At 47.9% G+C, this 101,382-nt stretch overlaps 3 protein-coding genes, 1 non-coding gene and 1 pseudogene across 5 annotated transcripts; 3 read left to right on the forward strand and 2 right to left on the reverse strand.

Moving 5' to 3' along the window:
- Positions 1 to 1,882: 1,882 nt before the first annotated feature.
- On the reverse strand, positions 1,883 to 26,546 carry KCNJ4 (potassium inwardly rectifying channel subfamily J member 4). Of its 2 annotated transcripts, none has more exons than XM_016186525.2 (2): positions 25,864 to 26,546; positions 1,883 to 4,004 (listed from the first exon to the last, which is right to left on the reverse strand). In XM_016186525.2, the coding sequence occupies exon 2, from the start codon at positions 3,963 to 3,965 to the stop codon at positions 2,640 to 2,642; it is 1,326 nt and encodes a 441-aa protein (XP_016042011.1). In that variant the 5' UTR covers positions 3,966 to 4,004; positions 25,864 to 26,546; the 3' UTR covers positions 1,883 to 2,639. The 2 variants fall into 2 exon arrangements, with proteins under 2 accessions (XP_016042011.1, XP_016042012.1); XM_016186526.2 differs by lacking the exon at positions 25,864 to 26,546 and adding an exon at positions 10,488 to 11,111.
- A 9,649-nt stretch (positions 26,547 to 36,195) lies between these two features.
- Positions 36,196 to 50,818, forward strand: KDELR3 (KDEL endoplasmic reticulum protein retention receptor 3). The gene is made up of 5 exons (XM_007519317.3): positions 36,196 to 36,394; positions 41,020 to 41,120; positions 45,523 to 45,681; positions 47,467 to 47,719; positions 49,529 to 50,818. Exons 1-5 carry the CDS (start codon positions 36,304 to 36,306, stop codon positions 49,567 to 49,569), a joined length of 645 nt encoding a protein of 214 aa, XP_007519379.1. The 5' UTR covers positions 36,196 to 36,303; the 3' UTR covers positions 49,570 to 50,818.
- Positions 50,819 to 52,542: 1,724 nt separating this feature from the next.
- On the reverse strand, positions 52,543 to 78,783 carry DDX17 (DEAD-box helicase 17). Its single transcript, XM_007519315.3, has 13 exons — positions 78,412 to 78,783; positions 70,896 to 71,046; positions 70,226 to 70,325; positions 69,240 to 69,373; positions 68,670 to 68,735; positions 66,501 to 66,642; positions 66,073 to 66,233; positions 65,816 to 65,988; positions 64,952 to 65,062; positions 63,997 to 64,058; positions 62,274 to 62,333; positions 58,177 to 58,413; positions 52,543 to 53,287 (listed from the first exon to the last, which is right to left on the reverse strand). Exons 1-13 carry the CDS (start codon positions 78,453 to 78,455, stop codon positions 52,782 to 52,784), a joined length of 1,947 nt encoding a protein of 648 aa, XP_007519377.1. The 5' UTR covers positions 78,456 to 78,783; the 3' UTR covers positions 52,543 to 52,781.
- Positions 55,799 to 55,919, forward strand: LOC132538515 (small nucleolar RNA SNORA44; annotated as a pseudogene).
- On the forward strand, positions 68,316 to 68,443 carry LOC132538516 (small nucleolar RNA SNORA1). Its single transcript, XR_009549869.1, has one exon. It is a non-coding gene; the product is annotated as a small nucleolar RNA SNORA1 (small nucleolar RNA).
- Positions 78,784 to 101,382: the final 22,599 nt, after the last annotated feature.

The raw sequence follows: 101,382 nt of genomic DNA on the forward strand, positions 1-101,382 counted from the left end.
ACCACCTCTGAGTTAAGGCTCTCACCCCAGACTTCCTCTCCAGTGATGGCTGGTGACCCAGACTGCCTCAGTGTCTGTCACCCAGGAGGAGGCTGGCAGGAGAAGGTGATTCACAGTGTGGGGTCCTGCAGGGTTGCGGGACATTTCTGATGAGGGGTAAGGGTGGGAAATAAAGGGGTGCTGGGCCCTCCTGAAATCCTGGGGTGAGCTTTTGTCTCACTGGGTGGCCCCCAGGCCCTTCAAGGTCCCCTCACCGCTTGTCACATGGCATACTGGAAAAGCTGGGGGGGGGGGCTGTCCTCCCCTTCACTTACCCCTGTAATATCTCAGTTCTCACTTTGGTTCAAGCCAGCCTCCAGTGTCCTTGTCTGTGAAATGGGTCACAGTGCCTGTCCCCTGCTGCCTCTTGGGTTCTGTTGGGTGAGAGCTGAGTTTGAGGCTGTGTGAGGTGGTATGCAGAGGAGCATGGCTGGGAAGAGTTATTTGCAGAGGATGTAGCTCTTGAGGGAGGAGGTCTCAGTTTCCTTGTTAAACTGGTCCAAGCTTGTGCAGCCCACAGTGACTCACCCACATGGTACCACGTTGCCAAAGCAGACACAGTGTGGCCATTCACAAGAATGCCCGTCACACTTCACTGTCTGTAAGCTTACCTGCCAGCTCGCTGGGTTTCCTGAAGTAGCTAGCACTTGTGCACAGAAGGTTCCCAGGAACAGGGAGAGTATTGTCTGCTTTTCTTTATTTCTTTTTTTTTTCCCACCAGGATTATCACTAGTGGTTGGTGCTGACACTATGAATCCACCACCCCAGCAGCCATTTTGTTCTGTTTTTTTTTTTTTTTTCTATTGCATTTGATAGGACAGAAAGAAATTGAGAGGGGTGGGGTAGATAGAAAGGGAGCAATATACCTGCAAACCTACTTCATAATTCACGAAGCATCCTTCCCTGAAGGTGAGGAGCAGGGGCTCAAAGCCAGGCCCTTGTGCATAGTAAATACTCAGTCAGGCCCCCTGATGTGTGTGACCTCAATGGTGTGGTTTTCCTGTACTCCCCAAAAGTGGGGTCTCACTTCCAACCCTTTGAAGCTAGGCCAGTCTTGTAAGGATGAAAATAACACACAGTGGAAGGCTGAGCTTGAGAGACCTGGCAGCTCTTGTGTCACCCTCTCAGGGGCACTCAGGGTGGGGGGAGTCCCTGGAGGAAAACTGAGGCACCCGCTTTCCCCAACTGTCAACCTCCCAGATGTCTGGCATGAGGATGACGCCAGCTCAGCATCACCTTTGAGCAAGCCCAGAGCACGGCAGACAAAGACCCACCCCTCCACCCACACCACCTAGAGGAATAGTGAACCACTGCGGTCTACATTTGGAGGTGTCCCGATACACCGTGCAGTCTGCCTGGTGCCCAGACAAGGGAAATGACTTACCCAAGTTCCCACAGTGAGGCTTCAATGACCCCTAGTACCCTGCCCACCCCATGTACTTCAGTCAGCTCCTCAGCTTTGCCTGATAATCCCCATAGGCCTGCTCAGTCACCACTTGGGAGGTTGGCCTGGCTCAGCCCACTGCACAGGAGATGAAACTGAGACTAAGAGCTGCTGGGAGCCTGCTGGATGCCACACAGCTAGTGAGCCACAAAGCTCTGCTCAGGCCCAGGGTCTCCGACACCCACCCAGGAGCCCTCCACTGGCCCCCAGGAAGGAGGATGGCTGGGGATGAAGCTCCATCGCATGGACATGTGTCAGAAAGGGACACACACAGGCCACACCCACACACATGCCCTGTATAAACATCACACCACACACACATCACCCACACATTCACATCCCATGGATATCTTTGTCTGTCTCTTCATCCCATCCCTCCGTCTTCAACCAGCCCAGCCCTAGTGGACCAGAAACTTTATTAAAAATATATAGTTACAAACTCCATTGTCATTCTGGGCTGGGCCCGGAGGACCACGGGGAGGGGTTTGACCTGCCCCCTAGAGTCCCACCTCGCACCCAAGCCCAGCACCATCTGGGGACCAAGATGACTGATGTAGAGGGTCTCAAGGAACCGACCACTCAGGCAGGGTGTGGGGTGGGGCTTGCCGGGCAGGTGGGGAAGGGGACAGGTGCAGAGAGAGGCAGCTCCTTGTCCTGCAGGTAGAAACGGTAGAAGGCGGATGTAGTACATCCATCTCTCCCAGGTGTTGATATTTACAAAAGAACGTCATGAGCAACAGGCCACAGTCATGCAAAAGAAACTCACCCCCCACCCTCCCCCGCCCCGAACTTATCCCGTCCCCCCCAGAACCCCAGGATTCCCATCCCACCCCTAGTAGTCCAGCCGCCTTCCCCAAGGTTCTGAGGGCAAAGGGGCAGGTCCATGAAGGGTTGGTGGGGAACGGTGGTGGGTCTGGTGGCCCAGAGAGAGGCCGGCGGGTCGGCACTGTCAGGACCAGGGGGTAGCCTGGCTCCTTCCCAGGCCTGGGCTCTGGAATCGGGAGGAAGGGGCTCCCCAGTCCTTGAAGTCCCCTTCCCTTGCCAGGAGGTCCACAGAGCCAGGTAAGCGCTGTCCTGAGTGTGTGTGTGGGGGGGTGTCCTGGCATCCAGCCCGGCAGGATCTCTTGTGGGCAGCGGCGAGGGCAGGGCCAGGAGGTCAGATGGCGGACTCCCTGCGGTAGGAGATGTTGTCCAGCGGGAGGGTGGCTTGCATGCGCTCCAGATCCAGGTGGCTCCCGAACTCCAGCATGCGGATAATGCCTGCCTCCTCCTTGGAGCCAGCCTCCAGGCCCAGCCCAGCGGCCACAGCTGCTGCAGCCGCCGCCTCCTCTTCCATCTCCTCTTCCTCCTGGCTCATGAGGGCCAGCTCGTTCTCGTAGCAGAAGGCACTGGGCGGGGGCGGGGGCGCAGGCAGCACGGTGATCTTGCTCTCCTGGAGCTCTCGGGCGGAGCAGCAGGGCGTGCCGGCCACTTCGTAGGTCTTGTGGAAGCGCGAGTAGTCCACCTTGTAGTGGCTCTTCTCCTCGAAGACCACAGGCTCGAAGCGGTGGCCCCACAGGATCTCGCTGGCCAGGTAGGAGCTGCGGGCCTGGGTGGTCATGGCGGTGGCCTCCACCATGCCCTCCAGGATGACCACGATCTCAAAGTCCTCCGACTCCAGCTCCTCCTTGCCCATGCCGTAGAGCGGGCTGTCCTCGTCGATCTCGTGGACGATGATGATGGGCGACACCAGGAAGATGCGGTCCAGGCCGATGTCGTAGCCCACGTTGAGGTCCCGCTGGTCCAGCGGCAGGTACTCGCCCTCCTGGGTCATGTAGGGCTTGATGAGCTGCGCGCGCACGTGGGCCTCCACGATGTGGCTCTTGCGCAGGTTGCCCACGCGCCACATGAGGCAGAGCTTGCCGTCGCGCACAGAGATGACGGCGTGGTGGCTGAACAGCAGCGTCTGCGCCCGCTTCTTGGGCCGCGCCATCTTGGCCATGATGGTGCCGATCATGAAGGAGTCGATGACGCAGCCCACGATGGACTGGACCACCACGGCGATGACCGCCAGGGGGCACTCCTCCGTCACGCAGCGGAAGCCGTAGCCGATGGTCGTCTGCGTCTCCACCGAGAACAGGAAGGCGCCCAGGAAGCCGTTGACGTGCATGATGCAGGGCCGGGGCGCGGCCGGCGCGGGGCTGGCAGGGGCGCCGGGCGCGGGCACCGCGGGGCCGGCGTCTAGGTCACCGTGGAAGAAGGCAATGCACCAGAAGAGGAGGCCGAAGAAGAGCCAGGAGACGAGGAAGGCCGCGGAGAAGATCATGAGCATGTAGCGCCAGCGCGTGTCCACGCAGGTGGTGAAGATGTCCGCCATGTAGCGCTGGGACTTGTTGCTCAGGTTGGCGAAGTAGACGTTGCATTGGCCGTTCTTCTTGACGAAGCGGTTGCGGCGCTTCCGTCGGGGCACGTGGGCCTGCCCGTTGCGGCTGTGCCCGAGCATGTCCTGAGGCCGGCGTGCTCACCTGGGCAGATGCAGGGCCTGCGGAGGCAGGAGGAGCCACACTCGTCAGATTGCGGGCGGCAGCGCCCCCGCCCCCCAGCCCGGCGCGAAGCTCGAAGCTCGGGGCCTCGGAGCAGCCCGGGGCCCCCACCCCACACACAGCGCCTCCCCCGCGGGCAGAACGTGGTCCTGACTGACGCGCACGAGTTGCGGAGCCAGAGCCGGCATGTCTGTGGCTTGGGGTCCAGTGGACCAGAGGCCGAGCCCCAGCTGCTCACACCACCCCTCCTGGCCTCGCCCTCCCTCCTGAGGCCATCCTGAGGATGGCCGCTCCCAGACAGCCGCCTTTGCCCTCTGGGGTCTTCCCCGGCCGGGCCCCCAGGCTCCTGTGCTACCTGCCAGCCACCTGAGGCTCCTTATATTGCTTAAGATTTGCTAAAACATCTATGTCGTTTCCCAGCTGGGCTAGGAACCAGGGGAAGCTAACGGTTCCTTCCTGGACAGAGCAGACACAGGCCGTTTTCATCAATGAAGAGAAGTTCTACTGAGCAGGGCTACTTTTTCCTCCATTCCTTCCTTCCTTCCTTTCTTATATATGTTGCTGTTGGGTTTTTTTTAATTATCTTTATTTACTGGATAGAGACAGCCAGAAACTGAGAGGGAAGAGGGAGAGAGAGAGAGAGAGAAAAGGAGAGAGAGACAGACACCTGCAGTCCTGCTTCACCACTTTGTGAAGCTTTCCTCTTGCAGGTGGGGACCGGGGGCTCAAACCCGGGTCCTTGCACACTATAATCTGTGCGCTCAACCAGGTGCACCACCACCCGACCCCTGTTACTGTTGTTTTTTGTTGCCAGTGCACTGTTCAGTTCTGGCTTATGGTGATGCGGGGAATGGAACCTGGGACTTTAGAGCCTCAGGCATGAGAGTCTGTTTCTATAACCATTATGCTATCTACACTCTGCCCTTATTTTTTTTATATTTATTTATTTATTCCCCTTTGTTGCCCTTGTTGTTGTTGATGTCGTTGTTGTTGGATAGGACAGAGAGAAAAATGGAGGGAGGAAGACAGAAAGGGGGAGAGAAACACAGACACCTGCAGACCTCCTTCACCTGTGCTTAACCTGCTGTGCCCTTATTTTTTACTTGTTTTATTTTAATGAGAGATACTGAAAGAAAGGCCAGGGCTACTCACCTATGGCTTATGGTGGTACTGGGGATCGAACCTGGGACCTCAGAGCCTCGGGCATGAAAGTCTTTTGCATAGCCAGTATGTATCTCACCAGACCCCACCTGGGTTTCTGTGTTGTGCCCCAATTGGTCTGAGACTACTAGTGGTCAAAATGGAGGAAGGGGGAGCCCAGGGTCTGGCTCCCAGTTAGGTGACACTATTCTAAGTAAAAGAATGGGAGGGCGAGCAACCTGCCCAAGGTCACACAGCGGATGAACAGCTGGGTCCAAATCCAGCTGTGAATGATAGTCCGGACACTTGGTGTTGTCTACACGGGTGGGTTCAGGGTGTGGAGACCTCTTGCTCTGCAGCATCTCCTTGGACAACTCATCCCACCTCTTTGAGTCCTAATTTCCTCGCCTGTAAAATGGGGGTCAGAACCCTAGCTCTGTGGGAGTCTGTGGGAGCTCGCCCTCTGGCCTCCCTTCCCACTTGCTTCTCCAGAGCAGCAGAGGAAGCAGGGAGAGGCAGGATTTGCCTGTCAGAGGCTCCAGCTGTGTCAGTGGAGGTGGCCCCTCGCCCCGCGGAGATGGCGGGTGCACTAACTGGGCCCCTGGAGGGCAGACCCTCCCCATGTGGCCCCTGGTGGTACAACAGCCAGCACTGCCCAGGACCCCAGCGTCTGGCAGGACCAGGCCCCGGCCTGGGCTCCCAGTAACGTTTTGGCCCAGAATTATATAAGGTTGGAAGTTTCTATTTTCTGTTCTATTCTTCTTCCTGATCTAATTGTGCATCTGTGGCAATGTTTATACACTTCCCCGGTTCAGGACAACTCGGTTGCCGCAGCAACCGGTGCGCGCCAACGCTGTAATTTAGAGATCAACAGTTTTGGAGCCTGCCTCTTCCAGGGAGAAACTCCCTCTCAGCCTGGGAGAGCAAGCCCTGCCCCCACCTCCTCCCCCCTGGTCAGCCCACCCGGACTCTGCCTTCTCTTCTCCCCCTTCACAAGGAGCCACCTGAGTCCAGTAGTCCCCGTGGAAGTCCCAGACTAGCCGTGTAACTTGGGCAAGTTATAGGGTTGCACTGAGCCTTTATCCCTGCGTTCAGAAAGCAGGTATTGTAAGACCCAGCAGCCCTGGGATCTAACAGGTGATGCGGGCAGTTGCTGGCCCTCAGAGGCCTCACTTCAGGGTCAGGGAGGCTGCTCAGCGGTATCATGCCTGCCTTGCATGCAGGAAGCCCTGAGCTTGATAACAAGAATAAAGAGATGTGAATGACTGATCCGTGTCCTGATTTCTCTCTGTGTGTCACACAAGGACAACAAAAAAGAGGTCATGACTTTGACCTAACCTTCATCGCCCAGCCCTGTGAACCTTCTAGACTACGCCAGGCGTGTGGTCAGTCTCTGTTTACGCTGCCCCCTGCCTTGAGTGCCTCCACAGGCACCACATGAGCCAAAGGAGCACCAAATCACTGATTTCTGGACATCGGTCAGTGGTGCACATGGTTGAGCGCACACACGGCCATGTACAAGGACCTGGGCTCAATCCCCCAGTCCCCGCCTGCAGGGTGGGGGTTGAGGAGCTTCAGAAGCAGTGGAAGCAGTGCTGCAGGGTTGTTTTTTATTTGTTTACCTCTATCCCTCTCTCCCTCTCTACCTTCCCCTTTTATCTCAGTGTCTCCATTCAATATTATTTAAAAAAGAAAAAAATAGAGGGAGTCAGGCGCAGCGGGTTAATCGCACGTGGCGCAAAGTGCAGGGACCGGCTTAAGGATCCCGGCTCAAGCCCCCGGCTCCCAGACTGCAGGGGAGTCGGTTCACAGCGATGAAGCAGGTCTGCAGGTGTCTGTCTTTCTCTCCCCCTTTCTGTCTGCCCCTCCCCTCTCCATTTGTCTCAGTCCTATCCAACAGCGATGACATCAAGAACAATAACTACAAGAATAAAACATCCAGGGCAACAAAACGGAAAATAAATATTAAAAGGAAAAAAAGGATGGAGAGAGAAGGGGAAGACAGAGAGGAGGAGAGAATATAGATGCTGCAGTAAAGGGAGCACAGGGCTGGGTGGTGGCACACCTGGTTAAATGCACATAGTACTAAGTACAAGGACCCATGCAAGGATCCAGGTTCGAGTCTCCAGCTCCCCACCCACAGAGGGGATGCTTCACAAGCAGTGAAGCAGGTCTGCTGGTGTCTTTCTTTCTCCCTCTCTGAATCCTCATCCCCTATCAATTTCTCTTTGTCCTATCCAATAAAATGGACAAAAATGGCCTCCAGGAGCAGTGGATTCATAGTGCTAGCACAAGCCCCAGCAATAACCCTGGAGGCAAAATAAAAAGGGGGTGGGGCGAAAGCTTTAAGTTTGTTGTTCAGGTTCCTTTTCTTGAAGGGCGATGGACCAGTCCACTGCCCCCCCAGAAGCCCTGGAAACTCACCCTGAAGAACACCTGTTGAGGCATGTTTTCTAGGGTGGGAGCTCAGGGAAGCAGCGCCTCTCCGCCACTGCCTGGCCAGGTGACCCTGCCAACACCCTCCCCATTCCTTGCTTCCATCTGCCCTGCATTCTCAGGTTACTTCCCAGACTCTTTTTATGATAAAAGGTCAAGTGATGGGGATGGGAGATGCTGGCAACTTTTAAAATATGCATGTTGGGGCCAGGCAGTGGCACACCTGGTTAAGTGCACACATTACAGTGTGTAAGGACCCAGGTTCAAGCCCCTGTTCCCCACCTGCAGGGAGGAAGCTTCAAGAGTGGTGAAGCAGGCCTACAGGTGTCTTCTTTCTCTTTCCTTCTATCTCTCCCTCCCCCTAAATTTATCTGTCTCTATCTAATAAATAACTAAAAATATTTTTTAAAATCTTTAATATATTTAAGGGTGAGGGTAGATAGCATATGGTTATGCAAAGATACTCTCATACCTGAGGCTCCAAAGTCCCAGGTTCAACTTCATATACCACCATAAGCCAGGGCTGAGCAGTGCTCTGGTAAAAAAAAAATATATATATATATATATATATATTATTTATTTGATAGAGACAGTAAAAAATTAAGAGCAAAGGGGGAGATAGAGAGGGAGAGACACAGAGAGATGCCTGCAGCCCTGCTTCAGCACTCACAAAGATTTCCCTCTGCAGGTGGGGGCTGGGGACTCTAACCCAGGTCCTTGCACATTATAACGTGCATTCAACCAGGTGTGCCACCACCTGACATCCCCCCAAAAAAAGAAATATTTAAATAATAATAAAATAGTAAGCCCCAGCCAACAGCCTGAGACTGGGGTCAGGTGGCCCTTAACTCAGTCCCCTAAAAGAAGGAGGAAGATGGCATCAGCCACACTTGAGAGCACTTGTGGGACAACAGGGGAGGTACAGCAACATGCCAGAAGTCACACAGGCCAGTGCGGGGCCCTGCCACCCTTCCTAGAGGCTGTTCCAGGGAAGAAACATTCCAGAAGCGCCAGCCCTGTGCCAGGCACTGCCTGATCACTCTCACTGAAGAATCGCAGCGCAGCCCTTTGTTTATCTCACAAGTATTTATTAAACACCTATCACAGCAATGAGCAGAATTAGTCTTTCTCCCCAGCTGAGGACTCGCAGGCTGGGGGCAGGGGAGGGGGGTGTCACGGGTGGGGGGGCATCATAAGGCAGAAGTGGCAATGTTAGGATCCCAGCTCAGGCTTGGCTGAGCCCCGGTGCCCACTGCCCCGCGTGCCTCTGGGGGCCCTGCTGAACCAGGAGCACCTCCATCCTCCAGAGCCTCCCCCTCCCCAACCCCACCCCTGTGTGGCTTCTGCTGAGCCCGACCCTCATGCCTGTCTGGACCACTGCACTTCTTGTTGTCTTCGGGAAGATGGCCCACCACCTAAACCCTGATGCTTCTGGCTACAAGTCCCAGCTCTGTCACCGCCTAGAAGTTTCCCATTTGGACCGCCATTTCCTTCCTCCCTCCTTCCTTCCTCCCTTCCTCCCTTCCTTCCTTCCTTCCTTCCTTCCTTCCTTCCTTCCAGTACAACCCTCTATGCACTGCGCCACCTCCCAGACCACCCTCAGTTTCTTTATCTGCAAAATGGAGATGATTATGGCTCCTGACCCTTGGTCTTTTTTTTTTTTTTTAAGATTTATTTATTAGGGGCCAGGCAGTGGCACACCCTATTGAGCACACATATTACCATGAGCAGGGACCTGGGTTCAAATCCCCAGTTCCCACCTGCAGAAGGGAAGCTTCACAAACACTGAGGCAGTGCTGGAGGCGCCTTTCTCCCTCTCTAGCTCTCCCTCCCCTCTTGGAGTTCAAGTCCCTGGATCCACCTGCAGGAGCAAAGCTTCAGAAGTAGTGAAGCAGTGTTGCACGTGTCTCTGTCTCTCTCCCTATCTCTTCCCCGTCTCAATTTCTCTCTGCCTCTATCCAATAATAAATAAAGGAAAATATTTAAAAAATTAAAATAAATAAGTATTTATTGGAGCAGGTGGGAGAGGAGAACCAGAACATCACTCTAGTCCATGTGATCCTAAGGACTGAACTCGGGGCCTCGTGCTTGCGAGTTCAATGCTGTATTCACTGCTCCACCTCCCGGGCTCACTGCAACTGGCTCTTTGACTTGAGCAAACATGAACCTCTGTATGACAATGACACGTGGATGACACAAACACATCAAGAACACCGGCTGGGGACGGGGCACTGGCTCCACGTCCAGAGCTCCAGCTCAGAGCACCCTGCTAGGTGGTCCTCTCCATCTGCAAACAAGCAATGGCACCCTGCAGAAGAGCTGGAGAGATGCAGTGGAAGTCTTACCCAACACTGAGCCTAAAATAAGCAGTGGCCCAGTGGGTGCTGCTCCTCAGCCCCACGCAGCCCTAGGCCCCTCGAGACCCCCAGACATCGGCTGCCTAGCTTGGCTCAGTGTCTCTTCAGCTCCCGTGTGCTGGTTTGATGCCCCCACTTCACCCCACAGATCTGGAAATCCCACCTCTCCTCAAAATGCAGTGGTTTTATCTTGGATCTGTATCACTTTCCTCCTGTGTGACCTTGGGCAGGCTGCCTACCCTCTCTGGTCCCTGCACTCCTCATCTTGAGGTGCAGCTAATATAAAGTCCTTGCCTCAGATCGCTGTGAGGAGGACTCCATGAAATGGTGCAAACCACATGTCTCTCCCCTGGAGTCCAGGCCCACCCTGCTGCTGTTACCTGCCCTGCCCTGCCTGCCTGCTCTGTCTGTCAGTACCAGCACAGGAGCCAGAAACCCCACTCTCTCAGAAGGGGCTGGAGTCCGGCTTGGTTCTGCACAGCCCCAGCCAGCCCGCCACCTCTCTGAGCCTGTGTGTCTGCATTCAGAAAGGGACAGAGAACCGCTTACCTGGCAGTGTGTCCCTTGGGCTCAGCTGTGGCTTTTCAGTCGTCATAAGGGTGCAGTCCACACAGTGGGGGTGCAATCAACACTGGTCCTGGACCTTGAAGTCCCTTCTGCACCATCCATTGGTGTGACATTGCAAAGCCCACACAGAGCACTTAGTATGCGCTTCCTCTGTGGGCACTGCTCTGAGTACTTTAAGTGAATCAATTCTGCTATCCTCACCATGACCTCAGAGGAGTCTACTATCATCCTATCATCCTCCCTACTTTAGAAGTCAAAGAAAAAAACAAAACAAAACAAAGACACAGAGAGGTTCGGCAACTTGCCCAAGGTCACACAGCTCATGAGTGATGGAGTCAGAATTTGGACCCAGGCAATGCACACTCACTGAGCACTCTGCTCTCCAGCCTTGAAGAAACACAGCCACACTGCACATTCTGCCACTCAATGAGCAGGTGTGAAGACCTACTATTTGTCGCATCCTGTGAAGTCAGTCCTAGTGGGAAAGGAGACGCCAAGCTAAAGGTGCAAGCGGGAGCCAGGACTGATTTGGGGTTCAGCCAGAGTTTGGACACACAGGTGATTCTGAGCCCCAGAAAGACTCTGAGCAGTGTGGGGTAAACTGTCTCATCTTCCCAGTTCTGTACCCCACGTTCCCTACCAACCACTCAGCAGGTGACTGCACTGAGAAGCAAGCCTGCAAGTGTCCAGGAGGACAGACCTTCCAGAAGCTGGTGGTGGGAGGAGGCAGGGCCACTACTGGGACCTCCAGGCAGGGAGGGTTGGGGGTGGGGTTGCTGCATTGCCTCACTGCCTGGCCACTGCCCCGTGGTAAACTCACCACACCAGAACAGAGCAGTCCCTTCTGTTGACCAAACAACTCAACCTGAGGGACCAGCCCAAAACCTGTGCCCCTCTTCCCTACATGCATCTGATGGCAAGAGAAGATTTTCAAAGGCTACTCTCTTCCAGAGCAACCTAAGACGATGATTTTGCAAAACCATGCCCAAGGCTCCGAGATCCCAGGTTCAGTCCCTGGACTCACCATAAGCCAGAGCTAGGTACTGCTCTGGTTAAAAACAAAATCGAGGGAGTCGGGTGGTAGCACAGCAGGTTAAGCGCACGTGGTGCGAAGCACATAAGGATTCCAGTTCAAGCCCCCCGGCTCCCAACCTGCAAGGGCGTCGCTTCACAGGCAGTGAAGCAAGTCTGCAGGTGTCTATCTTTCTCTCCCCCTCTCCGTCTTCCCCTCCTCTCTCCATTTCTCTCTGTCCTATCCAAAAACGACGACATAACAGCAACAATAGTAACTACAACAACAATAAAAAAAATAATAAGGGCAACAAAAGGGAAAATAAATAAATACAAAAAAATTAAAACAAACAAAATCAAACAGATCAGCCTAACCCTTCACAGGTGGTGCAAGTTGGACCGCTGCCTTGCTGTGCCTGGGAGGGCTCTACCCCACTTTTCACCCCTCAGGCAACTACGGTCCACCCCACACTGGCTGCGGGTCACACAGGTATGGACTCACCCAGCTTCTGGGTCAGTTATCCATGTAGTAAACACTAGCACAGGCTGGCAGGCATCATGTAAGGGGAGATACCCCGTGATGTGCAAGAGAAGGCAGTGGCTCCAGTCTGATGGGTGTCCCCAAAGGCCTCTTTGAGAAAGTAGCATTTAAACTGGGAGTTGTACGTGGAGGGGTCCACTAGGTCAAGAGAATTGTGTGAAAGGTGGAGGCACAGAGAATTCCAGAAAGAATCTGCAATGGGGCCAGCTAATGGGAGTGAAAGGGAGTCGGGACAGTTGGTGAGGATGAGACCCCGGAGGTGGAGGAGTGGGAAGGGCCTACAGAGCTAACCTCCTGGCCAAGTGGGACAGCAACTTGATCTGCCCTTTACAATTTTCATGTGAAATCCCTCTTTTTCTTTCCTTCTTTCTTCTCTTTCTCCTTCCTTCCTTCCTTCCTTCCTTTCTTTTCTTCCTTTGCTGGGACTTCACTTCTGCAGGCTGACTTTTCCAGAAAGACAGACAGACACACAGAGAAGGGAAGACATCACAGCACAGAAGCTCCCCCCTCCCCCTTTGTAGTGGAGGCCAGGTTCGAACTTAACACAGACAAGCAGGCACCATCCCTAGTGAGCTAGCTTGCTGGCCAAATTTTCCTGTGAACTCTTTAAGACAAAGAGGAGTCGGCAGTCATAACATAAAACCTCGTGTGTCTACCCCCAGGCTTAAGAAATAAAGCCACAGCTGGGGAGACAGCATAGTGGTTCTGCAAAAGACTCATGACTGAGGCTTTGAGGTCCCAGTTTCAATCCCCAGCACCACCATAAGCCAAAGCTGAGCAGTGTTCTGGCTTCTCTATATCTCTCATATGAAATGAAATGAAATGAAATGAAACGAAACGAGGAAAGCACTGGGCTCCCCTCACTGTCTGGGCAGCACCCGCCTTGGCCTCCTTGGTCACAGTGGTGCGCACCACAGGGAGGTTCAAGGACCCTACGTGGGGACATGGAAAGGAGGCCAGCAAGAAAGCGGCAAGGGTGGCAGCTATGAAACCCCACACACATGCAGCAAGTCCCCATTGAATGCTGTCTGTTGGTCCTTGGAAACTGCCATGTTCAGTGAAATGATATCACACACCAGGCCCTTGAATGTCCTCATCAAGTTATGAATAAATGATGCTGCACTGAAGTCTGTTATTGGAAGACCTGCCGTGAGCAGACCTGGGCATGTTCTGGACAGAACTGTGGGGCATGGAAGATGGGGTGTGGGGAGGCTGGGGAATGTGGGCTGGTTCACCTGGGGGGCTGCCTGCTTTGCCAAGTATACACCGCAGGTTCGATACTGGCCCCTGCCACACTGAAGGAAGCTTCAGTGGTGTGGTCTTTCTCTCTCTCCCTCTCTCTCTCTAATTTTTTAAATATTTATTTATTTATTTTCCCTTTTGTTGCCCTTGTTTTTTATTGTTGTTGTAGTTATTATTGTTGTTGTTGTTGATGCTGTCTTTGTTAGACAGGACAGAGAGAAATGGAGAGAGGAGGAGAAGACAGAGATGGGGAGAGAAAGACAGACACCTGCAGACCTGCTTCACTACCTGTGAAGCGACTCCCCTGCAGGTGGGAAGCCAGGGGCTTGAACCGAGATCCTTATCCTTACACTTCGTGCCACGTGCACTTAACCCGCTGCGCTACCACCTGACTCTTTCTATGTGGAAACAGTCATCATGGAGCAGTGAAGTCCCAGGGATGTCAAGGTAAGAAAGATCATGGTGGGAGACAGGTATATAGCTGTGTACAGCTGGACCCCAAGTCCCATTGTCAGACTGCACACCCAGTACATCTTAAACTGTGAGAGGACTTACTCCAAGGGAAGAGGGGGACCAAGTTCCAGCAACACAGGGAGCAAGGAGCCACAGGAGAGCACCCGAGACCAGGAAAAGCGGGGTTCTGACAGACATGCCCAGTGGGTTCAGCTCAGCCCAGACCACCATCTCCCTCCTTCACCTGGGCTCCCCGCCATTCTCGGGGGTAAAGGAAGAAAAAGATCCTTGAAGGAGGGCCTCCACTCAGGCAGCCCTGCCCTCCCCATGCCAGGCCATGGGCAGCGTGGTGAATATGGAGTTTACTACCCCTCAGCAAAGCCACCCCAGACGGGGCAGGGCCCCTGAGAAATTTAAGAGTTAGGTGATGACCCCCACTGGCATAGCAGGGGCACGGGGTGGGGGTGGGAGTCCAGCCCTACTTCCTCCTTTGCTCTTGGGGTAGCTCAGCAGAGCCACTTCTGGGCGGCATGGGACATTGTTGGGACGAGGCTGTGCCTGGGACTTCACCCTGCAGGTAACATAAGACTGAACCCTCTCGAGGGCAGCCTTACCCAAGAGTAACACACACACACACACACACACACACACACACACACACACAAACATGCCCTCGAAGGAGCAGTGGAGGGAGGGAGGGGGCTTCAAGATGATCTTTCAGTGGAGGGAAAAAGGCAGTTGTGATGACTGTGGAGTACAGGAGCTTAACCATCAGAAGAAATGTCCTCTCATTCTATCATCATCATCTATCTATCTATCTATCTATCTATCTATCTGTCTGTCTATCTGCCTGTCTACCTATCTATATCTCCATGGCCGCACTTTGGAGACGGGAGAGATGGCTGTGGCTCCCTCTGGGAGGCGGAGCAGGTGGTTGGGGAAGGGGTGGGAGGATGCAGTCTCGCTGTATTCCCGTCTGCATCTTTGTGATTTTAGAACCGCGTGCAAGTATTACCTACAGGAAAGGAGGCTACAGAGAAGGTTTTAAAGTGAGTGTGGATGGAGAGAGAGAGAGTTCTAATGGTGTCAGGGTAGTCCTGCAGTCCTCCGGATGGGCCCTGAATGCTTCCTCGTGTGCTGCGTGGCCCTGGGGTGACACATTCACTCTCTGTGATAGCACCCAGCCTAGGATGCCCATTCAGTGGCAGTGAGGATGTGGGCAAAGGACAGGGACCCTCATGTTACCACTTCTGACCTCCCCTGTGCCAGTGGGTCCCCATAGTGCCCCCTTACCTTCCTCCCTGGATCCCCAGAACAGAGGGGCCCTCTCTGTCCTTCAAGGCTGTGCAGTTCCCAGGCCAGTCCTCTTGCCCCAAGTGTCCCCTGGGCCACTAAGAGGCAGCCCAGCCCCAACTGCTGTCCCTCCCTGCCTCCCCCATGCTATCCAGTGTCTCCCAGGGATGGCGCAGGCCTAATACTCAAGGCTAACCACCCTCCTCGAGCATTGCTCACCCTCTAAGTTTCATGGCACCCAGGAGGTGGGTGCTATCACCCCCACAACCCCTCACCCATGGGGGCTCTGAACAGTGGCTTGGGGTTCTGGGCCTGAAGATGGGACCTCTGCCAGATCAGTGCCCAGCAAGTCCGTGACCTGTTTCCTGCTTCCGTGTGGCGCCCCTGCCACCCTCTGCTTAGTTCCTGGGGGGCTCCTGTGAACTGTCCTATCCTCTGCCCATCCTGCCCTTCACGCTCCATCCCACCCTGGGCATATGCCTGTCTTCTTGTCTCTCCAACCATGTGTACACCTGTCTCTAGGACTTGGCACTAGCTGGTCCTTCTGGTTGAGCCCCTCCAAGACACTCCCCTGCCACACAGAGATGTGCTTTCTTACCATTCAGGTCTTGACTCAAAGGCTGCCTCCTCTAGGAAGTCCCCCACCCTACCCCATCTCCTGCTGTTCTCATGGAGCTCAGAACTTCCTCACAGCCTTTCTCCAACCAAGCTGGCTTGGCTCACAGCTCACTTCAGTTCAGGGACCTTGACTCTGCTCTCCCCCAAGCCCCAGGCCCTAGCATACAATGAATACTTGACAAACATCTGAAAGCTGACAATGAAATGAGATAATTTCAGCCCGCCGTCAACCCTGTGAAGGACCTCAGCAGGGTGATGTGACAGAACGTGACCAAGGAGAAGCTATTTTCGTCAGCACAGTCAGGGAGCACCTCTCAGTGGAGGCGGCCTCTGAGATGGGACCAGAAGGAGACCTGCTGAGGCACCTGAAGTCAGGGACAGGACGCCCCAGGCCTCGGCCTCCCCTCCCACAGGCAGCTGGAAGCAGGGCGCCCTCAGGTGTCCACAGGGGGAGTGGGGGAGGCAAGAGTGAGGGGGACACCTGGCTTCACACCACTGTCTTGGCCACAGGAGAAGCTCCGGCTGGAGGCATGTGTGCATGGCTGAGCAGGGCAGGGACAGAAAGGCAGATTGCCAACACTCCACTCAGGCATGGCCAAGAGGGACCGTCCACAGAACGCCTCCACAGGCCTGCAGCGCTGCTATCGCTCCTCGTTTCTCACCATCTGCCTGATGGTTTTCAAGGCCAGAGACTCACACTTCAGCCAGCCCCCTCATTCATTCATTCATTCCCCTAACCATACCCTGAGCTGTAGTGGCAGTGCCCTCCATCTGGCGCATCACCAAGGGCCAAGGGCAGGTTGCACAACATGGTGGGGGGAACAGCATTTATCCAGCACCTATTTGTGCTGGGAGAGGAGCAGGACACAGTCCCAACTTGCTGAGTCCAGGTACAAGCACAGGGACAGTGACTGCATGGCTAGAGCTGATCCCCACAGGGCCAGGGTCTACAGAAAGCCCAGGGCAGGCCAGACAGGGACCCTGGCCTGAGGGTAGGGGAAGGGAGTGGCTGGCTGACCTTGCAGCTCAGGGTCCAGAGTCAGGTTCACTGCTGAGAAGAAAAAGAAAGTCTGAAGGAGACCAAAGCGGCAGCATCCCAGAAATCTTGGGCACTTTGCCACCTGGGAAGAGGACACCTGTGCACCCCAGCCTCGTTCAGAGGCTCCCTGGGGTGCCAGGACAGGAGAGATGCTTCCAGACTTCCCCACCAAGACCTGCAGGGACATGCAGCATGTGGAGTATACAGAATGTGCATGTGTACAGACATGTGTACAGAGTGTACAGACATGTGCAGTGTACAGAACAGCTGGGTTAGTAATGCGCACGGTAACACCATACCAACTGCAGGGACCTCCAGGCTCCTTTTCCATTCCATTAAAAAGTGAGTTGTGGGGGAGTTGGGCGGTAGCACAGCAGGTTAAGCGCACATGGTACAAAGCGCAAGGACCGGCGTAAGGATCCCAGTTCGAGCCCCCAGCTCCCCACCTGCAGGGGAGTCACTTCACAAACGGTGAAGCAGGTCTGCAGGTGTCTATCTTTCTCTCCCCCTCTGTCTTCCCCTCCTCTCTCGATTACCCTCTGCCTATCCAACAACAATGACAGCAATAACAACAATAAAAAAAAATGGGCAACAAAAGGGAAAAAATGTGCAGGCCCCAAGCCCCAGTGATAAACCTGGAGGAAAAAAAAAGTGAGTTGTGAGCTCTGCCATTAACCACCAGGAGCTGCGCACAGGTTGAAAGGCTCACACTTGCTTAGCATCTAGGAGTGGTGAGCGGGGAACCCGGACTGAGACTGCCACGCTTGGGTCACAGACCTAGGCCCACTTCTGCACATGGCTCCCTGTCCCCACACTCCCCATAAGCACAGCTTCTGCCCTATGCCTGGGGGTCACCGTGGAGCCCAGCCAGAGTGAGACACATTCCAAGGTCAAGTGGCATGAAGAGCTGCAGCTGTGGGAGCCAGGCACTGGCACCCTGCCAGCCCTACCCCCACCCAGAGGCTTCGAGGGCAGGACTCGGCTGGGACGGTGTGCAAAGCCCCAACACCACCAGAGAAGGGGTCTCTGAAGGCAAGTGTGGACCCCTGGGCTGGGAGGCCCACAGCAGCTCACAGTCTACACAGGCTGAGCCACTCTCCAGGCTCTGGGTGAAGAGGTACAAGCCCACCCCTACCAGAGGTGGGGACAAGTGCTCAGAGAGGTGAAAAGGCTGCCCAAGGTCACAGCCATTTGAGTGAATCTGGATTTGAACCCAGCCACAGGCCTTAAGCGGGGCTGTGTAGGCAGGAAGAGAGAAGCCTGGGGCAGGGGGTGCGGCTAAGCCTGCTGTGGGGAGCAGGTGGGGTCCCTCAGGCCCCAGAGTGCAGAGCAGATGCCAAAGTGGGAGGCAGGTATTAATTAGGAGGACCTTCCAGAGGCATGTGAGCTGCCCCAGAGAGAGGGTGAGCTCCTCATCAGCAGGGGTTTAGGGGGGTCTCTGATGCCTGTGTGTCAGAGTGACTACAGCTACTCAGGACATCCGCCATGCCACTCAAAGCCAGGGCAACCTCCCAGGGTTGCTGACTGGCCCCCATCCACCAATGCCCCCAGGTTGAGTGGGCAGGAGGGGTGGTGGTGGTGTATCTGGGTCTTTTAGACTTAAAATGAGAAGGGCTCCCACAGTTCTTTGGGGTGGCAGCTTGAAAAAGGGGTACTAGGGAGCTGGGCAGTAGCACAGTGGGTTAAGCACATGTGGCTCGAAGCACAAGGACTGGAGAAAGGGTCCTGGTTCAAGCCCCCAGCTCCCCACCTGCAGGGGAGTCGCTTCACAAGCAGTGAAGCCAGTCTGCAGGTGTCTATCTTTCTCTCCCCCTCTCTGTCTTCCCCTCCTCTCTCCATTTCTCTCTGTCCTATCCAACAACCTATCCAACGACGACGATATCAATAACAACAATAATAACTACAACAATAAAACAAGGGAAACAGGGGGCAGGGGTAGATAGCATAATGGTTATGCAAAGAGACTCTCATGCCTGAGGCTCTGAAGTCCCAGGTTCAATCCCCTGCACTACCATAAGCCAGAGCTGAGTAGTGCTCTGGTTAAAAAAACAAAAACAAAAACAAAAACAAAAAAAAGGGAAACAAAAGGGGATAAATAAATAAATGAATATTTTAAAAAAGAAGAAAAGAAAAAAAAAGAAAAAGGGATACAAGGAGCACTGAGGTGGCCCAAAAGCCAGGTCTGCCACCGGGTTGGTCAGACCCCCTCAGTCCAAATAACCCCCTGCTCCCTGGGGGCCAGCCACCCTGTAGACCAGTGGGAGGGAGGTGGGCTGGCAGCAGAGGGGCAGCCAAGGACAGAGTCAGCCATGTTTCCCACATGTTTCTGAGGCACATGGGGGCCACTCCTGAGGAGAGTGGGCTGGTCGAGGTTATGTGGGGTGACTGAAGGGCTGAGCTGGGGTGCACTTCCAAGTTGGCTTCTTCATTTGGTTGCAACAGGGTGTGCCCAGGGGACCTTTTTTTTTCTCCTTCCTCCAATTGGGGTTTGCAGGGTGGGGACTAAGGAGACCTTCTCCAAACCCCAGCTGGAGCCTGACCCGTGGCGGCAGAGGAAACAGGGAGCCCAGGACTCCAGCACCACCACTGAGTGACCTTAGATGAGGCCAAACAGTCTCTGCGCTCAGCTGCTCTGTCTCCCAGCAGAGGCTGGAGGGAAGCAGACTGAGGGGCAGGTCAGAGTGGAGCAATGGGCAGAGATGAACATTGTCATTCATCGGACCAGACCCAACAGCACCCAGCAATCCCACCTGTCTCTCTGCCCTTTGGGAGGTAGCTCCCAGAGGACAGGTTACCACGATGATGCTGCCTTCTCCTTTCCCAGTCTCCAGACACCTTCCTGGCCAGCACCCCTTTCAACCTCCTGAACTTCTCAGGGCCCTAGTGCCTCATTTCCCCACACCCACTGAGGCCAGACACAGAGAGGAGTCAGGGAAACCACTGCAGGGAAAGGGGAGCCCCAAGCACCCCTTCAGGAGACAAGCTGGAAGGTTCCAGAATGGCCAGAACCAGAATCTAGGTAGGACAAAGGATTAACAACTGTTTCCATCTGTGAGAGCTTGGGCAAAATGTGCTTCTCAGTGAGCTTGTTTTCTCATCTGAAAAGTGGAAGCAGACAGTGAAATAGTTGGACGGTGAAAAACTTGGATAGTTTGATTCAGGTTTGAGCCCAGCCCTGCCCACATTGCTGCATTGAAGGAAGCTTTAGTGCGGTGGTCTCTCCCATAAACTCGTGTATGAGAGAGAGAGAGAGAGAGAGAGAGAGAGAGAGAGAAGGAGGGAGAGAACAACAATCTAAGTGTGTGACAGCATGTAGAGAGAATACAAGAATGGGGAAGGGGTAGATAGCATAATGATTATGCAAAGAGACTCTCATGCCTGAGGTTCTGAAGTCCTAGGTTCAATCCCTGAACACTACCATAAGCCAGAGCTAAGTAGTGTTCTGGTAAAAAAAATAAATAAAAAGGGAGTTTGGCAGTAGCGCAGCGGGTTAAGCGCAGGCGGTGCAAAGTACAAGGACCGGTGTAAGGATCCTGGTTCGAGCCCCTGGCTCCCAACCTGCAGGGGAGTCGCTTCACAAGTGGTGAAGCAGGTCTGCAGGTGTCTGTCTTTCTCTCCCCTCTCTGTCTTCCCCTCCTCTCTCCATTTCTCTCTGTCCTATCCAACAACGACGACATCAATAACAATAATAATAACTACAACAATAAAACAACAAGGGCAACAAAAGGGAATAAATAAATATTAAAAAAGAAAAATAAAGAGAGAGAGGGAGGGAGAGGGAGAGAGAAAGAAAATATAAGAATGCAAGTACATGTGCAGTGTATATTGGTAGTTTTAGGCTTTCTTTTCTTTCTCTTTTTCACATTGTTGTGTCATTGTGGCTTCACCACTCCAGGCTGACTTTTTTTTTTTTTTTTTAGCTAGAAAGATAGACACACCCAGAGGAAGAGACACCACAGCACCAGAAGTTCTCCTGGTGCAGTGGGCTGGGTTCACAGCCGGGTCACAGGTATGCCAAAGCAGGTACCCTCATCAGGGAACTTCGGTGCATGCCGTGCGTGCGTGCGTGTGTGTGTGTGTGTGTGTTGCGAGGAGGTAAAGCTCAGATACGCAGAGGGAGAGGGCAGGGGTCACCCCCCACCCCAGCATCCCTCTCACCCCTGTATTCCAAAATAGAACAGTGGCCTTAAATTAGGCAGAATCCATCAGTTCAAAGCTAGCCCCAGTCTCACCATGCTCTGTCCTGCCAGCCCTGCTTCCTAGTCAAACCTCAGTTTCCTTTTCTGTAACGGGAGAGAACACTGGTGCCCCAAGTATTCTGCGTTCGCCAAAGGGGCCAGATGTCAGGCCACAGGGGCTGGTCTGGCGCCAACCTTTGAGCAAGAAGGACTGAAACCCAGAGCTAGCTGGAGCTTGAGCCTCCACACCCCACACTGCACCCCACCCACCACCCTGTGAGCAGCGTGTGCGCGCGCCTGCAGGAGCGCGCGTGTGTGACTCAAGGTCTATTCATAGCTGAGCTCCACCAGCTGCAGCGTCACAGGCACAGGGGCCTCAGCCCATATTATTATTTCAATTACCATCTGAATTAAAAGTTTGAGCAGCGATCAACCCACGTAGCGAAGGAAAGAAGGAGCAGGAGAAAAATAAAGATGAAAAGGAGGAGAAGCGCTGTGCCGGAGATCCCCCCAACACCCCCAAAGAGAGCTGAACTGCTGGGGAGGCTTAAAGGTTATGCCGGCCCCCAGGATCCATGCCCGCCCCTTGCCCAGGGCCCAGGATCCTTGTGGGGATGGAGTAGATGATACTTGAGAGATAATAGTCCAATGGTACCTACCAGATTCTACTCACACAGACAGACATACTGAGTCAGAGAGGGTAAGGAACTGACCAAAGGTCATATAGGGAGAAGTATGCCCAAAGCTGGTGGTCTCTCGGGCCTCCTCTCAGCACCCAGGGCCACCTAGTTTCCCTGACCTCACTGGCATCTGTGGGTGGCCCTGGGGCTGGAGCAGGGAGGACAGAGATGGACCTGGTGTCTCTGTGGCCTTCTCTCCTGTCTGTGTTCCACTCAGGTTGGCTCCCCAGCCCAGAGCCAGAGCTCTCAACCATCTGCAAACCACCCAGCAGTCTGCATTCCCCGTTCCAGACCCAAATGACCCTTTCTGGGGCAGTGACGGCGCCCCGGGCCAAATCCAGCTCCCCAAGCACCGCTGGGCAGGTGACTGCTCAGAAGCTCCACCTTCCCATCTGTAGCCTGGGTTTTCTTCTTGAGTGCATATCTGCACCTGTGACTTCACAACGGAGCCCCCAAGGATCCCTGAAAGGGTATCAAGCTGCAGGGACAACATGTTACCTCCTCTACACCCCCAGAGAGAGACGTCCTTCCATATTTTCCCCAAGGAAGTCTCAGTGATGGCCCCAAGAGTCAGACCAGGCTGGACTCAGACCTGGGTGCCTCTCCCTCCCTGCTGCCATGACCTTGGGCAAATCACGCAGGCTCTCTGAGCCATGGCACCCGCGTCTGTAACAAGGGACATGGTGGGTGGCCTGCAGGACTGCAGAAGGCACTTGTAAGAGCTCCCAGCCCAGTGCCAATCATGACAACCTGAGCTTCCTTGCTGAGAAGCTGCTTCCCAGTTCCTGGGGGGGGGGGGTGTGTCAAAGACTCCTGGGGTTTGGAGTAAGGGTGTCATTCAACATCACTCTGAAAGCAGGAGCCCTGGGTCAGGTGATCAGCACCCATCAGTTCTGCTTGCATAGTTCCAGAAATGAGGAGCTCATTATTTCACAAAACATCTGCACTTCCAGCTCTGGGAATCTTCTAGAAGGTGCCATAAGCTTCCAGTTTAACCCCCAAATCCAGCCTATTTCTGCCTGGTATTAGCTGGTTTTAAAACGAGTCTGAAAGAGAACTCCTCAGACAGGCCAAATGAAGAACAGGACCAATGTGCAGGGGGTGGGGCTTGTGGCGACCAGGACTAGAAAGGGAAGAGGGAGGGGACCAAAGTGAGCAGGGTCCCTCAAAGCTCCTTGGTCCTGCCTGGGTTCCCTAAGGCGTTCCACAAAGCCTGTGTGTCTGCCTGTCTAGTTCCCGGCAGAGGCTAGGATCCTGGAGTCCTGGCTTCAGACTGCAGCTGTTTCCTTCACCCCAACACCATTATTGTGGCCTGGAGAGTAGAGAGCCCATTTCACTCTCTGGGCCTCAGTTTCCACTTGTGTAACATTAGGGCATCAGACCAGTGATTTGAGTTCTAAGTCTCTGCTGTGTGGAGATATTGTTCTAATCCCCTCCTCCTGCCCAGAACAATGGCTGGATCTCCCACCTCTAACTCAGCCATCAGGGAGTCTCAGGACCCCCAGTTACTGGTTTCACACTCAGAAGTCATCTTCTGCTAGTGTACCCCCCAACACAGACATGCTTCTGAGGCTTCCGTCCCCATTTTACAGGTGAGGAGAGGGGACCCAGGTTACAGGAGGTAGTCACTGACTCAAGGTCACAGAGTCATTCGTACTCAGAACTCCTCCCTGGGCTCAGGACACCAGCGGGACTCAAGGGCATCTTCTCTCCAGAGAGTCACCAAGGCCCAGAGTGGCCAGCTGATCTCTGCACAGATGTGAGCTCTGCGCAGGGTGGGCGGAGTGCCGGGCTGCCCAAGGTCACACTGCAAGGCTTAGAGATGGGGCTGTGGGCTCAGCCTTGAGGTCTCCCTGGCCCAGCTGAGCTGGGGAGACAGCAGCACAGTCTGACTGTAGACCCTTCCCCAAGACAGGAGCCCCTGTGCTGCACATCTGCTCCCCAAGGCTCCCCCCATACACATACACCCCAAGACTGACAGGAGAAGAGTGAACGGGAAGATGGGGTTGGGGAGAGAGAGTTGCTGGCTGGACACTTGTTCCCCCCCCCCCGCCCTTTATCCCCTGCCCCCCTCCTCGTGCAGGGGGAGCGGCGGTGATGTAATGTGCTCGGTCCTGGTGCCAATCTCAGAAGAGAGACGACAGATTGTGTGAGCCAAATTTGGCATCCTAGGGGGAGAGGCATGAAAAGTGGAGATGTGGAAGAGAGACGAGGAGCCTGGGGAGGCTCGGGAGAAGCCCGCCAGCTTCGCAGACCCTAAAGACACCACAGTCCCCACCTCTGCCCCAAGCCCACTTGCTCCAGGGGTTCTTCCTCCTCCCTGTCCCCAGAGGCCAGCCTGGCTGCTCCTTGACCCCCTCTCAGCCCTAGTGTTCCCAGCCCTGTGCCCCCCACACACACACACACCGCTCCAGCTCCATTTCCCACTGTGATAGTCTCCTGGTTACCATGCTGCTGGTTGTCATGTCGCTTACATGTCCTCGTGACTCAGTGGTCCCCACAGAGGGGGCCCCTCCTCCTCACATCCCCCTCGGCACGCGCCCCCACCTCCCCCAGATCCACATTAAGAAGCAGCCCGCCTCTTAAGCCGACACTGTGCCTCCCCCCTTGCTTGCAATGCTAAGACATGTTTTTTGCAGCATCTCCTAAGCTAGTTCTTGCTCCCCTCCACAAATGCCTGTTCAGAACCTCTGATGCCCTGGGCAGGCTGTTTCCAGGCACCTGGCAGGGTCTGCAAACCACTAGGCAGCCTGAAGAGTTAGTCCCATTGTCCCCATTGTCCATCCAAAGATACTGAGGCTCAGGGAGGCCCAGCCAGTGGCCCAAGGTCACCCAGCAAAACCCCAGGGCCAGCTTAGTCTGTTCCCAGCAGCCCACAGGCTAGTCTGGAAAAGGACCTTCGCTTTTCTCTTTATTTTCTTTTTGTGTGTGTGTGTGTGGGGGGGGGGGTGCTTCTATCTCCAGGGGAACCCAGAGACTCCTGAGAATAGGTTCCAACCTAGAGGCTTCCCCTCTAATTCCTGAATTCTCCTCTCCCTGACTTTACTTCCTAGGGGAGAAAAGGAGCCCCTGCCCCCATGTACCGAGTGCCAACTCCACACTGACCAGCCCTTGGTTCACTGAGTCCAGAGGGACCCCCCTTGGAGGTCAGTGGGGCAGAGGGTGCTGTTCTCCTGCTACAGAAGGGAAAGGCAATGCTCAGGGTCCTGCTCCCCCAGATGGCTGAGCTACTTTCAGGTACTAGAGCGAAGGGTAAGGAGGTCTGTCACCCAGTGTGGAAAAGCACCTCCTCTTCCTGGTGGAGAAGCATGGAATGTTCTAGGCTGAGCCCTTCAGCTTCCAGCTTGGCCCTGGGTCGTCTCCAATGACCAACAGCCTCTGTTCCTGCCAAGTTTCACCCCAGTGGGTCCTTACCCCCAGCCCTCTGGTCCTTTCTAGTCCCCTCATCCTAGGTCCAGTTATGGCCATAGAGTGGCTTTGTGGTCCCCAGAATCCAGCCATCGGCCCCCACACATCCCAAGACCCAAAGTCATAAGACTGGATGTGGAGGAGAAGAAAAACAGAAAATGCACCTTTCTGTGTGTGTGCGCACACACACACACACACACACACACACACACACACGGTCTGCTCCTCTGGGGATCTGCATGCCTGGCCTCCTCACGTGTGTCCCCTCAGCCAACTTAGCTGTCCTTCCCTCAGCCCTCAGCACCCCTGCCCATCCCAGCCGGGAGCCAGGCATTGGGAGCACAAGCGCGGTGGGCATGGGTGGGGGGTGCGCTGGTGTGCTGCAGGGGAAGTTCCCTTGCCTGCGTGGTCTCACCTGGAGCCCTCTTTCCTCGCAGGTCCCACACTGGAAAGGCCGAACCTGATTCGCCCCACGCCTGAGTTCACAGGGTCCAGAGCGGATGCTCCGAGCATGCCAGAGGGGTTCTGTCCTCTGCCTGTGGGCAGCCAGCGGGACTCAGTCTACAGTTGGAAAACAAAACAAGACCCCCCCCCCAGCCCGCCTCCCTAATGAACCTGGCTGCTCCTTGAAACCAGAATGACAACTGGAGGGGAGCAAGGAAAGGTCGTGTCCAGGGCAGAGGGTCAAGGACCCTCCCGCCCAGCTCTCCCCGCTTACTGGCCAACACCCAGCCCTCCACATCCCCGACGGACAGACGGACAGACGGACAGAGCTAACCCGTTAGTCCCCCACCAAACCGAGTGGGGAGTGCGAGACCAGAGCGGCGGGCGGGACACACAGACGCTCAGCAGGACAGACAGCGGACAGAGCCGAGAGGGGCTCGGGCAGGCTTACCGCGGGGCGGAGGGTCCGACGGGAGTCCGGGAGGGAAGCAGCAAGCCGGCGGGTTCTACATGTCACGGCGCAGCGGCGGGCGGGAGCGGGGTGTCCAGGCGCCCCTGCGCCAGCACTGGCGAGCCGGCCCGCCCCCTCTCGGCTGCCGGCGGGTCTGCGGGGGTCTCCGCGCCGGCTGCCCCGCGCCGCGCCCCGCAGGCCGCCCAACTTTCAGCGCTGCCCCGCGCCGCGCCCTCGGCGCCGCCTGGGCATCAGCATCGCCGGCCCCGGCGCGGGGCTCAGGGCGCGGGGCTCCGGGGGCCCATAGGTTCGGCCGCCTGCGGCACCTCCTCCCCGCCGCCCGCCCAGGTTGACTCCGGCCCCTCCTCGGCACCCTACTTTCACCTCCCGTCCGGACCCCCGGGGCGGGCTGCCCGACCCCCGGGTCTCCGCCCCTCTGCCTGTCTCTGTCTCTGTCTCTCCCCCGTCCCTCTCTCTCTCCCGCCGTCCTCGGGCTCCCGGGCTCTCTGTCTCTGCGTGCGGGGTCTCTTCCCTGCCTCTGTCGGCTCTCTCAGCGTCCCTCCCCGTCTGTCTGTCCCTCTCACTCGCGGTGCGGCCCCCGCCGTCTCGGACCCAGACCCGGGCCCGGACCCCCACCTCCGCCGCGTCCCCGGCTCGCCGCCTGCCCGCAGCCCGAGCTCCCGCCGCCGCGGCGCGCAGACAACTCCAACTCGCCGCCCGCAGCCCGCTTTGCGAGACTTTCGCCCCTCCTCACACGTGACCCGCGCCCCGCCGCCGGGGCCGCCCCCCAGTCCTGGCTCAGCGCCGCGCAGCCGGGCCTCCGCCCCCGCCCCACCCCCACCCCCACCCCCGAGCCGGGCTCCCCGCCGCAGCCCCCCGCCCGCGGCCGGGCTGGGCAAGGGTCTGCGAGGACCGCTCCCGCCCGCACGATCCCGCCCGGGTTTTCCGCCTCCCCCGGGAGCGTGCCTCCCTGGAGCCCGCTCCGAACATCCGCTTCTGCGTTTTCCAGCCCCCCAGGGCAGGTGGAGCTGGTTTGGAGCAGGGGAGGGGGACTGGGTGGGCTGGGGGCGCAGAGGCAGAGGGTCACTGCTGCCCGGCCAGTCTCCACTGGGAGCGGTTCCCTTCCTCTCCCGAAGTCCTGGCAATTAGGGCTCTCTGCACCAGATGAATCTGGCGAATCTCCTGGAAGACACAGCCCTCCCTCACCCCCATTGCACAGACTGGGAGACTGAGTGCTGAGGGCCACCAGACAGCCCGTGGCCACCTAGAGGCCCTGCTAAGCCTCAGGCTCACGTTCACTGCGGTCCCCATTTTTCCAAACTGTCCTGTTGTAGAAGGACAGCAGTCGAGTGTCTGGGCCCAACACTCTGGACAGTGGGGACAGACGCCCTGCATCCCCCCCCAGCCATCTCTGTGGTCATGTTCCCCATACCCATGTCTAGTCTTCCTAATTGGAGTGTGTGTGTGTGAGGGGGGTCTCCTTCCCTGAAGACAGGGAGTACCAGCAGGTAGACAGCCTAAAGGACTTCCCTGGAGCCTGGTTACTCCTGGTGCTCCCCAGAGAGGGAAGGAAGGAGCGAAGTGCCCCAATGCCCAGTCTTTGAATAGCTACCTCCAGCAACTCCTCCAAGCTGACCACACACCTCCTCAGCAGGATGGGGGCTGGAACCACTGTGCCCTGTCGGTCGCCTGAGGGGCCTCCACACCTGAAAGGGTCCATCCCCAGGTTCTTTCCGCTTTTCTAAATCAGAGCACAGCTCAGCTCTGGCTTATGTTGATGCTGGGGATTGAACCTAGGACCTCAGAGCCTCAGGTATGAGAGTCTTTTGCAGACCATTATGCTGTCTCCTCAGTACATCCAGTACCAGCTTCTTGGCGTGGTGGACAGTCAGCTCTGCCGTATCATGTCTCATATACCCACATATAAGCCCTGATTCCCTAGACTCTAAAACAACAGATGCTTACACACCTCTCTTTCTGCCTTTTGCCTGCCCTCCCCTTCCTGCCTGAAAGGCCCTTTCTCCTTTGCCCAGAGAATTACTGCTGTTCTCCAAGTTCAACCCCCACACCAGCCCTTGAGAAGGCCTCCTGATGTCCCCAGCAGAAGTTCTCCCTCAACTACTTACTCACTCACCCAGCTTGGGGTGCCTGCCAGCCCCTGGCTGGGCAGGCTGTGGACTTGGGAGTCAGACCACCAGGGGATTTAAAACACTTAGGGACAAATGCAACCTTAAGTAAGTTTTTTCTTTTCTTTTCTTTTTTAAATGTTTCCTGTCATCCCCTCCACTCAGGGCATATTAAGAGAGGTGAATGCACTAGAAATGCAAAGCTCCTAGTAGATGCTCATTGAAAAACTTTTTTTTAGTATTTTATTTATTTATTTATTGGATAGAGACAGCCAGAAGTCGAGAGGGAAGGGGATGATGGAGAAGGAGAGAGATAGATACCTGCAGCACTGCTTCACCACTTGCAAAACTTTCCCCCTGCAGGTGGGGACCAGATGCTTGGACTCAGGTCCCTGCACATTATGAAGTGTGCTCGGCCAGGCACGCCACCTGGCCTCATGGGCGATCACCGAATGGCCTTTCAGCACTGAGCAGACCCGCCCCAAGCATGGTTTCCCTCACGCACCAGCATCCAGGACTAAGGTTCTGAGCATGAATACTGAGTGTGTAAATGGCGGGCAGAGTGGATATGGGGGGCACACTCAAACAATTTGAAAGCTGGGTCCTTTCCAAGGAGTGAAAATGGGGAAGCAGGAGAAACATGTGACTCCTTTGTCTGGCCTGGGAGTGTAGGGCACAGAGATATCAAGCAACTACACCCAAGACCATCTGATCCTGTGCTGTCCAACCCCTACTGGGTCAGTGGACACAAGCTCAAGCTCAAGGAAGAGCTGGGAGAAGTGAGCAGTAACTTCTGGGAGACGCAGAGGGAGAGGCTTGGGAGCATCTGGAAATGGTGGCCTTGCTGGGGCTGCAGCCTATGGTTCCTGGTACTCATGCCCTGGAAGGAAGTTTCTGTGCAGGCAAAGGGGTGGCCTGGGAAGAGTGGGAGAGGCAGAATGGGCAACTCCAGGCAGGAAGAAGCTCAAGGGGGGCAGGGAAAATAAGCCCCCTCCTCAGTGCAGTCCAAGCTGCTCCCCTCTGCTCACACCCTCTGTGGTGCTGTGGGGGGGGGGGGGGTTCAGCTTGAGGAAGCACCAGCCATTGCCCAGCTCATAGGTCTTCAAAGCTGCTAGAGGCAGTGGGGGAAGAAGGAAGCAGTGTCAGAACTGGGTAGCCCTGGACAAGTTTCTTGTTCTCTCTGGACCTCAGGGACCTTCTTGTAATGGGACAGTCAGGAATGGGTCCCCAAAGACTGACAGATGTGGTCACCTTCCACGTGGAGTGGGGAGATTAATCACCCTTGAATACCTGTCAGACCAGCACTGTTCTAGCCTCCCCAGCAGTAACTCTTACAAAGGCCATGAAACTGGACTTTGACTCTGATGGGGAAAAAGGCTAGGAGCACACTGTTGCAAGGTGTTTGGGTGCATAGCCTGGGACATGCTCTCTGGAAGGGTGAAGTGTGTGCTGACATTTGACTAGGGAGGGTAGGAAAGCCTCGGTTCACCTGTACCTTTTGCCAGAGCTCCCTTCCTAGTCTCCTACTGGGTGCTAACAGCTGTGCTGGGAGGCTAGGAGGGAGAACTAAGGCCCAGTCAAGCTGATCCGATGGACGGGGTGTAGAGGGTCCCTCGGTAAGAAAGCACATGTCTGAACCCAGGTTTGAATAGGCTCGCCTCCCAGTTCAGGCCAGCAGAGTATTCATTAAGCAGTTAATTCTGTGAGTCAGTGCAGAGGCCAGGGATGGCAGTGCTGAGGACTGGGAGGGAAGGGCCAGAGGGTGGAACAGTTGGGGCCTGGGAGTGGGCAGGAATGGTTGCTTCAAAGTGCCAGTCATGAGTCCAGATTTCTCAACCTAGTGAGTCTCTGGGGCAGGGAAGGCAGCATAATGGTTATGCAAAGAGAATCTCATGCCTGAGGCTTCAAAGACACAGGTTCAATCCCCTGCACCACCATAAGCTAGAGCTGAGCAGTGCTCTGGTAAAATAATTAATTAATTAATTAAATTAAACAAAGAAAGAAAAAATATTAAAGAGAGAGACAGTTCCTGAGAGAGAAAGAGAGAGAAAGTCAGTCAGCCTATTCTATAGATGGGACAAACTGAGACTGCCTAGCAGCCTAGATGAGAAACCAGATCAGGACACACCTGACCTCAGGCTCTGAGGCCTCAGCAGCAGGAGGGCAAGGACCAGAGGTGGGGAAGGACAGCACCAGTGCTGAGGGCAGGACCCATTCCAGCAGGCTGTGCCCTGCCATGCAGGACCTAGAGGGTCTTTCCCTCTCCCTACTCCCACCCTTACCCCCCACCCCTGCACTCAGCAGTCACCAGGGTGGAATATTTTAGCACCTATAGAAAAACCCGCCACAGACGGCCGTGGCAGCTGTTGCTAAGGAGACGCTCCCAAAATAGCCCCCCTCCGCCAACCTTTCCCGCTGCTGCTCCTGCTGTGGGGAGGGGAGGAGGCCAGGAAGGGAGTGGGTGGCACATGAGCCCTGGCCCCAGGTTCACCCACTCCCCGCCCCAGGCCCCAGGTGCCACACCAGTCAGAGACCTGGGCAAGACAAAGACCTGGGCAGCCATAGATAGGTGGGGAGGAGGGGGCACTGGGGGCATGGGGAACAGGGCCTCAGTTACAGTACTCAGTCCACTCAGGAGCTGGGAGGTGGGAGGAAGAATCCTAGCACCTGAGATCCTGTGTACCCCCCACATGCACCCCCACAGCCTCACAGACACATGCAACCACTTTCAGCACAGCACAGGTGCCAGCTTACAAATGCCCACCCAGACAGACAGCTCCACCAGCAGACAGGTAGGTCCAGGGAAACGTGTCACAACACACACCTGCAGCACACACCGCATGGCCATCCAGAAGCACAGCTACACACACACACACACACACACACACACGGACACACACCGGTGGACACGTCCACACCATTGGGCAAGGGCATCCCCAGCATGTGGCAGCAGGGGCCATTATTAAGCGGAGTGGCCCAAGGGTTCTGTCCAGGGGCCATGTCTTAGGACCTCCAGACACACCACCTTGGGACACAGGCTGAATGGCAGGGGCTAGGGGTCCAGGAGGGGTTGTGGCTATGCTTGAGCCAAAGGCTCCCTGGAGTGTGGAGAGAAGTTTGTCTCCTCCAGCAGGCTGGAAACCTCTGTGCCTGGAGAGTTCTGAGTCTTAGGTTCCCTGTGCAAGTGAATGTCACTGTGACTGCAGTTGGGGCTGAGGTGACACGGAGGACAAGAAGGTGGTAGGGTGGCAATGTGGATAGTCCCACTGCCACTTTTCTGCTCAGTTGCTTGGTAACAGGTACTCTGTGCTCTGCTGGTGGAGTCCCCATCCCAGCCCCAGATGGGAGTAGGGGCCTAGAGACCACACAGTGACAGGCCAGAAGGGAGCCCGAGCCCACAGAACCTTCCACGGCTTGCACTGCACAAACCAACAGGGAGGTCAGGAGGATACAGGACTTGCTCTGCCCTGACTCACCCTCTCACCATATTGGGGAGCAGCCAAGCCCTCCATCTCTGGGACCCTGGCAGTGAACCCATCTGGGAGGTGGATGGCACGCGGGTAGCAGCTCGTGGCCACAGTCAGGGCTGGGGACCAGCTTGCCCAATGCCCTCGGGATGCCCGCCCAAGGACGACCTCGTCTCTCCCATCCGCGCCCACCATCTCCGCTCCAGGTCTTCGCTCAGGCCTGGTCGCTGCGGAGACGCGGAGCGGCTCCCGGTTGCCGTGGGAACCTTGTGGAGCTGAGCCGGATTGCACCACCGGCTGCGTTTGGCGTCTCCGTCTCCGAAAGACACCTGTGTCCGGTGGCGAGAGGAGGGGTCCCCGCGGCAAGGGTCACTGCATTTCTCTTTTAACCGAAGAGTTACCCAGCAGCCACACATCTCAGGATTCCGGGATGAACATGCACAATACTGTCAGCCCTCCAGCTCTACAGAGCTGCTCAGCGCCCGGGGAGGGGTGAGGAGCTGCTGGGGCTATCTGGGAAGGGGCTTTTCGCGGGCCCCCTCCTTGGGGAGCTCCCACAGCAGCCCCTCTCAGGTCGGGTCCCGGTAGCGAGCCCAGAGCTCCCCTCTCCGCCCACCGCGCAGCAGTGACAGGTAACAGATTCACGGTGGAGCCTGCTCAGTGTGTCCACTCATATCCCCACGGAATCTGAGGCGGTTTGCAGGCTCTTCCACCACAGTGCTGGAATATAACAAAGGGTTAGGACCACCAGGAGGGAGGAAATTACATATACTTTTCTCCTTGTAATTGAGCCAAACTCCTCCCCCCTGCACGAATCTGACATTAAATATACCATTTGATTTATTAAGGACAATGCAAAAAGGATCCTAGCCTTTTAAGCCTAAGGACATTTCCCTCCTGGCTTGTCCCTTAATTGCATGTTTACAGCAGACATATTTGGAGTGTCATGAGAGTGAGGCACATGGGGCTTGGTGGGAAACCCACCCCCAGCCCCCAGTCGGGAACAGATAGTGTCTGGTGGTGCAGGGGAACAGAGCTGGCCTGGACCAGAGCCACGTGTTATTATCATTACTATTATTATTCTTATATTTCACTGCTAAGGCCTCGCCACTACAGGATGTGATGACTTTTTCAGATAGAGAGAAGCAGAGACACAGAGTAAGATAAGCAGCAATGCTTCCCCCAGCACAAGCGCAGTAGGGGCCAGGCTGGAACCTGGGTAGCATGCATGGCAAAGCAGGCACCTCTCAGATGATCTGTCTTTCCAGCCGCAGAGCCGAGTATTTTAAATGGGTGAGTGTCTCCCTCGTGGAGAGCACTGGAGATAAAGTGGGAAAGAAAAAGGCAAGGCTGGTTGCTAAGGACAGGATGGGAGGACTTTAGGAACCGGAGGCCTACCTATGTGGCCTAGGAGAGTGTAAGACAAATTTAAACCTCAGTTTCCTTCCCTGTAAAATAGGGGTGGTGAGATCCCTGTCTTGAGATACAGGAAGTATTGATTGGTAGTGCTTGTGTGGGGGCTAGTTCTCCTTTTCCATTTCCTTCTCCTTCTCTTCCTTATTTCAGATAGGGGCACAGAGTCAGAGATAGAGATAGATAGAGAGAGAGAGAACAGCACAGAAGTTTCCTTCAATGCAGTGGGGACCAGACTTGAACCTGGGTTGTGCACATAGCAAAGCAGCGCACTATACATGCGAGCTGTTTTATTGGCCTGGCAGCCCTTCTTTATCCCCCACTGAACCTGTAGGAAAGCTGAGGTTCAAGAGGAACAGGCAGACCTATGGCCACTGTTGTAAATGATGTCCAATTAAAATTACTTGTCAAGGCAAAAAATAAGGAGTTGAACGAAGCACGGCATTTACTCTTTTGCAAAAGGGTGCGCTTGCTGCCAACAGTGGCCTTCAGGCAGTAGTGCCCCTCTCACCCTTCTCCTATTTTTATATCGGACTCAGAACTGTCTCCTCTACCCCTGGGCTGGGCTTCTGAGCTCACAATCTCACCGCTGCCTAAATAAGGAAACGAGGAAGAGAGTCTGAGGGTCTGTGCTAGAGTATTAGCAAGCCCTGCAGGGAGCTATGATCTGACCTAGAGAAAACAAACTACTGGCCACAGGCGCTCACAGATAACAACTTATAAAAAGAATGTTTGTACTAAACAGTTGTTCTATTCATGTTCTTTTGAAGAGAAGACCTAACCATCTCTCACAACCATGATGGCAGGCACAGGTCAAGCTTGAGGACCTGGGGGTCACTCTGCCATATGCAGTCAAATCCCTGTGTCCTCTGGAAAAGCTGAGGGAGGGAGGAGGATTCTCCCCTGGCTGCACCCCTGTTGGTGACTGGGGCTGCTCCCAGGAGGACAGATGTTTCACCAAATGGCAAATGCACGTGCTTCTCCCTGGCTTAGAGAGGAGGTAGGCGGATGAACGGGACGCCAGCTGGTTGGGCAGAGAGAACCGCAGCCACACCTGAGGGATTTAAATAGCCACCGCCTTCTGGGGCACTGAAGAGAGGGGAGGCGGCTGCAGGGAGCCAGGAACACAAAGGGGACCCATTCAGAACCTGTCACAGTCCTTCTGTGAGGGCCTGGCCTGGCTCTGGCTCTGGAGGGGACTCAACTGCATACAATCTCTCAGGCAAAATGGGGGGTTCCCCCAAAGGCTGCCTCTCAGGGTGGCTGGGAGCTCTTCGCCTCCCATGACAACCCACAGGCCAATGTGATGATTTAGGGTCTCAACCCTGGAGTCACAGTGTGTGCTGAAATCGAGGCTCCACTACTTGATATGTGTGTGACCTTAAGTAAACTACTTAACCTCTCTGAGCTTCAGATTCCCCAATACAAAATGGTAATAGTACCAATACTTCCCGTTTAGTGTTGTTTTTGTCAGTGCCTCTCAAACTTTCCTGTCACATGAATCACCCTAGATCTTATTTAACCCCAAATCCTGACTCAGGATGTGTAGAGGAATGTGGGAGTCTGCACATACCCCCCCAGCAGGTGATACAGGTGCTACTGCTTCACATACTGCTATGTGCTTCTCAGATCACATTTTGAGACTCAAAGAATGACCCTATTCTGGAACTGAGAAGGGGAGTGTGTGCATGAAAAGGTCGCCAGTTGGAGAGCCAGATGTCATCATGGAAAAGCTAATCGGAGTGACCCACAAGGTGGTGCAGTGGGGAGGGTGCTTGGTTTACAAGCATGAGGCTCCAAGTTTGATCTCCACCACTGCATATGCCAAAGTGAGGTTCTGCTTTTCTCTCCCTTTCCCTCATTCTCATAACTAAAATAAGTACGCTGCAGCCAGGCAGTGGTGCACTGGGTAGAGTGCATACTTTATTTATTTATTTATTTATTTATTTATCAGAGCACTGTTCAACTCTGGCTTGTGGCAGTGCTGGGAATTGAACCTGGGACTTTGGAGCCTCAGGCATGAGAGTCAGTTCAAATAACCATTATGCTATTTGCCCTACACCTGAGTGCATACTCATGAAGACCTGGATTCAAGCCCCCATTCCCACCTGTGGGTAGTGGAGTGGTGCTCTTCTCTCTCTCTTCCTCTTTATATATCTCTGTCCCCTACCCTCTGTCAAAACAAAAAGAAAAAATGGCTGTTGAGGACAGAGGAGTTGTGCACACACTGGAGCCCCAGCAATAATTGAGGTGGCAAAAACAAACATAAGAAATTTAACAGGGAGTCAGGCTGTAGCACAGCGGGTTAAGCGCAGGTGGCTCAAAGCACAAGGACCGGCATAAGGATCCTGGTTCGAACCAGGCTCCCCACCTGCAGGGGAGTCACTTCACAGGCGGTGAAACAGGTCTGCAGGTGTCTATCTTTCTCTCCTCCTCTCTGTCTTCCCCTCCTCTCTCCATTTCTCTCTGTCCTATCCAACAACGACAACAACAATAATAACTACAACAATAAAACAACAAGGGCAACAAAAGGGAATAAATAAATAAAAAAAGAAATTTATCAAAAAGTTTATCTGATGGTGGCAAGAAACTGCTAATTCAGAGACAAGGGTCCTGAGAGGGAGAAGGGGCCACAAGAGTCTAAAGGGGGAGGTGGTGGGGACCCAAGCTCATGCCATCCACTCTTACAAGAGGCAGAGGCCAAGGTGCCAAGAAAGTGGTGGACAGACTCAGCAGCACAGACCCAGGACTCCTGCCCAGCACCCTACAGGTTCAGTGTGTGGTGATAGAGCAGGATGCCAGGGCTCCCCCAGACACGAGCTCTTCCACACTTAATTAGCCCCAGTTCACAGGAGACACAGGGAGCAGGAGAGAGGAGGGCACTGAGCACCTAAGCTGGGCTCAAAGCTGAGATTCCACTTAATTTATCTGCCTCCCCCAGGTCAGTCTTCAGGACAAGAAAGTGGCCCAAAATAACAGGGACACAGGTGGGGGATAGCCTCCAGCTTTTCCCCTCACCCCATGCCACGCAAAGGGGGGAGATTCAGCACTAGAACAAAGGGGACAAAGGCAGCGGGTCCCATTTGTCCAGTGCTTCCAACGTTCACCCAAGATCGGGCACGCAGATCCCGCGCCAATGTCATTGTCGTGCATGCAGATGTGGCAGAGGGAAACCACGGTTCATTCAAAGTCGCGGACTAGGCCTAGGCTGGTGGGCCCAGGATGGACCCCCCACCCCCCATACACACGCCCCGCCCCGCCCCGCCCCGGGAGCTGGGAGGGCGGGGCGGGGCCTGGAGCGGCGGAGCTCCCCCGCCACGTCACCGCCCGGCCAAGAGCGCAGGCGGGGAGCGCGGGACCAAGGCCGGGACGTGGCAGGCGCGGCGCTGCGGAAAGTTTCTCCGGAGTTGAGTGAGCGCGGGCCACGGCCGGCCATGAACATATTCCGGATCCTGGGTGACCTGAGCCACCTCCTGGCCATGCTCTTGCTCCTGGCCAAGATCTGGAGGACCCAGAGCTGCGCGGGTGAGTGTCGCCCGGCGGGGGCGAGGGCCCCTGGCTGCTGCCTGCAGGGACGGGGTGTGTATACTGCGGGCTGAGCGCTTCGAATGGGGGCCTGGAAACAGTTGTTGCAGGGCTCAGCTTCCGAAGAAAGTTTCTAGTTGTCCAACATCCAAGGAGTCTTATTGCTTCACCCTCCAACCCCCATTGCCACCACTATGTGTGTGTGTGTGGGGGGGGGGGGGGGCGCAAAGAGAATGCCTCCCTCTTCTTGCAACCTCCCTCTTTTTCGCTGGAGCTGCACCCACCTTAGCCCACTCTGTGTACACCCTAAGGCACAGGGTGGGTCAGAAGTGGGGTAGGGAGGTTGGGAAAACAGGAAGTGGCCCCCAACTCTTCAGGCATTCTCTCCACGCTGATTCTCCCCTGCCCTCTCCCAGACCTACCCCAGATGCACTCCTCTCACCCCTCCATGGCGCCTATGATGTGGCCAGAGATGTGGCTAAGATGTTGGTTCAGATCCATGGGAGCCCAGGGTCCCCCTTTCACAGGGCGGGCTGGTTATCCAGCCGGGGAGTGTGTGTGTGTGTGTGTGTGGGGGGGGGGGGTTCAGGGCTTATCTGGTAGAACTGGCCAGGCTCAGAACAATCAGCCTGCTTCCACAACTATGTTTACTTATGCCTTAGTGGTGCTGGGCCCTGGCTTCCTCCTCATGAGGCCAAGGAGGCAGAAAGCAGAAACCCTGAGGGCTTCATGGAGGGAGTGTGTGATGTTGGGTAGGGACACAGAGGTGTGAAGGTCCAGAAATCTAGGAGGGTAGGGTCTGTCCCCAGGAGGATGAGCAGCTGGATCTAGAGGTAATTTGGAAGGAGATGAGTCCTGGGGTTGAGTGACTCACTTGTGAAAGGACCTTGTCTGTCAGGGATAGGGAGTTGAGACTTGAGAGCCCGAGAAGGTGCAGGAGCAGGGAAGGCCTGGAAAGGGGACCTGAAGCAGGTACTCTGGAACTCGATGGGGCTCCACAGATGCTGCCAGCTGAGGAGGCATGGTGGGGTAGCGGTGTGTGCTGATTTGGTATGGCTCTTCCCCCAGGCTCCCTCTCAGAGGACATGAGCCAGGAATGCTGAGGGGGCTGCAGTGATGGAAGGAATCTAGATGGGACCTGTCCCTGCACTTGAGCCCAGGGTTCAGCCATGACCGGGCAGGGGTGCTGTACTGGGCCTACTCTGCCAGGTGCTGTCCTGGACCCCAGGGCTCCATGGGAGAGCTGCAACTGGCGGTGATGAGCCTGTCTTCCCAGCAGCACTTGCCGCCAAGCAAAAGTCTCTGCAACCAGTTCAGTCCATGATGCAGTGGGATGGGAAAAGGGCAGTGGGACCCTGGGAGGGAAGCAGACAGGATGGGCACAGGGCTGGCTGAGATCTGAGCAGGTGTGGATCCCAGATGCGAATCTATGGCCCCAAGGAGCAGAGCCACTGGGAGCCCAAAGGTCCAGCCCTGAAGGCAGGAGACTGGGGCTCCCTTTTTGTCAGCCACTGATCTGTGGTGTAAGACTGGCCTCAATTTACCTTCTGCTAAAGGGTATGGAAGGTTGTGCCCATTTTAGTGGGTCCCTTAGGGACTCTGGCCAGGTTCTCCAGTCTGTCCTGAGTCTCTGTGCTCTGGTGGAGTTAATTGTCACTTTCCAAGGAGGAAGGACTTTGAGGGTGGGAAGCCAAATACTTTCTGCCAGGGCCACCTCTTGGGCCCTCTTGAGTGTCGATGAGCCTGGAACTAGTCTCAGGTCAGTATTGACTCCACCCAAAAGACCTCCTCATCCACAGCCAGTTCTGTTCTCATTTTCCCCTCACCTCCCACAAGGCAAAGGATGTGCTCTTCCTCACTCATATCCTGTTTGATTCTCATGCCAGCTCATAGGCATGAGGGGTCCATTTTACAGTTGAAGGCATGAGGTTGGTTGGGGGGGGGGTGGCTGACACCTGCACCTAGCAAAGTTTTTTTTTTTTCCTCCAGGGTTATTGCTGGACTCACTTGGTGCCTGCACCATGAATCCACTGCTCCTGGAGGCCATTTTTTCCCCCTTTTGTTGCCCTTGTTGTAGCCTTGTTGTGGTTATTATTATTGCCATTGTTGATGCCGTTCATTGTTGGATAGGACAGAGAGAAATGGAGAGAGGAGGGGAAGACAGAGAAGGGGAGAGAAAGATAGACACGTGCAGACCTGCTTCACCGCCTGTGAAGCGACTTCCCTGCAGGTGGGGAGCCGGGGCTTGAACCGGGATCCTTACGCCGGTCCCTGCGCTTTGCACCACATGCGCTTTGCACCACATGCGCTTAACCCATTGTGCCACCGCCCGACCCCCCCCCAGCAAAGTTTTATTTTTTAAGAGTTTTAAGAAATATTTTTTAAAAAGAAACTGACTGGCAGTTGGGCAGTAGCGCAGTGGGTTAAGCGCAGGTGGTACAAAATGCAAGGACTGGTGGAAGGATCGTGGTTCGAGCCACCGGTCCCCCACCTGCAGGGAAGTCACTTCACAGGTGGTAAAGGCAGGTCTGCAGGTGTCTTTCTCTCACACCCCCGATCCCATCTTCCCCTCCTCTCTCCATTTCTCTCTGTCTTATCCAAGGAGGGGTGGTCAACAAATAAGGATTTTTGAAAGACTACTAGGAGGTCATTGGGGTGGGTTGACTGGAGTGAGTGAGGGTCCTCAATAGTGTCCAAGAAGCCGAGAAATATGGAGAGGAAGCAACAGAGGGGAGAGACTCCACTTGCTGGCTCGCACACACAGGGAGTGGCTGTGCAGTCTGTGAAGTAGAGTCAAGAGGGGGTGCTGCAAAGAGGTACGAGATTGGGTAGGTGGGAAGATACATGGGCCAGAACTCAGGAGAGCTCACAGCCTGGATGCCCCTGGCATGTGGCATTGATCATAGCCACAGGCGTGGAGGACACAGCAAAGGGACAGAGATGAGAGGCACCAGGCACTGGGTGGTGAGGACAAGAGGAGTGGCCTGGGGAGGTGACAGTTACAGAAGCTGGGGAAGGGTGTGGACCTGGACCATCGAGTGCTGGGTGACTCCTGCTTGAAGACAGAGTTGACTTCTGGATCCGGAGATGGGGGTGTCATTAGTGGAATCACTTTCACAAAGTGGACCAGTGACAGCTTGATGGGCAAGGTCAAAGGGCAGCAGCAGGGTGTCTGCTCACCTTACCCTGGAACCACCTCCAGGTGGTGGAATGGAGACCCAAGAGCACATGGCTATGAAGTGTTGATTGAGGATTCCCTTGAATCTGGTTGTGTTCCAGCAACCCTGCGACAGCTTGGGCTTTGCAGCTTTGGTGTTGCAGCTCTTGTTTTCACTGCTCACTCAGTTTTCTTCTGGGCTTCAGAACTGCTGTTCAGGAAAGGCAGACCCCTGAACAGCAGCTTCCTGGATAGCCCTGGGAGGACTGTATCCAGTTAAGCACACAAGTTATGTTGTGTGAGAACCTGGGTTTGAGTCCCTGGTCCCCATCTGTCGGTGGGGTTGGGGAGGTGCTTCATGAGCTCACATGTCTTTTTCTCTCCTTTCTCCCCCTATTTCACCCTGTCTCTGTCATGCTAAAAAGAAGTATTGGGCTTTCAAGCACGAGGCTCCAAGTCTGATCTTCAGCCTCACATATGCCAGAATGAGGGACGCTCTATCTCACTTTCTCTTCTTTTCTTATTAATTCATTTTTTATTGGAGAGAGACAGTCAGAAATCAAGAGGGAGAGGGGAGGTAGAGAGACAGAGAGACACCTGCAACACTGTTTCGCCACTGGCAAAGCTTCTCCCTTTACAAGTGGGGACTGGGGGCTCAAACTCCGGTTCTTGTGCATTGTAACACGTTTGCTTCACCAGGTGCACCACCACCTGGCCCTGTGGTTCACTTTCTTTGTCAGGCTAGAGAGTTGCATCTTAGGAACCATGAGTGGTACAGAGGCAGGGAAGGGCCGGAAAGGGACCTGAAGCAAGCAGAGGACTGCGTTGTCCACGAAGTGCGTCTGTGTATGTGGCATGAGGCGCAGGTGTAACCCAATAGCAGTGTGGGAGGACTAGCAATGAAGCTTTGGGATTCAGGCGGTTGCTGCTATTTCCATCTCTGTGTGTTGTCTGATATTTGTTTGTACTAAGATGGAACTAACTTTTATAATTAGGGAAATGAAAGTGTTGATTATCTTGAAATTTTGGAAAAATAGATTGCTTTCCTGGCCCCGCGCCTTCCTCTGCCTGCTCCTTCCCCCTTGATGAATCAACACCTTGCAGAGTCAGTGAGTTGTTCTCCAAAAGATGGAGCTTTGGGAATTGGCAGTGGAATTCTGGTGGTGGAGCGAAGAGAAGCCTCAACACCCTCCCCACCAACCAGACTCAACTCACACCACCCCCAGCACCCTTCCCAGAGAAAGCCGGCAGGCACACGGTGTCCACGTCTTTATTTGGAGACAGATTACAGCCTCAACTGAGGAGCAGAGACTCAAGTGACTCAGTGGGGAGGGTTTTACTGCCTAAGAGTGACAGCACGCTGGACAGGGTGTATTCAGGAAGTGCCTGCCTGCTCCAGGCTCTGGGCTTCCAGTGTGTGAGGCCTGGGAATGTGTCCTCATTGTTTCTTGTTCCCCTCTGGCCACAGGCATCTCTGGGAAGAGTCAGATTCTTTTTGCTCTCGTCTTCACCACCAGGTACTTGGACCTGTTCACCAACTTCATTTCCATCTACAACACAGTGATGAAGGTGAGTGGGGTGGGTAGCCCTGGTCTGGAGTCTGCCAAGCTGCCGGAGCCAAGAGAGTCTGCGTGGGGTGGGGTGAGGGTCAGGCTGTGGGCACAGGCAGACCTGGTGTGAATCCTCCACTGCTGTGGCAGCTGCGGGACCTGGTCTGGGAAAGGGCTGACAGCAAGTGACATCATCAGTCCTGCGTGTGCTATTTTCTCTCAGGGTTGTCTCAGGGCCAACCACACAGTCACCTCACGTCCTCCCACCATATCACATTCTGGGCAGGGGAAAAAGAGTAAGAGTGCTTGCTAGTTGGCTAAGCCCTTGTTACAGACCTTTCCCCGGGGCTGTGGAATAGCTGGCTTGGATAGTGTGCTGCTTTGCCTTGTGCACAGCCCAGTTTGAGCCCGGTCTCCACCACACTGGAGGAAGCTTCAGTGCTGTGGTCTCTCTCGCTCTCCCTCTCCCCCCCCCCTTTCTCTGTGCCTTCTGTCTCTACCTTCAGGGAAAGAAAGGTTTACACATGTATCAGCAACAGTATTTACTGTAGAGCACTAATCCCCCCAATCAGAAATAATACAATTTAGCAGCCTTTCCCCAGAAGTTGGGAGATAGCGCGTCTAAAAGTGCATATGTTGTTATGGCGTAGACGGGTTTGAGCACCACCGGAAGAACCATGGACAGCACTTGGGGGAGTGCCTAGGTGGTGAAGTGGCGATGTGTATCTGTCTCCTCTTTCTGGCTCTCCCTCTCCCTCTCTAAAAACTGAAAAATACGGAGTCGGGTGGTAGCGAAGTGAGTTAAGCGCACGTGGCGCAAAGCGCAAGGACCAGCAGCGCAAGGGTCCGGGTTCGAGCCCCCGGCTCCCCACCTGCAGGGGAGTCGCTTCACAGGCAGTGAAGCAGGTCTGCAGGTGTCTATCTTTCTCTCCCCTTCTCTGTCTTCCCCTCCTCTCCCCATTTCTCTCTCTGTCCTATCTAATAACAACGGCATCAATAACAACAAAAATAATAACTACAACGACAATGAAAAAAAGACAAGGGCAATAAAAGGGAAAATAAATATTAAAAAAATCGAAAAATTGAAAAATAGAAAATTGGGCGGGTGAGGCTAGCCAGTGGTGTTGTTCAGCTACAAGGCTCTGGGTCCACTCCCTGATGTCATATAAGAAATAAGATAAAGGGAGTCGGGCGGTAGCACAGCGGGTTAAGCGCACATGGCACAAAGCGCAAGGACCTGCATGAGGATCCTGGTTTGAGCCCCCGGCTCCCCACCTGCAGGGGAGTCGCTCCACAGGAGGTGAAGCAGGTCTGCAGGTGTCTGTCTTTCTCTCCCCCTCTCTGTCTCCCCCTCCTCTCTCCATTTCTCTCCTATACAACGACAACAATAGTAACTACAAGAACAATGAGAAGCAAGGGCATCAAAAGGGAACATATACACCAAAGTAAAAGACTCTGGGGTGGGTGGGTGGGTGGGGAGAATACAGGTCCATGAAAAATGATGAATGAAATAGTGGGGGTTGTATTGTTAAATGGGAATCTGGGGAATGTTATGCATGTACAAACTATTGTATTTACTGTTGAATGTAAAGCATTAATTCCCCAATAAAGAAATAAATTATTTAAATTAAAAAAGGGAAAATAAATAAATATTAAAAATTAAAAAAATAAATAAATAAGATAAAGAGCTCTCTCAAACTGTGCGCAGACTTCCACTTCCACATCACTGACCATCTCTATCCCAGTCCTTGACTGGGAACACTAATAGGAGTCTGGATTTTCAGGAAAGGCGACATCAGGGGTGGGTGCTATTGCTAGTTTGTGGAACTCTTATGAAAATCACATGTAAAAATAAAGTTAAAAAAATTAATAAAAAAGGGACCAGGTGTGGCACACCTGGCTAAGCACACACATTACAGGGCACAAGGGCCCAGGTTCAAGTCCCCAGTCCCCATCTGCAGGGGAAGCTTCACAAGTGGTGAAGCAGGTCTGTAGGTGTCTGTCTCTCTCCCTTTCTTATTTTATTATATATATATATATTTATTTATTTTCCCTTTTGTTGCTCTTGTTGTTTTATTGTTGTAGTTATTATTGTTGTTGTTACTGATGTTGTCGTATTTAGGTAGGACAGAGGGAAATGGAGAGAGAAGGGGAAGACAGAGGGGGAGAGAAAGACAGACACCTGCAGACCTGCTTCACCGCCTGTGAAGAGACTCTCCTGCAGGTGGGGAGCTGGGGACTCGAACCGGGATCCTTATACGGGTCCTTGAGCTTTGTACCACTTGCGCTTAACCTGCTGCGTTACCGCTCGGCCCCTTCTTCCTTTCTATTTCCCCTCCCCTCTCAATTTCTCTCTGCCTCTATCCAACAGTAAAAATAAAGTAAAAAAAAAAAAAAAATTAATGAAAATCACATGTGAAGTGGCCAGCACCTGGAAAACATTTAACCAAAGCAACTCTCCCTTTTTCCTTATGAGAGATGCTCTGAGATTCCAGCTGTCTTGTTCCCAGGACTGGTGAAGTGGAAGATACTGTAGAGCGCTCAACTCCGTGTCAGCTTTAGCCTGAGGTCCTGAAATCACTTTCTGCTCAAACTCAACACACAAGTAGCAACCACAACGTGCTTCATTCCTCTGTCCGAGGGTCTGACTTGGGCAGACGCAGCCCTTGACATGGCTGAATAGAGTGTAGGAACCATAGAGGCCAGATTCTCCTCTTATAAGATTAAGTGATGAACACTTCACTGATTCATTCACTCCTTCCATAATTTGTCTTGGGGCCATGTTAGAGGCAGGGATTTCAGCGGTGCACAAGGCATGAATCCTTTTGTAGGGGAGATGGATGGGTACGAACATTTGTGAAACATGTAGTTGTGGGTGGCAGTGAATACTTTCCCGGGTGTCTGTGTGCCTCATTCTAGTGACAAAAGAACAAAGAAGCAACCCTGTTTTGACATATACAGAGGGAGCCAGGGAGAGTTCACTGGATAAGGCACATGCCTTACCAAACATATAGCCCAGGCTTCAGTCCCAGCGTGGCATGGGAGGTGAAAAATAAAAGTATATGTATATGTTCCCTAGGCTAGAGTATTCTCACCCAGGCCAGTAGGCTAGCAGTAGCAGTATTACTAGACCTTGCTAGAAACACAAATTTTCAAAATTTAATCAGAAACTGGGAGTAGGGCAAGAGTGTGACTTTTTTCAATTATTTTTACTTTTTATTGCCACCAGGATTGTCACTGGGACCGCACATGTCTTTTTCTCTATCTCCCCCTGCCCTCTCAATTTTTCTCTACTGTATCCAAATTAAGTAAAAATAAAAGTCAAAAAATACTTTAAAAAGAAATTGAGGGGACTGGGCAGTAGTGCAGAGGGTTAAGCGTACGTGGCGCGAAGTGCAAGGACCGGCAGAAGGATGCCAGTTCGAGCCCCTAGCTCCCCACTTGCACTTCACCGGCAGTGAAGCAGGTCTGCAGGTGTCTGTCTTTCTCTCCCTCTGTCTTCCCCTCCTCTCTTAATTTCTCTCTGTCCTATCCAGCAGTAACGACAACAATAATAACTACAACAATAAAACAAGGGCAACAAAATGGGGAAATGGCCCCCAGGAGCAGGATTCCTAGTGCAGGCACCGAGCTCAGCCCCAGTTAATAACCCTGGAGAACAAAAAGGGGGGTCGGGTGGTAGAGCAGCAGGTGCACATGGCGCAAAGCACAGGACCGGCCTAAGGATCCTGGTTCAAGCCCCCGACTCCCCACCTGGAGGGAAGTCGCTTCACAGGCGGTGAAGCAGGTCTGCAGGTGTCTTTCTCTCCCCGTCTCCCCCATCTCTCTCCATCTCTGTCCTATCCAGCAGCGACGACATCAATAACAACAATAACTACAACAATAAAAAGGGCAACAAAAGGGAAAATATAAAAAAAAAATTTTTTAAAAAAGGGAAGACAGGCACCTGCAGACTTGCTTCATCACTTGTGAAGCTTCTCCCCTGCAGGTGCAGAGTGGGGGTTCAAACCCAGGTCTTTATGAGTGCCCTACTGGACCCCCCATGGCCCAGCCAAGGGTGTGATTTTATTTTTAAAAAAGTATCTTTTTATTTTTTTACTTGACATGAGACATTGAGAAAGGAAAACTAGAGAGGGAGATACCCACAGCACTGCTTCATTGCTTATGAAGCTTCCCCTTCTTCAAGCAGAAAAGGGTGTTTTTTTTTTTTTTGCCTCCAGGGTTATCACTGGGGTTCGGTTCGGTGCCTGTACTACAAAGCCAGTGCTTCAGTGGTGTAGGTTACTGAATCTAAGACAGTATGAAAACACCTTTCACCTCGGAGCGCTAGGCCCTTGCTTTGGTATAACCCAACTCAGGGTGGCTTTGAAGCCCAGCAAACAGGCTGGGAACTGACTCCATTACCTTTCTTTCATCCTTAGGTGGTTTTCCTCCTCTGTGCCTATGTCACAGTGTACATGATCTATGGAAAATTTCGCAAAACATTTGACAGAGGAAATGACACATTTCGCCTGGAGTTTCTTCTGGTCCCAGTCATTGGTCTTTCTTTCCTTGAGAACTATAATTTCACTCCCCTAGAGGTAAGAGGGACCCCAAGGTACTAAATCCCCAGATAAGCTTGTTTCCCAACATTTTTATTTTGTTCACTTAATACAATTTAGAATTTGGCAAATGCTGTACTTGAAATGAGCATATCTAAGGTTATGTACAGAAACAAAGTAAGGGGGTCGGTTGGTGGCGCACCTGGTTAAGCGCATGTTACAGTGCGCAAGGACCCAGGTTCAAGCCCCAAGTCTCCACCTGCAGGGGGAAAGCTTTGCAAGTGGTGAAGCTGTGCTGCAGGTGTCTATCACCTCCTCCCTCTTGATTTCTGGCTGTCTCTACGCAATAACTAATAAAAAATTAGAAAAGAAACAAAGCATTGTAGCACCACATGCTGTTGAGGTTTCCCAGCCAATAAGGTGACTTGCAGTATTGGAACAGTCCTCACTAGACTTTTTTTTTTTCTTTTTTTTGCCTCCAGAGTTATTTGTAGGGCTAGGTGCCTGCACCATGAATCCACTGCTCCTGGAGACCATTTTTTCTCCATTTGTTGCCCTTTTTCTTTTAATTGTGGTTTTTACTGCTGTTGTTATTGCTATTGTTGTTGGATAGGACAGAGAGAAATGCAGAGAGGAGGGCAAGACAGAGAGGGGGAAAGATAGCTAAAGACCTGCTTGTGAAATGACTCCCCTGCAGGTGGGGAGCCAGGGCCTCAAACTGGGTTCCTCACATTGGTCCTTGTGCTTTGCCACGTGCGCTTAACCTGCTGCGCTCCGACCCCCACACTATTTTTAATGATGCTGTCTCCATAACCTTATTTTAACATGTATACTCAACCAGGTGCACCACCGTAATGATACAGATAGATTAAAAAGAGCACTGCTCAGCTCTGGTTGGTTCATGATGGTACTGAAGATTGGATCTGGGACCTCAGAGCCTCAGACATGGAAGTCTTTTGAATAACCATTATGTCTCCTCAGCCTCAGGCTTAAAATTAATTTTTTCGGGCAGAGGGTAGATAGCATAATGGTTATGCAGAGACTCTCAGTCCCAGGTTCAATCCCCCACACCACCATAAGCCAGAGCTGACCAGTGCTCTGGTAAAAAATATATATATATATATATATATATATATATATATATATATATATATTTTGTTTTTCAAACTTTTAAGGACAGAGAAATCAAGAAGAGAGATCCTTGTGCACTGCCATGGGTGCACGCAACCAGGTGCATTGCCACCTGACAACCACCCCCACTTCTTCAAGATTTGTGATAAGAAGTGTAACAACCACCCTGCACATATGTGCCAGGGATTGAACTCAGGACATCATGTTTGAGCATCTGATGCTTTACCCACTGCACCACTTGCCAGGTTTTTGTTTAAGATTTAATAAGAGATGCTGGAGATGGAACTCAGTGCCTCACGCTCTCAAGTTCAGTGCTTCGCTCACTGCATCTCCTCACTGGCACCACGTGAGAATTCGATCCAGTAGGCCAGGGCTGCGGCCCAAGAGCTGGTGAGGTCCTATCTCAGGAGACACTTTGGTTCTGGCATTCATGGACTGTATTTTGAGAAGTCATAACCTTGGTAAAGTCCTGTAATCATTAGAAATTAGCTCCACAAAAAATGTTCATGCTATGCTGTGAACAATTTGTAATAAAAAAATTGGTATTTACAGAGAACAAGGTCAAGTGATATGAATTTAAAATTGTTTTCTTTACTGTATTCTCTCCAGTAGTTTTTTAGTAGCTAAATTATTGTGAACAAGATGGGACTGCTCTTGATCAACACCATTTGGCCACTTATTTCTTTGGCTCAGATCCTCTGGACTTTTTCTATCTACCTGGAATCAGTGGCCATTCTGCCTCAGCTCTTTATGATAAGCAAGACTGGAGAGGCTGAGACCATTACTACACATTACCTGTTTTTCCTTGGATTATACCGGGCACTGTACCTGGCTAACTGGATCAGGCGATACCAGACTGAGAACTTCTATGACCAAATTGCAGTGGTGTCTGGAGTAGTACAAACTATCTTCTACTGTGATTTCTTCTATTTGTATGTGACCAAAGGTAAGTGCTGGGAGACCAACGCAATGTTGCTTGCTATGGCCCAACCTATATTCAGTACTCAAGGGGAGATGAGGTAGATGGAGCAAAGTCCCTGCCGTTCATAGTGATTACTTTCTAGTGAGGGAGACATGTATTTTGAGGAATCAGTGCCATAAGCTAGGATGCAAAATCTAGCTTCATCTGAAAAAGGACAAAAAAAAAGGCTATAAACCTGAAGGTTGCTATCAGGTCAGAGCCAGATCTCTTAGCTATCTAAATGTTAACCAGGCTTATTAAAAAAGCAGTAATTGCAGGGGAGACAGCATAATGGTTATGCAAACACTTTCATGCCTGAGGCTCCAAAAAAATAATCCAGGGGGTTGGGTGATAGAGAAGTGGGTTAAGCGCACGTGGCAAAAAGCGCAAGGACCTTCATAAGGATCCTGGTTCAAGCCCCCGACTCCCCACCTGCCAGGAAGTTGCTTCACAGGTGAAGCAGGTCTGCAGTTTTCTCCTCCCCCCCCCCCCCCCCCCCCCCCGTCTTCTCCTCCTCTCTCCATTTCTGTCCTATCCAACAACGAATGACATCAACAATAATAACCACAAGGCTACAACAAGGGCAACAAAGAGGGGAAAAAAATGGCCTCCAGGAGCAGTGGATTCATGGTGCAGGCACTGAGCCCCAGCAATAACCCTGGAGGCAAAAAAAAAAACACAGTAGCTGCTGTGTTCAGGGGGTGTGTGTGTGTGTGTGTGTGTGTGTGTGTGTGTGTGTGTGTCTGTCGGCTGATGCTTTATTTCCAAATAGTTAAGGAAAAAAGTCAGTTATGGGATTTTAACCATATAAGGTGTGGTCATTAGTGGAAAAGGAATTTGGGTAGACTGGACTTGCTGTTTGGCCACATATATAATATGGAATAGACAAATTAGGAAAAAAGTTAAACTGATGATCTAAAGAATTGTGGAATAAATTTAAAAGGGGGGAGGGGCTGGCAGTGGCACACCCTACAGTGCACAAAGACCCAGGTTCAAGCCCCTGGTCCCCACCTGCTGGAGAAGTTTCACAAGTGATGCAAGGCTGTAGGTCTCTCTCCCTACCTCCTCCCCCCAATTTGTCTCTATCCAATAATTAAAAAAAAAAATCGTGGTAGTGTAGCAGGACCAGGCAGTGGTGCACCTAGTTAAGTGCAGAGTGCAAGGACCCAGCTTCAAGCCCCTGGTCCCACATATGGGGGGTGCAGAGAAGCTTCACAAGTAAAGCAGTGCTGCCAGTGTCTTGTCTTTCCCTCTACCTCTTCCTCCCCTCTCAATTCGTCTCTATCCATTAATAAAGAATTGTGGTTATGAGTCTGTAAGTTGCTATAAGGGGTGAGAGTAGATATAGCATAATGGTTATGTAAAGAGACTTCTCATGCCCAAGGCTCTGAAGTTCCAGGTTCAATTCCCCCACACCACCATAAAGCAGAGCTGGGCAATGGTCTGGTTAAAAATAGTAATAATTTGCTATAAAGTTCCCCTTAGCTTTAATATCTAAATAAATGCTGTGAACTGGGTACTTTTAAGGCATTAAGTTCATACAAATAATTAAGCATAGTATTCTTGTTTTAAATCTTTTTAACTTTTTTATTATATTTATTGGAGACAGCCAGAAATTTAGAGGAGTGGGGAGACAGACACCTGCAGCCCTGCTCCACTTGTGAAACTTTCCCTTTGTAGCTAGAGGGGGAGGGGTGTCTTGAACCCAGGTCCTTGTAAACTGTATTGTGTGCTCAACCAGGTGTGCCACCACCCAGCCCCCAATCATAGTATTCTAATTACATTTTCTTCTAGTCCTTAAAGGAAAGAAGCTAAGTCTTCCAATGCCAATTTGACGGATTTCAGAGACGTTCTACACCTTGACAAAGGATGTGGAGTAGACCACTTAACATTTCTTCTGGGTGATTTATATGACTGATCAAATGTTAAAATTAAAGCCAGAAAAAGTGTGGATTTCAACAAAGCTCTGACCGTTCTGAGAGTTTATCAATTACCTCTGTTAAAGAGATAATGAAAAATAGGAAACTTATACAAATAGGGTGCGTGCTTCAAATACGTCAGTTGAAATCTTATGTGCTTAACGTTAACCATGAGTGGGTAAAAACTACTGATCTATAAAGCCCCAGCACAAGTCTCCATCGAACAGTACCTTCTGCATAAGGCATAGGACCCAAATGAAAATCAGTTAATATTAGAACTGTGCTACTGTTGTGTCCCCAAGGTAGATTAAATTTGGGAAGTCAAGATCTTAACCTGTGATATCCTAAAGGTCTGAAATGCTATTTCCCTTCTAAACTGCTGTCAAACCCCAAGAAAACCAAATTTACCAGCTTTGGCTGGGTTGCTTTAAAACTGGCTTGATTCTTAATTGTGGCTTACAATAGCCCCAAACTCAGTATTCTAATATAATTAATCCTAGCGGATGGGAGGAAACAGCCAGATTCACACCTACTACCAGCTATTGTGGCCCACAACCAATCCCACCTCCCATTCACATTTTTAGGTGCTCCAAGACCAACAGTCCAGTAAAGAGAATTTTCTAGCAATAAAAAGTTCAATTCTTATTGTCAACAGTGTTTTATTTGTACCTACAAAAGAAAACAAGATGGTATCAAAAGGACAATTTACAAACTAATTGTAGTAACACAGCTCTTAGCATCCTGTGCTTGAAATCACATATCCACCAATCTTTCAAGTCTGAATGCAACAGGAATGTGTTCAGAGACCAGCAAGGATATGAACAGAGTGCTGATGCCAAGCTAAAGCAGTCAACCTTTTACATGAGGAGTCCATACAATGAACTGCTAGGGAGGGGTAGGGGAGAAGTCATCCTGTGTAACTTAATATTGAAATCTTCCCTAATGAGTTTTGAAATCATGGCTGTAATGACTAGAATCAAATAAGGACTCTTCTGCTCAAGTTCTAAGCAAAGACAGAACCTGAATTATGATCAAAAGGCTAGAGACAGTAAAGTTACTCTGGAGCTATACAGGAAAAGCTCTGCCAGACTGCAATTGCGCTCAGGCTACAATAGCTTTTGAATTTTGGAATCTGCTATTGAATTTATATTATGCCTGCTAGGGGGGGAAAAAAAAAAGTAGCAGACCAAGCACCACTTGTTTACCTGGAGACCCACAAAGAGATGCTGTGAAGATCTGCAAGAGGCGGCACGTCTGGTTTAAAGGGGGGAAAATAATCTTGAATTTTGGTATAGAAAAATGTCTACTGGCCAGTGCTTGTGGTCTAACACTTCAGTATGAAAGCACAGCATGGAGCAGCTTTGCCTAGGCCTACCATCCTCCCATAGTCTCAATTTCAGTTAAGGGTGGGAAAAAGGAGAGTTGTCAAAGCTCTGACATGCACATAATATAACTTATGCTAACAACCTACCTGTATGTTACATATCCAACCATACTTTCAGATCACTTAGAAACAATCCCTTCTCTCTCCTTGAAGAATTTTACAAGGGGCAGGAGAAAACAGCCAAAACTCAAGTTCTTAGATCTTACAAACCAGGAAGCACTTTCAGACCTCAACCAAGAATGCCGTGGAGCCGCAGCTCTTGAACTTAACTACCCTGTGAGTCAATAGGAACAGCAACATTAAGGAAGGGGGGGGGGGGAACACGTCAATAATCCCACATTGGATACATAAGTTCCTAGGGTCATCTCTCTGTTCAGTTATGGTGAACAAGAACAGATATTCATTCCACACCCACTTGCTATAGATTTCTGTGAAACAGTATTAGTATGAAGGGTACAAACTCACCTACCTTCAGATGGAGGAAAAGTGAAAGGACTATGGTTTTAGTCCTCTATAGCTTTTCTTAAGCACTACCTACCTGTAAAAAGCAGAGTGCAAAAGGATGCCGAGGAAAATTTGCATCCAAAAGCTGTTACAAAGCACTGCAGAGAATAGAGTAAGTTCTTTCTTAAGAAATCCCTAAGATTCTTTATCCAAGATAACCTGGCCAAAAGGGATGAGTAGCTAGTTGCTTTTATTCTAGCTCTACATATACTGAGTTTAAAGGAAACAATTGCCCGTTGAGTATATTGTTTAAAATTAAAGGTGGTTTTTACACTGTAGGTCAATGTATACTTAACTGGTTAATAAAGTAACTACCAGTGGGCTTTTATATTGGTTTTGCTCATAGCAGCTATCTGGTTGGAAAATTAATTTCATAGATGCTTTCTGGTTATAAAAGAAAAAACAGGCAGTTTCCACCAGGACACTGAGATGCTACATTTAATCACTGCAATGAACACTTAAAAGATATTTTAATTTAAAAGATAGTTAAAAAAAAAAATTCAGACCCAGTAATTCAATTTCTAACCTGACTCTAAGGTTTTTTTTTTTTTTTTTTTCCTTCAGTAACTGGGAAGGGAGGAGTAATGAGAGTAAAGGAGATTTTTAAACTGTCAAATATTTTTAAGAATCAGCCAAAATGACAACGCCATGGTAAAATACAAGCGCTGTTCCAGCTTGAAAAACATTAAAAAGTAATATGGGAAACACACAGACAACTCTCTCTTGGTTTTCTAAGTCAGTTACTTGGAGAAACTTATGCACAGATGCCATCTTCTGCAGATTTCATCCCTCTCCCCCACTAAATCCTCCCCAACTAAATCCTCCCCAACTCAAGAAGTGAAAAAAAAAAAAAAAAAAGGGAGTAAGAAGCTAATGTAAAGGGCCTGTAACCTTATACTTTCTTTTAAGATGAAAAATAGCTCATATGTCCTCAACATGCAAAAAGTTGGGGGGAAAACCTCTTTCAGTCAGCTAAACATATGCATATGTATATATATATATTGTTTTTTGTTTTATTTTGTTTTGTTTTTTTTTTTTTTTTTACAAAATCTGTAATTACAGACTGGGTCATTTTGGCGGGCAAAAGAAACCTGGCATTAAATTCTAACTATCTGTATGAAAGACAAATCACAACAGTTGGGATAAAAAACAAAGGAAAAAAAGGAAAAGAAACAAAAAGAAAAAAAAAAAAAGATAGCATTTCTTTAAATGAAGTCAAGTCACTACCACTTGAGTGGTTTCATTTACGGGATGGAGGAGGAGGGGGGGGAGGGGGGGGATACTGGTAGGCAGTCTGCCCCATGTAACCTATCATACTAGTAGCTCCTGGAGGTTGTGCAAACTGTTGTGACATCAGTGGCTGTGGTTGCTGCCCAGACCGGCCTATCCCACTAAACTGCTGGCTAGAACTCTGTGAGCTTCTCCCAGTTGAGGTGGTGCTACTAGCTCCGTAAGTGCCAGCACCATACTCTTGGGCTGTATAGGCACTGGTGCCATAAGCAGCTGCCCCATAGGTGCCTTGACCATAGGTGTATTGGCCTGCTTGTGCTCCAAAGGCAGAATTTGGACTTCCATAGCCACTGCCGTTAGCATAACCAGCTCTATCGGTTTCACCACGATCTCGATAGCTTGCAGAGTCTCTACGGCCACCATCCTTGACTCCCCGAAGCCTCCGGTCACATTCATCCTGATACATCAGATTGGGATTATTGGCTGAAGAAGTGGTCCGGTATCTAGAACGACCTCCTGATGGGAGGATATAAGGAATTTTTAGTTACAGGTATGATTCGAGCATAACCACATAAAAATTCTACTGGGTAGTTGAGAAAGACAACCTTGTTGAGAAGAGTTAGCTACCATGGTCTCTAGTACTTTGTTGTAATCTCAGATGCTGGGTGGGCCCTTGACCAAATCAGAGTTCACATTCTTGAATCAGTCATTGATTGTATCCCCAAGGGGTATGTGTGTGGTGTGCACAACTTTTTAGAAAATTATTTATTTTATTCACCACTCATGAAGCTTTCCCCTGCAGGTGAGGACCATGAGCTTGAACCCGGGTCTTTGAACACTGTAATATAGAAATCATAGAGAAGGGGGTGGGCGGTAGTGCAGCAAGTTAAGCACACATGGCGCAAAGCCCAAGGACCAGCGTAAGGAACTCAGTTCAATCAGCTTCCCATCTGCAGGGGAGTCACTTCACGGGCAGCGAAGCAGGTCTGCAGGTGTCTTTCTCTCCCCCTCTCTGCCTTCCCCATCTCTCTCCATCTCTCTCTATCCTATCCAACAACAATGACATCAATGGCAACAATAATGCCAACAAAATGGGAAAAAATGGCCTCCAGGAGCAGTGGATTCATAGTGCAGGCACTGAGCCCCAGCAATAACCCTGGAGGCAAAAAAAAAAAAAGCACAAAAATGTTCAACATTCTTTAAAAAAAAATTCAATACAACAAATAAACCCATACAAAAATGGGGGGTGGAGGACATGGACAGAATATTCACCAGAGATCGAAAAGGCCAAGAAACACATGAAAAAATGCTCCAAGTCTCTGATTGTCAGAGAAATGCAAATAAAGGCAACAGTGAGATACTACTATACTCCTGTGAGAATCTCATACATCAAAAAAGGTAACAGCAGCAAATGCTGGAGAGGGTGTGGGTCAAAGGAACCCCCTACACTGCTGGTGGGAATGTCAATTGGCCCAACCTCTGTGGAGAACAGTCTGGAGAACCCTCAGAAGGCTAGAAATGGACCTACCCTATGATCCTGGAATTCCTCTCCTGGGGATAGATCTTAAGGAACCCAACACACCCATCCAAAAAGATCTATGCACACATATATTCTTGGCAGCACAATTTGTAATAGCCAAAACCTGGAAGCAACCCAGGTGTCCAACAACAGATGAGTGGCTGAGCAAGTTGTGGTATACACACACACACACACACAATATGGAATACTACACTCAGCTATAAAAAATGGTGACTTTACCATTTTCAGCCAATCTTGGATGGACCTTGAAAATTTTAAGTAAAATGTTAAGTAAAATAAGTCAGAGACAGAAAGATGAGTATGGGATGATCTCACTCTCAGGCAGAAGTTGAAAAACAAGATCAAAAAAGAAAACTCAGAGTTGGGTGGTAGCGCAGCAGGTAAAGTGCGCGTGGCGCAAAGCCCAAGGACCGGCATAAGGATCCCGGTTCGAGCCCCCGGCTCCCCACCTGCAGGGGGTCACTTCACAGGCGGTGAAGCAGATCTGCAGGTGTCTATTTTTCTCTCCCTCTCTGTCTTCCCCTCCTCTCTCCATTTCTCTCTGTCCTATCTAACAACCACGACATCAACAACAACAATAACTACAACAACAATGAAAAACAACAAGGGCAACATAAATGGAAAATAAATAAATATTTAAAAAAGTATTTTGGAATTGGCTTATTGCACCCAAGTAAAAGACTCTGGGGTGGGTGGGTGGGGAGAATACAGATCCAAGAAGGATGACAGAGGACCTAGCGGGTGTTGTATTGTTATATGGAAAACTGGGAAATGTTATGCATGTACAACTATTGTATTTACTGTTGAATGAAAAACATTAATTCCCCAATAAAGAAATTTAAAAAATATTTATTCCCTTTTGTTGCCCTTGTTTTATTGTTGTTGTTATTAATTAATGTCATTGTTGGACAGGACAGACAGAAATGGAGAGAGAAGGGGAAGACAGAGAGGGGGAGAAGCAACTGTGAAGCAACTCCCCTGCAGGTGGGGAGCTGGGGGCTCGAACCGGGATCCTTACACAGGTCCTTGAACTTTGTGCCACGTGCGCTTAACCCGCTGCACTACCGCCCGACTCTCAACATTCGTTTAAAAACATTTTTAAAATTTAATTTTTAACATACTTATTTTTTTACCAGAGCACTGTTTAACTCTGGTTTATGGTGGTGTGGAGGACTGAACCTAGGACTTTGGAGCCTCAGGCATGAGTCTCTTTGCATAATTATTATGCTATCTACCCCACCCTTCAACATTCTCTTTAGCGCTAAGCCCATCCCCAAAACAGTACTTTTAACATCTCAGGGATCAGCAAATATCAGTTGTAAACATGGAGCAATTATAAAAGAGATTAGGTGACATGCCATAGATTTTTTTAAAATGCAGCTAAATTCATACTATCATGAAGGGATTCTTTTTTGCACATGTACCAGAGTGATATCTGGTTCTTACTCTTATCATTTATAATGAATAAATAAAAATTTAATTTTTTGCAAAATTTTATTTAGTGGTAGAAACAGAGAAACCCAAAGGCTGCAGACAAGAATAACCTGGAGAGACTCTTGACAGCACAGGTCAGCATACCTGCAGCTGCCACTCAGCTTTCCTCTACTTCAGAACAGGGGCTTTGATGCCTCTCTCTTGATTTTCACCAGTTTCTGTTAGAATGAGTTTAAGAGGGAGTCGGGCGGTAGCACAGCAGGTTAAGCACAGGTGGCACAAAGTGCAAGAACAAGTGTAAGGATCCTGGTTCAAGCCCCAGTTCCCCACCTGCATGGGGGGGGGGGCACTTCATAGGCAGTGAAGCAGGTTTGCAGGTGTCTATCTTTCTCTCCCCGTCTTTCCCTCTCCTCTCCATTTCTCTCTGTCCTTTCTAACAACATCATCAATTAACAACAATAAAAACAAGGGCAACAAAAAGGAAAAAAGAGAAAGAATTGAGTATAAGAAATGTTAACTTGTTCAGCAGGTTTCTTGGCAGTGTCAATACTGAAGATTGTGACAGAGACTAGTTGCTGGAGTTTTGCTTTTTAGTAAGATCTGTTACCAGTAAAGCTATCTTCATCAGCTCCTAGGCTGTACTTGGTAATACAAAGGCGAATCACAGGGAAAAGTGGCAGGGGCTACAATGGCCAGAGTCTTGAGGTTTGAAGACCGATCCCAAGTATCCCATCTTTCTATGGTGTTCATAAAAATAAAGTGTCTTTTAAAAGTCAAAAAAAGGGAGTCAGGCAGTAGCGCAGCAGGTTAAGTGCACGTGGCACGAAGCACAAGGACTGGAGTAAGGATCCTACTTCGAGTCCCCGGCTCGCCACCTGCAGTGGTGAAGCAGGTCTGCAGGTGTCTTTCTCTCCCCGTCTTCCTCTCCTCTCTATTTCTCTGTCCTATCCAACAACAGCAACAATAACTACAACAATAAAACAAGAGCAACAAAAGGGAATAAAAATTAAAAAGTGGTCCCAGAGGTGGCCCAGTGGGACTTCCAAGGATGAAGTCCTGAGTTTGATCCCTGACAGCATATGTACCAGTGATGTCTGATTCTTTCTCTTTCTCCCCTCCTATCCCTCTCAATCAGAAAGTAATTAGAAATCCAAAGGCAATGGGGGACTAGAGAGTGACACCTGCAGCCCTGCTTCAACAATTGTCAAGTTTTCCCCCTGCAGGTGGGGGCCAGGGACTTGAACCAGGTCCATATACACTCAACCAGGTTTGCCACCATCTGGCCCCTTCATGAAGGGGCTCTTTATTAGCATATAGTGGTTCTCTAGTACTGCTTGCTTTATGAACTTATTAAGTGCACCAGAATCCCTCAAGCTTTTAAATATAAATTCAAGTGACACCCCATTTCTAAAACAAACAAACAAAAAATATTCTTAGAGACTTGCTAGTATGTAGAATATTGGGTTGCATTGGATCAACCTTCTCGTGGTGCATCCCGTGAGTACCCATTCATTGGGGAAACTGATGATCCTTCCTAGCCGACTGAATCCACATGGATCCCAGTCACTTTCAAAGCCAGCAACAAGCAGCTCCTGACAGCTTTCAACCTGACGCTGTTGACTGGCTACGGAAGAAGGGCAAACGCTAGAAGAAGAATGTAGAATATTCATTGAATCGGGAAGAGTGGAAATACTGGTTGAAAGTCAAAAGGCTCAACTCCTTGTGTATTTTGTAAAAGATCAACACTGACTCAACAGCTAGTTACAGTAATCCCTATTATCAAAAAACAGTATACAGCAGGGCAGAGGGGGGAGAAAATACATAATGGTTATGCAAAGAGACTCTCATGCCAGAGGTTCCAAAGTCTGAGGTTCAATCCCCTGCACTACCATAAGCCAGAGATGATCAGTGCTCTGGTTAAAAAAAAAAAAAAAAAAAAAAAAAAACTATAAAATTCCTGACGTTAAGAAAACCTCCCACACTACCCTACGGGGGTTTAGAAGACAATAAAGCACCAATAATTTGGCTTACTTATGAACATTAATTCAAAAAAGGTCAGCTTTTTATCATCTACAGAAATACTATGTTGTGTGGTCTGGGAGGTGGCGCAGTGGTAAAGCTTTGGACTGACTCTCAAGCATGAGGTCCTGAGTTCGATCCCTGGCAGCATATGTGCCAGAGTGATGTCTGTTTTGTTTCTCTTTCCTATCTTTCTCATAAATAAAATCTTAAAAAAAAAACAAACTATGCTGTAAAGAGCAAAACAATCACAAAAGGGCCCCAAGTATGCCTTAACGATTATAACTGTGACCACTATCAAACATTGTCTTTTATCACTAAGCAGCATTAAGTCTCACAGAATTTACCAGGAAAAAAAGACAAAAAGATACCTTGGTACAAGTCTCTGGAAAATTCCAGGACTTAGCCTTACCTCCTCCTCCACCTCCTCCTCTGTGATCCACCAGCTGCATCAGTTTTGGATTGATAGCCTGATTAGCCTCTTCTAGTACTTTGATCAACTCTCTGGCCTGTTTTAGGTTCCCTGGGGTGAAGAAGGTATAGGCGGTGCCTTTGTTGGTGCTACGGGCTGTTCGACCAATTCGATGCACATAATCTTCTGAGCTGTTTGGGTAGTCATAGTTGATCACAAACTTGACATCTTCCACATCTTCAGAGCCAAGGAACCAGTCAGTGTGTAGGTTGATGGCACAGGGAGAGAGAAGGTATAGGACATGCCAATAGGTGGAAAGTATAAATGCAGATGACAGCAAGAGGAGAGAAGATCAAGTTAGTAGCCACTTTAAAATAAGGGAGAAAAAAAAAAGACTCATCCCAACAGAGTAAAAGATTAATGATCCTCGCTCGCAACACACACACAAAACCACTCTATCAGCTCTAAAATGCTAATGGAATATGCCATTCAACCATCAAAACTCCCTCCGCTTCTATATTTTAATCAATATACACACAGAAGTTGTGTGCCAAATTGTAGTTCCGTCCTTTCCAAAACTAGAGTGTAGATAAAGTCAGACCACCATTAAATTACAAAGCCTAATCACTTCTACTTTGTTGGGAGAAGTCTGGCAAAATCTACCAATAATATAATACACTTACCTTTAAACCAGTCACAGAGCAAAATGAAAAAGAAACTTTACTTTATTACTACATTTTGAGAAATTTAATGTTTAGTCTTAATATTTTGCTCTTATATTTTAAAACTGATCAAAGACAAAGTACACACCTAGTTTCCTTTGCAGAAATATGCAAATTATCTTTCCGAATTATCATAATAGCACATTACACTAAAATTTCACTATATTGCCAAGCCCAGCTCTGCCAAACAAGGGTTTTGGTTTTTTTAAGGTAAACTCAAGGTTATTTCAACTCAGTACTTGCTCCAATTATCAAAAATTATCTACGCAACCTGTGTGGGAAAAAACACAAAACCTTGAGACACAACTTTTATGTTCTGTCCACTGCTGGGAATTGGGTTGAATAACCTAATGCTTAAAGTATGTAAATGTTAGTGTAATGCTTTTAGCTAAATGTATTATTTTAACCTATACAAACAAATTTAAGATTATAACAGAATCCTAATGTTTTGTGGGAAAAAAATCTGCATTTTACAAAGAATATTAAGAAAATATCCTAGATAAAACACAGATTTTTGTGATATAAGTAATTAAAAAAAAAAAAACATTCTCTGTTTGTTACCAGACCGATGCACACTCCCTCCTCCTTTGGGAAACCGCTGCAGCCGATCCCGTCTCTTTGCCTTTTATTTTTGGCGGCCTCCTTTCGAAAACTCCGCCTTCTGACACGGGACCACTGGAGCGCGGGGAGCATGCATCAAGGGTCCGTGGCAGTGAGAAGTCCCCACACACGCTCGCTCTGTGAACTGGCTTAGATGCTTCTCTGTAGCCCCATTTGGTTGCCAAGCGCCGGAGAACCTGGGTTCGGGTAAAAATTTCAGGTCCTCCAACGCCTCCCCCCAAGGATAATTGGGGTGGTTGTAGAAAAAATAATTAATAAAAAATATGTAAGTTACATCCAAAGGGTCAGACTGCATCTATTGCCCAGACTGGATTAATTTCAGGGGGGGGAAGAGGGGTGACTTAAAAAGTAAAAATAAAAAGCTGTTTAAAGGTCTGTGAAGAAAGGGGCATTATGTCTGTTTCTTATTACAATAAAGGCTCCTCAGTCGTTACTGACCCCTAAAGTCCTGAAATCACACCAGAAAGACGAGAAGGCACTTATCACAGGGGGCAGCATGAGTCTCCGGCTAGGGTCGTTGATGCAACAAAGGAAAAGCATGGGGCCAGGATAAAAGTGAGTTGGAGATGAAAAATTATGCTCCACAACCACATCTTCAGAGCTAGAGGAATATGCTCCTTAGTCAATTCCATTGTGTATGACCATGGGCACAGACAAGTTCAACTACTACACTGGATGCACAGAGCACTTTCCTAGCAGAAAGCACTGGGGACTGGAGGCAACAGTTCAGATACTAGGTGTATTTCTCGAGGGGTTGGGGGAGGGTGGGGGTATTAGGAGAGTGGGCCAGGCATGGTGCAAGTTCTTCAGACTAGAAAGGTGTCCTGTGTGCACACATACAGCACTTTTCTCCAGTCAAGCTTGCTCTGGTGTTATTTGGGCACTGCCACAATTATTATCTTGCTGCCTTTAGAGAAGATGCTGTAGCAGGGTAAGAAATTGAAAAGTTAATGTTTTGGTCAGCTGCCTAAGATAAGAACTTTTTAGCCTGTTAAGTTCATGGCATGGCCTGAAATCTCCAATTACTAATTGGGAGAGAATGGGAATAGCCAAAAGGCTAGTCATCTAGAGCTGCTTCGACCCAATGTAGATTTGCCTCAGCCATGTACTGAGTGATCTGCAGCTGATACCAAAGCTTCTGTTAAAAAACAAAACAAAATAAATTCAGTACTTTTAGCGTAACAGTGTGTAGTTTAAATTAAAAAAAAAAAAAAAAAAAAGAAAGAAAATCTCAGTGGAAAGGGAATAAATTGTGGTTCCTGAAGATGACTTACAAAATTATGGGAATCAAAGAACTTACCTGAAGGGAACATTTAAGAGGCCATCGCTTGACTGGAAGTGAAAAAAGGCCTGGTGACTCAGCTGAAAACTGCACCCCTGCCTATGAGGTAGAAGCCTTCACTTTCCAGGATCTTGTAGGACCTTTGGTCAGCATTCTGCCATTTTGGCGGGTTTTCCCCCTTTGATTTTTAGGCAGCAAACAAAGGGGCCCAAAACAACACTGATGTTGAGTAACAAGAAACAGACTCAGGTACCTTCCCTCTCCCCTCACTCATATGAGTTGGGGTGGGATTAAGAGTCTAAATTATTCTAACAGCAGCCAATCGGTTCAGTTTCGAAATACAAGGGACAAATATTTTAAATTGTCTAGGCAAGATGCACAAAGAAGCTACCAGCACATAGCAAGCCTGTTTAAAAACCATTACTGAAAGCTTTCATATAAATTGCTTTCAGGCCTCTCAGCCTCTTCTCCCAACAGGCCCAAGTTCTAACCGCACAGATCCAGACATGACCTCAGAGGGCAGAGACAATTTTCAGTCATCGCTGCAGGTCACTACCTCTGAAGGAGGGAATGGTTGAGTGCAATGTATAAAAAGCTTTCATTAGTTTAGTATTCCAGCTTTATTCACTTTAAGCTAAATATTACAGATATGGTACCTCTCACCTTACTGGATAATAAATTAAATACCTATCAACAATTTCAAATTTTCATGATGGAAATATTTTAATATAAAATTTCCCAGTTACATCTGAGTAACTTAGAATGGGTTAAAGTACCACAACATATCTCTACCTATCTTAAATGACTTGCTGAAAACTCCCAAAATTATCAGCTTCATAGTAAGCTCTTAAACTGGAAGACAGCGTATCAGTAAGAATGAGCAGTAGGAGGGGGGTAACTTGAGAGACCATAAAGATTATACTTCAGTGAATACAATTGGGCAGTGCAAATCTAAATTACTGGCCTTACTAAATCCCCAAATAACGTTTGCACTCATAGACACAGACCTCCTCACAACTTATATAGACAAGCCTAGATAAATTGGTACAGGGCAAGGATTATCTGAAGAAGTTAGCTCTAACAGCTAGGTTCAAACAGGCAAATTCTGCCTAGCCAGGAAATAGACTACAAGCAGGAAGTAGAGATGCTTAACTGATTGTCTCCTCTCCCTCTAATTGTTCAAATAGTCATGCCTAGGCCTTGCTGCAGACCAAAGCCTGTTTGTTAGGAGCAGGAAGAGACTTTGAAAAGAAAAAAGGAAAAAAAAAAAAGAAAAAAAAACAAAAAGAAAAAAAAACACAAAACACCAAGGTTAAAAAAATTTTTCAGGGAGTGGGGATCCACTTTGTATAAATAATGCTTTAAATATTTACTAAACGTGTAAGAATATACAAGCTCTAATTTGAAATGACAAATATTTAAACCAAAAAGATACATGTATACCATTGACAGAGACACCTATCTATACAAACCTAGCCCACGGGAGGCTACATCTGTGGCAATGAGAATAGGAGCCTTTCCAGAACGAAACTCTGCAAAAACACACACAAAAAACCACACGGTAAAAAGCCATGTTATGCAATCAAAGCTAAGTGCTGTATTTTTTAGAGCTCTTCTAAACTCTCCAATATGGATGCTAGGAAAATCTTCTATCCTAACTTCTACCCTAGCAGCTAAGACACAGAACTGCCAAATTCCTCAATTTTCCTGGGTATGGCTAAGACTATTTTTTGTTCTTATGAGGGACACATCTGACAGAAAGATAACTCCTAGATTGACAGTGGTCGTCAAAGACTAAGCCATAATTAGAAGCCTGAACTTTCAGCTTTACCCATCATCCCAAAGGGATATGACAAAGAGGAACTAGAGATTTGAGTTAACGATTTATCACCATGCCTACATGAAGCAAAGCCTGAACAAAAAGCTCAAAAGAACAGAATCTGGAAAACTTCTCGGTTAATTATATACATATCAGCACTGGCTTATGACAGTGCTGGGGATTGCCTGTAGGCTAGTGAAATAACTCACGTGGCTAGTGTACTGCTTTGCCATATACATAACTCAGGCTCAAGCTTGGTCTTATCATACTGAAGAATGCTTCAGTGTAGTGGTCTTTTTCACTATCTCTACCTGCTTCTATCTAAAAACTAAAATCTGGGACCTCTGAGCCTCAAGCATGAAAGGCTAATGCATAGACCCCTATGCTATCTCCTCAGCCCATAAACCTCTTACAAAGGCTTATAAAATGTAACTGTGATGAAGGTTGTTAAGAAAAAGTTAGAAAAGCCAGCACTGGTGACCTTCAAGGCATGCCAAGAACTTGCTTATTCAACTAAGCAAGGCCCAATTCTGGTCTATAAAGTAACGTAAAATCTAAGAGGCAGAGTAGTGGCGCACCTGATGCAATGTGCAAGGACCTGGGTTGAGCCCCGGCCCCCACCTGCAGGGGGAAAGCTTTGCAAGTGGTGAAGCAGTGCTACAGGTGTGTGTGTGTGTGTGTGTGTGTGTTTGTGTGTGTCTGTGTCCCCGTCCCTTCCTCTCAATTTCTGTCTCTATTCAGTAAATAAAGATAATCTAAAAATGCTGCCCATTTTTTACATGTAATTTTTAATTGGGATACAGAGAATTCCTTTGTGTATTAGTAATTTATTTTTATTCTGTAACAGAATTGAATAGCTGTGAAAGGAACCATCACACAGTCCGCGAATATATTTACTATTTGGCTAAGGAGACAGTACAGTGGTTACGCAAAGAGTTCCATGCCCAAGGTCCCAAGTTCAATTCCTGATACCACAGTAAGCCAGAACTGACCAGTGTTCTAGTGAAATGATATTATTTACTACTTGGTCTTTTACAATAGAGATTTCCTATAAATACCACTGAGAATGTTTAGTTTTTCTTGCTGAAAGAGTTATCACTGGGGCTTGGTGCCTGCACAACAAATCCAAAGATTCTGGCAGTCATTTCCCCCCTTTTTTGTTTTTGCCTTTCTTTTATTTGATAGGACAGAGAAATTGAGAGAGAATGGGGGAACAGAGAGGAAGAAAGAGATACATGCAGCACTGCTTCACCACTTCTGAAGCTTCCCAGCTGCAAGCAGGACCAAGAGCTTAAACCTCAGTCTTTGTACATGGTAATCTGTGCACTCTACCTCAGGTGCCACTGCCCAGCCCCAATGTTTAGCTTTTAACTCACCATTAAGTACCCAATCTCTTTCCGGCTGACTTTTATCTCCATGGATACACATAGCTGGCCAACTGCCAAAAAGAAAAGTGATCAGTATTTTAGGAATCTTTTTTTAAAAAAAAATATTTATTTTCCCTTTTGATGCCCTTGTTTTTCACTGTTGTAGTTATTGATGTCATTGTTGTTGGATGGTACAGAGAGAAATGGAGAGAGGAGGAGAAGACAGAGGGGGGAGAGAAAGATATACACCTGCAGACCTGCTTCACCGCCTGGGAAGCGACTCCCCTGCAGGTGGGGACCCTGGGGCTCGAACCGGGATCCTTATGCCGGTCCTTTGCGCCACGTGTGCTTAACCTGCTAAGCTACTGCCCAGCGCCCTTTAGGAATCTTAAGAGGGAAAAATAAGCTTTAAGACAAGTGCTGAATTGTGAAGGTATGTTCGGTATGGCAACAGACAACTATGCCCATTTAAAGTGTAAAGAGTGGTGGAGGGAGTGGATGGGGCAGTAGATAAAAGCAGTGGACTCTCAAGCAGTTCAATCTCTGGCAGCGCATGTATCAGAGTGATGCCTACTTCTTTCTCTCCTATTTTTCTCATTGGGGGGGGGGGACCTAGCAGGGGTTGTATTGTTATATGAAAAACTGGGAAATGTTAATGCATGTACAAATTATTGTATTTTACTGTCAACTGTAAGCCATTAATCCCCCAATAAATTAAGAAATAAAGTGCAAAAGTGGGCAGGGTAGATAGCATAATGGTTATGCAAAGAGACTTTCATGCCCAAGGCTCCAAAGTCACAGGTTCAATCCCCTGCAGCACAGTAAGCCAGAGCTGTCAGTGCTCTCATAAAAAAAATAAAATATAAAGAACAGACTAGGTATTATTGAAACATAATACAACACCAACTCAGGAGTATTTATTTAACTATAAACCTGAACCTTATTACCCTGGTGGTATACTCACCCATCTCTGCGCATCCTGCGAGTGAGATCATCACAACGTCTCTTTGTCTCTACAAATATTATCGTTTTATTTTCCTTTTCAGCCATTATTTCCTCCATGAGTTGGATCAACCTGAAAAGAAAACCGACAGCTGCCATCTTCCTGTGCACTATACAGAGGTTATGTCTGAAAGTCAGTCTTCCAAAGTGATAACACTTTTTTTTTACATTACTGTTTTTTTTTAAATCTTTTGTCTAAATCTATTTATTTATTGGATAGAGCCAAAAATCAAGAAGGAAGCAATAGGGGCCAGGTGGTGGCGCACCTGGTTGAGCGCACGTTACAATGCGCAAGGACCCAGGTTCGATCCTCTGGTCCCCACCTGCAGGGGGAAAGCTTCACAAGTGGTGAAGCAGGGCTACAGGTGTCTCTGTCTCTCTCTCCCTCTCTATCACCCCATTTTCTCTCAATTTCTACCTGTCTTTATCCAATAAATAAATAAAGATAATTAAAAAAAAATTTAAAAAAAAAGAAGGAAGCAATATTGCTTCACCACTTGCAAAGCTTTCCCCCTGCAGGTGGGGACTAGGGGCTTCGAACTTGGGTCCTTGAACATTGTAACACATGCGCTCAATCAGGTGGGCTACCAACCAGCCCCTACATTACTTTCTACACAGCTGATAATCCTCAGAACTGGGATCAGAATCAAAGCATCTAAAATCCTTGTCTTTGACTACAATATTCTGATAAGTAATACAATAATGGAAAAGTTACCAATACTTTAATGTTTTCAAAGACTCAAAAATAATAGATTTCCCTGAAAGTAAATTCCATTAACATAATTAGAAAACGTCTGAGAATATAAAAAATTGAATCATTTCATACTTGTGGTCTTTTTCACTTTCCATGCAGACATCCACAATCTGGAGGATATTGTGGTTGGCACTCAACTCCAGGTTGCCTACATTAATCTGGGTGTAATCACGAAGGAAATCCTCTGCAAGCTGTCTTACTTCTTTTGGCCAGGTTGCACTCCACATCAATGTCTGCCTATCAGGCTACCAAACAAAAGAAAGGCTCTTAGGTCAAGAAACTGCAATAGGTGAAGGGCATTAGATAGAAAAATCAATAGCTTCACACACCCTGATTTGGTCAACAATTTTACGGATCTGGGGTTCAAAGCCCATATCAAGCATTCTGTCAGCCTCATCCAGCACAAGGTAAGTACATCGACGAAGATTTGTCTTTCCTGACTCCAAGAAATCTATCAGGCGCCCAGGAGTAGCTATACAGATTTCAACACCTGTGTAAAAAAATAAAATAAAATGACACATCACATGGAAAAGCAGTATTTAACAATTGATGTATAACCACCATGTCTCCAGATTATTTAATTCTTGATTCATACTTAACTTGCCCAAAATAGCACTTTAATTACTATGCCAGAGAACTATTTTTTAAAATATTTATTCATTCTTTGGATAAAGACAGAGAGAAGCTGAGAAGGAAGGAGATAGAGAAGTAGTAATGTAAAATACACAATTATTTCTATACACTTTTCAAAAATTACCTCTCTCCAAGTCTCGAATCTGAGGACCTTTAGGAGCGCCTCCATAAATACAAGTACTCTTCAGTCTAGAACATTTGCCATAGTCATCAGCCACCTGCTGTACCTGCTGAGCAAGCTCTCTGGTTGGAGCTAAAACCAGACACTGAAACAAACAAAAATAACCACTTGAGACACTTAAGTTGAAAGTATAAACAGGTGATCTAATTTATTCTCAACTGTCTATAAATATGGTACCTCCAAAATATGTGGAGACAGGGGTAGGAGGCAATATGAAAGAATATACTGTGTGGCAAAACATCTTAATATTCTGCATGTCAAACAACAGTTTACTTTTAAAGTATAGATACATGTTTGATTTGTTAGACAGTCATATATCAAGAGAGAAGGGGGAGATAGAGGAAGAGAGAGTCACACACCTGCAGACCTTCACCACTCGTGAAGTTTTCTCCCTATAGCTGGGGACTGGTGGCTTGAACCTGGGTCCTTGTGCATTGTAATGTGCACATAAAATAGGTCTGCCACCACCCGGTCCCAATAGTTTTTTTGATACAATTACAATTTATATGATAACAAAATGGGCTTAGAGCTTGTTTTAGCCAATCTCTCACAAAATGAACAAATGGCTTTAAAATTAGAAATAGACAAAAAGATAGAACTGAAAAAGAAAAAAAAAAAAAAGATAGAACATATCTTTTGGGAGGTGACGCAGTGGATAAAGCATTGGACTCTCAATCATGAGGTCCTGAGTTCAACCCCTGGCAGCACATGTCCCAGAAAGATGTCTGGTTCTTTCTCTCTCCTATCTTTCTCATTAATAAAATCTTTTTAAAAAACAGAACTGGAAAAAAAAAAAAAAAAAAACAGAACTGATACTTTTCTAATACCTAATTTAAATTCTTAAGCACATTAGGCAAAAAAATTTACAGACAATGTGACAAATAGTTGACCAAAAGTACATAAAAGTAAGACACTGAAATAAGTCACCAGATACACTGTCAGCAATAAACCCTGCTCTGAGCATTGACCAACCACGTCAGATTACCAGGTGTCCCTTTATCCACTGAGCATAACATATGTAAGATATGGACTAGTGGTAGTAAAAGGATATACACATAATGTGCTATTTCTAGACATAACATGAAATACATTATTTATAAATGCATACAGCAAGCACAAACTCAGCCGAAGAAAATATTTTCAGAGGGTAGATAGTACAATGATTATGCAGAGACTCTTCATGCCTGAAGCTCCAGAAGTCCCAAGTTCAATCCCCTGTACTACCATGAGCTGACCAGTGCTCTGGTTTAAGGAGGAAAAAAAAAAAAAAATACATGGTCCAGGAAGTGGCACAGTGGATAAAGCACTGGCTTCTCAACCATGAGGTCCCGAGTTCAATCCCCGGAAGCACATGTACCAGAGTGGTCTGGTTCTTTCTCTCCTCCTACATTTCTCATTAATAAATAAATTCTTAAAAAAAAAAAAAAGAAATATTTTCAATTTTTTTGGTTTGTTTTTTACCAGAGCACTGCTCAGCTCTGGCTTATAGTGGTGAGGGATTGAACTGGGGGCTTTGGAGCCTCAGGCATGAGTCTCTGCATAGCCATTATGCTGCTTCCCCCACCCTCAAAATATTTCTGATTCTAGCCTAATTTTATTCGGAAACAGGAAAGGTGAAAATTGTTAAAACAGAAGAAGTTTGTCGTCCAACATTTGCATAATTATTACTGTAATACAGAACTCCCTAAACTGACTTGGATACACAGGGCAGAGGACTCACCTCAGACCTCCTTATATCCCTTACATCACTGAACAATTAACTACATTCTTGATGGAAATGGGCATTGTTGCTTTTGGTGTTCAGTAATAGATGTGGCTACATGATCAAGGCTAAGCTTCCACAACAGCAGTGCAATGCAGTGGTGACAATGAGGCCCGAACCATGTTTACTACTGACTGAAATAGAGCTATAAGGCTTTAAACTTAGAAAGCTAAACTTAGAATGATAAAAATCCCCAGTTCAATCCCCCACAGTGCCAATAGCCAGAAATGAGCAGTGATCTGGGAAAGAAAAAATAAAAGTCACATTAAATCTGAAAATATATCATAGTAACTCAGAATCATAATAACCACTATTAGTTATTTTTTGAATTCCAATTGAAACACACTTACAATTGGGCCATCTCCCCTTTCCAAGTACGGCTGGTGGTTAATATGAACAATGGCAGGGAGCAAATACTGGGAAGAGGGGGGAAAAAAAGAGTAAAAATCTTATACCACAATACATCTTCATAATTCTTTATCATTACGGTAATTGACAAACACTTAAATAGAAGTGAAAAAAAGAACACACCCCAATCCCCACCTGCAGGAGGGTTGCCTCACAAATGGTGAAGCAGGTGTCTTTCTCACCCCCACACCTCTCAATTTCTCTTGTCCTATCCAACAATAATAAACAAGGGAAACAAAAGGGAAAAAATAGCCTCCAGGAGCAGTGGATTCATAGCTGGCACTAAGCCCCAGCAATAACCCTGGAGGCAAAAAAAAAAAAAAAGAAAAACACTGCAGATGTATTCAATATAAATTCGAACTTAAATGCTTCCATGTATTTCATATAGTTAAAAAAAAAAAAGACATCACCTACATTATCTGAATGACAATTTTATGAATTGTGACTATATGGGATATTTACAGTAGTAAAATAAGCTACTGAATATTAAATCTTCCCTTGTTAAAACATACCGCCAATGTCTTCCCAGAACCAGTTTGAGCAATGCCCACCATATCCCGACCACTAAGAGCCAAAGGGAATCCCTGGCACTGAATTGGAGTTGGTTCAGTAAAATGCTGATCCATCAAAACATCCATCACATATTCTGAAAAAAAAAAAAGATTATTGCTTTTGAGTAAATCTAATAATAATCAAGAATAAAAACAAAAAACACCACACCTAAGTCAACGCAAAATTTACATCTTTCCTGGGTGGGGGGGAAACAAGTTTAATGACTGTCTCAATCATGACTACCACCTCTCAGAGTATTGTACTGCTACTTCTACTCTTCCCCTTGAAAACCACTCCCTAAACCATCTGGCCTGACCATATTAGTCACTTATTGTTTGCAAAATTCAAATATTCTGCTATTAAGCAATTTAATTCTATCTTCATTAAGAGCAGGGGAAAAAACAGGGTAGTCTGAAAAATAGAGGGGGTAGGGAAAGGGTTCTAAATCAAGAGAATATATAAGCACTAAAAATCTTTTATGAAAAAAAATCTTTTATGATCAGGGTATTTACTTCTAGCCTTGAGTAGATCTAAAGGAAGTTACATAAGACAGAGGGGCCAGTAGATGGCTCACTCAGTAAAACACAGCCCTGTGTAAGAGAACCTGGTTGTAAGCCTGAATCACCATAGGGGAGCAGAGAAGTTTCAAAAGGGATGGAGTAGTGCTATGGTGTTTCTGCTTCTCTCCCTCCCTCACTCCATCTAGAGGAAAGAAAAAAATGGCTTCCAGGAGCAGAGAAACCAATGCAGGCACTGAGCCCTGTGATTACTCTGGTGGTGGTGATGGTAGGGGGGTGGGGATGGGATACACTTTTGTGAAAATATTCTGCTGGTCTTTTTTGCAGGATTCTGATTCTGGATCAACCTTTAAATATGTATTATTATTATTCATGTTTACTATTCAACCAATTTTAACAGCGAGGATCCCAGGATGAAGAACACTCACGTGGGAAGTTAGCATGATGGAAGGCAAAAACAGGTTTTGGACAAACATCACCCCCTCTCACTGTAATTTCTTTCTTTCGGCGCAGTTCATCAACTTCATACTATGAAATAAAAAGAAACAAAACAAACTGAGTTTAAAATGATAAAAGGGAGTACATCTAAAATATATGATGTACTCAGCCTTTATTTTATTTTTTTTTAACCGGAGCACTACTCAACTCTAGTTTATGATGGTACAGGGAACTGAACCTGGATTCCATGTATACAGAATCACAACTGACAAACTGATTGGGAAGTATACATAAATGAAAACCAAGCAATACGTTAGGTACAGACTTAAACTGGATTCTTCTCAGTAAAGTGGCAGTGTACCAGAAAATCATGCCTGAGGTTGCAGGTTCAATCCCCAACACCCTCATCTGCTAGAGCTGATCAGTACTGCTTATCTCCTTAGTCTCAAAAAACAAGCCAGTTCTTCTATGAGTATCATCAGTATTACTAAGAATCCAAATTAAATACAATAGGTTAAAATACGTGATAGCAGTTATAAACCTGGGTCCTTTTGCACCCAGAATGTGTGTGCTTAAACAGGTGAGCCACCATCCAGCCCCAACTTGGTTCATTATTGTGTACAGAGGGAAAAAGTACATAAACCAATCCCCAAAACTTACTGGAGTTAGCCTTGCCACTTCTGGATGTTCCACATAGAAATTTTTCTCAAATTTGGGAAGCTCACTCAAATCCCACTTCTTTTTCCGCAAACGCTCCCCAGGATTACCAAATTTCTTCAGGGCAAGGCCACCACCACCTCTTGCTCCAAATCTGGAAACACAAAAAATTCTTACTTGTAAATATTTTAAAAGAAATATACCTTAGATGACATAAGCAATGGAGAAAAAACAGGCTATAGGATACAATCAACCCCCATCCATATTTACTTTTTGTAGATGTTTTAAAAAGCTCAAAAGTGGGAGTCTGGGGTAGCACAGCGGTTAAGAGCAGGTGGTGCAAAGCACAAGGAACGGCGTAAGGATCCCGGTTCGAGCCCTTGGCTCCCCACCTGCAGGGGAATCGCTTCACATGCAGTGAAGCAGGTCTGCAGGTGTCTATCTTTCTCTCCCCCTCTCTCCATTTCTCTCTGCCTTATACAACAACGATGACATCAATAACAACAATAATTAATACAAAAGGGAAAATGAATAAGTATTTTAAAAAGTTAAAAAAAAGAAAAAAAGAAAAGCAGCTCAAAAGTCTCTCTCTTTACTACAAGTAACCAGACCAGTGTTATCGCTGGGGTTTGGTGCCTGCACTACGAATCCACTGCTCTGGGAGGCTATTTTTTCCCTTTTGTTACCCTGGTTGTTTACCATTATTGTCATTATTATTGTTGTTACTGCTGCTGTTGTTGTTGGGTAGGACAGAGAAATCAAGAGAAGATGGGAAGACAGAGGGGGAGAAAAAGGCACATGCAGACCTGCTTCACCATCTGTGAAGGGATTCTATTGCAGGTGGGGAACCGGGGGCTTGAACTCGGATCCTTACACCCATCCTTGTGCTTTGTGCCATGTGCACTTAACCCGCTGCGCTACCGCCCGGACCCCGAGCACATTAATTTCTTCACAATAAGTGTCTTATATAAAGTAGAAATGTTATCTCCTAGGTTTGCTGTGAAGATGAAATGGCTATATGTAACATGCTTAAAACACCTGTGACAGTAAAGTGCTCAGGACCAGCAAGTACAGTTGTACTCATTAAAAAAAAAAAAAGTATGAAGGGACCTGTCAACACCCATGTTCAGCTGGGAAGCAATTACAGAAGCCAGACCTTCCACCTTCTGCACCCCACCCCACAGCAATCCTGGGTCCATACTCCCAGAGGGATAAAGAACAGGAAAGCTATCAAGAGAGGGGATGGGATATGGAGTTCTGGTGGTGGGAATTGTATCCCTCTTATCCTATGGTCTTGTCAATACTCCTAATTATATATATATGGCAGGTGGGGAGACAGCATAATGGTTATGCAAAAAACTTCTCAAGAATGGGGCTCCGAAGTCCCAGGTTCAATCCTTGCACTACCATCAGCCAAAGCTGAGCAGTGCTCTGGTTAAAAAAAAAAAAAAAAAAAAAAGGGGGGGGGGTCTGGGGAGACAGGTCCATGAAGGATGATAAATGACATAGTGGGGGTTGCATTGTTAAATGGGAATGTTATGCATGTACAAACTATTGTATTTACTGTTGAATGTAAAACATTAATTCCCCAATAAAGAAATTTAAAAAATTTTTTAAAAGGGGGGGGTCTGGGGAGACAGCATAACCATTATGTGGCAGAAGCAATGTCAGGCCTGCTGTATATCACAGCCCCAGCAAGCATGGGCTAACTGCAAAGCAGGGAGTCCCAAGACTAAACTGAAGCTATTTTTCCTTATATTGATCATTTGAAGACTTATTGGTTAATGAGAAGCTACAAATATTACCTGAGGACAATGACAGAGGCAAGTCAGGCCTGCTGTATGGCACAGCCCCAGCAGGCTAGGGCTAATTGCAAAGCGGGAGTCCTAAGACTAAACTGAAGCTATTTTTCCTTAAATTGATAATTTAAAGACCTACTGGCTATATTGGATATGCACAAATAAAACCTGGGGACAATAAGAGATCCTGGGGGTAGTACATTATGACAACTATGACAGTGAATGTAACAAGACTAAAAGCGGCCTAAGAGCTGAAGTTGCTGTACCCATTGGGAGGCTTTCAGAAAAAGAGCTATATGTCACCACTACAGCTTCTACATTAGATGGACTTGAACCAAAAACCAGAACTATGGGTGGCTTGTAGCATGAGTGGCAGACTGTGATCTCCACCTAAATATAAAGAAACAGGTCCTATTGCTTACCCTCATCCACAACCCCCCTACTTCCACTTATAGGCATCCATGATGAATACAGAGGTTGTGTAAATAGATAATGTTAGGATATATAAGTAGAAGTTAGTAAACTTTCATACAGCTAAAAGTTAGTGAAAGGTTAACCAGAAGAGAGCCCCCATGGTGTGTGCTTACTTTACAGCAGATTTCTTTAGGTGGACAGCTTACTATATTACAAAAAACTTGGTTTATGATCTAGTTAGACCCATCCAAGAATGGGTTAAGAAGAAAAGCTATTAGATTTAGTTCCAGAGAGAAATGTTTATTCATACAGAAGGTCAGAACAGTCAAAACACAGATGGCCATTTCAAGGGAAAATTTAGATTACTTCAGACCCAGGAAACTTTCAAGAGTAGATTCAGGCTATCCCAGACCCAAGAAACTTTCAAGGGGAGATCAAGATGCCCAAGACCTAGGGAACTTTCGTATTTATTTCCTTTTGTTGCCCTTGTTGTTTTATTGTTGTAGTTATTATTGTGTCATAGTTGGATAGGACAGAAAGAAATGGAGAGAGGGGGAGAGAAAGAGACACCTTCAGACCTACTTCACTTGTGAAGCGATTCCCCTGCAGGTGGGGAGCCAGGGGCTTGAACCAGAATCCTTGTGCTTTGTGCCACCTGCACTTAACCTGCTGTGCTATCTATCACCCGACTCCCCCTAGGGAACTTTCTTTAAAAAAAAAAGTTTTTTTATTAATATTTATTTATTCCCTTTTGTTGCCCTTGTTTTATTGCTGTAGTTATTACTGATGAAGTCGTTGTTGGACAGAACAGAGAGAAATGGAGAGAGGAGGGGAAGACAGAGGGGGGGGGAGAGAAAGACCTTGCAGACCTGCTTCACCACCTGTGAAGCGAACACCCTGCAGGTGGGGAGCTGGGGAGCCGGGGGCTCGAACCAGGATCCTGATGCCAGTCCTAGTGCTTTGCGCAACATACACTTAAGCCGATGCGCTACCACCCGACTCCCCCTAGGGAACTTTCTAAGGAAAACATATCTATAATATAATAATGATGTTTAAGGTTATTCTTGATGTTAATGAAAAAAATCTTACATGATGTCAACTATATCGGAGAAAAAAAGTGTTTAAAATACAGCTTTGCAGAGAGACGGCAGAGACACTTCTTTCCTGCACCTAAGCAGCTGATGTGTCACTCATTCATCTCGCTGACTCCCCCTTTCCTTCAGGGACTCTCAATTACTTTTGCTGGGGCTGGCTCCCAGCAGTTATGCGAGACACTCAGGCACTGGTGCCTCTCTATCACCTTTTTTAATACATAAAATAAAAAACAAAACAAACAAAAAAAAGACTTGCATGGTATCAATATGGGTGCTAGAAATGTGAATAAAACAATGGTCACTACTCTTGTGTAATATTCAGACGTGAAGATAAGTGAGCACATTAACTTTAGATCAAGGGTAGGTTTTGGATAGGGAGCAAATAAACTTCTAGAAAAGGTCCAACTAAAAAAGGTTCACTGAACCCCTTAAGCTCTTTATACTACTGATATAATGAGCTTATTGCCTACTAATCTGCATAGGAACAAACACTGCTACAACCTCTAAAGAGTAGGCTAGTCAGAACAAAGATTTAATTTTTAAAATATTTATTTATTGTAGATATAATTGTTGTTATTGATGTCGTTTTGGATAGGACAGAGAGAAATGGAGAGAGAGAAGGGGAAGACGGGGAAAGATAGACACCTGCAGACCTGCTTCACTGCTTGTGAAGCCAACCCCCCTGCAGGTGGGTAGCCAGGGGCTCCAACCCGGATCCTTCCACTGGTCCTCATGTGCACTTCTTCGAGCGTTTGCCCTTCTTCCGTAGCCAGTCAACAGCGCCAGGTTGAAAGCTGTCAGGAGCTGCTTGTTGCTGGCTTTGAAAGTGACTGGGATCCATGTGGATTCAGTCGCTAGGAAGGATCGTCAGTTTCCCCAATCACGGGATGCACCACGAGAAGGTCGATCCAATGCATCACATGCACTTAACCCGCTGTACTACTGCCCGACTCCCTACAATCTTCCTTACTTCTACCTATTAAGATTCTTTTTGTTCCCAGGCAAATAGCACTATGTTTACAGAAGAAACAAAATCTTAACTGAATTTAGAAACTCAAGACTATTTAAAATCAGTCCTTTTATGCTTACTTAGGCAGCACACACACTAAAATCAATCTGTACCTTCACCTATTTGAGCACAGATACTGTTTCAACAATTCTTTTTAATTTTATTTATTCATCTTTAGAATACAGACAGAAACTAAGAGGGAAGGGGATGAGAGAGGGACACACCTGCAGCTTGAACGTAGGCTCTGCTTTGTAACATGTATGCTCTATCGGTCCCTTTGACTTGCCGTTTCTCCTCTAACCCACTTAAAACACATTTTGCAGATGGGTCTAGTTTCTAATCAACAGATAGAATCTGTACTAACAAATGTTAAGGGCCTCAATTTCCTGGAATTCAACATGTTCTTGAAATTCTAGCTTGCTTAAAGACCATTCCCTGCTTAATAAAACATTTCTAGGAGTGAGGTAAATAACAATGGTTGTGGCAAGGAGACTCTCATGCCTGAGTCTGAAGTCCCAAGTTCATCCCTTGTACCGCAAGCCAAAGCTGAGTAGTGCTCTGGTAAAAATAAACAAAACCCACATTTCCAAGGGCCTGCAAAATAGTTCACTTAGATAGCCTGCCTTCATTGCACTGAAGGGAACTTTGGTGCAGCGGTCTCCCAAAACAAACAAACAAAAGGCCAGGGGCACCCAGGGGACCCCTGTCCCAGGTTCCCCATTGCCAATGGTGATGCACTACAAGTGATGAAGGTCTGTAAGTGTCTTTCTCTTCTCTCCCTATCTCTGCCCTCCCCTCAATTTCTTTGTCCTATCAATGAAGAGGGGGAGGGAAAAAATGGCCTCTTGGGAGTGGTAGATTCATCCTGAAAACACAGAGCAGATTCCCAGCAATAATCCTGTGGAAAGAAGGAAGGCTCATGCCTGAGGCTCCAAAGTCTGTGTTCACCACCATAAGCCAGAGCTGAGCAGTGCTCTGGTAGAAAACTTAAAAAAGAAAAAAAGAAAGAAAAACGGAAGGGGGGAGAGATTAATGGGAGAGCATTTTCTTGGGACCATTAGGTATTGACATTTAATGGATAGAATTTGGTCCACCCCTTATGCTACAGCTGAACTTATCTATAAGTTCGGAATCAGAATAGAACAATATATATATATTGCATAGGTGTGTGTATAAAATAAAATGCCGTGGTCCAGAAAATGGTGGATAAATCATTGGAATCTCAAGCATGAGGTCCTGAGTTCAGTCCTCTGGCAGCACATATACCAGAGTGATTATCTGGTTCTTTCTCTCTCCCCTATCTTTCTCATTAATAAATATTTTTTTAAAAATGGCAGTGGTGTCTTTCATAAATCATTAGGCTCAAGGATGAACACGAAATAAACCAAAGGTCACCCTGAGACCCTCCTTCCCTTGTCATTGAAGCAACAATTCTAAATAAGGCACATTCCCTTGAACTGATTATCTAGAATAGATGTTATGAAAGTTCCTTCTAAGATTTCACCAAAGTAGCCCTGTTCTCAAAAAGTAATAATAATAAAGAAAAAAAATCTGGTAGTCGGGCAGTAGGGCAGTGGGTTAAGCACAGGTGGCACAAAGCACAAGGACCGGTGTAAGGATCCCAGTTCGAGCCCCGACTCCCCTGGGGAGCCACCTGCGATGAAGCAGGTCTGCAGGTGTCTATCTTTCTCTCCATTTCTCTCTGTCCTATCCAACAACGATGACATCAATAGCAGTAACTACAACAATTAAAAAAAAAAGGGCAATAAAAGGAATATTTTTTTTAAAAATAGCCTCCAGGAGCAGTGGATTCATAGTGCAGGCACCTAGCCCCAGCAACAACCCTTGGAGACCAAAACAAACAAAAAAAAGTTTATAAATTAAAAACAAATGTTCAGAACTTTGTAAAAAAAAAAAAAAAAAAAAAAGAAAGAAAGAAAAACCTCTTTACTTTCATCCTATTGTCTTGGTACTTATTCAAGATGTTATCCTAAACATATAATCTGAAACACGAGATTTTAAAAATACAGCATCTGAGAAGTTTATAACTGACGTTAACTACCCTACGCTTCAACGAGCTCAGTCAAGCACAATTCGCCCTGTACAGCACTCTACCGAACAATGCCACGGAATGTGAGCTGTTTCCACTATCATACCATCAACAACGCTACTGTATTCGAACGTGCATACTGACGCATTTGTGCAAGATGTTCTCTGGACCTCAGTCCAGTTTTTTTTTTTTTTTTGAGGGTATAATTTAAAAGCTTAAAATTGTCATTTTTAATTGGGTCATTCTCGACTTTATTTGGTAACAGGAAGTTCTTGCTCCTAAGTGATTAAAGTCACTTCTAAACATTGAAAACGGAGATGCTTGTGTGCTGATAGTCCGGTACTGGAACCGCAAGAAGACAAAAATCTGCCAACACTGGTGCGGGGGCGGTGAGTGCCGGTCCCGGAACCTGGGGGGAGGGGCGCTAGCGTGTGCGGGAAACCGAGACGCGCTACCCAGGTAGCCGACTGGCAACCATTAACCCCCCGATAAAGGCAAAATAAACCAAAAAAAAAAAAACTGAGGGGAGTCAGCATAATGGTTATGCGAAGACTTTCACGCCCGAGGCTCCAGAGTTCAATCCCCCACACACCACAACCCAGGGCTGAGAGGAGCGCTGGGAGAGAAAGCCCGCAAGCTTTACATTCCAATGTGTTTCCTTCCAGTTATACACAGAGGGATGGTATTTACGTGTGTGTGTGTGTGTGTGTGTGTGTGTGTGTGTGTGTGTGTATCAATTTTTTCTTTCTTTTTAAGCTCTGAGCCCATCCTTTCACGCCGGCTCTCCAGTCCCGGAACACCGGGGAAGCCATTTCGCGTTTGGCCCGCGGCTGAGCCGGAGGCCTCGTCCCCGTCCCCGTCCGCCGCCAGCGCGCCCCGCGCCCGGTGAAGGCTGCGGCCCGGAGACACCGAGCGGCGCCCGGACCAGGCCGCCCCTCCCGCTCCCGCTCCCGCCGCCATGGCCGCCGCGAGGAGGGGCAGAAGAGCCGGCAGCCGCCCCCGTCAGCTCCGCAGGGCCCGGGGCCCAGCCACCGACCCACCGACCCGCCGACCCGCCGGGATCCCGGGCGGCCTCGCCCGCGGGGTCGGGACTCGCTGCTCGGCCGGCGGCCGCCCGAGGACGCGCGGCGTTGGCTCTCCCCTCCCCCCTTACCCTCCACGGTCACGATCCCGGTCCCCAAAGCCGCCTCCGCGCATGGTCCCAAACGGATAGAGATCTGGGAGCGGGGCTCGGATGGCCGGGAGGGCCTGCGGCTCCGGCCTGGTGACGACCGATGGCGGCGGCGCCTCCGCTGTTGTGGCGGCGGCAGGCGCGGCGCTCTCTCGCTCCGACGCGCTGTCTCCCGTCGCAGACGCCACCGTCGCCGCCTCTCTCGTCGGAGACGGGAGCAAAACACAGAGAATCGGGGTTATAGAAAGGGTGAGTAGGTTTAACTACGCGTAAAGCCGGCAGTGCCGCGGCTTAGGCGTCTCCTTCCTTCCCGGCGACTGCACAAAATGGCGGCCGCTGCTGAGCCTGCTCCAGCTCGACGCTACGTACGTCAGAGAAGGTACGTAAACTGCGTCTCGGAATAGACCAGGGGCTTCATGGAGTGCCGGGCTATTCTTAAAAGCACTTTACGGCAATTACGGAAGGGGCGCAATTGGCAGACGATAGAAGAAAAACACGAAGTACGGACCAGGCGTAGAGTCCTCGCGCCATCTGAGCTAGAACGTGGGGTGGGGAGAAGGCTGAGCCTCGGAAGCGACGTAACATGCTTTACGACGTTAGCCACATCTCTAGTGAGAAGATGCGCAGTGTGCGTAACGCATTCTGTTTAGAGAATAGGGGATTTAGCCGGGTTCCGATCGCGGGGCGGAAGCGCGGCCTTCGTGCTCGACTTGCTTTGTGGAGACAATAACTGTCCTCCATATTGTCGTCTTCAAGTTGCATGGTGTCCGGGTGCCAGAAGGCCGGGAGGCGCTTCTCAGTCCTTGGCTGACGCGCCTCCATGACCCTGTCGACCCGCCAGCCCCGAGGCGCAGCGCTTGCCGACCCCGGCCGCGCGCCTGGCGCCGTTTCCTCTCGCCGCCTGCCGCCGCGGGCAGCCATGATTGACAGCCCTGGTCGGTTCCGCCGGCTGCTCGGGCGGCGGCGTCCGCGCTGGCTGCGCGCTTCCTACAGAAAAGCACTTTGCCAACATTACGGTGAACCGTGCCGAGCGGAGCGCACCCGGCTGCTCCCAGAAGCAAAACGTGTGAAGATGCACATTTTGGGATAAGCCACGCAGACCCTTGGCCACCGCTACACGGTGCCGCCCGGGAGGCCGGCTAGTCCCGACGGGAGGTGATTTTATAATAAAATGAGGGTCTTCAGACAGCCGGGCTAGGCCGCCTTCAAAGCCAACGCCTAGTGGGCGTCCCTCGCCACTTGGTGCCCAACTGCAGTGTGATTCTGTGAGCAGAGAGGGGCCCAGTTGGGCTGCAGGGCCCCTGAGAACAGCCCCCCAGCCTTTTCGTCCTTTCTGCACCCGCTATGGGGGGAATTGAGGTCCCACAAGGTGGGGCTGAGTGTTGGCTCCAACTCTTGTGTTTAACAATGTATTAGAGGGAGTCGGGTTAAGCGGTTAAGCGCACGTGGCTCAAAGCACAAGGACCGGGAGGGATCCCGGTTCGAGCCCCCGGCTCCCCACCTGCAGGGTCGGTGAAGCAGGTCTGCAGGTGTCTCTCTCGCTCTCCCGCTCTCTGTCTTCCCCTCCTCTCTCCATTTCTCTTTATCCTATCCAACAACGACGACAGCAATAACTAAAACAACAAGGGCAACAAAAGGGAATAAATAAATATTAAAGCAATTTATTAGAAAAGTAACATACGGAAAGGAGCATGATGAGGGCCAGATGGTGGCGTACCTGATAAAGCACACACATTACAATGAGCAAGGTTGCGGGTTCAAGCTCTGGTCCCCAACTGCAGGGAGAAAGCTTCAGGGAGTTTGGTAGGGTTACAAGTGTCTCCAGAGGACCTAGTGGGGGTTGTATTGTTATATGGAAAACTGGGAAATGTTATGCATGTACAAGCTATTGTATTTACTGTTGAATGTAATTCAACATTAATTCCCCAATAAAGAAATTAAAAAAAAAAAAAGTGTCTCCCTCCCTCCCTGTCTCTCCACCCTCCTCTCTTTTTTTTTTTTTTTTTTTTTTTTTTTTTACAGAGCACTGCTCAGCTCTGGTTTATGGTGGTGCAGGGGATTGAACCTGGGACTTTGGAGCCTCAGGCATGAGAGTCTCTGCATAGCCATTATACTATCTACCCTGCCCTCTCCTCTCAATTTCTGGTTGTCACTGTCTGATAAGTAAATAAAGATCATATATCTGTATATTCTTTCTTTTTTGAATGTTTATTCCCTTCTGTTGCCCTTGTTGTTTTATTGTTGTAGTTATTGTTGTTGATGTTGTCGTTGTTGGATAGGACAGAAAGAAATGGAGACAGGAGAGGAAGACAGAGGGGGAGAGAAAGACAGACACCTGCAGACCTGCTTCATCATCTCTGAAGCGACTCCCCTGTAGGTGGGGAGCCGGGGGCTTGAACTAGGATTCTTTCGCCAGTCCTTGCACTTTGCGCCACATGTGCTTAACCCACTGCGCTACCGCCTGACTCCCTATTCTTTCTTTTTTAAAGAAAGAAGCATAATTGCCTGTCATTCAGCTAGCTGGCTCTTGCGCAGCAGACACAGATGATGGCAATCGTGGATTCTTGGGACAATTGTATGGCGGGGTGGGGCTCAGCAAGTCCTTGCTACTCATGAAGTTTACACTCTAGTGGCAGAGATAAGATATTTGTGTTATAACTAAAGTTGATAATATCAGGTAGTTGCTAACTAAAAATAAGGAAAAGGAATGGAATATATGTGTGCCTGTATAAGGGGAATATGCCTGTGACAGAGTGAAAACAGTGTGGTTGCCTGGTCAGGCAGCATGACCAAAGTCCTAAAGTGAGGCAGCTAGCCATGCTGACACAGAGGAAAGAGAAAAATGCAAAGGTCCTGGGATGGGTGATAAACAGACCTGTTTAGGGCCAGTGAAATAGCTCATGTGAATAATGTGTTACTTTACCATGTGGTCAACCCAGATTAAGAGACTGGCCTCCACTGCAGTGAAAAAAGCTTCAATGCTATGGGCTGTGATCAGTCTCTCTCTCTCTCTCTCTCTCTCTCTCTCTCTCTCTCCCTTTTTAAGATTTTATTTATTAATGAGAAAGTAGGAAGAGAGAAAGAACCAGACATCACTCTGGTACATGTGCTGCCGGGGATTGAACTCAGGACCTCATGCTTGAGAGTCCAAGGCTTTATCATCCACTGCCACCTCCCAGACCACTGTGGTCAGTTTATCTCTAAACACACACACACACACACACACACACACACACACACTTTTGACTGTAGTATAACGAAATTGAGAATGAGCTAGAGCTGAAACAGGCAGATAAGTAGGATGCTAGTGCAGCAGCCCACAATGACTGGTAAGGGAGAGACTAGTCTTACTGAAAATCAAACTAACGGGGCCAGGTGGTAGCACACACCTGGTTGAGCGAACATGTTACAAGGCGCAAAGACCCAGGTTTGAGCCCCCAGTTCCCACTTGCAGGGGAAAGCTTTGCCAGTAGACAAGCAGCACTGCAGGTGTCTCTGTCTCTCCCCCTATTATTCCCTTCCCTCTCAATTTCTGGCTGTCTCTATCCAATAAATAAATATAAGAAGAAAAAGAAGGAGAGAGAGGAAGAGAATCAAACTGATGTGGGACCAGATGGTGGTGCACATGCCTGGTAGAGCACATGCCTTACCACGCATAATGACCTGGGTTCAAGCCCCTGCTTCCCACCTGCAGGGGGAAGCTTTAGGAGTGTTGGAGTATGTTGTATGGAGTATGCTCCTCCTCTCTGGCTTTCACCCTCTATCAAAACAGAAAAAGAAACACTCATTGTGGTCAGTGGAATTGTACAGGCACCCAGTCCCAGCCATAACCCTGGTGGCAAAAAAGGAAAAGAAAAAGAAAGAAAAGCAATCCAATGATTTGCTGATGAGTACAACATGGAAGAAAAAAAGAGATAGGCGGGATAGATAGCATAATGGTTATGCAAAGAGACTGTCGCGCCTGAGGCTCTGAAGTCCCTGGTTCAACCCCCTGCACCGTCATAAACCAGAGCTGAGCAGTGCTCTGGTAAAAAAAAAAAAAAAAAAAAAAAAGACAAGGATGACTCTTAAGAGTAGGTCCACAAGCTCCTACTGTGGTTTAGACAGTAGTATTAGCACTGAAAGAGTTACTTGGGAAAAAAAAGGCTAAAAAAAAGTTACTTGAATTGGCTCACCTAAGTAGGCAATAGATATACTAAGTAATTCTTAGGTTCTCTATATGACAGTAATTTATTAAGTAAGAAACTCATTTTGCCAAGAGGAAATAATTCATATGTTGTTACTAGACCAGGTCCTTGTCTAATAACATCTCAGGGTTCCTTTGTCTTCATAAATATTTTCATAGTATGTAGTTATTTACTTATATTTATTTTTTAATATTAAAATGAGAAAGAGACAGAAAGACTAGAGCACTGGTCAGCTCTGGCTTATGGTGATGTTAGGGATTGAACCTGGGACCTCAGAGCCTCAAGCATGAAAGTCTTTTGCATAACCCTTATGCTGTCTCCTCACCTCAATAAGTAGCTATATATTTGTTATCATTTCATTAATCTCACCTTCCAAGAAAAGAAAATGTTCTCTTCCCCCTGGCAGACAAGTTGATAATAAAGTGAAACTACAGTATGCATTTCTCATTAAGACATTCTACCACTTTCCCCCCCAAATAGAGAGGGCTGATAAGAGAGCATACCTGGATAGTACATCTGTTTTGTTGTGTACATGATCTAGATACAAGTCTGGTCCCCACAGAAATGAAGGAACCTTCCGTGCAGTAGTATTTTTTCCTCTCTCCATTTGTCTGGCTTTCAGTCTAAAAATGTCAGCCTGAATTAGTGAAGCTCCAGTGAGTGACAACAAAAAATTAAAACTGAAAGACAGAAAAATGAATACACGGGAGCCAGGCGGTAGCGCAGCGGGTTAAGCGCAGGTGGCGCTAAGCACAAGGACCGGCATGAGGATCCCAGTTTGAGCCCCCGCTCCCCACCTGCAGGGGAGTCGCTTCACAGGCGGTGAAGCAGATCTGCAGGTGTCTGTCTTTCTCTCCTCCTCTCTGTCTTCCCCTCCTCTCTCCATTTCTCTCTGTCCTATCCAACAACGACGACATCAACTACAACAACAATAAAAAGACAACAAGGGCAACAAAAGGGAAGATAAATAAATAACAATTACCAAAAAAAAAAAAAGAAAAATGAATACAGAAAATTATTATTATTAAGAAGGATAATAATAAGAAGGGTGGGGTAGATAGCATAATGGCTATGCAAAGAGACTCATGCCTGAGGCTCCAAAGTCTTAGGTTCAATCCCCTGCACCATCTTAAGCCAGAGCTGAGCAGTGCTCTGGTAATAAAAAAATTTTTTAAATTTTAAAAATTTAAAAAAAAGGAAGGTCAGTGGCCCAGGAAGTGGCAACGTGGTTTACGCATCCAACATGCAAGCTTGAGTTCCTGAGTTCAATCCCCAGCATCACATGTGCTAGAGTGATGCTCTGGTTCTCTCTCTTGCCTCTTTGCTCTCTCTAAAATAAATAAATAAATAAGGTGCCGGGCAGGGGTGCACAGTTTTAAGTACACACAGTACTAAGTACAAGGATCCCAGTTCAAGCCCCGCTCCCCACCTGCAGGGAGGTCGCTTCACAAGTGGTGATGCAGATCTGTAGGTGTCTAATTTTTCTTTCTCCCTCTCTATCTTACCCTATCCTCTCAATTTCTCTCTGTCCTATTTGATAAAATGAAAAAAAAAAAAAAAAAAAGGCCACCAGGGGAGTCGGGCGGTAGTGCAGTGGGTTAAGTGCAGGTGGCGCAAAGTGCAAGAACCGGCATTAAGGATCCTGATTCCAGCCTCTGGCTCCCCACCTGCAGGGGAGTCGCTTCACAGGCGGTGAAGCAGGTCTGCAGGTGTCTATCTTTCTCTCCCCCTCTCTGTCTTCTCCTCCTCTCTCTATTTCTCTCTGTCCTATCCAACAACAACGACATCAACAACAATAATAACTACAACAACAATGGAAACAAGGGCAACAAAAAGGAAATAAATAAATAAAACGTAGGAAGGAGTAAAAAATTTTTTAAAAAATGGCCACCAGGAGCACTGGATTTGTAGTGCAGGCACCCAGCTCAAGTGATAACTCTGGAGGCAAATTAAATTAAAAATAAATAAATAAATAAAGGTGGGTGGTGGTGCCCCTGCTTGACCATCCATGTAACAATATGCAAGGACCCAGGTTCAAGACCCTGATTGCTACTTGCAGGGGGGAAACTTTCACAAGTGGTGAAAGAGTGCTGCAGGTGTGACTCTCTCTCCCCTCCCCACTCCCTCTCAATTTCTCTGTTCCTAGCCAATAAATAATTTAAAATAAATAAACAAGCAAATAAGATTTTTTATTTTTTCTTTTTTAAAGACTTTTAAAATATTTATTCATTCATTTTCCCTTTTTGTTGCTCTTTTTTATTGTTGTAATTATTTATTTTTTTTTTTTAGAAAGGAAAGAAAGAAAGAATAGAAGGAAGGAAGTGAGGGAGGAAGGAAGGAAGGAAGGAGTCATGTTATAATTATTATTGATGTTGTTGTTGATGTCGTCGTTGTTGGATAGGACAGAGAGAAATGGAGAGAGGAGGGGAAGACAGAGAGGAGAACCGGGATGCTTACGCTGGTGCTTACGCTTTGCGCCACCTGCGCTTAGCTGCTGCGCTACCGCCCAACTCCCAAGATTTGTTTTGTTTTGTTTTGTTTTCCCTCTTTTAAATTTATTTATAAAATGAAAATTTCAACAAGACCATAGGATAAGGGGGTGCAATTCCACACAGTTCCCACCACCAGACCTCCGTATCCCATCTCCTTTCTTGAAAACTTGCCTATTCTTTATCCCTCCGGGAGCATGGACCCAGGATTATTATGGGGTGCAGAAGGTGGAAAATCTGGCTTCTGTAATTGCTTCTCTGCTGGACATGGGTGTTGGCAGGTCGATCCATACTCCCAGCCTGTTTCTATCTTTCCCTAGTGGGGCAGGGCTCTGGAGAGGCACAGTTTGAGGACACATTGATGAGGTCATCTGCCCAGGGAAGTCATCAAGATTTATTTATTTATTTATTTACTATCAGAGTACTTGCTCACCTCCAGTATATGATGGGATTGGGGACTGAATCTAGAATCAATAAACTTTAATAATAATAATGTATCACATTATGAAAAGACGGAGAAATTTTAAGTGCATATATATATATATATATATATATATTTTTTTTTTTTGCTCTACTTATTTTTCACATTTGACAGGACAGAGGAAAATTGAGAGGAAAGGAGATAGAGACACCTGCAGCACTGCTTTATGGCTTGTGAATTTTCTCCCTGCAGGTGGGGACTAGGGCCTTGAACCTGGGTCTTTGTGCATGGCAATGTGTGCATTTAACCCGGTGTTCTACTACCCGGCTCCTTATGGGCATATTAAGTAAAATAGCCAACCTGAAAAAAGCTTATTTAAAAACAATTTTTTTTATTATCTTTATTTATAGGATAGAGACAGTCAGAAATCAAGAGGGAAGGGGGGATAGAGAGAAAGAGAGACAGAGAAGACACCTGCAGCACTGCTTCACCACTCGTGAAGCTTTCCCCCTGCAGGTGGGGACCGGGGACTCGAACCTGGGTCCTCACACGTTGTAACATGTGCGTTCCAACCAGGTGCACTACCACCCGGCCCCCAAAAAGCTACTTTCTATATGATTCCAATTATATGCTATTAATAGAGCACAGAGGATATATAGGGCAATAAAACTTTTTTCCAGTTTTCAATATTTATTATTTTTCTCCTTGACAACATTTTCATTGATTTAACACTGGCCTACAATCAATACTCCATTAGGAGTATAGTTTCACACCTATATAGAGATGTGCGTATGTGCATATACAGCTCAGCGCCCTCCAGCAGAGTTCCTGTGCCATTGCACCAAATGGAACCCTCATCTATCCCACTCTTGCCTCCCTTTCCCTCTGATTACCACCATGGTTTTCAGGATCTATGAATCTTTTTTAACGTTTGCTTGTTTTAAGGGGCCAGGTGGTGGCAGACTCCACTAAGTGCACGTGTTACCATGCACAAAGACCCCCATGCAAGCCCCTGGTCCCCACCTGCAGGGGGAGAAAGCATAACAAGTGGTGAGGCAGTGCTGAGATCTCTCTCTTTCTCTTTCTCCCATTTCCCCCTTCCATCTCAGCTTCTCTCTGTCTATATCTAGTAACTGAATAAATAAAAAATATATTTTAGGGCGGGGGAGACAGCATAATGGTTATGCAAACAGACTCTCATGTCTGAGGTTCCTAAGTCCCAGGTTCAATCCCCCGCACCACCATAAGCCAGAGCTGAGCAGTGCTCTGGTGTTTCTCTGTGTGTCTCTCTCTGCATCTCCCTCAAAAATAAAATAAATAAAACATTTTAAAAAAATAAATATTTTAAAAGTTTAAGTTATCTATATTCCACAAATAAATGAAATCATCTGGTATCTATCATTCTTCTTTTTTTTCTTTTTTTTTTTTACCAGAGCACTACCCAGCTCTGGCTTATGGTGGTGTGGGGGATTGAACCTGGAACTTGACGAAGCCTCAGGCATGAGAGTCTGTTTGCATAACCATTACACTATCTACCCCAGCCCGTATCATTCTTTTATTTATTTATTAGATCCTTCCTAGCCGACTGAATCCACATGGATCCCAGTCACTTTCAAAGCCAGCAACAAGCAGCTCCTGACAGCTTTCAAGCTGTTGGTCCTGCTCCAACTTAATGTTGAGGGGCTTTCCTTTGCCAAACGCGTTCTTATTGGTCAATTGGTGATACAGCATCAGGCAGATGTTATCTGCCTACAAGAAACGCATATAGCAGTTGATGAAGCTGCTCGATTCACCATCAGTGGATTCGATTTAATAAGCTATAATCTCCATCATAAACATGGCCGAGCCATCTACGCCAAATCGTGTCTTGCGGATGTTTACCATACGGCCTCTTCGACCTTCTACGACTCCATTACTATTGGAACTATTCAGCTCGTCAATGTATATAAGCTTCCCAGTGCCTCATGGGATAATGAAGTCCTGCCTAGCCCGAATCACCTAGCCGTTTACGTTGGAGACTTTAATAGTCATCACCAAGACTGGGGATATTCCTCCACTCGTGCTGACGGCTCTATCTTAGCCGACTGGGCTTCAGCGAATGACCTCTCCCTATTATACGATCCCAAACAGCCAGGCTCTTTTCACAGTGCTAGATGGAATAAAGACTCGTCACCCGACCTGTGCTGGATTAGCACAGTCAACGGCCAAGCCTTTCCCGCTACAAGACAAGTTCTCAAGATCTTCCCGCACAGTCATCACCGCCCAGCTATCATCCACATTGGTCTCCAGCTCCCACTGATTCTGTGCTCTGAGAAACTAAGATGGAACTTTCGGAAAGCAAACTGGCGTCTGTTCAGTGATCTTACCAACAAATCTATTCCTATAATTCCAATTAACTCTATCCCCTCTGAAGATTCCTACAGGCGCTTCCGCCAAGCCATCTTCAAAGCAGCTTCACAAGCCATTCCTCGTGGGAGACGTGCTAACTATACGCCTTGTCTTGATGCTGAATGCGAGCAACTACTAAAGCAGTATGATGAGTCGGGCGACCCAGATGTGGCTGACCATCTCATTGCCTCCCTGGATGCAGCACGCCAAGCCCGCTGGCAACAACTCACGGAAAGTCTGAACTTCACCCACTCAAGTAGGAAGGCCTGGAAGCTTCTTCACAGACTGGGTGCCGGTAGCCAACCCTCTCCCGTCTCCCATCCTCCCGTATCTCCAAACTCAGTGGCCAGTCACCTAACTCAAGTTGGACGTGCTAAGATCGACCCAGTCTGGAAAAGAGAAATTTCCCATGAGTGGTCATCCCACTTCTGGTTATCTTGTCCATCTCCAAAACTCTCTCCCTTTACACTGTCTAAACTGGAAGACGCTTTGAAGAGGGTTAAACCGGGAACAGCTGCTGGCTATAATAACATCACCCCAGAACTCATTCTTAACCTGGGCCCCGCGGCAAAGAAGTGGCTCGCTTCATTCCTGTCCCACATCTTGGAATCTGAATCTATGCCCAAAATTTGGCGTCATGCGAAGATAATAGCAGTTTTGAAACCAAAGAAAGACCCAACACTGGCCGCCAGCTATAGACCAATTTCTCTCCTCTCTGTGTGTTACAAACTCCTTGAGAGGCTGCTTCTGTCACGTATTTCTCCTCTTACAGAGAAATTCCTATCACCCGCCCAAGCTGGTTTCCGCCCAGGAAGATCTACCTGCGAACAAGCCCTGGCCCTCTCAACTTACATTGAAAATGGATTCCAGAAGAATTTAAAGACGGGTGCTGTCTTTGTTGATCTCACAGCAGCCTATGACACGGTCTGGCACCGTGGTCTCCTAGTCAAGATCTCAAGATGCCTGCCTCCATGGGTGGCCAACACTATATCGTTTCTTCTCCAAAACAGAAGATTCTGGGTACATATGGGTGACAAGTCTAGCAGATGGAGACTTGTCTCAAGTGGCCTTCCCCAGGGCTCTGTTGTGGCTCCTACGCTATTTAATATTTACATCAATGACCTCCCAGAAACTTCAAGGAAGTTCATCTACGCCGATGACATCTGCTGTGCAACTCAGGCATCCAAGTTCGACATCCTCGAGGAAACACTCACGAAAGACATGTCTCTGATATCTGATTACTGTAAAAAATGGCGACTAATCCCTAGCACTGCAAAAACGGTATCACCTGTTTTCCATCTACACCATGCCTCGGCCTCGTGTGAGCTTAATGTGCAGCTTGGCGGTACGAGAATCCGGCATGAAGCCCAGCCAGTCTATCTTGGCGTTACTCTCGATTGCACCCTGTCATTTCACGAACATCTCATAAAAACTGCAGCAAAGGTGGGCACGAGGAATAACATCATTGCAAGACTGGCCAGCTCCTCATGGGGCGCGAGCGCTTCCACACTACGATCATCATCTCTGGCATTATGCTATTCCACTGCAGAATACTGTGCCCCAGTATGGTTCTGTAGCCCCCATGTCCACTTGGTCGATTCCAAATTATATTCCTCCATGAGGATAATTTCTGGAACCATCCATTCCACCCCGGTTCCATGGCTGTCAGTTCTTAGCAACATCACCCCGCCAGATATTTGTTGGGATGCAGCATCATCTAAGTTCATTTCCCACGTCTACGCTCGACCGGACCTGCCAATATACGCGGATATCTTCTCCCACCCTGTCCAACGCTTGACGTCTCGTCTCCCAATCTGGTCCCTTATGCCTACACTGAACTTCTCTGTTCCAGACTCTTGGAAACAGAGTTGGCAGTCAGCTGAGGTCAAGAACAAACACCTCATCACAGACCCCTGCAAGCGTCAACCCGTCTTTGACCTAGCACGTTATGATTGGGCCCTCCTCAATCGCTATCGAACAGGCCATGGCCGGTGCGCCGCTATGTTCCATCGCTGGGGAGCCAGAGACGACCCGAACTGCCCCTGCGGCTACAGACAATGACCCACATAGTCAACGACTGCCACCTCTCCAGATTCAAAGGAGGCCTCGAAACTTTACATCAGGCTCAACCTGACGCTGTTGACTGGCTACAGAAGAAGGGCAAAAGCTAGAAGAAGATTTATTAGATAGAGAGAAGTTGAGAAAGGAGGGGGATAGAGAGGGAAAGAGGGTGGAGGGTAGATAGTATAATGGTTATGCAAAGAGACTCTTGTGCCTGAGGCTCTAAAGTCCCATGTTCAGTTCCCGGAACCACCATAAGCCAGAGCTGAGCAGTGCTCTGGTAAAAAAAGAAAAAGGAAGAAAAAAAAGAAATATAAGGAGAGAGAGAGACACCTGCAGCCTTACTCTACCACTTGTGAAGCTTTCCCCTTGCAGGTGGGGACCAGGGGCTTGAACCAGGTCCTTCCTTGTACATTGTAATGTGTGCACTTAACCAGGTCCATCACCGCCTGGCACCTCATATCTTTCCTTTAATTTAACCTATTAGAGAGAGAGAGAGAGAAAGAAAGAGAGAGAGAGGAACCAGAGCATGTTACCAAGCATTAAATGTGGGGCCTCATGCTTGAGAATCCAAAGCTTTATCCACTGTCCCACCTCCCAGGCCACTGCTATCATTTCATTTCTTTTTTTAAAAAATATTTTTATTTATTTATTTGCTCATGAAGAAGATATATGTAAAGAACCAGAGTAATGTCTGGGGATCAAACTCAGGACCTCATTCTTGAAGAGTCCTGTGCTTTATTCACTGAGCCACTTCCCAGACCACAATATATTTTTTAAATTTATTATTTTACTTTATTTATTTTGACTAGAGACAGAGAGAAATTGAAAGGAAAAGGGGAGACAGAGTCATTTCCTTTCTTTTATGTTTCATTTTGCCACCAGACTTTCCCTCCTCCTCCTCCTCCCCTCCCCCTCCTCCTCCTCCCCTCCTCCCCCTCCCCCTCCTCCCCCCTCCCCCTCCCCCTCCTCCCCCCTCCTCCTTCCCTCCCCCTCCCCCTCCTCCTCCTCCTCCTTTCTTTTTCTCTTTCAGATAGAGGTTGAGAATTAGAGATGGAGAGACAGAAAGAGTCAGATCCTCTTTGCATGGTTCTCCCACTTGATGACCAAGGGCTTAAAGCTTTACCTGGTGAACATCTCAGGCACCTTCTCAGCATAATCACCTTCAGTTCCATCCATTTTATACTTAATGAAGCCCTATCATCTTTTCAATAGCAGAGGAGTGATCTGTTGAGTTTATATTACATAACTTCTTTACTTGATTGTCAGTGGTCATTAAGGCTGATTCCATATTTCCAAATACATCTCTGAGCTCCATTCTGGCTCCTGGGATGTGTGTAATTCAACTGAGGACATTATGCTTGAGAGTCCAATGCTTTATCCACTGTGCCACCTACCTCCCAGAACACAAGAATTTTAATTTAGTTTTATTATCTATTATTATTATTTTTTACCAGAGCACTGCTCAGCTCTGGTTTATAGTAATGCAGAGGATTGAACTTGGGACTTTTGGTACATCAGGTATGAAGGGTCTTTTTCTTTTCTTTCTTTTCTTTCTTTTTTTGCATAACCATTATGTTATCCCTGATTCATGCTATCCCTGATTCATGCGCGCACACACACACACACACACACACAGAAACACACTTTTTAAAAAAAATATGACTGGGGGAATAAACTCGGGGCTTCAAACTTGAGCCATATTGCTGAGAATTCTCCCAGGTTCTTTTTTTTTTTTTCTTTTTCATTTTTCATGGTTGAGGGAGAAGACAGCAGGAGAAGACAGATTCCACAGCACTGCTCCATCCATGAGATTCCTCCTTCTGCAGGCCATGATGCTTCTATGACCCAGGGTCTCCCTCTTAATAAGACAACCCCAACACACCTGTTTTTCATGACTAAAATAACTGTCACTACTTTCCTTAGCAGTTTTATAAATCCAGGGATGCCCTGACAGGTCTTTATTTTAAATATTTTATTTATATTTTTCATTTTTTATTATTTATTTTTTAATATTTATTTATTCCTTTTTGTTGCCCTTGTTGTTTTATTGTTGTTGTTATTATTGATGTCATCATTGTTGGATAGGACAGAGAGAAATGGAGAGAGGAGGGGAAGACAGAGAGGGGGAGAGAAAGATAGACACCTGCAGACCTGCTTCACCGCCTGTGAAGCGACTCCCCTGCAGGTGGGGAGACGGGGGCTTGAACTGGGATCCTTATGCCGGTCATATTTTATTTATTTTTAAGCAAACTGATTTTATTTATTATTAATTTATGTCTTGTTGGATCGAGACAGAGAGAATTGAGAGGGGAGATAGAGAGGGAGAAAGACAAACACCTGCAGCCCTGCTTCACCACTTGTGAAACTTTCCCCCTATAGATAGGGACCAGGGGCTTGAACCTGGGTCCTTGAGCACTGCAATGTGAGCGTTTAACCAGGTGGCCACAGCCTGCCCCCCCACGAACTGATTTTTAATATTTTTATTTATTTTTTAAATTTTTAATGTTTATTTATTATTGTATAGAGATAGAATTGAGAGGGGAAGATAGAGAGGGAGAGAGACAGAGACACCTGCGGCCCTGCTTCACCACTCGTGAAGCTTTCCCCCTGCAGGTGGAAACCAGGGGCTTGAACCTGGATCCTTGCACACTGTAATGTACATGCTTAACCAAGTGCGCCACCACCTGGCCCCATTTTTTATTTTTTGGTTTTCATCTTTTTTTAATTAATTATTTTTAAAAGGTTAATATTTTTATTTACTCATTTATTATTGGATAGAGACAGAGAAATTAAAAGGGTAGGGGGAGATAGAAGGAAAGAGACAGAGAGACACTTGCAACCCTCCTTCACCCCTCGTGAAGCTTTCCCCTTGCAGGTGGGGACCAGGTCCTTGTGCGCTAACTACAGTGTGTGTGTCTAACCAGGTGCACCACCACCTGGCCCCCAACTTGCATATCTTTAAAGCTGCCAGTAAATCCCATCCCCATCACTTGACCTTCTATCTTGAAAAAAGTCCCAGGAAGTAACCCAAGAAAGCAGGGCAGACACAGATGGAAGGCACCTGAAGCTGGGAGCTGGGCAGGGGGGGGTATTGGCAGGGTCACCTGGCCAGGCAGTGGCAGAGAGGTGCTGCCTCTGAGGCCCTATTTATTTATGAAAGAGAGACCCCAGGGCACTGCTCAGCTCTGGTGATGGTAGTGCTAGGGATTGAATCTGGGAGCTCAGAGCCTCAGGCATCAAAGCCTTTTTGTATAACCACTGTGCAATTTCCCCAAAACATCCAGAAAGGTCTTTAGTTGAAGACTTTCTAACTTGTTGAACATAAACTAAATACAATGTTGGGGTGGAAATAAATAACAAAATGGTGCTGAGGTGAACCTGAGGCTCCCAAGTCCCAGGTTCAATACCCCACACCAGCATAAACCAGAGCTAAGCAGTGCTCTGGTAAAAAAAAAAAAAAAAAAAGTGTTTGGGGCCCAGGTGATGGTGCACCTGGTTGAAAACATATGTTTGAGCTCCCATTTGAGCCCTCATCTCCATCTGCAGGCGGAAAGCTTTGCAGTGGTAAAGCAGGGCTGCAGGTGTCTCTGTTTGTCTCCCTCTGTACCTCCCCCTTCCTCTTGATTTCTGGCTGTCTCTATCCAATAAATAAATAAGATAATAACAAAATAAAAGACTGTTATGGTGGGGAGACAGCATAATGGTTATGCAAAGAGACACTCATGCCCCAGACTCTAAAGTCTCAGGTTCAATCTTCTGCACCACCACAAACCAGAATTGAGCAGTGCTCTGGGGAAAAAAAAAATCCAATTAAAAATGTTAGTAGGGGCGGGGGCAGTAGCACAGCGGGTTAAGTGCAGGTGGTGCAAAGCGCAAGGAACCACATAAGGATCCTGGTTCAAGCCCCCAGCTCCCCACCTGCAGGGGAGTCGCTTCACAGGCAGTGAAGCAGGTCTGCAGGTTTCTATCTTTCTCTCCCCCTCTCTGTCTTCCCCTCTTCTCTCCATTTCTCTCTGTCCTATCCAACAACAATGACATCAATTACAACAATAAAATACAAGGTAAAAAAAAGGGAATAAATAAATATTTAAAAAAAGAAAAAAATGTTAATGAGGACAGGGGTAGATAGTATCATGGCTATGCAAAGAGACTCTTATGCCCGAGGCTCTATAATCCCAGGTTCAATCCCCCACACCACCAAAAACCAGAGCTGGGCAGTGCTCTGGGAAAAAAAAATATTGTGGTTCAGGAAGTGCAGTGGATAAAACTTCAGACTCTCAAGCATGAAGTCCAGAGTTTAATCCCCAGCAGTACATGTACCAGAGTGATGTCTGGTTCTTTCTCTCTCTCCTATCTTTCTTATAAATAAATTAAAAATAGTTTTTAAAAATTATTTATTTCCCCTTTTGTTGCCCTTGTTGTTTTTTTTATTGTTGTTGTTTTTTTATTGTTGTTGTGGTTATTGTTGTTATTGATGTCGTCGTTGTTGAATAGGATAGAGAGAAGTGGAGAGAGAAGGGGAAGACAGAGGGGGGAGAGAAAGACAGACACCTGCAGGCCTACTTCACTGCCTGTGAAGCAACTCCCCTGCAGGTGGGGAGCCGGGGGCTCGAACTGGGATCCTTAGGCCAGTCCTTGCGCTTTGCGCCACCTGTGCTTAACCTGCTGTGCTACCTCCGACTCCCGTAAATGGTGTTTTTTTAATGGAAGTGTCACTAAGACATTGTGCAGTTCTGAGTTCCACTTGAAGAAGATGGATGCAAGTTGAGAAAGACCTATCAGTGAAGAAGTAGCCATATGTGAGATAATTGGTTCTAAGTCCAAGAGTAAATTCAGAGATAAGCCAGTGGAATGTAAGGCAAAGGGATATAATTTTCTTTAGATTCCTTGCTCCTATTATTCCATCCCTCTCCTTTTGCCCCCATGTTCACAGTTGCAAAAGCTGCAGCCAGTTTCAGGGTTTAGCAGTTCAAGTACAGCTGCTGCAGCCTTAATTGGCTCCTCCTTAATTGCAAGTGGTAGAAAAACAACTAACAAGTATGAAAGGCTTGTACTGCATGACCAAGATGATCTTAGTAGCAGCTTTTCAGTTCTGAAAAAACCACACAACTGGCCCAAGAAAAATACTGGGCCATTGTGGTCAAGGACCATCTGCCAAGTCACCTGCTGGGTCCTCGTCTGAGCTTTCCTTTTGAGTAGGATTCAAGGGTTCAAAATTAAACCCACCAGACCTGTGTGACAATGACTGCTGTTAGAGGTTCCGATGGTCTTCTGAACAGGGCATTGTCTTTACCATGAAATACAAAGACGTCTTTGGTCTTCCCTGAAGAACAGGAAACTACTGGGATTCTTGTTTTGCTGTTAATAGACATAAAGAGGAAGTCAACCCTCACTGGCTGCAGGGAATAAATACATAGATACCAACATCAAGAACAAACTCCTTAGTAACTGAGCAGGAACTAGAGGGGTGGGTTCATGTAGTCTTAATTTTTTTTTTTTTTTGTGGGATGGGGGTGAGGGAGAGATAGCATAATGGTTATGCAAAGATACTCTAATGCCTGAGGCTCTGAAGTGCTAGATTCAATCCCCCACCTTACCATAAGCCAGAGCTGAGCAGTGCTCTAGTTAAAAATTAAAATAAAAATAAATTACAAAAAAAAGATAACCTTAAAAAGATTCTTTTGTGTTCCACAGATAAATATAGGGGTGGTGTTCAAACACTGGGATGAGTAGAGTAAGAAAAGAAAGATGACAATGTCCTGCTGAGGGATAGAATGAAAAGAACTGACCACAAAGTATATAATTATGCTACAGCCAATTACACTCAAGAAACAGACAGACTTAATATTGTGAGGAGAAACAGGCCGGCACCAAAACGCAGAACATAAGGACTCAGTGAAAACATCAACAGGTCAGCTAAACACCAACTGGTGACTGGAAGATATTATATAATGAGAAGTAAAGTCTGGTGTTTACATAATTTTGGCACAGAGACAAAATAAAGTTTGCCCACAGTTGGAGAAAAACCAACTAACACTAGGGTCATATCTGAGGAAGGACTATGCCAAACGCTGGTAACACATCCACACACATATACACAATCTGATATTCAAGTTCCTATGTAGTTTCCTTCCACAATGATTCTGGGCTTGGCGAATGATTTGCTTTGACCAATGGGACATTAACAAGCATGATAAAAGTAGAGACAGGAGGTGGGGGGTCGGGATAGTATAATGGTTATACAAAGAGACTCATGCCTAAGGCTGAGCAGTGGTATGATAAAAAAAAATACTACTACTACTAATAATAATAAAGAAAAGTAGAGATGGGGCTGGGTGATGTTGTGACCTGTATGCTCTACCAGAAGTGCCACCACTCAGCTCCCTCTTCTTTCTTTTTTAACATTTATTTATTTATTTATTTCCTTTTGTTGCCCTTGTTGTTTTATTGTTGTAGTCGTTGTTGGATAGGACAGAGAGAAATGGAGAGAGGAGGGGAAGACAGAGGGGGAGAGAAAGACACCTGCAGACCTGCTTCACAGCCTGTGAAGCGACTCCTCTGCAGGTGGGGAGCCAGGGGCTCGAACCAAGATCCTTATGCCGGTCCTTGCGCTTTGGGCCACTTGCGCTTAACCCGCTGCGCTACTGCCCCACTCCCTCTCTTCTTTCTTCTTACTAGTCTTAGACAATGACTTAACTTTGAGGATGGAAGTCAAGATCTAGAAGAGTCAAGCAGAAAGAGAGAAACCTGTGATCCTTACGACAAAGAACTCCTGGTAACTGGAGTTGACCATAACCTCTCTGGACTGCCTAGTTTCAGATTTCTTGTTTATGAGAGAAAAGTAACTTTGATTTTGTTTAAGACACTATTATTGGCTTGGATGGACCTTGAAAAATTCATGTTAAGTGAAATAAGTCAGAAAGACGCTATTATGGGGTTGTCAGAAAAGTCATGACACATTGTTAAACAGAAAAATACATCATCACTTTTCTGACAACCTAATATTTTGGAGTTTTATATTCAACCAAACAACATCCCAACTAATACAATCTCTTTCACTACTTCCCTTGAAAATTTTTGAAGACTGGGGCCAGCAAAAATAGCTCAGCTAGATAGTGTGCTTGCAGGTGGGAGTAGATAGCATAATGGTTATGCAAAAAGACTGTCATCCCTGAGGCTCCAATATCCCAGGTTCAATCACCCACATTACCATAAGCCAGAGCTGATTAGTTCTCTGGGGGGGGGGGGGAAGAGGGAGTCGGGCAGTAGCACAGCGGGTTAAAGTGCACTTGGTGCAAAGCACAAGGACCACCATAAGGATGCCAGTTCAAGCCCCAGGCTCCCCATCTGCAGGGGGAGTCATTTCACAGGCGGTGAAGCAGGTCTGCAGGTGTCTTTCTCTCCCCTTCTCTGTCTTCCCCTCCTCTCTCCATTTCTCTGTCCTATCCAACAATGACATCAACAACAACAATAATAAATACAACAATAAAACAAGGGCAACAAAAGGAAATAAATAAATATTTTAAAAAAAGGTCAACAAAAGGGAAAAATAAATAAATATTAAAAAAAACAACAGGTAGGGGAAGTAGTATAATGGCTACATGGTTATGCAAAAAACTTTCATGCCTGAGGCTGTGGTGTCCCATGTTCAATCCCCAGAACCACCATAAATCTAGTCTAAGCAGAGCTCTGGAGAAAAAGAAAAAAGAGGAGGAGGAATAGAGTCCAGTTTATTAAAGAAATTTATTAGAAGGCTATTAAGGACACCCCTCTCCCCACCCAAAGAACAAACGAGAGTTTAAGCAACTGCATTGCAGTCAAGGAGTCAGAAGCCCTCTGTCTAGCAGCAGCTCACTACCCCTGCTGCCCTGCTGTTTCTGCAGCTGCCAGTGGCCTCTAACCCCTGTTCTCATCCTTGGGACTATCACTCAGTATTCAATGTATCAGGAGAGACTCCCATGAATTAGGGAGAGATGGTTCTCTTTTTTTTATTTTTATATTTTATTTATTTTCCCTTTTGTTGCCCTTGTTTTTTTATTGTTGCTGTAGTTATTATTGTTGTTGTTATTGAAGTTATCATTGTTAGATAAGACAGAGAAATAGAGAGAGGAGGGGAAGACAGAGACGGGGAGACAAAGACATCTGCAGACCTGCTTCACCGCCTGTGAAGCAACTCCCCTGCAGGTGGGGAGCCGGGGGCTCGAACCAGGATCCTTACTCAGGTCCTTGTGCTTGGTGCCACGTGCATTTAAGCTGATTCGGTAACCCCCCCCCCACACTCCCAAGAGATGGTTCTTTAAAAGAAAACCAGGCCAGGGAGACAGCATAATGAATGGTTCTGCAAAAGTCTTTTATGCCTGAGGCTCCAAGGTCCCAGGTTTAAATTCCCCTGCACCACAATAAATTAAAGCTAAGTAGTGGTCTTGTAAAAAACAAACAACAATTTGGTCTTAACTCTTACTGTTCGTTGATGACTGTATTTATTTATTTATTTAATTGCCACCAGTTTTATCAGTGGGCTTAATATCTGGTCAACCTGGATTCCCTGCATTGTAAGGTGGACCTCGGCCCTTTCAATGTCACTTATTTTTTTTTTAACTCTCTATCTATCTATCTATCTATCTATCTATCTATCTATCTATCTATCTATACCATCTGTCTACCTATTTGAGATAGAGGTAGAGAGAGTAAGGTAGAGAGAGTATAAGAGAGCACAGTACCAAAGATTCCTTCAGTGTTGTGGGGCTGAGCTCAAACCTGGGTCACACACATAGCAAAGTAACACTGTCCAAGTGGCCTACTTTGCCAGATCCTTTTATCTTATCTCTAGCAAATTAAACTTCTAGATCCTCCATAGTAAAAACTTCCAATTAGAGCATTCCTGAAGCCTTTTCTTTTTTCCATTATAAAACTTTCCCATTCCTCTGCTTGCCTTTGAGTCTTTATCAAAAGTAAATGAAGATTGCTGACTCTTGCTGTAGCAAATTCTGAATAGCTTGTTTGTTCTCATTTTGTGCTCTTCCTTTATTTCCACAGAATGAATTGTCTATGACGAAAAGGGCATGCTTTTTCTAGTGGATTTTCTAATTTGGTGCAATGTAAACCTGGAGATGCAGGCAGCATCTTGGCTACTGTGTAGGTAGGTGAAGCCTGTCTGCGAACAATAGCAGCATAGAAATAAGCAGCGCAGGAGAGGAGGCAGGGAGAACAAGTCTTGATGATGCTGTTCAATATATTGGCTCCAGCTGTGGATAACATCAACTCTACTTCTGGATTTTCCCATTTAATGAGTCAATGAATTCTGGTCTTAATTTGCTAGTTTGAGGATTGGGCATGACATACCCAGCAGAGTGCACCTGTTACCATGAACAAGGGCCAGGGCTTAAGTCTCTGGTTTCTATCTGCAGAGCGGTAAAGTTCACAAGTGGTTAAGCATTAAGTAACAAAAACCTTCCCTTTCCCGTGAATAAAGAATGGATATATTTCTTACTAAAGTCATTTAAATAACTTTGCATGAGTGGCCTGGGAGGTGGCACAGTGGTAAAGCACTGGATTCTCAAGCATGATGCTCTGAGTTCAATCCCTGGCAGCACATGCACTATACTAGTTCTCTGATTCTCTTTCTCCCTCCTTTCCTATTTCGCTCATTAAAACACACAAACAACTGCAGGATACAGGAAGTCTGCTCATACATGGCTTTATATGTGCATATTCAGAGAAGCAACTTCTATGGCTTAGAAAAAGTTAGGGGGAAAAATGAAAGCTCTTACATCTGAGTATCCTGTATTGTGAACAGTTTCTGCTTGTCAGGTTGGTCTTCTGTGTTTCCAGATCCCAGCTTCTGTAGCTCTGCACCCTTATCTTTTCCTCTCCTACTTTAAAATTCTTATAATATACTGACAGAGAAGCTGTATAATCATTATCTTTCTCATTCTTTTCCAAATATTTGTCTTTTCTCATAATTAGCATATACATTCTTCAAGGGTAGAAACCATATTTTCCTTGTATGTTCTTTAACACTTAGCATTTAGTATACATTTGAGTGAATGACTGAATTTATAATCTAACACCTTTTGTAACAAATGGTACTTTCAGGGGCCAGGTGGCGGCACACCTGGTTGAGCGCACATGTTACAATGTGCAAGGACCCTGGTTCAAGCCCCCAGTGCCCACCTGCAGGAGGATAGCTTTGCAAGAGGTGAAGGAGTTTTGCAGGTGTCTCTGTCTCTCTCCCTCTCTACCATCCCCTTCCATCTCAATTTCTGACTGTCTCTATCTAGCAAATAAATAAAGATTAAAAAAAAATTTTTTTTACCCCACCTGCAGAGGGAAAGCTTTGCGAGTGGTGAAGCAGTGCTGCAGGTGTCTCTCTGTCTCTCTCTCTCTATCTCCCCTCCTCCTCTCAATTTCTGGCTGTCTCTATCCAATATATAAAGATAATAAAAAAATTTTTAAAAATAAAAATAAATTTTAAGAGAAGGGGGTGGGGCGATAGAGAGGAAGATACAAAGAGACACCTGCAGCAATGTTTCATTCTTATGAAGCTTCCCATGCAGGTGGCGACCTGGGTCCTTGTGCATGGCAGTGTATGCGTTCTACTGTGTATACCACTGCCTGGAGACAACAGAATAGATTAAATCTGTAATTCATTCTCTTTTATTGAGACAGAGACCACTCTGTCATTTTATGTTTCACATGGTGTCAGGAATCAGACCCAGAACCTCATTCTTACAAAGCATGCACTCTAATGCTAAGATTTATTTTTTTATTATTATTTTTAACCAGAACACTGCTCTGCTCAGCTGTGGCTTACCATGGTGCAGGGGACTGAACCTGGGACTTTGGAACCTCAGGCATGAGAGTCTCTTTGCATAGCCATTATGCTATCTATCCTGCCCCCATTTTTTAATTAGGATATTTTACATTTAAATTAACTCTAATATTTTATAAAAGAGTTTGAATTTCTCATCCAAAACTTAAGATATGAAAGTCATGTTACATTTACCACATAGAATTGTAAACTTCCTACCTTTCTTTTTATCTTTTCAATAAAATACATATGACTAGAAATACATTTAAAATAAATATTTATTTATTTGTTCCCTTTTGTTGCCCTTGTTTTGTTGCTATTGTAGTTATTATTGTTGTTGATGTCGTTTTTGTTGGATAGGACAGAGAGAAATGGAAAGAGGAGGGGAAGACAGAGAGGGGAAAGAGAAAGACACCTGCAGACCTGCTTCACCACCTGTGAAGCAACCCATCCTGCAGGTGGGGAGCCGGGCTCGAACCAGGATCCTTATATGGGTCCTTGTGCTTTGCAGCACCTGCGCTTAACCTGCTGCGCTACCACCCAACTCCCTTAAGTTTCGTTGCACCACGTGCACTTTAACCCGCTGCGCTACAG

The sequence above is a fragment of the Erinaceus europaeus genome, chromosome 4 (assembly GCF_950295315.1).
Source record: "Erinaceus europaeus chromosome 4, mEriEur2.1, whole genome shotgun sequence".
Lineage (NCBI taxonomy): Eukaryota > Metazoa > Chordata > Mammalia > Eulipotyphla > Erinaceidae > Erinaceus > Erinaceus europaeus.

Excerpts from the sequence above, each read along its gene's own strand:
- KCNJ4 (XM_016186525.2), bottom strand. The coding sequence starts at position 3,965 with ATGCTCGGGCACAGCCGCAACGGGCAGGCCCACGTGCCCCGACGGAAG.
- KDELR3 (XM_007519317.3), top strand. The coding sequence starts at position 36,304 with ATGAACATATTCCGGATCCTGGGTGACCTGAGCCACCTCCTGGCCATG. Across the intron at positions 36,395-41,019 it reads GAGGACCCAGAGCTGCGCGG|GCATCTCTGGGAAGAGTCAG; the intron begins GTGAGTGTCGCC and ends CTCTGGCCACAG. Across the intron at positions 47,720-49,528 it reads CTATTTGTATGTGACCAAAG|TCCTTAAAGGAAAGAAGCTA; the intron begins GTAAGTGCTGGG and ends ATTTTCTTCTAG.
- DDX17 (XM_007519315.3), bottom strand. The coding sequence starts at position 78,455 with ATGCGCGGAGGCGGCTTTGGGGACCGGGATCGTGACCGTGGAGG. Across the intron at positions 65,063-65,815 it reads GAAAGTGAAAAAGACCACAA|GTTGATCCAACTCATGGAGG; the intron begins GTATGAAATGAT and ends TTTTCTTTTCAG. Across the intron at positions 53,288-58,176 it reads AGGAGGAGGTGGAGGAGGAG|GAGGTCGTTCTAGATACCGG; the intron begins GTAAGGCTAAGT and ends TCCTCCCATCAG.